The sequence below is a fragment of the Mytilus californianus genome, unplaced genomic scaffold, assembly GCF_021869535.1.
Source record: "Mytilus californianus isolate M0D057914Y unplaced genomic scaffold, xbMytCali1.0.p SCAF_3, whole genome shotgun sequence".
NCBI lineage: Eukaryota > Metazoa > Mollusca > Bivalvia > Mytilida > Mytilidae > Mytilus > Mytilus californianus.
Genome location: NW_026262679.1, coordinates 15,318,622 through 15,462,800, shown reverse-complemented (window position 1 = coordinate 15,462,800; position 144,179 = coordinate 15,318,622). Strand labels below are relative to the sequence as shown.

Here is a 144,179-nt window from a genome sequence, read left to right as displayed (position 1 = left end):
TGTAGTATGACGTTCATATTTAAGACGCGAACATGTTAACGATATCAGATATACGAAAAGGATATTGATCTGGACAGGGGACATACAAGTCTGACTGCGACGGGACATTATAATTCAAGGGATATTATCATAAATGTTTCTGCCTTACAACAGATCCCGCACGGTAAACTTCAGAAGTGTTGTTGTTATGGATTTTTAAAATGCAAAGAGCGTTCCCATACATAACTTTCAGTTAATCAAAGCGGACACGTTGGATATTTGAAAATCCAACAGGTGTCCTCCGGTCAGATGGAGGAGGACCAGGCAGCCATGTTTCTCTACCCCGGATACCATTGAATTAATGATATTTAAAGGAATAAATTCGAATATTAATATAACTTTTTCGTCATGTTGTACTATATTTAGTAGACACTGTTGGGCTTACGGTCTATCATAATTACTAATAGTTATCAAGATATTTCAATTAGTTAATTTAATTCCAAAAATCAGTTGATATATTCCATTTTTTTTTTCACTTGCAGCTTTTGGTACTTGATAACGAATAACACAAAAAATGGGTACAATAACTTAAAAATCGTTTTGTTTTATGCCAATTGTCGTTTGAAACGTCATACAAAGAGATATTTAAGTGAAACATATTAAAATTAAAATAAAATATGGATGCTTACCATTTCCATTTATTTTTATCTCTAACAACCAAACATACAGCATCCAGACTACATTGCAAATGTTCCTGGTATACCTTACGATATCGCCTTGATACGACTAGTCCATCCTGTCGACATTTCTGATCATTACATAAGAACTGCCTGTCTTCCGATCAGTAACCTCACCAATATAGATGACATCAATTCTGATTGTTACATCAGCGGATGGGGATCCACAAAAGGTAATTATTATTATGTAAGATGTTCCTTTGTTTTGTTTTGCAACGTATGTGAATTGGAAAAAAATAATAGTCGTTTGTTTACACATCAATACGAAGAAGAAGAAAATTAACTTCTTACGTCTCAAACAAGGATTGTTTTAACAATAAACATCTTTTTATTATGTAACTGAAAGATATCCGATTGCTGACTGAATGGAAAGTCAAAGGATCACTTATATAAGATAAGGTGATGTGGATTCTACCGCAATAAGATAGTAATATTACAAACAGAAAATCAAATTTAGAGGTCACATTACCGTATTAAACAACAAACAAATGTCTGTACTATATAAAAATAAGAAGATGTGGTATGATTGCCAATTAGACAACTCTCCACCGGAGACCAAATGACATAGATGTTTATATATGTACATTTACTGATAAAGGAGATCAATTTATGAATCGTAGTTCATTGTCGGTGAAGGATTCAAACAGTCTGCAATTTAATCTTGAAACACAGTGTTTTTGGACGTTTCCTCGCGATGCTTAATTTTACGTAAGACAAATCTTTATACTAGTTGAATATTTAATGCAAATTCGAAAAGACACTCAATTATTTCTTAGTTTTATCGATGGCATTGCATTTTATTTAATCCATGGTTTTTCTCCGAGGTTACCAAACGCTCAGTAGCTAGGCCGTTGGCATTAACATTACTGAATGTTATATTGGAACAAAGTCTCAGGTAATAAATTATGTAGAAGTTCTTAAACTTAGTTTGTAATTTCCTCGTGCAAAGTTTAGACCTTTTTTGGTTTTGTTTTGATGCCCAAAACATTTTGTAGTATTGGTTTTAAAACCCTTTCGTCAAGACGTCATTTTCGGAAACATTTGTCATATGCGCACTGAAATCTGTATTATATATGTATTGTTTGTCAGGCTTATGTTTTGGATTTGGTATCATTAAACTGAATCGAAAAAAATACGCATACACTTGCCAATTGAGTGTTTTATTGTAGGTATCGCTGATAGACGCCATCTTCAACATTTAAATGTATCTATTATGTCTACCGCCAGCTGTAATCAATCATGGGAAGGAGATATACTAGATAGTCACATTTGTGCAGGAAACGGCAATACCGGATCATGCCAGGTACAACCATGTAGTGTTTTACATAAATTGTTTTTTTTTTCTTCATAATTTTATCCTTTTTCATGTGCATATCAAATATTTAGATTATGCAAACATATTGCAAGTGATGTTCTATATTTAAGATGATAATTTTTGTTGATGAAATATTACGATCAGTTTACCTGGTAGTTCGTATACGTTTTGCCGAGAAGAGCAGACGTTTACCAAGTAATGACGTATCAGTTTACCCTTCCGGAACATCTGAGTTCAACCCCGAGTTTTGGTGGAGTTCGTGTTGCCCAATCTTTAAATCAGCTTTTAGTGAGGTAGTTTAAGGACTGTTGTTAGTCGTTTTTTTACCATGATTTTGTCGGTATCTCAGATTCAGTTCCCGCCCTCTTTTCGTCGATTGTGACCTACCGAATTAGACTTATCACCGGGTTTGAAATTGCATGGTACGACGGGTGTCACATGTGAAGCAGGATCTGCTTACCCTTCCGAAGCATCTGAGATCACCTCCGAATTGTTGTGGGGATTGTGTTTCTCAGTCTTTAAATTTCGATGTTATGTTTTGTGTGCTTTTATTGTCTTCTCGTCGTTTTTCTTTTTTTTTTTTGTCATGGCATGTTTTTGGCTTATGAGTTTGAATATCTCTTTGGTATCTTTCCCCTCTCTTTAAGTTCTTAATTTTTGAAATACATAAAAACAACCAACAGCAAAAGTAATTCTACTATTATATTTTACATGGCGTATATACAATAACCCAAAATATAAAACGTCCAAATCTGGAATATAAAAGCTCGTATTTCGTTTAGTATACACAAGCTTACATAAATACAGTACATAGTTTTAGTTTTGGTTGGCATTCGATTTTCCTCAGTGCATACTGACACTCAAACATCAAAACATTTTATGTAATTTGTATTATTTCTAGGGAGATTCCGGAGGACCACTAGTATGCAATATCAATGGACAGTTCGTTCTGTATGGAGTGACATCTTGGGGAGATAGGTCATGCAAAGCGATAGGATTTCCTGACATTTACACAAAAGTGGCTTCATACTTACCGTGGATAGAAAAGGTCATAGAAACACATAATGATGTAGATCAAAACCTTGGTGAAATAATGGAAAGTTTTATTCGCAAAATTTTAGATGTAATTGTAGACTTTTTGAAAAAATCTGTTGAAAGATTTACAGAAAATAAATAACATGATTTTACTACAAAATTTTAAAATCTCACATATCATACAATGATTTTTTTTAATAATTTCGGCAAAAATTTGACACACAGTTGGAGATAGATATATTGATGTTGGTAAAGTTTCCCAACTGCAGTTGACTGTATTCTAAAAATGAATATGTATACTGTAGATATGTTTTGCTGTGAACTTTTGCATTGTTCATATATCTTTTTTCTTGTTATTCTTTTCCAAGTTACTATTTAAGCCTAGAATACTTTACCTGAAGCAATCAAAGCTTTAGAATCCAGTTCTTTATTTAAGGATAAACTCATTGTATGTGTCCGTGCTAGTTTCTCCTATCAGTATGCTACATGATTGGTATCTGTCTTGTTTACTTTGTTTTGTTGAGGAGAACCAATATATCCTCGCTTGAGCATCACGTTATTTACATGAACAGTACCAATTTTTCTACGGCAGATGCGTATTTCGACAATTATTGTCTTTTCAGTTATTCTCGAGGACAAAATCTTTAAAGGTCCAAATATAATACAAACGTTGAAGCGCTGATATAACCAAAAACAAACAAAAGTAGGCTAAATTCGGTCAGGAATCAGAGTTGTACAGGAGGGAGTTACATCCCTTACTTTAAAATGATTTCGAAATTTTCTAACAAATCTAAATAATACAATATCCGTATTTTCGTATCGGTACCGAAGAACTGGTTATTGGGTTTGTGATACCCTCAGGAACTAACAGTCCACTAGCAGAGATATCGCCCCAGTGGTAGTAATAACATTAACAGTACTAATTTTCGGCACCAGATACGCTGTTCGACCATTTATGTTTCTTCATTGATTCTTAGATGGTAATGGATAATTTTTATTGACCAGGTGAAATACAGGTTAAGTAAATCTATAATACACAAAAAATTATCAATATAAAGATATCATAACAAATGAAATTAAAATATCAATATGTGCCCGCTTCTGAGATCGTCCAAAACGAACAAAAAAACACATTTTATTTTCAACATTTATTGCAAAAAGGAAATAAATTAAAAACAATTTTTCTTTTTAAAGTAAGCACAATAAACTATAGCACATAATGTTCCGTTTCCTAGTTTAAAAATACAATGACAAAACTGATTGTCAAATGTTTTGATTGATGATGTAGTTCTTATGATTTGCGATTATTACCAATATGTAGAAAGTCTAAAACTGTCTGAAGTATTTCACTTCGGGTATGGATGACGTTGTTCTTATGATCTGTGATTGGTCCGAAAATAGAGAGTATAAAACTGTCCGAATATTTCACTTCGGGTCTGGATGATGTAGTTCTTATGATCAATCAGTGATTGGTCTGAAAATAGAAATATTTTACTTAGGGTCTGGATGATGCAGTTCTTATGATCTTTGGTTGTTCCGAAAATAGAAAGTATAAAACTGTCCGAAATATTTCACTTCGGGTCTGGATGACGTAGTTCTTATGATCTGTGGTTGGTCCGAAAATAGAAAGTATAAAACTGTCCGAAATATTTCAATTCGAGTCTCTTTGTCACTAAATCTACAGGTCTGCAAAATTTTGAACATAACACAATTCATGGATGTTTTATCTTCTTCAATCTCTTACACACTGGAACTGATCTCTTGGCATTGTTAGGGTTATTAAATTTACTATCGATACTTTGACAATCAAACCAACTGAACATATCTGGAGATAAATCCCTGAAAGTACACAATTGAAAATAGAATGTGTTTTACTTTTATGTCTGCTTATTTTAAAAAGTATTTTTAATGAACAAGACAAACGTATAAAAAGAGGCATTATCACGAGTCAGTGCTGCATACGGGTTTAAAAAAGAAAGACAAATACTAAGGATAGCAATTAAACGTCGTAAATCAAATGAGGGATAACACCAAAGCTGAGAAAAAAATCATAGCACTATTAAACTAATGATGTAGCAACATGAAATCCAATGAATCTGTTCATTATACACCTTTCTTATTGGAGCAAACGATTTCACTCTATGATTTTATAACAGCTCATAAATTATGTTTTAGTGATTTTGTTATTCATTTGTACGCAGATCGTTATAATTGATTGTTTGTTAATCTTTGTTGTTCTTTTATTGAATCTGTTTTGTTAATCTTAACGATTCTCGTCTTGATCTGCTGTCTATCGGTCCTTTTTCAGATTGAATTGAAATCAAATTGTCAAAATAGTTTTTGTATATGGATTTGTTACGTCAGACCTTGTTATTTATTGCATTTACTTTATTTTGACACTTTAACATAACTTTTGGCATTATGGAACAATCCTTTGGGGTCACTTGATTCTATTCATACTGTAACTATTTAAAGATTAAAAATATCAACTTAATTTAATATAATTAATACTTATTGCATTATCTTAATCTCGTAAAACGTATTATAAAGGATATACTAGGCCTATGTTTGACGTTTTTAACCTTGCAATATATTTTGAATAGCAGTTTTTTTTTCTAACTTACTGTGTCAGGCAGTGGTACACGGGTATTAAAGGTAACACATCAGCAGCAGATACATCAATCATTTCACTGGTCAGTGGTCTTAATGCCCAATAATTGATGTCGGTCATTTTCATCTAAAAATAATTCTGTTACTTTAAAACTATTTTACAGTAAATAAAAATCATTAAAGAGATCTATATTGTATATAGTACCTTTCATAAGAACTACAGAACAATTGTTTTTAACAGATGTTGTGACATATACTGAAAGAAATTAGAAAAATCTTGCTTCATTTCTTACCTACATGTAACATACAATGAGTGTCTGTCAGTTGCTGAGTCAAATCAAAGTGGAACGTAAATACATCGTAAACTATTTTGTATTTTAAAAAATCCTAGGAAGAAAAGAAGACAATTTAAGACCCAACTTTGCCTAGAGTTTGCTTTTGTGAAAAGTACACCCTCATCCCCCACCCCCGGACAACAAAACGGCAACTGATAATGCATGATAGTGTAAAATCTATCGGGTATAGTATATTCACAAAGTTCAATTGCCACATAGGTCACTGTTATCGCCATCATTAACAAAACAAAATTAATTTTAACACAAATAAATGTAAAGTGGCATTAATACATAAAAGAAACTTTAATTTTTTAATAAGAAATAGAAAAGTTTAAAACCTTTTTTTCATCGTATGACGATTACTTATTTCAATTAATCCGTTACGTTAGTACATGTTCTTGCTATACGGACTTCATCAACAAGGTGTGCGCCTAACACAAAACTAATTCAACAGAGTTATGAGGAAGAACGACTGAAACCGACACAACACAAGTTTTACGGTCACCATCACGAATTGGTTGACTGATAAGACGTCTCTAACTAGCTACATGTTTTCGCAGTCTAAGATCTATAGATACCTGAATAGTCGTTTGATATGTTATTTTAACGATTATGATGTGTTGACTCGGGTGATGCATACATAGCAGTAGACAATTACCTTGTCGACGCTACCAGTCCCACTCCTTTTGGAGTTTTTGCGAGTCCGTCAGAACTTGTTTGTTACTTTGACTTGTCTCTTTTTAAAGGATTAATATGAACATCGGTAAACTACTGTATCCCTAATTTACATACCTGTTGTGCACGATCTGCCGTAAATCTATCAATTTCAAATCTATCACAAAGATACGACAATGATACTTTTCTTGGTGGAAAGCCGTGTTGTTCCAATATAGTGGAAAATGCTAACTGCAAATATACCTTACATTTTAAAACCAAGTGTATACTTTGTAAAGTAATTATAGATAACTCAGTTGATTTATGCATACTAAATAAAATGTTGTTTTTGTACTAGTTTTAGAATAGAGACTGACAAATACCTTCGAATACAAGCCAATTTAAGATATCATTACGTTTAAAAGAGTAAACAAAAAAGTGAATTCATACATATAAACTGATGGCAACATATAAACTGATGGAACACATGGTGAATGACTGACATATTCTTCATGTACTGTAGTAATTGTCCGAACTTCACAATATAAGAGTCTTTCACATGATACAAAGACCATGACCGTAACATGCAATTAACATCGCATCAATATACAGAAACAGTCAGTTAAATAGTAAAATTTATTTTGAACATTTAACTGAACACTCAAATGCAAATTCGGATACCTAAGTTCTAATTTGTCTGCAAAATTGGGGAAATGTCAGTGATTAGTATATTAACAAATGGAATAAGATGTATAACGATTATTTGTTATATTTCTGAGCATGCAAAGAGTCTTTTGAGGTTCTACCTACTAAATCTCAAACAACATGTCCGTTGTGTTTTTCTTAAAGATTTATCATTTATCTAACTTTCGCCTATGAAGTTTATGTTTCTCAGTCAACAAGATGTTCTAGAGGTTACTTTTCATTCTAGTGATTTCCTTAAAAGGATATACTCTTAAGTAAAAAAACTGCAGTTATGAAGAAGAGCACATGAAATGGTCAAATCTAACGTTCTCTGGTCACCACCATGCATGAATTTGTTTATCCGTGCTGTGTTGGAATATCTCATCTCAATAGATACATTTAAATATGTCATGAATCAAACCTGTCATTCTGATATTAATCTGACAATAATCTACTTCATTATGTGACATACATACGCAGTAAATTGCAGTTGGATAAGTATGCCTACCCTTCAGACTCAACTGTTCCCAATTCGTTTGTTCATTCGATTCCGTTTATTTCCGCCCCGATCGTTGTCTGTTTAAATCTGTAATTTGGCGACTGAATTTGTTGAAAAATATTAAAATGGTTATAAATACATTAGGAAGACATACGAGACCTTTATGGCGTCTTTGAAGCTTTTATTTCATACTAGTAATTTTCTTTTTCTCTTTCTTTTTTCATTGGGTTGGGTCACAACAAATTTGTTTAAGGACAACAAATCACCTTGAGCAATTGTCCTGTGATGAATCATTTAAGTTAATATCATGAATTTGTTATGGTTTGCAATTCATACCTGTATATCAAAATAATTATTGATATCAACACCGTAAATTTTCTTTAATGCAGAACTGTCTGCCTTGCAATCATGGAAGACCTGAAAGGAAAAAGGAAATTGCCATGAAACATGAATGAATAAGATTAGATTACATTGGAACACATATTAAATGAAGCATTTGTAAAATAAAATACCAATAATGGGCTGTGGGAGTGAAAAGGGCAGAATAAGTATTGACGCATAATAAAAAATGAGTGCGCACGCTGGAATGTCTTGCCTGCTTTAATGATCATGATTGAATTTATGTTGAAAGTCTTTAAGAAAAGGTTTATACTACAAATATTACATAAAATTACCATTTTTAACGATCCATGTTAATCAGTTCAAGGTCAGATGAACCCTGTCAGACAGAAATGTTTGTTTTACAATCATTCCATAAACTAAAATATAGTTAACATATTGCTTATAGTTTCTGAGAAACAGGCCTAACCCAGAAAACTTAACTTCAACCTGTAGACCAATAACATGAGGTCATGGTCAGATAAACTCTACCAGACAGGCATGTACACCACACAAGCATTTCATACACCAAATATAGTCAATATAGAGTACCTCAAATCCTCTACTTTATAGAAATAATCGACATTTGTGTGATATGGATAAAATATGAAAATAACATGAATTACTGAAAATCTTTTGAAACAAAAGAAATTGCTACAACAACCAGCTGGTCATTAAAAAAAATAAGAAAAAAACAATTAAGAGCATTATTATTATTAGTTAGAAACCTGAATTTGCACACATATGTTTGAGTAACAGTTTTCTAACGATGTGTTCCAATTGGAATTTGAATTAATGACTATAAACAAATCACTTTTAGATCACAATTACAGGGAATAAAACAAGCTAATAATAAATACGCACAGTGGCAAACAATAAAAAAAAATAAAACCACTACCTCCCTCCCCCCGCCCCCGAAAAAAAACAAAACAAAACAAAAATTCCCGAAATGAAAACAAAGCAAAATAACAGTAAATACTAGCAAAACGCAATACTAGGCATCGAAATAATAATTAAAACAAAAAAAAAAACAAACACACATACATTTAAAACACTTAGGACATCCTTGCCACTTTATGTGTCAAACAAATTAAGCTAGGAAATAAACCAAATCGTGTGCGTTTCCTTTCTTATCATGGTTTCTGTGATAGAGGTTTGATGCGTATACAACTAAGCTATTGAAGCAAGCATTTTACAATATCTCTTCGAAAACTTAACGGACGCTATTGTGATTTAGTTGACCGACTCCGTCGATCCACGGATATGTCCCACGTACTTTCCATGAGCAATACGACGGGTGGCGCTGTTAGAGAGGGAACTGCTTATCCTTCTAGAATACCTGGTCTTGGTTTGTGATGTTCAATTTTTATTTTTGGTTTGTGTTTTGTGGACTTTGTTTGTCTGTTTGTCTTTTCTTTTTGTAAGAGACTGGTGTTGTCTGGTTTTCTTTGACTTGTGGTTTTGATTATCCAATTGGTATCTTCTTCATGTTTAAAGATAAAGGTAGAAATTGTAGGCAATTACGTTATTGTTTTTCAAGTATTCGTTTTATTATAGATGGAAAGCTATTGCTTTATTTTACCTTCACTAGTTCTCGGGATTGGAAAAGTCTTATTATAGCTCCGTCTAGAATTATGTTAGGTTGGCGTCTAACGTCAAAGATGTAAACATCATCATAACAGGTACTAATTGTTACCTGCGTTATCCTACCTATAAGAAAGATACAAATAAATGGTACATACACTTATTATTACTACCAGAAGACAAAAACATGTGGTATATTTGATTAGTGTGCTGTTTTTTTTTCCCTATTTCTATGATATTACAAGATTTTGGTGATTATTGTACATTTTAGATATTATCTGAAACGATTAAATGTTGATTTAAACATCATCATCATGAATTAAACTTAAATGAAGAGTTTCATGAAGTCCCAAAACAGAACCTATCACTAACAAATGTTGTGTAGAGATATCAAGATGCATTTTGCAAGCGCTTCGACTGATCGTTTAAGAACTTCCTAGATCATTAATATGTATGATTTCCTTCTAGTAGTAACAACATTTACCCTGTGGTCCTAAATCAGCACCTTTACAGTTCACTCCAATGACAGGTTTGTCCAAACAAAGAAGAGATTTTACAACTTTCTCTGATGTTTCCAAAGATGATATAACTTTGATCTTCGGCATTTCATCTAATGTCCGTCACTGAAATGTAAACGGAATTATATGAGATGTTTATGCTAAACTGTATTTCAAAAATTAGAACAAGTGCAATGTACATGGATTTTGGATATAACATCAGCCGTTAAACCTCTGCAGGTTCCGGTACGAATTTGCCATGTGCCGAAAAATGAAAGTCCTGTCCTATACTTACGACTGCAGTTGCTAAATAACTCGACCGCTTTATGTTCTTTATAAATCATCAAGAGTCGATAAATAAAGGCAACAGTAGTATATTGCTATTCGAAATTCATAAATCGATTGAGAAAAAAACAAATCCGGGTTACAAACTAAAACTGAGGGAAACACATCAAATATAAGAGGAGAACAACGACACAACAGAAACTCAACACTAAAATGCAACACACACAGAAACGAACTATAATATAACAATGGCCATTTTCCTAACTTGGTACAGGACATTTTAAGAAAAAATGGTGGGTTGAACCTGGTTTTGTGGCTAGCCAAACCTCCCGCTTTTATGGCAATGTTAAATATAACATTGAAATGGCAAGATTATATGACAGGACTACAATACAAATAAATAGGAGAACATACAGGACAGAGACACGCACAAATAATAGCTATCAAAAGGTACCAGGCTTATAATTTAATACGCAAGACGCGCGTTTCGTCTACATACGACCCATCAGTGACGCTCAGATCAAAAAAGTTTGAAAGCCAAAACAAGTACAAAGTTGAAGAGCATTGAGGACCAAAAGTTCCAAAAAGTTGTGCCAAATACGGCTAAGGTTATATGCCTGGGATAAGAAAATCCTTAGTATTTAGAATAATTCATACTTTTGCAAACAGTAAATTTATAAAAATGACTATATAATAGATATACATGTTAACACCGATGTGGTGACTAACTACAGAATAAAAACGAATACATAAAACAACCTAAATCCGCACATAAAAAAGGCACAGAAGTTGTAAATGAATTATACAGAAAGAAACAATCAGATAGTTGTCTCATTGACGATCATATCACATCTCCTTATTTTTATAGAGACCTGACATGAACACCATTGTATGTCTATTTCGTCTCTTGTGATCTTTTATGTAAATATTATGAGATGTGGCAACTATTCACAAGAGACCAAAGGACGAAGATGTAAACAACTAAATGTCATTGTACGGCATTCAACAAGCATGATCAAAACCAATAACGTATCACAGTAAGCTATAATAACAGGTATGCCAAATGTCAACCTTCAAAAGCGAAAACTAACAGTCAGATGTATGCTAAAACAATAATCACAGTTATGACAGACAGCAACCAACGAAAAACACTGGCGGGTAAACGTTTTTGTAGACGTTCAACCCCTTCAAATGAGACAGTGGTTTAACAACACGACATAAAAACAAACTAAAAATGTTGTTTGTTGGCAAGGGCTTAAATCATCAGAATAGTACTTAGCACAAAAACAACTAACGAATAAAGACAACAGACAAAAAGTGCCGATCTAAGAGTACTCGCAATTACTAAAACCTAGTTCAAGGCTCAATTTCAACAATAAACAAACCATGGTTTTCCATGACTAATATATCAACCATGTTGTGTTTGAATTAATATACCATATTCATACATTTGATAAATATGTCATAAACCTGAGAGGATATAGCAACAGATCGTATTTTGCTTCAATATATAAAAACAGTTTAATTTTTTTTATTAAATACGTCAAATATAACTTGTATTTCTAGATTTCGTAAATATTGAAAGTTTAAGACATCTTACCTTGATTTTCAGATAACTGATTTAATTGAGATTTCTTTCATTATTAATGATATGTATTGATTACATGCCTAAATTGTAAAGATTTATATTTGTAAGTAGTGCAGGTCTATTGATAAATTATGTAATGCGTTGTTTAAGTTGTCAATAAACCTTCAATATTACCTTAACACACTGTGAGAGTAGATCATGTTCAACTTTATTAAAGTTTGCGGAATTCATACTTAAAAACCTATACGAGTAGTATGTTTACACATTTTCGAGAATCTAATTATCGAGAATATAATGATTGAAACTGTTAACCATTGACAATATAAATGAAGGACTATGTGGTGTGTACGTTCAATGTGACAGTGACCTAAACCAACAGCAAAAATACCCCCCACCCCCCCCCCCCCCCCCCTCTCCCCACCCCTCCCAAAAAAAGAAAGAAAAAAACACAAAGAAAAATAATTTCTAAATTCAACATTTTAGAGATATCAATAAAAAAAGTCGATGCATGCTCCTCGACATCAAAAGTCTGACCTATCGACATTATTGAGCAAGCTGAAAACATGTAAGACTGAAAGTCATCGCGCCAATGATAATTCAGGAACCATATTACCATGCATAGAAAGAGAACAACGAAAAGAATTAATAGAAGCCGACATTTAAATCTGAAAGTAATGAATATTTGATGTAGTAGATTCAATATAAGCGGTAGTAGATCTATAAGTATTATCAGATTGAAGTCTGGTAAGACATTTACCATTTCCCGTTTACAAGAAGAGTTAATGGTAATTGTAATCAAATCCTTACAGAATAATCACGAACTCTATAACAGGTCTTATTAGCTTAAAAAGAAGATATCAAAAGAGCAATGCAAAATCCAGGAGTCGAAGAAATATGGAGAACACCATTGTCAGCAGTTCCTGTTACATTATAGTGACAACCGTAAGTATTAAGGTATCATACTTATCTTTATTTATAGATATGTTTTGTTCTCTTTATCGAAATCGTGATGCTTAATGTAAGACCAGATTATAACTTTTCAAAATCTTTGGATTAAAAGACATGAAAATAACACTTTATAAACAATGGTGTATATTTTTCGAAGAGCATTTCTGGATTTATCTTCATCAGGAACGTGCAAAGCTAAAAATGAAAGCCAATGTATAAGAACCGAAACACTCGAAGAGGTATATGACCAAACAGTACATAAGAATAATACCCAAATACATATGGTCATTTAAAATACCAACAGAAGTATTACTTGATATATAAATAAACGTTTGGAAAACTTATGAAGTTTCAAAATATTTATAAACTCATGCATCTATACAAGAACAATCATCTGTATATTAAATGTCTTTCTCTTATTCGTCTTGATGATTTGGCTACTTGTATTTTCTTTTTATTTATAAAACTAGAAACTAAACAAAGTTTATCAAAAAAATATTAAATGATATTTGTGAATTATAGAGTTACGCTTTTTAAATTGTCTTACCTTGATCAGATGTTTTAATTGAATGATATTTCTTTTATAATAATGATGTGTTTGATAAAATACCTCTATTGTAGGGACGAATATTGAAGTGGTGCATTTCTTTTGACAGTTATATAACCATAAGACTCGTTGTCACGCTGTGCAAAGTACAACATTTTTTCATCACTGTGTGTTGAAATACTATGCTTTATATGGCTATTAAGTTTCATAGTACTTTCAATAGATAAGTATTGAACTGCTAAATTTAAAAACGATTGGTAAATACCAAATCTACGTTCAACGAAATCCTCTGATATTTTCAAATTTAATGTATAGTAGGGCCATGGAAGAAGGTCGGGATCATATGTAATCTGACAAGTTTCATCTCAAAATTTCCAAATTCGATATTATAATATTTCACTGTTCAGCCTTTCTATTATCAGAGGTAATTGTTTGGGAGTATTTATCTGCTTTGATGAAATGTTCAGAATGTAGGCTTATTGATAAAGGTTATAAGTATAAAATATACTGTTGTTATTGAATCATTCCGGTTGGTTTATTTATTAGATATCTACATCATTCGCCAATCTACAGTTTAATGCAAGACTAAAATGTGTGTCTTTTCTGCACTGAAATTTTGTAAAAAGTATTCTGGATATTGCGCATGGTCGCTTGTTTATGACATTGCCTTATGAAATCAGACAATGAGGTACAGTCGCCGATATTAGAGTATAATGCTGCTAGAAAGCGTAACAACAGGTCATATATTTTGAGCTGGATTTCACTTTTAACCAGCAATCTTTGATATGATATTGTTTATTGTTGTTTTTTCACTTGTATGTTTGTTTTCTCTGATTCTATCGTAATTATACTGATTTTTATTATACGTTCTTGAGTAAACATATTGCTATTCCACCGATCGCGATTTAGTGAGGGGGATCTGAGATCTTAAATTATTTTAACCCTGCCACATGTTCATGTGCCCTTCTGAAGCAAGGTTATATTGGACATGTTTAATAATTAGAGCAGTTCCTGAGACATTACGTGTTTAAAGGGAGAGAAGATACCGAGGGGACAATCCAAAACTAAAGGTTGAAAAAAAGACAGATAACACCATACCCAAAAGAAAACACGAACAGGCAAATAACAGTCCGCAAAACACGAACAGGCAAGTAACAGTCAGCAAAACACGAACAGGCAAATAACAGTCCGCAAAACACTACACAGAAATCTAAACATGTCTCAAAACCTAAACGATAAATGAGAAAACTATAATATATGAACAGTATTGTTATGTCTAGTCTAACTTAATTTCTGTATTAGTAGTTATAAACTGCCTGTAACAGGCAGTTTATAACTACTTGTATTTCAAAACGAAAAAAAAAATGATCAAAAAGTCCAAATCTTACCTGTAACCATTCCGTTTATTCGCCTTTTAGTCCAAAGTGTTAATTATTTTGTTAATATTACAGAGCTACCTGAACGAATTCACTTTTATGTCATCAACGTTATTGAGAAAACACATTTAAACCTTCATATCAATGAAATCGAACAATAAGAAATAATTCATATTTACGTTTGGTATGTATTTCTACTATTGTCAATGTTTAAAAGAGCAATTTAAATACCATACGATAGATCTAGTGTTAAACAGACCAAAACGTTTGTTTAAAATAAAAATACTTTATAATTTAAATCCAATTAAAGTTCCGTTATACAGATAAAGAATTTAATTTGTGTATATGACTTGGAGAAAGTGTTTAATGGAAAAAAAATATCTACGAGCTTCTAAAACAATTCCTGGTACTACTTGGTTGCAAAACAAAACTCCTTGGATTCGAGATCTGGTATTGTCCATGTCTTTTAAATATTCTTTGTTATAATACTGAATGACATGAGGTGTTATCGCTAATATCTGAAGTCATTGGCAAATGATTCGATATTGCATAATATCCATTTAATTGCTTCTTAAATTAAAACTTTGTTGATATAGAAACATAAATGTACATCTGTGATATAAGAATTAATTATCAAAACTGTCGTATTCGGCACCCACAGTGGGTTTTGAACTGATATTGGATAATTTAATGGAGCTACTCTTGACATGTTAAGTAACAGTGGCCATTTTATGCAAATCGAAGCAATAATTCACCCGTGACAGGTTTTGGTTTTCCCCTTTTTGGTCAATGTGTAAATTATCCTGTCTAAGGTTCCAGAGATTGGAAAGAAATAAGTTTAGCGAGACGGAGGATGGTCGGACAAGTGGAACAAGTGACAAAAGCCGGTGATCAGTATGACCAGATGTGCTCTTGCAAAATTCTATTTTTTAAATCTTAACATGTCAGTCGTTACATATTTCTGTCAATCTAATAGATCCAAACCTTATAAGCCAATGGGAAATGTGATTATGAATAAATACAGCAAAATTTTACAAACTGATAATTACATGCACACAATTGTAACAATTCGCATAAATACAATGACAGATTTATATGCATTTACTACAGTATCTTGATATATATATATACAAGTCTAAATTGAAAACAACGTTCAAACCTATGATTGCGTTGGATAAAAACCATAATTTTTATACGTGTGCATGCAAAACAAATTTCTTGGTAAAGGGGTCTAAATACAGCACAAACAACATTTTCCAGAAGACCAAAAAAGTGACAAATATAAAAAAGAAGATGTGGTATGATTGCCAAAGAGACAACTCTCCACAAGAGGCCAAATGACACAGAAATTAACAACTATAGGTCACCGTACGGCCTTCAACAATGAGCAAAGCCCATACCGCACAGTCAGCTATAAAAGGCCCAGAAATGACAATGTAAAACAATTCAAACGAGAAAACTAACGGCCTAATTTAGGTATAGAAAATGAACGAAAAACAAATATGTAACACATAAACAAACGACAACCACTGAATTACAGGCTCCTGACTTGGGACAGGCACATACATACAGAATGTGGCGGGGTTAAACATGTTAGCGGGATCCCAACCCTCCCCCTAACCTGGGACAGTGGTGTAACAGTACAACATAAGAACGAACTATAAAAATCATTAGACAGAGGCTTAACTCATCAGATGGATAAAAATACAAATACTACAAATACAAGTGGACGTGGCCGGGTACTTGTCCATCCAAACAACAAAAAGACACTAAGTACAGATCTGAGAGTACTCGCAGTTACTGACAGCTAGTTCAAAGCCACTGACAACTAATAAAAAAAATCATGCATCTAAGACTAAACTATCAATCCGTACACATCCAACATCCAATGGATTTAGTGTTAAGACGTCATAAAAAGTCAGAGAAAACATGACCTTGTGAAAAACGCATTTGACTAGCAGGTCGAACAACGGATGTTCTTAAACCCTGCTGACTGCCATTGGCGATTTCCAAATAAAATGATCACCAGATGTAACAAAATGGATCTTAAATATTAATTTAATATCAAACAGAAAACAATAAACTTGCGGAAATGATGGTATACCGCAAACAAAAGTCGCAAAAATTAGTTGTTTTCAATTTAGACTTGTTTATATTTTTTCGTTTGGGCTTGTATATTATATTTGCTTTCGGGTTTATATGATCCGTTCATCCTATTTCGACTCTTCAAAATTCAAGGGTCTATCCTAAATTGAGGTAAATTATATGGCCTTCCAAATACGGTTTCGATTCCTAACATCACTGAAGAGACATTAATTGTCGAAATCCGGATATGGTGTACTAATTTTTGCACCTTTTGTTTGCGGTATACCATCTTTTCCGCAAGTTTATTGTTTTCTGTTTCACTTTGATATTAAATTGATATATTACTATAACAATCTTGAAATTTATACAATAAAACAGTTAAAACCGAACAACATAGAGATACTTGTACAATTCTATAAAACCGAACAACATAGAGACACTTGTAACTGTTAAATTTTATTGTATAAATTTCAAGATTGTTATAGTTTAATCAGAATAGATTGATATGATTCATTTTACATCATAATCATACTGATGAAGGATATCTGTTATCCGAAATATTTATAGATAATTACATTTAATGTTTCCTTTTTTTTGTTTTTGGTGTTGTTTTGTACACTTTTTAGGCGTTTATATATATATATATATATATATATATATATATATATATATATATATATATATATATATATATATATATATATATATATATACAAGTCTAAATTGAAAACATATATATGATATAGTACACAGGGCCATAGTCAAACGTATATTTTTTCCTCCCAACAGCAATTTCTCTGGAATGTTTTTTAATTCTAAACAAGAATGCATTATCTGTTCTTGTTGGAACACATTTTTTTTAATCCTTTATTCCGTAAGGAACAAATACTGTAAATTTTTCAACTGCAAATAATGTTCCACAATACTTCTTCCATTTGAACTAATATTAAAATGGAACTTCTATTAACAGAATGACATTTTTCTGGGACTTAAACCAAGGATTTGCATAGTGTCACTATACAAATCCTTGCTTAAACATATTTAACTATGTTAAATTCTAAGCATAAAAAACAAAAGCCAACAATTCTAAATTTTAAACGGACATATTCTACAACAAGTCCAACATAACCCATACTTGGGCCTGTAAATTTCAGAGGACCTAAAATGGACTACGCATATTTCCAACGTAGCAAAAACGGCAATCTCAACACTAGGCTGAGAAGGAATTTGAGATACAGCCCACCAAAATGCAAGAAAAAAGCATATATTTCACTGGTCAGGTCAACAATGGAGTATGGAGCAATAGTATGAGACCCCTACACATCTACGAACATCAACAAGCTTGAAAGAATACAGCGACAAGCTGCGAGATTTATAACGGGAGACTACAAATCCAGAGAAGATGGTTGCGTCTCAAATATGATCGCAAAACTGGAACTACAAGATCTACAGACAAGACGCTCAAGCCAGATGCTAATATTTCTGTACAAGGTGGTTGAGGGGCTGGTTCCTGCTATATAGAACCAGACGAATATTTAAAAAAAAAAGCACGTCCAAAAAGAACAATAACTGCCAAGAAATTTGACAATTACAAGACAAAAAATATTGTGGAATAAACAGCTGCGCCAGGAGCGCATGATACGCCCGTCGTCTTGTGTGTGAGGTTTTATGCAATAATCATAAATCGTTTCTGAGATACGGCGCGACATGTGAAAACCCCCCCTTTTTTATAAAAAAATCAATAACTCTTAAATAAAATTTTGAATCATCACCAAAAAGTATACAGATCTTTAGATTAATATAACTAAAAAGTGTGTAAAGTTTTAAGCAATAATCATAAATTGTTTTTGAGATACGGCGCGACATGTGAAAAAACACCCCCCTGTTTTAGTTACAAAGTCCCGTAACTCAAAAAGTTTTAATCTTATTTTCACCAAAAAGTATACAGATCGTTTGACCATCATAAGAAACAACTATTTGAAGTTTCATGTAATTGGATAAGTCATTCTCAAGTTACGGTGCGACATGTGGACGCCGGACAGACGGACATACGGACGGACGGACAGACGGACAGACGGACAGACGGACAGACAGACAGTCGGACGCCGGACATTTGTATACCATAATACGTCCCGTCAAAATTTTGACGGACGTATAAAAACAAGTCATGAACAACACAAAGTGTTTTGAGATTCCAACGAGCAAATCACCACAATATTCTAACTCATTTTTCGTAAAAACAGTGATCGAGTGGAACGCCCTTGAAGACATGATCGAGTGGAACCACCTTGAAGACATGATCGAGTGGAACCACCTTGAAGACACTGTAGTGCGCGCACCAAGCGTTGAGAGCTTCAAGACTGCTCTACCGCACAGTCAATAAATCGACTCAGCGCTCTCTCTACCGTTGGATTAAAGCCAGTATTGGCATCCACAACGTATTCATATAGATATAGATACAGATACAGAAACTATATTGTTTCCACCATTTTTACGAAACCCACCTGACTTTTTTTGGAATGATGCAAATTGGACTTTAGCTGTCGCCCTGGACTTTTTTGCAAATATTAGTACTTTGACTTATTTTAGAAAATAATAAACGATCCACGAGTGAGTGGAGAACACTTGATATAATTTATATATAGTAAATTATAGTCTGTAAATTTGTTCATTCCTGAATAGCAATGTCATTATGACAAACCAGAGGCATATAATACAATTAGACATTGTAAACTGTATTTTACATGTATGTCTCTGGAAAAACTAGAAAGAGTATTGAGTTAATGTTACTATATATATAGATTCTCAGTCACAAAGTTCAGTTTTCACTTATGCAAAGACGATAGACATTAGTCATTATAAAAGCCGACTATTCCATTAACTATAGATTGTTTCAAATTTGTTTTATACACATATATCAGATAAATTTCTATCATGGTCCGAGAACACATGCAGTTATTTCTTAGTGCATTTCTTTTAGACAATAAAGTCAATTAAAAAAATCGAACCTGCTCTTTCTCAAAAAGATTTTTACAGTGTGGTGTACTACTATTCGGGGACAAATAATATCAAAATTATAGAAAAGTCTACCAGCTCTAACTCAAAATATTGACAATTCTATGTTAAGGGGGTCTAAAATTCAGTCTGACAGCTTCAGACATACTAGTTTTTGACCTTTTTTTAACTGGACCAAATCACTACTTAACATAAAGATTCGGCACCCAAATTGTTTTAACATGTAATTTCATCCCCTTACTTAATATTTCATGCATAAAATATAAAGAAATAAATTTGGAAAGTGTATGAAAAAAAATTTGAAAGTTATACACTGTCCACACTAGACAACGAAAACCCAGGAACATATATATGTTAGATATACTGTTCCCAGGAAAACCTAAGGACGATAATTGTGTCTTCGGACCTCATTATGGTCGGGACGGGGCCTATTAAGAAAAGAAACTTGGTAAAATTTAAAAAAAAATAGATCTAAAAACCAGACAAATTACGAATAGAGAAAAACGGCATAGATAATAAAAGAATACATAATTAAATCCCCCAATCCAGACCCTCATAAAAGGTTCAATTTGTACTTTCAGTTTCGGAGTTTCTATTTGAATAGGCGTGGCTTCTAAAGCGCATGACCGGGACGATTTTATTGTAAACTTCCGACTTCCGTGTTGTTTCCTTAGGAGGACTAGAGCAGATAGAAACTTCACAGGAATGTCGAAACCACGACCAGGAAGACCTCCACCACCCGTCCCAAAACCCGGTACAGATACTGTCTTCAACCGAAAGCCAAAATTTTCAATTAAAATACTTGATCAGCCTAGTTAATTTGCTAAATTTAACTGATCTAATGTTGAGGGGGTTTTCTGAATTTTATAGCTCTTACGATTCCAAAGGCAGAGACTTTCAGGTGTCCGAAAAAAACAACTACTGAACTTTTGGTTCTTCTGACAAATGACTGATCAGAGTAGTCCTAAATAACTTTCATAATTCTATGTCCAGAGTGCTTTTCTGTGAGGGTCGAATCAGAAAATTGCTCCAGACTCAGAATCACAAAAGTCGGGGGGTTAAATAGTTGCAACCAACTGGTATCAGGTCCGTTCGTGCCCAATACACTTTCGCACCCTACACGTTCACACCCCACACGTTTGCCCCCTAGGTCTGTTCGCACCCAATTTTTATTCAAATTCAAGTTGAATTATTAGATATTTTTTTATATGTATATACCAAAAAATATATATCTTCCCGAATAAAAATTGGGGAATTATTATATGAATGTTTTTTGGTTATTTTTTTCATCAATTTGATGATTAATTATTAAATGTTAATTATGTACGAATGTATGATTACTGCTAATTGGTATTTATACACAGCTAAATCTGGTATTATTGTTGTGTGTTTGAAAATCATGATTGTTGTTTTAACTTGCTTTGATGTAAATACTGCATGCATTTAGCTTGGTATGAGTAAAACATTGAAGATTTTAAAAGAAAAACAAGAAAGATAATTGATTTTAACAGCTTGGCCCCTTTGATCTCACTTTATTTTGAAACAATGAAAAAAATAAATTATATCACAACACTAACCAAAACATAGTTTAAGATTAAATTAGCACAAAAAAAAACCGTGAGAATCTCACTTTATTTTGAAACAATGAAAACATAAATTTATAGCAATACACTAACCAAAAGATGATTAAGATTTATTCAACACAAAAAACAAACGTTGTCAGAATCTCACTTTATTTAGAAACAATGAAATTTTTTTTTTATAGAAATACACTAACCAAAACATGATTAAGATTTATTCAACACAAAAAAATGTTGTCAGAATCTCACTTTATTTTGAAACAATAAAAAAAAAAAATATTTACAGCAATACACTTACCAAAACTTGATTACAAAATAATTAAACACAAAACCAATAAAAAGAGTGCGAACGTGTAGGGTGCAAACTGACTTTGGGTGCGAAAGTGAAAGGGGGCGAACATGTTTTTGGGCGAATAAACTCGGATTCCAACCAACTGTGATGAAATTTAGTAAAAGTTTTGACCAGATTCTAAAACGCACAATAAAAAACCTGCACAGTGCATAATATTAACAAGTTTTAAAAAAGACATTGGTCACTGTTGATGCTTGATTTAGTAAGACAAGTAAGAGTAAGTTGAGGTTGATAAATTTTGTTTGTAAAAAAAAACAACATCTAAATTGTTTACAGAGACATGTCAGTGCATGTGACACAGATATATTTCAGTCCAGAAGTTTGGAAAGTCAAATACTATCATGTTTGGTATCAAAACCAAAAGGGTTAAAACCATGAAAACAGAACAGTCAAAATTTTCTAATATATCAAATATTATCAAGCTTGCATCTTTTTCTTCCGGTAAGGAGTTGACCTCATACATTTTTTTTGTACTTGAGTGATTTAATAACTCCGCTTGGTAAAACAGGAGCCTTCTCCATTGAATATAAGTAAATAATAACCAAATAATTAAAACTATTTACACTACAAATTGACAAGTTGGTGTCTAGTGAGGCTTCATCTGGGCCCAGGTCACACTGGCTAATCAGTCCCTGAACTCTTCAAGTGTTGGTGCAGCTGCTACTGTGTCTGGCGGTGGGTTCCAGTCTCTTATACAGCACAGGAAAAAGGAGTTGCTGTAGACTTCCTTTGTGGCTCTGATATGTCTTATTCTATGGCACCCTTGTTCTGCTGTCCCCAGGTGTATAGTAGATAGCTGGTTGGATCTCCACTAGTTGGCTCTGGATCTTATAGCTTAAGAAGAGTCGCTGGTTCATTTGCCTTTGCTGTAGGGTATCCCACTGGAGTTGGTCTAATAGTCCAGTGACACAGCCTGGGGAAGTGCTTAAGGTAGTTGCATACATAATAGCCAAAATCTCTTATAGAATTTACACCTTTATAGTTATTAAAACATGTCTTACTTTTCATATTACAATGTATTACATCATATTTGTTTATTTTCAGGTCAGGTCAAAGTTTTTCGTTCTTTATATCCATACACTGCTCAGCAGGTAAGCAATTTAATTATATAATGAGCTTGTTTATAAATGTATGTATCATGTTTGCAGTGATGTTTAAGTAATTCATGCTGAAATTTTACAACTTGTAAACAATAGTTTATTGCTCAACTTATAAACAATTGTTTATCGCTCTTACAAGTTAAAATGTAAACAATAGTTTATCACTCTTACAATGTAAACAATGATCATGATTCAAAGAGGATGAGTGCATGCATTTTAACTTATTGGTTTATTGATCAATCATAAGTCTTACTACATGTACATCTACCATGGTATCTAGAATCATTGATGAATGAAATATTTCAATACTTTATTCTTTTGAATACATGGTGTATGAAATTTTGATACATTTGTATGTGTTTTATTTGGCCTTTTTAAATTTTTGAATCAAGAGTCTCTAATGAGTCTTTTGTAGACAAAATTCAAGTCTGGCGTACAAAATTATAACTATTAAGCCTGGTATATTTGAGGATTTTTTACCCAAATAAGAAATGAGCTACGTCAGATAGAAATCAACCTTATGCAAATGAATATCAATACATCCATTGACATCTGTTCACCTATTTCGGGTTTAAAAATCTCTACAGAAAGTCTGTAACTGTTTGAAAATTGAGTTGTTATAAAAACCCTACAAAACAGACCAAAATTCCTCTTTTATTTCGTATTTAAATGTTCTAAAATCAACCAAAGTCTTATACATGTATATGTGCACTTTCTATCCGACACAGCTCAAATGATGGTAGTTAAAAGTTGTGCAAAACTGTAGATGGGTTATCTTCCTCTAATGATGTAAGAAATTCTATCTTTTTTACACTTATTCTGTTACATTTACAATGATTTAAGAAGTACCTTGTGGGGAAAAGATGAAATTTCTTATTGTCAATCATTGTTTAATGACAATTTTTATAAAAATTGCCCAGTTTAAGTAAAAATAGATTTTTTATTTGACTTTTATTTATGGGCTTTGATCATTGAAAAATGTGCCACTGATGACCATGCCGATGGGTAAGATAATACTAAGATTGCTTTGTCGCAACTTATTCATAACTTACCACCCAATATCAGTTATTACTAGATGATTGTTACACATTATTTTATGTTTGCCTCAACTAAGTCATTAAGTGGAGACGTGTTCTGTTTCTTATGGTTACGTCATTAGTCATGGTTGTCAACAATTTTTATAGATTTTGATTCGGTCAGTTTAAGGGGAACGAACTACTGATGGTATTAACTATAAAGTCAATTCTTAATTAGGAAGCTTTATTACGATTGGGATATTGGGACTTCTCATTTTCAGGAAGATTATTTAGCCTTGCCCCTTCAGTTATGGTCCATTTATTTTGATGTTTTCATGTTACAAAGGCAAGACACATATTTGTGTCAACAGAATATTGTACATTTCTTCTTTAGTATAATATCAAAACTGTTTTATTGGTGTGGTAAACTAATACTGGAGAGAACTGTAACAGAGAAAAAGTATTGTACATGTCTAGTGAATTAAACAATGATATTTAGACGTTGATCAGAGAGGAAAAAATGTTGCTCTTTTCAATATGATGAATTACAAATGTACATGTCTGAATTGGAGACAATAACTGTGACTCAACAAGATATACTATAGATTTAGAATACCTTATTTTATTCATAATTTATAATTTATTTATATACAACTCTAGAGTGAATGATTCATTATACTGTTTATATCTTTGCAGACTGATGAGCTGTCATTTGATGAAGGTGATACATTATATATATTAGATATGCACAGCAGTACTGATTGGTGGAAAGCCAAGTGTGGCAATAAAATAGGGCTTATACCTAGTAACTATGGTAAGTAAGGTGATATGAGTCTGGCAATTAAATATTACTACCTTAAGTGACTATATGATAGGACTGGTGTCTTGTAATTATAGAAAGTAAAGTCAGGTGTGTCAACATAATAGTTCAACCTGTAATTGAAACATAAGCTTGTATTTTCATTGAATATAAATCATAATGTATCATTTAAACTATGTAATTAGGTACCAAATTTCATAAAGATTTAATTAAGGTAGTGAGTTTGCTTTCATTTAATATAGACATCTAACTGAAGCAACATGTGAAAAAAACAAAATAAATAGCTGGATGCCATAACTGCTTAGGTTACAGCCTTGTAATTGACTACTCCATAGGCTAACATCATGAAGTTACATGCAAAATAGCTGATCTTTAAATTAAAAAAATAATAAAATGCCACATAGAAAAATCTTTCCATGTACATATCATGTATGTAGTATAAATGTGATACTGTAATTATTAGGGGTAAAAAATGCCACAAAGCACACAGATTAAAAACTTATGAAACCTTGAAGTCAGAACTATTTTTTTCTACTTTCTGTTTGCTGATTTTACTAGTCTGCTCCACTTCCAGCATGTCCAGTAATTATGCGATCCTTCCAGTTTCCTGATTTGATGTTCCCAAAAAGATGCAACATATTTTTTTCATTGAGATAGATGTTTAAATTCAGCATAAACTTTTAATCAAACAGCAGATATTGAGTCCAGAAAAAAATCTGACAGAAAAAAATGACTTTTTTTTTTTATTTCACTTCATGTGGAAACTGGAGTTGAAATACAAGACTACCTTATATATTATTTAAATACTTTCAGAATTATAGAGTTATCCCTCATTGATCACTTTTCTATTTTAGTTGAATCTAGTACAGAATCCATAGATTTCCCATTACATGAAGCAGCAAAGAGAGGGAATGTACCTTTCCTACAGGAATGTTTGAATAATAATGTAAGTGTTTAACTTAGATAAGCAATAACTACACCTAATACATTGTAATTTCTAAAACATACCAAAAGCAAGTCAGTGTTCTCCCCAGGATTTTTGGATAGCACCAGGGTAACGCGTGTGGACTGCTTGGTGAAATGATTCATACAATCAGTTATGTCGCGTCGCGTCACTTAGCTATATTTCTAGTAACTGTAGTTTTTATGTCTCCTGTTTTGTTTTATTGCTGTGGTACTGTGTTATGTAGACATTGAAAATTATTGGTAAAAAAGAAGTAAATCAATAAACAGTTTGACATGTATCATCATAACTTTAATATTTTTTAAAAATAAATAAAACATGATACATTACAAAATATTCATCTAAATTTAAAGTTATTAAATCTTTTATAAAATCAATGATAAGAATCATTCAAAAGAGAACAAAAATGTTCAATTTAAAAAACTTTCTTATTTCTAGAATGAAAGATGTTGTATTGTGAAAGGATTCCTGTCATAAGGAGATATAAAATTAACAAGAATAAATGTTGTATTATTATTTGAACCAGTTTCAATCTTAAATTTTAATAAAAAGAAATTTTTCATAAATTTCAAAACATTTTGCCTTAGATTTCATGTAAATATTAACTTTTCTTGTCTTTAGTGATAATCAAACATAGATACAGACTTAATACTGCACTGAAATCTAATTTTTTTTTTGTCATGATCCATTTAAAAAGAATTCCTAAATCTATATATTTATCCTAGTTCTATAGATCTATAATTAACCCTATTCAATGTCAACAACAAAGTCTCCCTATTTTCCCGCCTAAATGACAGGAAGTAGATATAAATAGATTTAACATGTGCTTATGGATAAAATTTGCAAATCACTTCTGTTATTCATTAATTATCATATGGATATAGATATCCAGTTTGAAGGTACAGTCATGCATTTTATTTATAAAATAGAAATGATTGCAGTTAATTGTAAATAATATTGGGTATTCTATGTGAACTAACTGGATCATGTGATCCGTCCCCTTTGAATTACTTGTTGACAGATACTATGATAGTTTGAAACCGGAATATCATGCAATATAAACTATGTCAAAATTAAAGATAATTTGGCCATGGTTTAATCAGAGACATATAATACTATTATATAAGTATTGAGAAGTGTATAATGGTCAATTATACGTAATGAGCCAACTTTATAATGTACACAATGTGTACCGTCGTGTACAACTATCGGGTCAACACGGTTTGTGTACAAAGTATTTGCCGACTTGTCAGGTGGTGAGTGAAGCCATAAAATAGTTATCTCTTAATTAAAACACAAAAGAATCATTTTACAAGTGTTAATTACATCGATTAAATCCAATCAACAAAGGTTAACCTCATAAAGGTAAATCGATCACATGGTGTAAACAATCTGAACTGGTTTGAACTGGTCAAATTTCACCTGGAATTTTATACCGCACGGAAAAGATTTAACAAGTCGTTTAAAACTTTACCGATTTTCGATTTTTTAACTAAAAATTTTAGCACCACGGAGAAATATTATACATCGCGGTAAGAACGATACCACCACGGTAAAAAATTATTTATCGCGGGCCCGCGGTCCTTTAAGGCCCTGGGGAGAACACTGCAAGTAATAAAAAGGCAATATTTTGCTGTCCCTTATATTTATTTAATGTATTACTGATACATAAATCATGACCGGTAGATGTTTATATAGTCACATGTTGTACTCTTGATCTTTGGATAAATATTTAATTGATCCATACAAATCACTTCCTTAATTTTCAATATGAAATTAAAAACGGGCATTATAATCGGATTGTTAAGTTTGATCTCAAAATTTGTTATTTTTGTATTGTCAATAGATAGACAAAACCTGAGAATACATTTCGAATCTCAAACACATGTGTGCAGGAGGTTAAAGTACTTGTTCGAATTTCTTAAGTCAAAATAAATAAGTAAACTAATTTCATCAAGTTCAATTGATTTTATCTGTTATTTTATTAATTGAGGACTATTTTGTACTAATTTATGTTTGGTTTTGGGTGTAGTTTTGTTAATTTAAGTACATTGTTGTTTACATTTTTGTTGGATTTTAGTCATATCTTTACTGACTTTGGAAGTTGATTTTACATCATGTACATGGGAGAAACAGAATTTTATAATATTATGTGATGACACTTTGTAAGTATCATAACCAGTCAGGGATATAACTCTATAGGGTTATTACAGAAAATAACTTGCATGTGTTATTACAGATAATTTCATGAGTTGTCTACTCTTTAATGCTTAAATTTTCTAAATCTGTAAAAACATATGTTTGTTATTTGTAAAATAAATCATAAATATTTTTATTTTTAGTAGGCTCTAGGGAACTCTTGAAACTTTGCGCAGAAACTAAATGCATAGCCTTGATAACTAATTTTTGGATTAAATTAATACATTTTTCATTAACCATGGTAAATCAATGAGACAAGGCTTTTAAGGGATATACTTAGCTGTAATAACAAGGCTCAGTTATTAAAGGCATTTAACTTGTTATATAAGACACTTGGGAATTACTGGGAAGCTTGTGCAGAACCTCGATACATGCTCTGATCATTATTTCTTACAATAAATTAAAATACATTGTAATTAATCATGATGAATGTCTGAGCAAATGCTTAGGAGTGATGTAGAGGAGCTGTAATAACACCCGTTAGTTATTATAGGCATATTTTTTCTGTAATAACATAGGTGTACTATGCATGATTGGCAAGCTATGAACTGTTATATCTTTTTATAGTTAAGTTTACATAAAGACAATAGTAATATCAATAGAACCTGTATACATTTTAACAAAGCTAATGATGTATATTGTCCCTTTGAAACATGTAACATACATATGTTATCACAGTTCTTTGATTTTTTAGTCCACAATAACAAATGTATGTTATTTTTCTGTAATAACCCTATAGAGTTATATCCTTGACTGATAACTTTCAAGAAACATCATTACTACAAAGTGTGTATTTACTACAAGTAACTTCAGCAGGTTACCACACCGTCCTGGGATACAAGATAACGGAACAGATTTGGTTATTGTCATTTCATTGATAGTGTCAATCTTCTTTGATAAGGTGTAAAATAATTTGGGATTTATTCAAAGCTGGTATGTTACAGGTTTCAGTGAATGGTTTAGATAAAGCTGGATCAATACCTCTGCATTGGGCAGCACATGGTGGCCATATAGATTGTGTAAAGATCTTACTAGCTGTACCTAATTGTCAAGTTAATGTTCAGGTATGTATAGTAAATTTATGTTAGATATAGATATATGTCACCTTTGAAAAAGCACAGCCTTATAGCAGTACAGAAGATAGACACTTATATCTACAAAAGTCACAAAGTTTCAAATATTTTTTAGAATTTTTGTCTTTAAATATGAGTAGTCTTTTCCATACTACGGTAGACTGAACTCAAACGTTACTGCATAATCTTGATATTAGATTTTAAAGTCATTGTCCTATTTATATTGGAATGTGACAAGTTTTATAAACTGGGTACACAGGTTATTCCTCTTTGACTTTGTTTCAATGAAAACGGTATTTTTGTTTGAGATTTGTCTTGATATTTTTCATATAAAGGCTGAAAATAATGACAGGATATTATTAGTTTTAAAGGGGCTTTAATTCATGTTTACCCAAGTTTCCATGAATAAAGGGGGTTAATACTGTTTTACTACACTATTGCTTATGTCCTACAACTGCTTATCATGTTTATGATAAATAATGAATAACAAACTACAGAATGAGAATTTCTTTTCTGGTTTGTTTTATATTGTTAGGTATCTGTCATTTTCATATACATGTACACTGTATCTATATACAGAACCAAATATTTTTCACAACTTTCCCCCAGTGATCTATAAGTAACAAATATATGAAAAATTACAATGTTTTAACAATTCTTATTAAAATTATTTTAATTATAATTTTGATTTTAGAACAAAATAGGAGATACTCCAGTACACTCAGCTGCATGGAGAGGTCACCCAGAAGTGGTTAAATTATTAATAGAACATGGTATGTTTATAAACATTTATATTGTTATGGACTTACCTTGTATTATAGTTAAATGCTTTATTTCTGTTCTGAATGTTATTGTTTATTCTTACATGTATCTTGTTCTAATATTCTATGGATTGAAATAAAAAGGATGAGATCTAAATAAAACTAGTTTAACAATGATTGTTTTTATTGTGTCCTCAGTTTGCTGTGTTATTGTTGTTAACCCAATATATCTCTGTAGTCAATTTTTTTTAAAGGATGTTAAATGAATTCTAAAGTTGTAGCACTATTTTGAAAAATATCAGAGAAATTGTTTTCTTTAAATTCTTTTAGCATTTGCATTTTTACCTTTTATATAAAGTACCCTCAACACCCTCCTAACTTACCTATTGTATTAATTGTTCTTGTCATGAACATGCATGACATATTTGCCACTGGATATAAAGTAAACTACAATCTATCTATCAATACACTTATCACTAACAGTTTGGAAAACAAAATACAAAATCATTTTGTAAGATGAATGAGAAATATTTGATTAAAGATCATTATGATCAAGGGGACGGAAGTGGTCATATTTGCCAGACATGACCTAAACTGAAAGGCCAATGACTGAAATGGCAGATTGGGATTTAGGTCCAAAAAGTATTTATTTACAAAATAAGTTTTGGTCATTTCATTGAGATCGGATCTCTTAATCGCCTATTTGCTCAAGTTTTTGTTTAGAATTGCTTTTCCAATAACAATACTGCCACTTGAGTATAGCATGATAATCCTGAGGACCCTCCCAATAATTATAGTTATGCCTCCGGGAGATATTGGCTAATGATCACTTATCCTTTTTACATGCTAATATTATAAAGAAATTCTTTTCCATGACAAATTATGATCACTTCATTATTTAATAACTTTTCAGCAAAGACAATCACTAATTCTGAGTTTAGAATTATTTTTATGCCCCCGCCGTGGCGGAGGGGGCATTAAGTTTTACCCTTGTCCATCTGTATGTCGGTACGTACCTACATCCGTACGTACGTCCCAAAGTTGGTTTCCATTCTCTAACTTTAGTTTGCCTCAACCAAATGTTATGAAACTTATACACAATGCTTATTACCACATAATACAGATCAAGTTCGAAATTGGATGGCGTCACTTTTACCGTTCTTGAGTTATGCCCCTTTACAAATGGAAAAATTGTTGAATTTTTCGTTTCCGTTCTCTTACTTGAGTTTGCCTCAACCAAATGTTATGAAACTTATACACAATGCTTATTACCACATAATACAGATCAAGTTTGAAATTGGGTGGCCTCAGTTTTATTGTTCTTGAGTTATGCCCCTTTATAAACATAAAAATTGCTGAATTTTTTGTTTCCATTTAACTTTAGTTTGCCTCAACCAAATGTTATGAAACTTATACACAATGCTTATTACCACAAAATACAGATCAAGTTTGAATTTTGGTGGTGTCACTTTTACCGTTCTAGAGTTATGCTTGTTTACAAACGGAAAAATTGCTGAATTTTTCGTTTCTGTTCTCCAACTTCAGTTAGCCTCAACCAAATGTTATGAGACTTATACACAATACTTATTACCACAAAACTCAGATCAAGTACAAATTTGGGTAGCGTCACTTTTACCGTTCTTCAGTTATGTCCCTTTATAACTTTATATGATATGCAAGCGGGGGCATCATCTGTGTCCCATGGACACATTCCCCATTTATTTTATTATATGATGTGGAAAAAGGTAATTTTTCATGAGACAAACTTGTGCTTTATTTACATTGTAATATGCATGCATGAAATTGTCTTCATCAGATTAGACACTTAATTGTTATATACAAAATGATTTCATGCTAAATTAATCCATTGAAACTACAGTCGAACCTCGTTGTGTCGAACTCGGTTGTGTCGAAAACTCGGATGAGTCGAAGTAATTTATCGGTCCCGGTAAAATTCCCGTTTGATCAATGCATAATTACCTCTGATTAGTCGAACTCGGTTGATTCGAATACTCGGTTATGTCGAGTAAATTTTATAGTCCCGTCGATATAAAATTAATGTAAATTGACCCCGATGTCTCGAAGTTCGAAAGTAAGAATTTTCCAAAGATGCAGAACTTATGATAAAAACTCAAATCGGATGTATTTCTTATGTAACCCAATCAAATTTTCAAAAGAGATTAAAAGCTGAGTAAACATACTTGTTTGTATAACAGTTAAATTGACATGTTTATGGTTGCCGGTAATTAACACCTTTGTTGATTGTTCAAGCGGAACTTTAGAGTGTTGAACATATTTCACATGAGATAAAAACAAAACGAATTTAAATGACACTAGCCGAGATTAAATCAATCGTTAGAATTAAAACTCATTAATTACAATAAATAAAGGATTAAGCCAATTATCATAAATTCATGATAATTTAATGTACAGCAGACACCCTAATCAGAGACCGTTCAGAACTTATTTCGTTCCGCGAATGATTTCATAATTTATAGTGACTGACCTTTATAAATATGTGTGTAGACTATTGATTTTATTTGTGCATGATTTGTATCTGTTCTTGTGTGTTTGATTATTATGAAGGACCAACAATGGCGATTGCATACACAATTATAAAGTGTGTCATGTCGAAAAAAAAGGCACACTGTTCAAAGTCAATGATCTAGTTTACGCAAATTTCATACCGTATTTCTTGCATTCCAAATTTTGACGACACACTCGACCTCGGATGAGTCGAACCTCGGATGAGTCGAATACTTTGGTCCGGTCCCTTCGACTTTGACACAACGAGGTTCGACTGTATTATAAGTTATATTCAAACATGTTTACAGGTAATGAAATAAAGAATACAATGATTTCCTGTCATTTGAGCTGCGTAGGATAGAAATCAACCTTATGCAAATGAATATCAATACATCTGTTAACCTATTTTAGGATGAAAAAATCTCTATGGAAAGTCTGTAACTGTTTGAAAATTGAGCTGTTATAAGAAAATTTACAAAACATATAATATTCATCTTCTTATTTTGTATTTCAATGTTCAAAAATCAAACAAAGTCTTATATATGTACATATATATGTGCACTGGCATAATGGCGATTTCTATCTGACTCAGCTCATTTGATGAACAGAATGAATTCCGTAAATGAACCTGGATTCACTCCTAAATTAGTGGTAACTTGAAACTTCCTGTTTTCATTTCCACTTCAAAAATGGAAAGGTGTGTAAGCAATTTCTGAGAAATTTACAATTTAAGTCATTAATTTTTTTTTAAACTGTTGCTTTTCATAACTTTTTCTTAAGTAAGAAAAAAAAAAAAGGTAAGAAACTTCATGAAGTAAATGCAACGAAACTGTCAATGCAAGTTCGTTGATGCCATCTGAGACAATATAATATGTCTCTGATGCCACAAATCTATGATTAATTTCGATAGTTTGAAAAAAGGACCCCAACTTTCAAGTGATCTCAAAATAACAGAAATTGAATAAAAAATTTATTGTCTTGATCATTATACCAGTAATGAAAAATATACTTTGTTTTTAGGTGCTCAGGTCGATGTGAGAAATAATGAAAGAAAACGTCCATATGATTTAGCTAAAGATCCTGAAACATTAGCACAGCTTAAATTAGCAGGTATGTCTTAATTTTGTTATTTCATTCAATTACATACTATAATATCAAAATGTTCATAACAAGTGTTCATCTATGTAATGACAAAAAAACTAAGAAAAAAAAATTCTTAATAAAAAATATGAACTGTTCAATTGTATGGATAGTAAAGATTAAACATGAATGCAGATTATTGTGCAGAGATCTGTCTATTGTTTCCAATCAGACAGAACCTAGATTTCATGTGATTATATATTAACAACAGCTATATATTGAAAGGAATTTAGTCATTTCTTGAAGTCTGAGCTTTTCTTACTTTTTTTTAATTTGTGTATTTGTATAAATTGTATTATCTTTATGTTTCTTAATATTGTGTTATCATATTAACTTTTCTATAATTCTTACCCAATTTATCCTTTTCCTGACCTGTTATTTATTTTTATTTAATCAATGTTTGGTTCGTTTGATCTCAGTTCTTCACTGGTCAAAATTCAATTATGACGTCAAATTTTTTTGCTCTCTTCTGAATTTTTTATTGTGATGTCATGAAAAAAAGCTACCATGCCTGATGACGTCACATAGAAAGAACCCATCTTTTTGCAAATCATTGGAAAAGAAAGATTAAGATTGTCTGTATATCGTCTAAAATTCATTAGAGAAACAGATTCCACCACCAAATCTCAACAGTTAAATTTAAAATATTTAAAACGCTCAGCGAGCCTCACGTTTTAAATTTGAAAATTTAACTATCTCAAGGGGATAAGATAAATATCATTTCACACTTGATGCAGTGATAGAATCTATATTTAACTATTTACTACATTGTGTTTATTTATATTGTGTATGTAATTGATGACTGCAATGTTTATTACAGCTGCACCACGGACATTGTCACAAGATTATGGAGATGAAGAAGACTCAGATTGATTCTATTTTATTGTTATTATACTGCCATATGTTATAATATATTACACACTTTCACACAATTTTGTTATTATTATTTTTAATTTTCATAGTAGTCAAAACTAAATGCATTTTAGGTTACTTGAAAAATATAGTTTTCATAATTCACATAGAGGAATTTTGTTTTTATGACTATAAGCCTTGTTTTAAGAGGAAAGCCAGCAACCTATTTCTTACAATTTTCACATAAACAATACCTTGAAAATATCTGAAATACTTCATATCCTTAAATAATTCATGATATCAAAATCTGAAGAACAAAAATATTCAGCATAGAACTATCATATATTCTATTATGATGCTCCTTTGCTGTGTAAACCAAGCCATGTTGTAATTTCAACAAAACATGGTGTTCTCATGCATGAATGACATCACAATTAAACATGCATCGGCTATTTTTGTTGATGCTATAGATGATTGCATGAATTATTCCTTTAATAGATAAAAAAGGGGCATTTTTCTACAAAAGTTAAAACTTTTCAAGAAGGCTTTAATTACCATTGTAAGTACATATCTCTGTCATGAATTGTTTGGAAGTGAACAAATAAAGATTTCTATTGATAACTGAAAGATATCCCCTGCAATTAGGAAAATGTGCATACAAATTATCTTTATTAAGAAATAATTTAATTTTGGATGTAACGCATCTTCTGATTGGCTGATGTTGTTTTGTTTATCAGCTCATAGACATAATTTTGTCATGTGACCGTGACGTCATCAACGTTTTTTCATGGTTTACTCCGGTTAAAAATGGAATTTAGAATTAAATTATAAGAAATGATTCCTTAAATATAGTAACAGAAAAAAATAAATTTTGAAGGTCGAATTTCATGTCAAATAAAAAAATACAATTTCCATGTAAATTATTAGTTTCTTAATAATACTCTTCATTTAGCAGACCATTTACAGAAATGTTATCTCCTCTCAATGGTAAGCTAAGAGTTATGATACAACATTAACATTAATGGAGATTATTTGATTTAAAATCTCTGGTTGGTCAACTAAAAAATCTCATTTAATTTTTGTGTTGGTAATAAAATTTTGTGAAAGTGATTAAAACCTGTTTTATTTAAGGTGATGTAACCATGATATGCTTATTTATGTAAAGGGGTAGGTGTGATAAGGACCTTATTTGGCAACAAACATCAAGTCCTCTACAAAAGTATGTTGATAAACATGTAAGAAAATGAAATAGAATTGTTTTTGTGTAACTTTTCTAATGAAGCGTACACATTTACACTCTAAAATGGAAAAAAGTAGAGATTTTTTTTTAAATTTAACAAAATCTACTAGATTTCAACAGATTCGGGCGTAGGAAACATAGAGGTCAGGCTTTGACAAACTAAATATGCAAGTCAGATATTTTATTTTTTATATCAAACATAATGTTACGGGATCTTTTTTGCAGAAGCATATGCTATGTGTTCTATTCCTGAAAACCAATGAAAAATTTTGCCTGTGTAAGTTCAATTTGGTAGAAGATTGAAATTGGTGCTTATTGTGAAATCATAAATAGAACACTTATAAGTAAATCTACAAAAAAAAACATATTTTCTATATAGTCATTGTTTAAACTATGTCTCCTTGTGATAATAGACTGTTTATACTGATAGGAAAAAAAGTATAACTCTAAGAAAATATTAGCTAGAAATAGGGACCATTTTTGGGCCTTATCTAACCTACTTCTTTGATTAAACAGTCAACCAAGAAAGAGATGCTAATGTTATATAGGACTTTAAGTAATTTTATTTGAAAATGCAGCATCAGTTTATTCATAATCTTACATTCATTCCTATGTTAAAAAAATATTATATTGGAAACAATCGTGCTTTTTTTATGAAAGCTGAAATATATAAGGTGTATGCATTATGTTTACAGATATATTGATAAATTGTGTATTCTATTTGCTAAAGACTCTTTTCACATGGATCCAAACTGTTCAAACTGTATCAAGCTTTTGCTTGCTGTGTGTAATAATAACAATAGTTATGTGTATTTCCTGCGAGGTGTATTCTCAGGCCTTGTTATAACACTTTGTATGTGCATTTATAAATGTTGATCATTAGATGCTTTTTACATATCATGTTATGTATTACATCAAAAAGATTTGTAAATATGTTCACACTAAATATTAAAATTCAGAGACTTGGGTTTCTTTTGCTACTGATAAAATTAAAAAATCTTAACAACCACTCTTAAGTGCAATATAAAATTTGTGATAAAAGTAAAATTTTAGTAATCTATTTATGGAGTTCAGAGTTGTAAAGTTAATGATTCTGTTATATTATATTGGTGCAAAATATTGTATATTTAAATTAGTTCTGTATTTATTATGCATTAATTAATTTAGGCAACCTGAATTGGTATAATAAACTATTTCTTTTACACTGGTTAAATCTTATACAGTTTCAATTTGCTATTTGAGTATAAAGATGTGTTTTATGCAATTACAACTTTTGTTGTCTGTGACATTCATCCAATGATGAGACGGATGTTACTTTTGTGGTGTGTTAACAGTATTGCTGTTAATAAATGTGTATGTTAAAGAAGAAGGTACAATAGAGGACAAATTGACCTTAGAGTCAAATATATTTCAAACTATGACTTGGAAATGTTAACATCGTTTTATATCTGTAAATATATAACTCACTCATTACTCAAGAAATGTACTTGACCAGAAATCTAAACATTGAACAAGGTAATTTTTTTCAAATTCACAAGATCATGACTGAAAATTTAGGCTTCACAATTATTTCACTTAACAATGCTTAAACTAAACTATTGTTCATAAATTTAGAAATTTGAGCTGCACCTATGTATGTTGCAGTCATTATAACTATATTTTCCAAGGTCAGAAGTCTGCACATAATTAATTCTGTTTTGAACATTTGTAAAAACATGCCTCTTATCCTTTTCAACATTAAACTAAATAGTTATTAACCCGGAAAAGACCAATTTGTGTTTCATTATTTGTTTGTTACAAAGAACATTTGGAAGTATGATACTGATAACCTTTAGTGATCTGTTTGATTAATTGAAATTTAACAATGAATCTTTAATACGATATCTGCACCATATTGCTACTGGTCATAAGATAGAAGAATACTATATGACAGTGCAAATGTGATCCTTGTTAAGATCAATAGGTCAAGTGACCCAAAATCTCTGGTTAGTTGTTGGAGAAATTCAAAAAGTATAAAATGGTCAAATAGTAAGAATTTTGTGAAAAGATTTACAGTATGAAGTAATCATCAATGTTATACAATACTGTGGATTCATTTATTTTTCATTGGTTCTAATTTTTGTGGATGGAGGAAAAAAATGTATTTTCGTGGATATTTTATTTTGTTGTTGTTCGAAAGTCTGCATACAAACCTACAAGCATACCCTATAGAAAATTTGTACTTTGTTGAACTTTCAAAATCGTGGTTCACCTGTACATAAAATTTGACAAAAATTGGTATACAGCGAATAATAATGAATCCACTGTAATTTGTCCAGTCTTGGTATTGTTTGATGACATCCTTGGAAAAAAAACACTTTTCCATCAAAGAAAAAAAAAATCAGCTAAAATAGAATAAAGATTAGATAGCTGATACCTAAACCTCCATTATATCTGCCAAGACTACGTGTTTCAAAGGCAAGCATACAATAAAAAGACCTACCAACAAAATAACAATTTGACCATCAAGGTAACAACTAACATAAACTAAGAATAGATAAAGAGAGCAGTTTTGTATGTACATGACAGATAGAATTTCTGTTTAACATTTTCTGCTCATTTAATGTAGTCCTTTATCTGGTCTACCAAATATACAAACTTCAAACTAATGATTTCTATCCATTTGAAGTAATCATAGACAAGGCCAAACATTAGTGTGTACTTTGTTTCTGATTTATGTAGTCTTTTAATATTTCTATAATTTCCTTTCCAATAATGAGATATGACATTGCATATCTCATGTGCCAAATATCTAATGAATATCATATAGTATGTCAGACATTCAGCTCGGCAATGCTAAATAAAAGTAGAAATTATATTGGATTTTTACAATTATTCAGTATAAAATATAGTTATTATTGGTATTGTATATTATTATATCATATCTTGAAACATTCCAGAGTATTATTTGTTACAGTCAACATTTGTACTACCATTCAAATATTATTAATCAAAGTCAAAATGTATTATTGTTTTTAAGATTAAAGAGATCATATTTATATTGTAATCTTATTGTTTTAGATTTGCCTTGTATATAATTACACTCTTATAGACTATGTCATTAATCCTCAGACCATCTTACATAACAGTGACCCCTTAGAAAGGTCAGAATATGTAGGAGGAAATAGAGGCTTTCATATTATAATGGAATTTACCATGAAATATAAAAACAATAAAATATTCTATAGGATAAAGTTTGAAGTACAAATTTGATGCTCTGGTAGTTTAGTATAAAAAAGTTTTAGTATTTTTGCAAATGAGACGACTCTCCACCACAGACTAAATGATGTAGAAATTAACAACTATAGGTCACCATACTGTCTTCGACAATGAGCAAAACCCATACTGTATAGTAAGCTATAAAAGGCCCAGAAATTGTAAAACAAATCAAAACTTCAGGCCAGACTAGTGTTCTCTTCAGATAGCTTTTACTGTCGTTAAGCAATATGCCGTGTGTTCTTAAAAAGAATGCAAGTTATTTGACATTAGAAACAGGTCAATGTGAAAAGCTGACACCTTTGTGATTGTGCATTCTCGGGAGACTTGCCGTAGTTTATATTTGACGCTTTAACTTTCACAAGGAAATTTGCCATGAAATATAAAAACAATATGAAACATATCACATCAGAAAATGACCAATTTTTTTTATTAGTCCCCTACCAACGAAGTCGAAGGGGACTTTAGGTTTGCACTCCGTCTGTCTGTCTGTCTGTCCATCCGTCAGTCCGGCAAATCAGTTTTCCACACTTTTTTTTTAGTCATGCTTGAAGATATTGATTTGATATTTGGTACATAGTTTTATCTTGACAAGTTACAGATCAAGTTCGAAGTTTGTTCCGGTTTGAAGATTTTGTGCAGAGTTATGGTCCTAGAATTTAGAAAATTCACTCAAATAATCAGTTTTTCTCACTTTTTCCGTCATGCTTGAAGATATTGATTTGATAATTGGTATATAGTTTTATCATGACAAGCTACAGATCAAGTTCGAATTTTGTTCTGGTCTGAATATTTTGTGCAGAGTTATGGTCCTTGGACTTAGAAAATTCACTTAAATAATCAGTTTTCCACACTTTTTTTTCGTCATGTTTGAAGATATTGACTTGATATTTGTTATATAGTTTACACCATGACAAGTTATAGATCAAGTAAGCATTTTGTTCCAGTAAAATGATTTTTTAACCGGTAGGGGACTGTATTGCCATGCAATACTCTCAGAATGCTTGTTATTTGTTTTATTTCAAAGAAAAGTTGGAAGTATGATACTAAAAACCTTTTGTGATCTATTTGATTGACTGAAATTTAACAATAAATCTTACGATATCTGCACCATATCGCTACTGGTCATAAGCTGGAAGAATTTTAATCATAAAATACATTTCTGCACAAATTTTGAACTTTGATAATGATATCATTTTAATAAAGATGATATACAGTTTAATATTGATATTATATTTCATGGAAATTAGATTTACAATTCTCGAGAGATTTGCCAGAGTCGGGAGAACACGAACATGAAGAGTGTTCGACCACATTTCTGCATATTAAGGCATCAAACAAGAATTCTCAACACGACAGATATAAAGAGATAAATTTCGGTAGAATCTTTGTTTTTAGGTGAAATTTATTAAATTAATCATTTTTTTCATTATGGACCTCCAGCCCTGACAGGTTAATAGCCAGGGTCAAGTGAACCACTGCCCACTTGAGCTCACCGGGCCTTTTAGGTCAGTTGAGCTTTTGATATCACTATGCGTCCGTCATCGTTGTTGTCCGTCGTCTTTCCATGGTTTTAAAATTTTAAAAGATCTTCTTTAAAAGTACTGGACCATATGTAACCAAACTTCACTTAAATTTTTATTAGAGTATCTAGTTTTAAGATTGTGTCTTGGGACTATTTCCATCAACAAACATGACCGCTGTTGCAAAAAATAGAACATAGGGGTAAAATGCAGCTGTTGGCTTATATCTCAAAAACTAAAGCAATTAGAGCAAATCTGACATGGGATTAAACTGATCAGCAGGTCATGGTCTATACCCCTTTAAAATTTTAGGAAAATCGGAGAATCAATTTTGGAGTTGTTGCCCCTGAAATGTAAGTTTTTGGTTTATATCTCAAAAACTAAAGCTGTTAAAGCAAATCTTACATAGCTAAGGATTGCTGGTCAGTGTCTATTTTCTGGGTGCTCTGTCATGGTCTGTATACAATGTACCTTTGAAATCTTCAGAAAAATAAAATACCCATTTTGGAGTTATTGCCCCTGAAATTGATTTTTTTTTGCCAATTTCGCAGTTTTTAGTTATTATGATCAAAACTCTAACATATAGATAGAAATTTCAAACTGTTTGTATGACCAGAACAGTAAAATCTTCAAATAAGTCATCATGGACGAATTGTCAACTGAACCCTTATATAATTTATTGCCCTTGAAAGACTAATTTTACTGGGTTTTTTTTTTGTTGGCAGGAACTATTACAGAGAGAAATTGTAAGAAGTCAAAGTGTCCAGCAAAATAAGATCTACAAATAAGTCAACATGGACGAATCGTCAATTAACCTCTTATAGGAGCCCTTGAAAGACTAATTTTACTAATTTTTGCGTTTTTTTTTTACAGAAAGTATAAAAGTTAGAGAGAAATTGTGAAAGCAAAAGTGTTCAGCGAAATAAAACTACAAACAAGTCAACTTAACAGAAATTGTCAATTGACAGCTTTTAAAAGTTATTGCCCTTACAAAATTGTGTTATCCCTTTTTACAAGACCTATAAAAATGCAACTAAATAAGATCTACAAATAAGCAAGCATAACTGATTGCAATAACAGAAAAGAATAAATATCAAAATGGCATATTTTTTACCAGGTGAATCATTAAGGCTCTTGGCTTTTATAACTTTTAGCAATATTGTTGAGTATGTCCGAGACCCGACAACTTTCTGCTTGTTGACTTAGCCTTGATTCACATGGAGGGTGACGCTTACACGTGAGAGATGTATAAATACCCTGCCACGTCAGGTATGTGTTTTTGTTAGATGGTTTTTCTGCTTTGTATCAATTTGATGTTAAGCCCTTTTCAACTGATTTTTATATTTTTTACTTATGTTGTACTGTTACACCACTGTCCCAGGTTAAGGGGAGGGTTGTCGCCTCCAAACACGTTTAACCCCGCCACATTCTATATGCGCCGTCCCAAGTCAGGAGCTTGTAATTGAGTTGTTGTCGTTTTTTCTGTTTCTCATATTCAATTTTCGTTTATTGTTTTGCATAGATTATTCTTGTGTTGTGCCGTTTATACACCACTGTCCCAGGTTAGGGGAGGGTTGACGCCTTCAAACATGCTTAATCCCGCCACGTTCTTTATGTGCCTGTCCCAAGTCAGGAGCCTGTAGTTCAGCGGTTGTCGTTGGTTCATGTCTGTCATATTTGTTTTCCGTAAATTGTTTTGTTATAGATTAGGCAGTTAATTTTCTCAACTGAATTGTTTCATATTTTTCACGTCGGGCCTATTATACTACAATACCCTTCCCTTTTCACGAATGTGACCTACCGAATTAGACTATTTACCGGATTTGTAATAACATAAGCAACACGACGGGTGCCACATGTGGAGCAGGATCTGCTTACCCTTCCGGAGCACCTGGGATCACCCCCAGTTTTTGGTGGGGTTCGTGTTGCTTAGTCTTCAGTTTTCTATGTTGTGTCTGTTTGTCTATTATTTGTCTGTTTGTCTTTTATTTTTAGCCATGGCGTTGTCAGTTTATTTTCAATCTATGAGTTTGACTGTCCATCTGGTATCTTTCGTCCCTCTCTTCTGTAATTGCTTACATTCATTTCATTTGAACTTTTGTGGATAGTTGTCTCATTAACAATCATACCACATCTCCTTTTTAGCTCACCTTTCCAAAGGAAATGTGAGCTTTTGCCATCACTTGGCGTCCGTCGTCGTCGACCGTCCGGTGTAAACTATTTCAAATATCTTCTCCTCTGAAACTACAGAACCAATTCCAATCAAACATAAACTGAACGATCCTTAGGTATCTAGAATAAAAGTTGTGTTTTATTTTCTGTTTCGTCAAAAAACATGGCCACCATGGCTAAAAATAGAACATAGGGGTAAAATGCAGTTTTTAGCTTATATTTAAAAAAAAAAGCATTTAAAGCAAATCTGACATTAGGTAAAAATGTTCATTAGGTCAAGTTCTATCAGCCCTGAAATTTTCAGATGAATCTAATAACCCATTGTTGGGTTGCTGCCACTAAATTGGTAATTTTTAGAAAATTTTGCAGTATTTGGTTATTATCTTGAATATTATTATAGATAAAGATAAACTGTAAACAGCAAAAATGTTCAGCAAAGTAAGATCTACAAATAAGTTTTTATATGACCAAAATTGTCAATTGACCCCTTAAGGAACTATTGCCCTTTAAAGACAATTTTACACAATTTGTTTATCATGTTTTCTAACTTTAAAAAATCTTCTTCTCTGAAACTACTGAACTTAATTAAACCAAACTTAAGCAGATTGATTCTTCGGTTATATAAAATAAAGTTTGTGTTTTATTTTCTATTTCCTCAGAAAACATGGCCGCCATGGCTTAAAATAGAACATAGGGTAAAATGCAGTTTTGACTTATATCTCAAAAACTAAAGCATTTACAGCAAATCATATCATTAGATCATGGTCTACCTGTCCAGAAATTATCAGCCAAATCAGATATCTGATTTTTAGGTTATTGCCCCAGAATTGATGATTTTAAGGAAATTTTGCAGTTTTCGGTTATTATCTTGAATATTATTATAGATAAAGATAAACTGTAAACAGCAAAAATATTCAGCAAAGTAAGATCTACAAATGAGTTTTTATATGACAAAAATTGTCAATTGACCCCTTAAGAATTTATTGCCCTTTAAAGACAATTTTTCACAATTTGTTCATCTAGTTTGCTCACTTTAAAAAATCTTCTCCTTTGAAACTGCTGAATCAATTTCAGTCAAACTGAGTTTCAGAGTATCTAGTATAATTTTGTATTGTATTTCCTTTTCCGTCAAGAAACATAACCACTATGGCTTAAATGGAACGTAGGGGTAAAATGCACTTTTTTGCTTTTGAAGAAAATATGACAGATACAAAGAACATTTAAATGGCATGTTTAAGCCACTCATTAATATATATTGAAAAGCAAAAATAATCATTGATGAAAGATTTAAGCAAAGAATTACAGGTGAGCGATTCAGGCTCTTGAGAGCCTCTTGTTTTATATAGTAGGAGACGCTTCATCTGTTGACGAAACCACTCTTGCACCTTTTGTAGGATATACAATTCCCTCAGTTTGTTATGATCCCTAACAAAATTCGGGAACATGATATAGTCGTCGTTTCGTCCCACCGTCTGTCAGTTTGTCTTCAACTAATGGATTCCTGATAATACATGTACATGTTATAATACTTGATACGATCCGGGTTAAACTACAGATCCTTATTCTAAAATGATCCCAATTTAACACTGTAATTAGATCTTTGAATATTGTTTTTATCGGCATAAAATCGATTTTGTTCTCAATGAATCAAAACTTTCAACTAAAACTTTATTTTATTTATATACATATATGAACATTCATGACCTTACATGTAGCACTTGTATTGACAAATCTTTGTATGCAAAAGCATCATCGGATCGCGATGCGTCAAATACTAAAATCAGGTCACTCGGACCTTGACCTTGACCCTTGAACTCTTATGCTGAAAGCAAAAAATCGCAAAATCCCATTGTCTTAATACTGCATTTTACAGCTGCAACTTGAATGCATGTTCGGATGTAATTAGTCTCGCTATGTGGAAAGCTCTAGTTTTATTAGTTGTCATTGGCTTTGAATTAGCATTCAGTAACTGCGAGTACTCTCAGGTCTGTACGTTGTGTTTTTAGTATTTTGTAAGTTGTATTCGTGCTTTATATCGAATTTCAAATACTAGCAGTTACATAGAATTATGCTAAAACTATAAAGAAAAAATAAATTATACAGAACTATACAGAATTATTCACTATTGATGCTTTAATTTGATAAACCTTTGTTATTCAGTTAGATAAATGTTAAATCACAATAATCATTCTGATATCTATCAAATTTAACTAGATTTTTTTATTAGATACACGGCCAATTTGCATAGTTACATATAAATGAAGTGTAAATGGCACACTTACATTTGATTTACCAAGTTGGATCATAAATGTTTTTACATTTATACTTTAGCTCAATTTTCTGTATTGTACAAATTGTTCTCAAGTTGCAGGTAAAGAAACGAATGAGACTTTTCTTCTTGAGAAGAAGAAAACATCAAAAACTAATTGTATGCATTGACATCGCATGTAAAACAGTGACATTTTGCATATAACCATCACGGGGTTTATAAGAAGTTAGAATAAAAACACTGAAATATGACACATAGAAGATCAATACACAATTACACCATGGCTTCGAAAGAGATATGTGTACAATGTAATCTTATTGTACATTGTAGCCTTTTGTACAATGTAATCTGATTGTACAAAACTAATTACAAGTGATGCAAAATTTTACATTAACATAGGATTTCTGGGAACATGTTTATTCAGTTAATCACAAAATGACACGAAAACAATTCTTGAATATACTTTGTACCGTTTACTACTTCTTTTATTTATTGTTTTTACTCAAAAAGTGGTTTTAATGAGGGAATTTCTTTGAGGTACTCGTTTTGCAATTCTATGAAATCTTCGATAGGATCCCATTCCAACTTTCGCAAAAAATCTTTTGTTCCTTGTCGAAGTTCTGAAATGTTGCACCAAGACGACACGTTTTTTTCAATAATTTTTTCAACTTGAGGGGTGAGATCGTCGACGAATTCATGCATTAAGATGAGATGTAAATTAACAGGTATAACGTCTTCGACTATTTGTACACTTGCCTGCCATGAAACCAAATCTGGGGTCTGATGTACCACCCAATTATTCCTAGCGGCCATCTTTAGCAGCATTTTACAGAGAATTTTAAAAACTCTGTTATGATGCTCAAATAGAATGGCCATAACAGCAGGCGATTTGGTTTTCAATTTGTCTGCCATTTTCCACCCGAATATGTTTAGGTCTTTCAAGAAGTATTCAGGCATGATTGCGTTGTCTAAACAATCAGATATATGGCGCAACATTGTTATGGCACACTGATTACTGGTGTCATTGCATTCTTTGACGTGTTCTAGAACAGTTGTTTTGATCATATACGAAGGTAAACCATGATATGCATCGATGATGTACTTCAAAAATTTTTGGCAATTCTTGTGAACATGGTCCATTTTTTTCAACATCGACACTTCAGATGGAGCAAAATCTACTAACCAACATCCACAGCCTTCATTATCCTCATTTTTCTGACATCCTTTGGGTACCAGATAACACTTTTGATTGTAGCTAAAGGCCCGGTCTCGACTATGGTCATCTTTGAAAATAGATGTTTCCAGTGCTGTTTCTAGATCATCAACTTGTGATTTATTTATTTCTATTGCCGGCATTGTATCAACACTTATGTCAATACCATTCCACTGAAGGGCCAAATTCCATGCCTCTATTTCATGCACTCCCATTATTTCCAACATAAAGTGTTGGTAGTTACTTACAACGGAAAAGTCACGCTTAACCAGTTTCAATGGACTTGACAACTGCGAAAAGTCCCCGACCTTTCGTAAAACTGGCAATATACTTGTTCGAAAGTTCCAAGAATTAAGTTGCCCGTTATTGAAAAGACCTTTCCATCGGTGTCCTGGATTGTCGGAAAACAATTTAACGTATCCCGTCCTACAGCCCTCTTCTAATCGAAGGTTGCTAACGTCGAGATCAGCTATCTTCAGAATCATCATAAAATCAAACTCATCAGCCTTGTAAAGTCTACTTCCTTCTTCCATGCTCCCGACTGGTATTATTTCTGACAGCATAAACTCTCCTTTTTGACTGAGAGCTGCATTCCATAGTTGATATATAATGCTTCTTATAGATGCCTTAATTTCTTTAACTTCCTCTGTTGGGGTTTCCATCTCTGTTTTTTTCATCACGTAGTAAAAATATTCATCAAATTTGCTTTGGAATTGTGTAATATCCATTGAGACTGTCTGAAATAAATAAATTCCAAAGTAAGCTATAAAGAATTTGCAGGAATGCAGGATAACTTACTTAATGATCACAGGCACTTGCCTCTGGAAAAAAATGTCCTATATTAAGGTAAATAGGAAAAACATTTCAGAGACAAGTGCTTGTATTAATGATACATAAAAAGGGTAACATGCATCAACAAAAATAGTGGAAATTACAACATATCACATTAACCACCACACTCGACTCCTTAAAAAATTGAGAATGGAAATGGGGAATGTGTCAAAGAGACAACAACCCGACCAAACAGCAGAAAACAGCCGACGGCCACCAATGGGTCTTCAACACAGCGAGAAAATCCCGCCCCAGGAGGCGGGCTTCAGCTGGCCCCTAAACAAAATGTGTACTAGTTCAATGAAAATGGACGTCATATTAAACTCCAAAACATATAAATGAACTAAAATTAAAAAACACACAAGACTGACAAAGGCCAGAGGCTCCTGACTTGGGACAGGCGCAAAAATGAGGCGGGGTTAAACATGTTTTGTGAGATCTCAACCCTCCCCCTATACCTCTAGCCAATGTAGAATAAACAAACACACAGTAATACGCACAGTAAAACTCAGTTCAAAAGAAGTCCGAGTCCGATGTCAGATAAGGTAACTTAAGAAACTAAGCAAAAATAATAATGATACATAAATTAACAAGGGACTACTAGCAGTTACTGACATGCCAGCTCCAGACCTCGATTAAACTGATTGAAAGATTATGTCTTCATCATATGAAAATCAAGCACAATCCCTCCCGTTAGGGGTTTAGTATCATACCATCATAAAATATATGAGAAGAACATAGCCCGCATCATGCCAACAACTGGTTTTAGAATAAATGTGTTTATTTCCGTAATATAGACCAACAAACACACACGTTCAAACTTAGAGAAACAAAAACACACGTAGAAACATAAACAAACAAAAACAAAGAACACGTGGTCTAGTGAGTCTGATTTTGAACACACAAAATGAGTTGGGTTAAACAAGTGTTACGTGAGCACACCATCATTATTTGCATTTCTATCCCGTATGTCGTAAAAATAGAACAAACAACAAAAAACCTGTTGCGGCTAAGGTTATGGGAAAGCTTGAAGTTAAAACAAATCACATAATCATCGTATTTTGACAATATCTGCAAAGATTTTGGAGCCTATAAGGCACTACCATGAAGAGACTTGTTCACCTTGTATTGAGGCTTTTCAAAAAGACCCATTTAAAAATCAAATTGTGGCCTTTTCGATATTTTATGATAAGGTTGAAATTTAAGGCCATATTCTGCAAAACGTGACAGATATTGACAAAAAAAGTGACATATCAAGTCAAGTTCAAGACACGACCTTTCACTGTTGATAGCACAATAAAGCGACGTTCAAGGTAAGCAGATGATGGACTTTTTCTTTGGCATATGCTCTAAATGCTCTATATATATTCAAAATATCTAAAAAGTGTCAATCAAAATAAAGTAACATATTCCAATTAACGACAATTATAGGGTTAAACGAGGGTGAGACTGTTAAAATATTTTGACATTTAAGATGTAGGATGAATGAGAAAATGTTAAATTAATGATGAAAACATATCCTGTCAAAATCGTTGTGGATGACAAATTTGAATGAAATAATAAAATAATTTGGCTTTCTCAAAAAAAGAGAAAACGAAAAAAAAACAAAAAAAAAACCCATAAAATCAAACCAGTGCATCCTGGTAAACCTCCACTTCCGTGATGCTTACATAAGATGGATAAACAAATAAAACATGTTAAATCTAAGTAGCTGTATTTGTTTTGTTGAGAACAGATATATGGTTCTGGTGAAAAGTATGCAGTACTTGCTCATCTCTAACATATTATGTCATTTAAAATTCTGATATCATTTGTTATAGGATTTTGATAATTTTTGGATTTTATTCAAAGAAATTGTGCAAATAAATAAGCGAAAATTTATTTAACATGAGAAAATACATTTTGAAATATTAGTTCTACTCATGGACATGTAGTTCTCCCATCTATCTATTACTATATTATCAAACCAGAATGTTCATCTACACAAATGGTAGTGAAATTTATATTTTACAGGAGTAAACGGACATAATAACACTGAAGCGAAATGCAAGAAATTAACATTCAAAGAGAAAACATTTATAAAATCGTTTATAATCATTGCATATATCACTTATATCTATGCTTTATGCTTATCGAACTTACCAAATGTCTTTACAACCTGCACATATGTAACAAGGAAGTATCTCTGATAACCGGTGGCAGTTTTATAACTTTATTATATTTACACAGGTTTTAAATATTTCTGATTTGTTATCTCTAACCAATATAAATAAATTTCTCTTTTATTACAGATAAACTTACCTTTTAGTCATTTCGTCACACACTTTTCTTGCTATCACAATCTTGTTTAGCCTTCACATTTATATACATTGATGTGAAAATAAATATGTGCCACTCGAGTAGTACCTAGTATCACTGTAGTAGTACATAGTGCCACTCTAGTAGTACGTAGTATCACTCCAGAGGTACCTTGTGTTACTCCAGAAGTACCTAGTGCCACTTCAGTAGTACATAGTGCCACTCAAGTAGTACCTAGTATCACTTTAGTAGTACCTAGTGCCACTCCAATAGTACGTACCATCACCCCAGTAGTACACTGTGCCACTCCAGTAGTACCTCGTGCCACTACAGTAGTACCTCGTATCACTCTAGTAGTATTAAGTGACACTCCAGAAGTACCTCGTATCACTTCATTTAGTACCTAGTGTCACTCCAGTAGTACCTCGTATTACTCCAGTAGTACCTAGTGCCCACTCCAGTAGTACCTCATATCGCTCCAGCAGTACCTAGTACCACTCCAGTAGTACCTCGTGCCATTCCAGTTGAACCTCGTATCACTCTAGTACATTGCAGTACCTCGTATCACTCCAGTAGTTCGTAGCACTCCATTAGTACTTCGAATTTCATTATAATGACACTCCCGTAGTACCTCGTGACACTTCAGCAATACTTTGTATCACTTTACATTGTAACCCTTATTTGTCCTCAAGCGTTAACGTGACCTCGGATAGATAAGAAATGCAGTTTAATCTATACAATACATTATCAAAAGGTTATTGATAATAATCGTCTTAACTTATAGAAGCCTGCGACCAAAGGTTAATAAACTAATAGCTAGTGAAGAATGCATGCATTGAAATGTTGTTGTCTACTGAATTTAGCAATATATACACACAACAATTCAAATACAATCCAATCACAGTAGGCCGTCGATGAAATGCCAAGTTCACCAAAGCAAAATTTGCAAAATAAATTGCTTTACTTTCAAACCTTCAGGAGATGGTTATTTGCCATGGTGATAAATCTCTTATCAAATAACTAACTGATAAGTAAATACATTTTTAACTTAAAAATATTTCAAGGGAAGAGTCATATAAACGTTAAAAAAAAAATGCGCGAAACTATAAAAGAAAATGACCCAGATTGTTTTACGTGTCAACATTTTTAAATATGAATTAAACTTTAATAGTTCGGTCTTTTTTCTACTGATGGATTTTGATTGGTCCTCATGGTAACCCCTGTTTTGAACAAATGTGTAACCTACATAATGAATGTTCAGGTTAAATACTTCATTAATCGTCCCTCTTATGTGGTCATGTTATCAGCCTCTTCTCTAAACAACACACTTCACAGGGAATAACATAAAGAACAAACCATTATAATTAGAGATGGATGATAGTTCCCCAGACACCTTGTTACATGACAAAATAAATTTGGTTGTAACCTTACATTGTTTAGCAATGTCGTTATCTGGTAGTAAATACCGCGAAGACTGTCTACTAGTATTAGCCACTTCTCAACAATGTTAATTTTGCGTGCAAGATGACATAAAGCAAATTGACATTTTCTAAAGTTTTCCTATTATACAAATGTTTATGGCCTCTGGACAATAAAACCAACCTTAAAGAAAATAACAAATTATTTAGTTAAATTGACTTACAAAATGTCCATCAATATTCCGGTAGTAATCTGTTTAAAGAATATATATATATATATATTTGAGATCCAAGTGCAACGGTCTACCTCCCTATACACCTATAATACCAGATTTCTACACTCTACGAGTTTTTGTCAGAAGTACACTGTTATATCTCCACTCTCCCACTGGCTTATTCATCTAGTTATTTCAGAGAAAAAGATTTTTATAGTGTTGTATCTCCACCATTTCTCATGTATTTTTGCTGATAAAGAATTATTATCAAAATTATCTTAGTAGTACTATGATTAAATGGTTTGCATGGTTTGAACCCAATCTATGAGCAATTCTTAGCAAATCTAGCAATACAGAATTAGGGATATTACAAAGTTAAAAAATCCATGATCTCTCTCCAATGGAAATATAGGGATAAATATCTAAAACTACATTGTTTGACTTGAAATTGTCTCCAAAAAGGGGATGCTTTATTTATCTAAGTTGCTTGTACACACGAACAAAGAGTTCCTCTTTATGTACGTAAATTCGATTCCTATATAACTTTTTATGACGCAGTCAAATATTTATGATATTGAGCTTTTAAAATTTAATTTAAATTTTCGTCACTATTACCAAATAAGAAATACATCATTTAATTTATAAGATTCCCACGACGAACGCTTAATACTATAAACACTGTTTCATGAACGTGACAGTGCAATCGAATAAAGGGTTCCATGATTTTAGTGAATAATCTGAATATTTTGTAGCAGAATGCTGCATGTATATTCTCCGTTGTGTATCAGTACCGCTGAAATGAAGCATTTCCATTGCCTTTTTTCTAAATTTTGAAACCACTAAAGACATCTATGTTAAGAAGGGTTGGTGTTATTCAGATTTTCAGTTTTCTTCAAGTAAATGAGTAAATATTCTTTATTCTATGCCTTGTTCATCATCCAACGCTTTCCTCGATACATTTAAGCTTTTAAGCTACTTTGTTATTGTAAACGTCTGTGCTGAAGCATATCGGGTCAAAAGAACCAATCGTCCATTGAAAAGCATTTATACTTTTTGTGTTACATTACCTATATAAATCAGAATTAATGATTTTGTGTTGTTTAATGGATATTTCGGAACCATTGTCAGATAAGATTATTATGTTCTGGTGTGACTTTATAGACCTACATATCCCTAATTAACCTTTACGACAGACAATGCTGCTTTGAACAGAAAACTAATCAGTTTGTTTCTATTTATTTTGTCCTTAAATATATCAGCAACGTCAATCATTCCATCATTTCCAAGGACTAGTTTATACTTGATACTTTCCGAATAGGTTAAACTGTAAGGTCATTGATACTTTTTCGAATTAAAGAAAACTGAACAAACATATGAACATTCATGCTACATTTATCTGCAAAGATCGATCTCATATTCCGTATTATAGCTCATTTATAGCAGGAACTTATATACTTGCATATTGGGACATTGCATTTATGCCTCCTTCTCAGAGGTATATGCCTTCTAAGGAAAACGGAAGCAAACAAAATGTCTGTTTACTTACATATTTTGCTACTCAACTGATGTTGGAGTTTGTGTTTTCACATCGTTTGTATCATATTTGGATTGTTGTCCGTATGATATACTTTTTTGTATTCTTTAATTTGTGCATTTTTTTTTACAGGTATCGGACCATGCTCTTAAATAATACCTGTCATTCCACCTTCAATTACACGGTTTTATACATATTTTAAAATTCTATTCTTTAATGTTTCAGTTTTCACCATTTGCATTGGTTGATTTAGTAAAGAATAATTTTGACAATTTACTTTACAGATTAGTAATATGCTAAAGAACCAGAATCAAGAAAACCTAGTATGTTGAATCTACAGAAACTTTAAGGACGAAAAAGAAGAAAGTTAATTGAGTATGAAAAAATGTATCTCCAATCCCTTAATATGTTCCTCTAACATTTTTATGCCGGTCTATACAACTGCGAGATAAGGGAATAATCTTATCTAAATTTTCGGAAAAACTGGCTTTGACTTCAAAGAGTACGATTAGCCCATCGTCATTGCCGCCATTTATGATATCCGCGACAATGACAATAGTATAATCATTTGCGCGTTTTTAAGAAAGCACGAACAACAGATTTTAAGAGATATTTTTTCAACATGGAATAAACACTTGATTTAATTTGTGTGCACGATGAAGCTTAATTTGTATTGTATATTTCACCAACACTATTATCATAGTGTTATCAAATGGGTGTTTTCATATTAACCATGTTTTATGTTCAAGTACAGTCGTATTGGGTCGAGGTTAGCTGTATTGGCCCGAGGCGTAACCACCCTTTGATCCTTTTGGTTTTTCTACGAGTTATCTTCCTTCAAAAGGACGTCACTGGCTTATGTAAACAAAACGGCAACGGCCATGTTAGAAGTCCGTAGACTGCAGTGACAAAGAAACTAGTATTTGAAATCCATCCGGTGCCGAGGATACCTATCACAAACGGCCATTTTCAGGGCCATCTATATTTTACAGAAAGAGTCTGCATTTGTTGTACATATGAGCATTTTAAGTTACAAAATATTCTCTGACGTAAGTGGTTTGGCAATTTGTTACTACAATAAGACATGTACAAGATCTTCTTTAACAAGCTACAAATTTCTCTCACTTCGGACTGCGCCCTCAGAGAAATAAACTTTTACGGCTGACTATTTTGGTTCACCTTTTCTACGGCCCATAAATGTATCTACTAAAAAAATAGTATAGTATATGAAAAATAAAAACAACTCTAACCTCAAACGTTTTGCAATCTAATATTTCGAGTTATAACACATCAATTTTCTGAACACTTTTTGAACTAAAATCCGGAAGTTAAAATTCTATATTAAGACCAGTAAAACTTCTGTATTAACTGTTTTTTTTTCTGTATTAGACCTATATCAACGACCAGTTCACAAACACATGGCCATGGATTAATTTGTATTGTCTGAACGATTTATAATGTATTTTAAGTCATTGGTTAATAATATACTATAATGTATGCTAACTGTTCAGATAATTCACAAGAACATGTAGCCATCTGAGACATATTAGAGACAAATGATCATATTATCGCATACCAAGTGGCTGTCCAACCCTGGAGCAAAAAGGTCAGTTTTCTGGTCAATAAATAGAGTGCCTAGAGGCCTACATTATAATTGTGTCCAGCGTTAATTGTATTCATTAAACAGGAAGACAAGTAATTCTCCGCGGGACAGATTGTGTCAATTGATGCAGAAACTCGTCTTTTATTCCATTATTTCAGACATGCTGTAATTGACATTTTGTGTAGTGGTCAGTTGAATATTGTCTGTATGTCAGTAACAACTGCTTGTAGTTGATTATAAAATGATAAAGCATGAGAAGGCCAATTAACTACATCTTGAAATAGATATTTTCTTAATTAATGCGCGACAACACTATTTTGTGAACAACGTGTTATTGTTCCCTGTTGAATTGATGTCTGGTCATAAAACTGATGGTGTTATTCAGAAAAGGACTTGTATCTTCGTTATATAATTAGCGTAAGGATGACAATTACTCTTACAAAGAAGTTTAGATCTATTGGTGTGATGATCTTATTGACGTATACCCAACATTTTATTCATATCTACAATGTTGTTGATCCGGCAATTTGCTTCTTCATATCTGTATCAAATGTTCAACTTGTATATTAATTTAAAGCTATTATAACATGATTTCATATGTAACCATGCTTATATCAAAGTAAACAATATAAGAGATAAGTAACAAAACTTCTGAGAGTCTGCATAACTGTATAGTTCTCTTAGGTAAATTATTGTTCCGCTGTCTCATTGTAGTTTTAACATATTGGCCTTGCGTACTGAATGTTGATCAATCAGAATCAACCAAAAATTGCACGGAAAGCCTCTTTAAAATTCGAAAAAAATAAATGTTGTAAGGTGCTTCCAGTATAAAGGAATTAAACTGTCATAAAACTATTCAGTTTGATTATCATACCAAGCAAAGTTTTCAAAATTTGGGATCGAAACACCAAAGCCAGTATTTTAATTGGTCAAATTATGAATCTTAGTACACTAATTGTACTCAAAATGTTTATGAACACAAGGGCATGCCCTCCTGGTGTAGTCTGAACCATGCCGTTATAGATCGAGAAGGTGTTGAAAACGTCATTTCCCATTCAGACCTAAATTAAACAACTTTAATAGTGATCTAGCAAAACTCCATAGATGGTCTTCAAATTGGATTGTTACCTTTATTAACATGGTCAATGTCACTGTAACTGAGGTATTCAACCATAAACACCTTGGATTACATATTTCAAATGATGGCACATGACACAAACATATCGATGTAATAACCGAAAAGGCTCACAAACGACTGAATGTTCTACGAAAATTTGAATTCATCATAGACAGACGAGACAATATACCTAACATAAAGAAGACCAATATTAGATTATGTTGATATTATCTGGTACAACAACACAAATCGTTTGATTGATAAGATTGAAAAAGTACAAACAGAGACTGACAGGGTCGTAACTTTGGATACTAGGCTGGTTTCCTTAGAGGAATATATCTCGAAACAGGCTGGAAAATCTTAAAGATCGGAGGGAAGCCCATAGGCATAGATTAATTCATGTCTACAAGATGAAAAACCATATTACTTCAGAATATTAATCGAACTGAGTATCAGAATTCCCTGCAACTATACATAATTATAATACCAGACATTCGTCATTAACACTCCTGTTCGAACAAGAACAGTTCTTTATTCGAATTAATAGTTACCTGCAACTGTACGCTCATGGAATCTCCTCTCCTGAAAGAATCGCATGAACTGCAATTGTAGCGAAACCGGATACGTCGACAGGGTTAAACTTTGCAGGCGTCTCATGCAATGTAAATCTCGCTAGACTGTAAAAATGTCACAGTATAAGGAATAGAATACAATCGCTAAATTAACAGAACTGATAACTACTCTTACATAGTACTTCATATCACGTGTTTTGATGGTGCCGGTAAAACTTGCGTAGTGGCGATTGCAGTTGATCTTCATCCACATCCTGCTGTGGATGTTTTTGCACTAGAAGCACACCCTATCTATAAATATACGTACGAGCGTAATATTTCAAAATCGACAAGTAAACATCATACGATTTGGGTAGAGGTTGTGTTACTACTGAGAGATGGAAAGTTATATAATATAGATACGATGGATTAGCGTTGGTTTGTTAAAAAGAAACTATGAACCCGGATGGTGAATGGTTTCTTTTATAACGATATGTACGTTACCAAAATTTCTAGAAAGAAACCTATTTTTAGGCACATCACGATTTACTCGCATATGGGTTTCCGAATATACATTTGTAAAGATATGTATTAAAATAGATGAAATCATCCTATATTCACAAAACAAAAATGTACATATTGAATGTAATCAATTTCTTTTGACAAACGTGAAATAGCCAATAATAATCCAAATATAAACCCGTTATTATAAAAAAAATATCCACAATAACATACAAAATAAGAAAAACGGAAAAACTAAAGAAAAGGGACAACAAAGAGAAAACAGGAATTCGAACCTAAACCGACAAATCTCTACTTCTATCTTGACTCATTCATCTTAACCTCGCGTCTACCAGCTTATACTATACCATTGTCTTTTATGTATATATAAAGGCACAAGCCCTGTATGTCCGTTGTATCGATGTGTATCAGATGTTCATTGATAACCAACTCTAAATTGAAAACAACGTTCAAAACTATGATTGCGTTGGATAAAAACCGCAATCCTTATACGTGTGCAAGCAAAACAAATTTCTTGGTAGAGGGGTCTAAATACAGCACAAACAACATTTCCAAAAGACCAAAAAAAGCGAAAAAGTATATTTTAACAAAACGCATTTGACTAGCAGGTCGAACAACGGATGTTCTTAAACCCTACTGACTGCCATTGGCAATTGCCAAATAAACGGATCACCAGATGTAACAAAATGGATCTTAACTATTAATTTAATACCAAATAGAAAACAATAAACTTGCGGAAAGGATGGTATACCGCAAGCAAAAGGTGCAAAAATTAGTACACCATATCCGGATTTCGACAATTAATGTCTCTTCAGTGATGTTAGGAATCAAAACGGTATTTGGAAGGCCATATAATTTACCTCAATTTAGGATAGACTCTTGAATTTTGAAGAGTCGATATAGGATGAACGGATAATATAAACCCGAAGGCAAATATAATACAAGCCCAAACAAAAAAATATATACAAGTCTAAATTGAAAACAACGTTCAAACCTATGATTGCGTTGGATAAAAACCGCAATTCTTATACGTGTGCATGCAAAACAAATTTCTTGGTAGAGAGGGGTCTAAATACAGCACAAAAAACATTTTCCAAAAGACCAAAAAAAGTGAAAAAGTATATATATATATAAACAAGACATATAAATTGCAATCCATTGTTAGCTGAGAGGTTTCGTCGATGTGTTGATGTCAGTCATACATAAAATAAGTTCAAGGAGGGGTTCGATCCCCATTGAAGGCATATGAAAGTTTTTAAATTAATTCCATTAGTAAACAGAAATGAGTAAAAAACGAAAACAACACGTTATTTATTTCATGCGTCCGAAGCGCTTTTCTGAATTTACATTCATCAGGAACGCTCAATCCGAATGTTTGAAAGCCCAGGATGTATGAGAACCGAAACCGTAGCAGAGCTATATGACCAAGAAATACCTAACAAAATAGCCAAATTCATCTAAGGTCAACTTTGCCAAATTTATAAACTGACAATTTTAGAAAGGTTTGTTATAAATCATGTCAGTACCGAAGTACTGACTACTGAGCTGATGATACCCTTGGAGACTGATAGTCCACCAGCAGAGGTATCGACCCATTGCTGTAAAAATGAAAACAACACGTTATTAATTTCATGTGTGCGAAGCGCTCTTCTGGATTTACCTTCATCAGGAAAGCTCAAATTAGCAATTTCAAACTTAAGGAAATAAAGCACACAATGGAAACAATTGAATATAATTTGGTGAGTCCAGTTCATTGACACATGTAGGAAGCGTTGATTCTAGAAAGAAAAACCAAGGTAAATGAATAGGCTGATGTCACAGAATTGGTTTAACTTTGGGAGAACTGAAATCATCATGTCTGTCATAGACATAAAATTAAAATAAACGATTGTCTCTACCTTTTACATGTCTATTTAAGTCTGTTTAAATTTAGAAATAAGAAGCAAATACTTAGGCTAAATACCGTGCTATTTATTGTCGCCATGGTAGTTGGCGATTTAAGTGTCGTGAAGAGGCCAAGTCTGAGGATATAACGAGGAACGAAGTGTGATCCCACAATGACTGCATTTACCCGCATTCATACTTTAGGTATAGTCTTGTTTGCCTCTTTTTAATTTAGATTTCTGACTTTCTGTCCATTATTGTTACTGTATCTATTATTCCTTACATTTTCCTTTCTTGTCGTCTTATCAGAATCCTTTTCACTTTTGTTATTTTTTGTTTCCGAAAAGATACAGTTGTACCATGTTTTCAAAGAAATTGTAAATCAAGATTTAAAGTTAATTTAGAAAAATCTATGTAAATGTCGTTGATATTCTTGGTAAATCAAATAATACATTTAAGAAATACATCATTTCTGATTGCACTCAAATTAACTGCTTGACCCCCAACAAATTACTTAGAAATTTTACATCTAATATAATTGCCATAACGTGATAAGGAACAATCTTAACACACAGCTAAAGCTTAACGATCCTGCTCTTATATTTATTAATCTGATTATACGATTTGAGTAGAGTCATCAAACTCAAGTAGAAACGCCAATATATTGTAATTGAATCTAACACTAATTCTAATAGAGAACTGAGAAACCGGCCGCGGATAAAATATTGGCGTCAGCCAAAAATATTATGTCATTTGTTAAAGGAAACCAGAACGTAATCATGCACGTCAGGTTAACGAGAAATGATTGAACCATCTATCGTACGTCAAAAGTTTTACTTTTCCCATTTAAATGACTCCAGTCCCGATTGTTGATAGACTACAATGTATCAATTGAGCAGTCAAACAACGTGTTATTATCGTTCGAATAAGCATAGATAACAAAATAAATGAAACTTCATATTTTCCCCTGATCGATCGAGTTTTGACATATCATTCATACAAATATTAATATATTTGTCTAAAAAAATACACGATCCAAGATCTTTCCCAGAATTGATCCGTATCACACCATTATGACTTTTGTCTAAAAAGACAGATCGCTGTAGTTAACAGATAAAACCATAATGGAACACTGAAACGGATTTTATTCGAGTAGAATTTCCCTGAAAAATCTGTTACCAAAAAGTTAGCCTTATCATACAAGTAAAATTTATTGGCAATCTACTGACTGTTAAAGTAAACAATTCTGTGAAAACATATGTTTTTTTTATAGTTTGCAAAAATCTCATTGTCAACAAAACATTGGTAAAGGGAAGAGCAACAAGTAGGGCCAATTTCTTTTGTATTTGTTTAATTTATTTACGGTGTCAAAATGAAAAAGGCTGAAAAATGCACTTATATAACACAACCTAATTTTCACGGAGATGTTGTTTAACGAGCCCGGAAATTTAGATACGATCCGGGTAAATTTATCGATCCTTTAAATGAACTTATTCTAAAAGGTTACAAATTCAACATTGTAATTAGGTCTTCGAATATTGTTTTTATTGGTATTAATATTGATTTTGTTATCAGTAAATTAAAATCAAACTAAATATTATTTTTTATACATATGCACATTTATGGCTCTAGGTGTAATACCACCATTGATTTTCCCCTATTAGTCTTTGTTAAATTTGCACTTTTCAAAAAATTGTGCAGAATTTATCTTTGTTTCAAATAAAGAAATACTTGGCATGAGTAAAGTTTGATCCTGTCCAGTACTATAGAAAAAAATTCACATAACATTTCATTGCATATAAGAAAATAACCATCACTGGAAGTTAACCAATCAAATTTTCCCCCTTTTTTAACCTGTATACAAGCTTTAGTAACCATGTAACCTCAAGTTTCCAAAATATTCTATAGAAACCCCAAATAAAAAAATAATGGTGCTTTGAAATACCCAAGATATATGTTTATGACCCAGAAATGTTTTACTGCAATGAAATGTAGGATCAATTACCTACAACTGTCAAATTCAAGGGAATATTTTTTTTTCGACCTATTTTCGTATGCAACCGGATGTGACGTACTATGATTTGGTGGTATTACACCTAAAGAAGACTTTTTTGTTAAATAAACTGAATGTGACTTTTTTCCTTTGTTATACTGGTTATTTCAAGCATTCCTGTCAAGTTTTGTCATAATCAGTTCAATAGTTTGAGAAAAATCTAGTATAATGTAAGACGACATCTGCAGCGATTCGAGCAAAATTTCTTCGAAAAATCCAAACCAAGCCGCATCATGATAGAATATAGTGTGGACCAATAAATGATCAAATATTTATCTCATCTGCCTACAAACAGTTGAATATGATACAAAAGATGACTTTAGGATGATAAATACTACCAATGGACCTCTTTGTCTTCCTTATAGGGTCTCTTTTGGTCCATTAATACCTCTCATTTCCTCAAAATTTCTACTTTATAGGCCAATAAATAAAAATTTTGGGGTAACTTTCACTCATTTATGATAGAAATGTTATAATAAATGATTAATTGAAGTATTCAAGCTGAATGAACTATCCGTATAAAAGTTTACTGTCTCCAAGGAGGTTTCAATAAGTCCTTACGTAAAACTTAAATTTACGCCGCGTTCCAGAGAGGGACATAAAAAGCTTCTCTTTTGGTGAATAATTTGTTGTTACTGCTTTAAAAATAATTTCATTTACTTAAAACTATATATTTATTAAAGTATTTCTTAGGAAAAAATTTCTAGTATAGCAGAATATAAGAAAAAAGGAGAAAAAGCTCCCCAAAACTCTAAGTATGGCTTATTCTGTCAACTAATATTCATGGTAAAGTCCTATTTCAAGGAAATTTTCTCATAAAATGTGTTTTGGAGACTCAATCCACTCAGAATATTTCATTATTAGTAATATTTCACTTAAATAGCAAGAAATTTTAACACATGAGAGTACTCACAAGGTCAAAGGTGCATGTACAGCTTCCTATATTAGGTGTAATACCACCATTGATTTTCCCCTATTAGTCTTTGTTAAATTTGCACTTTTCAAAAAATTGTGCAGAATTTATCTTTGTTTCAAATAAAGAAATACTTGGCATGAGTAAAGTTTGATCCTGTCCAGTACTATAGAAAAAATTTCACATAACATTTCATTGCATATAAGAAAATAACCATCACTGGAAGTTAACCAATCAAATTTTCCCCCTTTTTTAACCTGTATACAAGCTTTAGTAACCATGTAACCTCAAGTTTCCAAAATATTCTATAGAAACCCCAAATAAAAAAATAATGGTGCTTTGAAATACCCAAGATATATGTTTATGACCCAGAAATGTTTTACTGCAATGAAATGTAGGATCAATTACCTACAACTGTCAAATTCAAGGGAATATTTTTTTTTCGACCTATTTTCGTATGCAACCGGATGTGACGTACTATGATTTGGTGGTATTACACCTCTACGACCTGTCGATACCTGAATCTTGGCATTGCACAATGTCATGTTTTTCTCTGACTATTAATGACGTATTTACACTAAATCCATTGGATGTTGGATGTGTACTGATTGATATTTTAATCTTAGATGCATGATTTTTTTATTAGTTGTTATTGGCTTTGAACTAGCTGTCAGTAACTGTGAGTACTCTCAGATCTGTACTTAGTGTCTTTTTGTTGTGAGGATGTATAAGTACCTTGCCTCGTCCCCTCTGTTTTTGTTAGATGTATTTCTATTTGTATCCATCTGATGAGTTAAGCCTTTTTCAACTGATTTTTATAGTTTGTTCTTATGTTGTACTGCTACACCACTGTCCCAGTTAGGGGGAAGGTTGGGCGCCCACTAACATGTTTAATTCCGCCACATTCTGCATGTGCCTGTCCCAAGTCAGGAGCCTGTAATTCAGTGGTTGTCGTTTGTTTCTGTGTATCATATTTGTTTTGTACATAAATTAGGCCGTTAGTTTTCTCGTTTGAATTATTTTACATTTGTCATTTCGGGGCCTTTTATAACTGACTATGCGGTATGGATTTTTCTCATTGTTGAAGGCCGTATGGTGACCTATATTGTTAATTTCTGTGTCATTTAGTCTCTTGTGGAGAGTTGTCTCATTGGCAATCATATCACATATTTTTACATTATAGATATAAGAAGATGTGATATGAGTGCCAATGAGACAACTCTCCATCCAAGTCAAAATTTATAAAAGTAAACCACTATAGGTCAAAGTACGGTCTTCAACACGGAGCCTTGGCTCACACCGAACAGTAAGCTATAAAGGGCCTCAAAAATTACTAGTGTTAAACTATTCAAAACGGGAAAACCAACGGTCTAATCTATATAAAAAACGAGAAACGAGAAACACTTATGAACCACATCAACAAACGACAACTACTGAACATCAGATTTCTGACTTAGGACAGGTGCAAACAGTTGCAGCGGGTTTAAACGTTTTAATGGTACCAAACCTTTACCCTTATCTGAAACAATAGTGTAACATCACACTATAAAATATCAATTGAAATGACATATTAGCACCAGTGAAATTATAGGAATGATTTAATTATTTTGTTTAAGTCCTTGAAATGAAAATACTATTAAATGCTGTCTATTGTTGCTGAAGACAGTTTCGATAATGTTATATATTCAGGGGAAATTCGCCTTATTTTTTTTTGTCTTTCTTGTCAAATTTATGTCACTATTTACCTGTTGAAGACTTGAATTATTGTCCCTTGAACTTTAGCAAAAAGAATATTAATCCAAACTTTAGATTATTTGCAACATCGAAGCAAAATATCACCAGCACTGATAAAACATTGTAACAGTCGCATAAAATTTACATGCATTCGTTATTATGGCTACATTTAAACTTACATCTTAAATCAGTTACTGAAATATAGTCACTGAATTAATCAAAGTGTTCACTTTGTTCGCCCAATTACAATAACTTGGAATAAACTAATTTCCTGATTTCTGGTTACTGATGAATCAGTGTGAAAACTCACTTTTAATATTTACACTTGCCATCACTGGTAATCGAACCCCTTATAAGGTACGTAATGTGTAACTCATATTAAACACATCGACGAAACAGTTCGGCTACCAATTGGATGAAGCTAAAATGCCTATTTAACGTATATCAATGTTCCCTTTTTTCAAAGATCTCATTTGTATATGAGGATAAATAATGGTTTATATTTCATTATATTATAATTCAAATTCATCTTGTCGGCCGAAATTTTAATTTTTGTGAACTGATTAATCTAAAAAAAAATAATAAACGCCAGTACAATGGACACATATATGCCTTTATAGATATTACAAAAGACGTTCATATAATGTTAGTTGGTAGTCGCAAGGTTCGGAAAGCTAGCTTTGGAAGTAAAATTTGCAAATTGAATATTGATTCTCTTTTTCTCTGTTTGTTTTTCCCTTTAATATATTTTTTTTATTTTGTTGGTGAATACTGTATGCTATAATTGAATGAGCACGGATTTGTACGCTTATTTTGTTTATTTTATGGCTGTTTCGTTACATTTTTATTATAAATAATTTTACAACAATTATATTTTAAATAATCTAAATTTGTCTAGCTGAACAAATTTTATGGGTTATTTCGTTCTTATACTTATCTTTACAAATGCATTTTGAAAACTACTATTAGTGTAAGTTTAGATGTGCAGGAGTATAAATACGATTAAATAAATTTTTGTATTTATTTTGCTAATTAGCTCGAAAAAGCCTTATTTTTAAACTATGGATAACTTTCTAAATTCATATTCATTCAATAGAAATTTCATTACAATATTTTAATATTGCGTACGATTCTGTGTAATATGTATTCGTGATTGTATCCATTACGTGTATAGTTTCAAATAATGGTTGCTTCTAGTGCAGCATTCAAAATAATTAGGTGGATATTTTAACTTGATGCGGCTATAAGGATTTTGTAGGAGTGTAGGAGTGGAGCCACAACGGCAATGTTATTAGTGGGACGTGTGAAAGTCTATGCATTACTCATATATGAAACCCCATCAGGGGGCACTTAAATCAATAACTGTGAGCGCGCTGATAATGTGGTCTAATTAATACAACTGCAAGTTTGAAAAGACGTCACATACATGTAAGCAGTTGCGTTGGTTCGTAAAAATAATACCGTTCAGCTAAGCACTCAATGTATCTTTTTACTGAACCACCGGTTATGAGTTTTATCTACGTTATGTCACCGCCACATTTAAGAGGTGAAAACTAGAAGATATTTATTTACGTAAATCCCATTGACCAAATTTTTACTATCAGTTGAGACCCCAAGAGTATTTCAGCTGTTTTGTTAAGGGTGTTTTGTATGTTGAATTTTCTGTAGTTAAACTGCTGAGAACTAGAATAATCACGTCTAATTTAAATTAAACTTCATATTGCAAATCAAATGTTGAATAGCTTTTTTTTTTGGAATTTTTCATCATTGCTGAATACGTTTGAAGTACTTATTATTGCGGTAGATTGTGTAATTTATACTTTTCATGGAGTGTATCTATAGAATTCTACTTGGAAGTATGGAGGTCATATTTAGAGTGTTAGAACGAATGCTTAGTAAATAACAGTTAAAGCTCTTAATTCTAGCTGTCAACCCATGTGAGCACTCTTTAATACATATTGTATTGATTTGTATTGTTTTTCTTTAAGCTATGTTTATGCTGTGTGTAATAATGATATTCAACGGGTTGTTCTTTTGATTGATTTTATTATCATTGATATTTTTCTATAGTCTGTTATTTCTAAATGTGATAATCACTCTTCGGCGATACCAGCATTATAATTTGTTAGGCCAGGCGCGTTTTACCTACATAAAACTTATCACTGGCACTCAAATAAAATAAAAGGGTCAGATTAAGTATAAACAGAGTAAGGATACATTTGTTATCCCAACACATGTAATTTTTACATCGATCGAAAATAGAAAATGAACAGTAAGAAGATACTGTATCAAATGAATTCAAACAGAAATTTCAAAAACAAAAACCAGAGGACACCCGAGACAAATCAAAAGCAAAAAATAGGGATCAGAAGGACAGGGTTGATAATCAAGATTTTGTATGCTAATAGCAGACTTTTGGTGGTGGTTAGATTATATATCTTTGAAACTTTTGTACACTTCTTATTTTATTTTTGGAGACTGTTCGTTTACCCCCAAATGTGTTTTTGATGCAATTTCCTTACGTGTGCTCCATATCTGTATTATTAACACGTTTTATGTAAGCTTTAGGCAATAAGAGCATTTGTTAATATGGGAACTCATTTGGCCATCGATTAATTTGGGATTGATACACGGTATAGACATTTGTTTATCATTCAAAATCTTATTATAACGTGTTAATGACTTTAACTGCCCAAATGGCCCTTACCGTATATACCCTTTTTATTCATATACACGTTCAATACATTTTTGTTTTTCAATTCTTGAATTTTTTGCTGATGTTATATGAAACAATATTGATATTTTGATAGTTCATTTTTTAATAAGTTTTGGATTTTTCAAATGTTTGCATCGAGCATCACTGAAGATATATTTATTGTAGAAATGCGCATCTGGTGCATTTAATTGGGACCGTTGTTTTTATTCCATTCTTTTTCTCCACATATATCGCAATCATTATTTTGGGTTTTAACTTTTTCCAAATAAGCAGCCATAAATTTGTAAGAACGAATGAGTTAATTATGGTTGAAATGCAGCAGGACATTTAATCGTGTGCTTTACTTTTGGACATTATCTTGAAATTGTTGAAAGAAATGAAGATAACAAAAAGCATATGATTATAAAATTTGTAAAGATTCATCAACATCAGTTGACAACCTATAAGAACAATAAGGAATACTGGTAATATTATCATATTTAATAAAATAACAACTGCGTTTAGAACAAAATAAACATCCACATGAGCTACTTAATGGACCTAAATTATTGGAATGAAATAGAATGTATCGCATTAAACAAAAGTCATTGTTATATTTTGCTGCCATCTTAAACATGATATAATTAATGCTTTATTGCTCTTTGTCTTTCCTTCATTAGTTGACAAACTTCATTTATACATGAAACGAAACATCAAAATAAGAAAAGGAAAATTATATGATATATACATGTGCTCTTAAAATGAATATATATAATAAAACAAAACATGACAAATAATATTCAATGCATATATTCATCTGCAAGTGACCCCTTACAAGTCCTTGTTTACTCGTTTTTCTCAAATCGAACGTTCTCCTGGTATCATTCTTTTGATCATTTCTGCTTAAAAGAACTCGTTCAAATTTCCCCATAAATCAACCGTTGATCGAGGACATCATTCATGTAACACATTTTTGCTTGATAATCTTGTCAGCTATAGATATTGTATATCACGTGACAAACCACGCATGTGTAAACCAGGTCGCTGATAAACCTAGAAATACTATTGCACACTGTTTACTCCACTTGAAGGAACAACATGGGATAGCAGAATCGCTAACGAATCCTGAAAAAAACCTTGAATATTAAATTTTAAGCTATAAAACATAATATTAGATTTGAAGCTAAACACAAATTATACTTGAAATGAACTGTTAAGCTTAACTATCAAAATTATTTCAAAATTGATTGATGTTAACTACCACCTGGGCTCGCGTATATAAATTGAATAAATGCTAAGATACAATGTAAAACACTTTAACTACTTTTTCACGTCACAATAATTTTTATAATGGAAAACAAAATACTGCTTCAAAATATAAGTTATATTTGTGAAAGCATTTTACAAACAGATGACGAGAGAGCATTGATAAGCTTTAATTCCTTCTGTTTATAGCAATTTCTAATACTGTTATATTCGACAGGAGACCGATTTGTTTTTATCGTTAATTTTAAGCTTGTTTTAATGTTATTTTTTATTTTCACCAAGTTGTTGTCTTTTCTCTGGTATGAACATAAATGTAAAATAATTCAAATATAATAAGAGCCGTTTCCGTTTTCGTTTGCCTAGTTATCCCACTAAATTAACGAGCTGTTCTTATTGAAAAATACCATGATTATAGAAGCAAAGTAATTACAAGTTCATTGTAGTTGAGTATGACCATTTTGTTACAAAGCACACAAGTGTGATTAGACAAGGTAAGTGATCCTATAATATATATCGATATGTTTAACAGGTGATTACTATTTAAAACATGTGATATTCAGAGAGCAGGATAAATTGCAACAGCTGTCTAACTCTATTGTAATGTACTGAACTTTGGCACACTTCTATTAATATAATCTTACAAAGCGGGATTTTTACCAGTCATGCAGAATTTTACAAATATATATAGATAAAATTAATATACCACAACACACCACAATCATAAGATACACTGTAGGTGTCATACACTTAAAACATGCAACATTAAATAATGATTAAACAAACATTTATCAAATTAATTTGCTTTGAGCTTTCACTTCAACTTCACATTATTTTACACTATTTCAAGGCTTCTGATTCATTCAATTCCTTATAGAGGTTAATCAGGAATGTGACCAGCGCAAGTAACAATTAGTCCTTTGTTACCTTATGTTGATCATTGTCATTTTGCTTAGTTTCTTCTGTTACCTATTCTAACTTCGGACTCAGATTTCTTTTAAACTGTATTTTACTGTGCGTAATGCTGTGTGTTTGGTTATTCCACATTAGCTAGAGGTATTAGGGAAAGGGTTGAGATCTCACAAACATGTTTAACCTCGCCGCATTTTTGCGCTTGTCCCACGTCAGGAACCTCTGGCCTTTGCTAGTCTAGTATATTTTTTTTATTTTCGATTCATTTATATGTTTCGGAGTTTATAGTGTGACGTCATTTTTGCTGAACAAATATACATTATTTATAGGGCCCAGCTGAAGTCCGCCTCCAGCTGCGGGATTTTCTCGCTTTGTTGAAGACCCATTCCCCGTTTCCATTCCCAATTTTATATATCGATTTAGACGCCACTTGGATAGTAAAAAAAGTTTTAGTTTAAATGTATACAGATACCATAATATAAATTATATGATATGCCACTGACCCCCTACGGATTCATGGAGGTTTAATAAAATCTATAGGGGATGAAGCTGAGGGGGTCAGTAGCGAACCGTATCACGAATGTATCGCACAGGAGACTTTTTTGTATATATGTTAAAAATGATCAATGAAATACAATAACAATAATAGAAGACGTAATGTCATGATACCCTTATAAACTTTACTGTCCCCTACGGATCCATAGGGGTCACCACGTGCCGGAGTTAATTATAACTATTCACATCGTCATTAATTAACCCGAGGTGCGATAAGGTTTCTTAGACTACATGATGATCTATTTGGTATTGAAGCCACAAAATGTTACATAAGAAAAAAACTTGTTTGTCTCTAAATTTTGCCTTCACTCAGAAATAAAATAAAAAAATAAATTGAATTAACGAATAAAACTTAAATATATCAACACACATTCTTTGGTTCAATGAACACATTTATTCATGACTACCAAACTACCATACTTTTTTCTACTATTTTTTAGTTTCATGAGCAGCACAATTTGTAAGGTGCAAAAAAAACCAAAATCATCCACGAAACAAGTATGGCATTAACTAAGTACGTATAACTACTTCTATATTCTACACTAGACAACTTTATTCCCACCACAGCATTAGTTAAGTAATATTAAATAATATAAATACCATGAGACGGAGATCCATCGCCTTTGTTTGCATGAAAATAATGTGAAATGTTTAAAAAAAATATAAACTGTAACATTTGTATCAGAAATATATAATTCTTAATTCTTAATTATAATTTTCATAAAATGAGAATTTTATTCATCTCAAAATGTAAACGCAAATATGATGAATACACCTATCCTATTCGTAATTTAAATGTCTATATCACTCTTTTAGTTGATGACTTTAAAATTTTAAATTGTTTTTTTTTGTATATTTTCCTTTATATTCGTAGAGTAGATTAAGATTAGGAAACATTTTATACCTCGGTTTCTTCGTCCTCTTTTCAATGGTGTCTAAATACTGTTTCAACATTGAATTTTATTTGTGAACATTTAAATTCAATATACGTATATTTCATAAGCAAACAATATATATCTATAAGGAATCATTTTATATTCTTACACTAGGTAGCTTATTTGAAACCACGTGATTGCAATATCTTCATAGTACCTTACATAACATAAATTAAACATTTGCTTACCACGCTTATCTATACTTGACTTTTCTTCTGAAACAAAACATAAAAAATTAAATATAGTTTTTTTTTCCACTTAGATCACAAAGAAACCAGCAATTCAATAAAGATGTACCGTTATAAATGTAGTTGTTTTAATGTTTTTAATCGAATAAACCCATTTCTTCTATTCTTAGAGAAATACAGCTACTGTATATGATATGTTTGCTCTTGGCGCCAAACAAATTTGGCATTTATCAGATTTCTGTAAATCATATTTCAAATCAGTTTCATCAGTACTATCATTCTAATGACGCGAAGAACGTCACTCCTGAGAATTTTTAAATCTTAACATTTCTAATAATACTAACTTTTTACTCGATATGAGTGACAGTTCCTTGATGGAAGTTCTCGTTATTTCTCAAACTTCATTCTTAATTGTTTTATCTATCTGAGCATTTCCATATATTTGATTGTTGCTGATCCTTAGATTGTATTCAATGTTTTCTCTATGACGCTTGTCTCAAATAAACGTCACCAAAAGTCAGTATGGAAGAGTTATATATTGAAAATAAGACAAACAAATGTGGAAGATGTCAAATTGATGGTGAACACCCTTTAAGTCTTTATCCTGGTAAATATACACGATCACAAAAAAGATTGCTAGTTAAGTTTACAATTTACTAGGTTTACTTATCCGAATTCTACCTACCGTCTAAAATATGGACTGTCAGACTACTTGTTTTTTGATCAGGACCTCTACATACATATATTCCTTTATCGTTCATTATAGAACGTCTTATTTCCAAAGTGCTAAGTAAAGTTCTTTTATTATTGTCAACCACTGGATCGTAAATTCTAACACGAGGCATTGTTTGATGATTAGCTTTATGTCCATTTATAAACCAGTCAACTCCATCTGGAGCATAATCCTCACCTGTGGCATTACATGTAAGTAGTATAGTCTGACCTTTGCTGACGAATCTTTGTCCTGACATAAGTACCTCTTAAATAAAGAACAAAACATTTAATACATAAATAACAGCTATTACAACCTATACCAAAATTCCATATCAGCTGATATTACTGTTTTGAAAGATGTAACTAACTGAGAAACCAACAATACGTAATAGACATCTTGCCTAGAACTCGTTTGTAGTTGTAAGAATCATGTTGACTTTAAAACACGGAGATACTTAAACTGCATTCGATTAAATGTGACTTTTTTTTACTTCAGAAAGCTAACTTAAAAATATAAAAGCCTGAGGCTTGACAAGTATTTCATATCTATGAGTGCTTTTTCGGTGTATTCATTTAAAATGCGCTTTTTCGTGTTACATCATGCAGTCAAATCAGAAAGCCATAACGAATATTTTTTTTCTTAACTGAACCATCTAAGAAATAAAACAGGTAGGAATTTGAGTTCGTTCGGAAGAATATATGTGTCTTTTGATTTCTTTTTCACTTTTGTCTTCAGAATAAAATAGTTTTAGAAAAAAAATCGTTATTGTGTTTTAACTGAGACCACCCTGAGATATAAATGAGCTTTCTTTTTGAGAATTTGTTCTCAAAACAAAAATGATTTACATTTTACTCGGCTAACAAATACATACAATGCTTAATACACTTAATTAAGTTTGAAGATTTGAGAATGCAACTGTTCGTGTTACCAATTATTTAGTTTTCTATGTGGTGTTTTGTGGGTTTGTTTGTCTTTTCGTCGTCTTTTGTTTTTTTTTTTTGCTGCCATGGCGTTGTCAGTTTCTCTTCTACTTATGAGTTTTGAACATTCCTTTCGCATCTTTTGCCTTTTAAATGACGAAATATTTGAGTTATACATCCATCACTGTTAATATACAGTTTTTCAACTTATCATTTAAAAAAGTTATACAATATGCAAAATGTATCACATTTTTCTGGAAAAAAAATACATATGAAATCATGAAAACAAGTACAAAAATGTGTCACATTTCTACAAAAATGAACTTAAATGATCCGACGAGTACCATTATTCTTATTATATTTTCAAAATAGAATACATTTAGCAATTCATGCACATTAAATTACCAAAACAAAAGGTTTTAAAAATACAGGGACGTTTATTTTGGTTACTGGTGCTATTCCTTTAGATACTCTAATTCTATTAACTGTTTGTTTTTGACAATGTTGAGAGCTTTTAAAGTATGATATTTGACTTGTTTAAGCTAAATATCGTGCTTAAATGTACTTTAAAGGTCACTCAAAACCTTTAGCCAAACACTTTCATCTAAATGCTTGTTTTAAAAATTTATATATATAGGTGAGATATACCAAAACAAATTACGGTGGTACATGCATGTGGTCAATGCCGTATCAATAAAAAAAAAACTATCAGCATTTAGCAAGAGCAAAAAATAAGTCAAAATCATGATTTTTGTGCCCTTAAAGTTTGTATAAGTATCAAATATTAAAACATTTCATGAATTGTCGAAATTCGCAGTAAAAATGTTATTTCATCAAATTTATGACGTCATTGTGACATCATTATTCTTGCAATGTGTCAGAGCTTGATGAATTTGTATTTGTAAGACACTTTTCCTTTTGATATTTACTCTTAGACTAATTAATGAAGCTTCTATTTCCCTTCGTTTACCGTCCCATTTCAGTGGCAAATTATATGGCCTATCATACCTCCTTCTGTGTATCTTTTGTAGACATATTTTTAAGATTTTAATGCTTCTTTCGGCATGATTTTGACTGGTATTACTTTGATAAAAACAGAATATTCGTGTTTTATAGCTCTTCACATTTTTAATAAACTTTGGATTTTCAAATATTTTGGCCTAGATCATCACTGAAGAGATATCTATTGTCGAAGTGCGTATCTGGTGCAGAAAAATTTGTACTGTTAATGTTATTATGCCTATTTTCATAATCAGACAGTTTCCCCTCTATACACAATCACTGTTACTTTCTAAATGTTGTTCAAAAATAAAAGTCAGAGGTAGCTACCATGAAGTTATGTTCAACCAAAACTTGTCAATACCGCTGCTAGTAGACTGGTAATCACCGATGGTATCATCAGCTGATTAGTCAGTGCTTCGATATTGAAATGATTTATTACCTACTTTTCTTTAAATCTTTGTAAATAAATTTAGACATTTACAAAAATATGATTCTGTCTTTCTGAGGAACAAATTACCTCAAACGAATTAGTTAAGGTGGTACCCAACACCTTGACTTATATTAATTTGGCTCGTTTAATTTTCATAAAATTTTGACAAAATGTTAATTTTGACCCTTTGACAAAAATGTAAAAATTTCAAAAAATTTGAACCAACCACTTTATTAGAAAAATTTCATTGGTTATATAGCAGTTTGGCAAACACTAATTTTGATCATTGAGAAGCTTAATATTTCCTTAACAATACAACGTAATTAAAACGTTTAGCTGATTTTTACAGAGTTATCTCCCTGTAGTGTTAGGTACCACCTCAATCTATTTAACTCCTCACCTATTCGGGTATGTATATATCCTAGACTTTAAAAGCTTTGGGATTTACCGATCCGGGAGAAAACATATACAGTCGAACCTCGATGTGTCGAACTCGGTTGTGTCGAAACTCGGATGAGTCGAAGTAATTTCTCGGTCCCTGTAAAATTCCCGTTTGCATAATTACCTCTAATGAGTCGAACTCGGTTGATTCGATTACTCGGTTAAGTCGAGTAAATTTTATAGTCCCGTTGATGTAAATTAATGTAAATTGACTCCTATGTCTCGAAGTTCGAAAGTAAGAATTTTTGAAAGATTTTCAAAAGAGGTTAAAGCTGAGTAAACATACTTGTTTGTATAACAGTTAAAATGACATGTTTATGTGACCGGTAATTAACACCTTTGTTTATCGTCATTGCGGAACGTTAGTGTGTTGAACATATTTCACCTGACATAAAAACGAAACGAATTTAAACTTAGAATATTGTAAAGTTCTTAAGGCTCAAATAATGTATAGAAACGCGCCCCGGAAACACCAAAATAAAGTGTTTTTTGGCATTTTTTTTTTTATCTCATTTGTGCCAAATAAATGGTATGTGCATCGAAATCGAATTTAAAAAACAACACCCAACATGAACTAATGAATAAACTTACGAGATTTTAGGATATCTTGATCTGAAAAATAAAACAATCAGAATATCATGTGGGAAAATTGTAAATTGAAAAAGGTTTTGTTACATGACCATAAGAAAAGAACCATCGCTTTTTTTAATTTATTTCTATAATCATAATGATTATTATGTTAACGAAAACGAAATATAACCCAAATAAAGCTTACGATGCAAGAAAAACATACGATGCACTGTTTCTAGTTCTAAAATGTATTACTCAAAGTCTGAAATATAATTAGTCAAATAACTAAGATAAACAAAGATAACTGCAAGCATTATACAAAACAAAAATCAAAACAAAACAAAAAACAAAAAAATAATGCACATAAAACACACAGAACACCAAAAGAATAATTGAAAATTAAGATATTCTGTGTCCCAAATATACATAAAGGACTTGTTTGGGAACGGATTGGGTTATTGTTTTGATAAATGTTGAAACAAATAACACTAAAAGAAACAACAAAAACAGTACAAAACAATACAAAAAGGGCAAACAAAAAGAAAAAAAAAATAACAAACACTGCATAATCTAAATGTTCGATATTTGGTTCATTTTTTTTTCATGAATTTATTTAAAATTTGATATAAAATTTACCTTTATCATAAGCTAAGCCTTTGCTGTTTAAACGTCGTGATGTTCCTAAAACATACAAACAGTTTTTGGCTATACGTAATTTCAGAAACATTTGTTGAATTGTTATGTGTTCCCATTACCTGTGCATTTGAAAGAAATTGTTGTTGTTCACAAATATAACAACATTTTAAAAGTACATAATAGCGCAGTAACTTATTTTACAAAAATAATCCATAATTCTGTAATTACAACTTCTACGAAAAAATACGAAAACGCACAGTTACTCCAAATGAGGAGAACATTTCAAAGATCAATGCAAAACCGCAAAACATAAAAAATACCGACATAACCTTGGCCAAAATAACAACTTGAACTGTGAACTAATGCTCACAAATGAACCCCTGCAATAAGCTTTCGGTGAAAAGGAAGTTGATGAGCAATGGTATAGCATGCTAAAAAATGATTTGTAGTTCCTAAGATAATGCGATGTTAATTTCATACATGACCATTATTTGTATTAATATATATATTTTCGGTAACCACAAAATTACTGAGCAATAAGGATGGGAATTCTTCACACTTTAGAGTCTAAAGAATAAAGCTTGATACCCAATTTCAGGAAGATTTAATTTATAGTTCTTCAGGAGGTGCGAAAAAAAGCTTGTGGGACGGACAGACGGACAGGCTGACTTATACAAGTATATTTCGCTCCTTTCAGAAAAAGGGTATTAACAGAGGCAAAAGATAAGAAGGGGACATTAAAAACTTGAAAAGAAACTGACAACACCATGGCAAAAAACGAAAGACGACGAACATTTTAAAAAATCAACAAAATACTACAAACACTGTAGCTCCATTAGTGACACCGTCATGTTGCTAGTTGTAAGTATACATTCGATGATACGGTTCATTCGATAATGTCACAATTATGGAATATAGGACGGATTATGGTTACGACAATTGGAACATATATGTAGTCAACCAACTCTTAGAAGAGTCCGCAAAACTTTGTAAGTTATAACTTCAACTTTACCATTTGAAACCCTTGATTCAAAGGCTTCCTTGTGAGCAGCAACCCTTAATCAAAACAATCATGAAAATGTAAGCTATGGAATATAGTATCAACCTAATGATATATATATTCCCTATACAGGCGCTTTGAATGATTGTTGCTACATAGGGAGACCTAACTGTATCTGTAGTATCCTTTATTTCAAGTTCAAAGGGATAAATACGTTCAACATAGTCACCAAACTAGAACTATTAAGGGATATTATCTATATAGCGGAACGTGATGTTCAAGTATAATGCTAGCTTCTTTTTATTCTTCGTGAGAAGCTTCTGTATAAAATCTGCCTCATATTGATAAAAGAAAAAATCGGCAAGAAGAGGAGAACAATTGGTTTCCATAGGAATGCCGATTGTTTATGAAAGCATACGTCCTCCAAACGTAACAAATATGTTGTCAATAGAAAAATCAAGCACCATGATATCAGTTTCAGAGAATTTCAGGAATAAATATCATAATTAACGTGGAAAGAAACCGTAAAACAGCAAACCAGATCAGAAAGCACGAATGACATCCATTCATACATTTACCATAGTTTTCATGTGATCTTGTTCAAAATATGTTTATGCAAAGTTGCTTTAATTTGTAAATTTTTCAAAGATGATCTGCGTAAATGATTCTCTTTCTATTTTGCATTTAAGCCAGGATCTCAACTCCATAAAATAACTCTATTCATGCTGTAAAAGGTATTTGACCATTATATGCATGTTTTCACCTTTTATTAATTTTTACGGAAAGCACAAATGGACTTAAATATTAGAATTGAAGTGGAATGTGTCAGTCAAATGAAATACACCATAGGTCTGCATTCGTTAATGAAATAAATTGCAGAGAATGAAAGGCTTAACTGACTGGGTTGACAATGCAAGTAGTAGGATATTTTCATTTAAATAAATACTCAAGGTATTATATTCAAAATTGATGAAGCAGAAATCATAACCGACAATTTATTTAAACTGTACTTAATCAAACAAATTGACCACTGAAGATGCACGAAGAATTAGAGAAATATAAACCAACAAAAATGGAAGGAACAAAACAAGAAGCCTGCAAGAGCCTGTGTCGCTCAGCTAGATATATGTGCATATTCAACGATGACTCCTCTCCAAACAAAGAATGAGGGTATCAAAAAGGAGCGAAACGGGGTGCGTCAACATGGTAAGCATATCCTAATATGCATGCGACACCCGTGATGCGAATACATATCCAGTTAAAATACCACAATCGGAAATAGTACGCAATCGGTAAAATTACAGATTTTACGGCTATCTAAACATTTAAGACAATGTCGCATGTACTCTGAGACCCAGATACATCGTATCAATTTAGAAATGTAAACGTCATACGATGGGACAGAGGGTATAAATTAAGGCGACAGTAGTTTCGATTTTCAAATCTCGTAAATTGATTAGGAAGAGACAAACCAAGGTCATAAACAAAAAATAAGGGAATTACATAACCCCTAAACGATATGAGACCAGTTGCGTCGATATGGTAAGCGTCTCCTGCTATGTATATACCATCCGCCATACAAATTCACACTCATTCAAAATGTCACAATCGGAAAAAGACGCAATCGGTATGATTACAAATCAGACGACTATACCAGTGTCTAAATATCTAAAACTGCGAAAACCCGTCGCTCGCATTTTGAGATACCGTCATATCGAATCGGTCAACCATTTCGCGACGGTAACCATAAAACTTATGTAGTGTCTATCTCAGTCGTTCTTCCTGATGACTCTTTTGAGAGATGTTTTATTGTAATGAGCACACTCCTTCTAACGAAATCCGCATTGAGTGAACATGCACTAGCGTAAGGTATAAATTGAGATATGTAAACGCCACACGACAGAGGAAAAGGTATGCTATTGATGAGAGATGAGGAAAATGATATATGAGAGGCAAGCACTTACAAACAAAAATGTGTGCCAGGACATCATCAATATATGTGGAAGTGAAATTTAACTTCTTTTTGTTTTGTAAAACCCAAATTTTAAAAACGACATGACGTAAATCTTAAACTGAAACTTCACATTTCAGAGAAACGGTAGGTCAACTATGACTCTTATCGCACATTTTTCTTTCAAGCTTCATTTTAGTATGATATACCGTGTAGTGCGTTTGCACACTCGTTGCTGAGAAGTTTCATTTTAACCGGATACCTATAATATATTCTTACAAACATTGGCAATGTGTGAAATTTTCGTTTCAGCAAATACGAAAAAGATCTCCTGAAATTTGGTTTCAAGCATAATAGGCAATACAATGTGGTGAGTATCCGTCACTCAACATTTTCCTTTTACCGAAGACTTACATACTCTACAGATAGTGTTAACGTTTAAAATACTCGTCGCATTTTTGTCAGGAACTACAAATTAGGTTAATTGATGCATAGCAGAAGACGTTCAACCTGTCGACGCATCCTGTTTCATTCATTTAGGAGCTCATTCTAATTTCTTCAGTTTTTATATACAGATTTACCTTTGTGTGTATGTCCTTACGTACGAGGACATTCATTGCAATTTTGTCATAAACTTTGAATCAAAGCTTCCGAATGTTGTGAATCAAACTTCTTGTTAACATATTTGCCCCTGTGATGTGTTTTCCAACTTTCTGTTCACCGGATACGTAAAGCAAGTATTATATAGATAGAAAAATGTATTTGTACATCGATAAATTACTGTTGCTTCTAATTTGAAAACGTTGAATGGAAAATTTCTTTTAATCTCTTCGTATGCTTGTTAACTGAGCTTTTCTTACAGTCGATAATGCATTTGTGAATTTTTAGTTGAAAAACAGATAATGGTTTCCCTTAATTAATATAAAACGAAAATATTATTTGAAATAGTATGTAATGCGTTGTTATATATACGGATCAATTTGCACCATTGTGATTTAAAATATCTAATCAAGAAAAAAGGATTGAGATCATTAATACTGTTATGAAATTTCATTTTGATAAAAAAATATCGAATTTATTTAACAAAACTTAAAAAAAAAAGTATTTTCAAACATTTTGGGAAATGCTTTTAACTTAACATTCGGTACACCGACATCCTTGTTCTACTTTAAAAGATATTGGGAGTACTTAGAAATACACAAACGAAACATGTTAGTCTATTCCTACAAATGTTCTAAATCAATATAGACAGAATTATTTCAAATAAAAAAAAATATGTATGATTAAACTGAATTAAACTGTTTAAATAGATTTTTTTGTCAAAGGTACTACTATCACCAGAGTACATATATGTCATATTTTTCTTTTATCGATTAACATCAAGTCTTGTTAGGATTATGTAATAGAAAAGTAATATTTGCTATCTCTATTGGTTGCAATAACTTGTCTCTGATTATTAAATCAAATGAGAAAATCATATAGGAATAATACTGTTTCATTTCCGATACCCATTTTCCATTATTTCTTATTTCCAGTAATTAACCAGAAATTCGTGGCTTACTATGTCTTTCCTAGTTCAGAAGTTATTGCGTACAGAAACCAGAAATTCATGGCTACCTTTGTGTTTTATTATTCCGAAGTTATTGCTTAAAGATATTATTTCATATCGTTGACAGTGACAATAATAACAAGAATCTGTTAATTCAGCTCATGTGCATGCTGTATAAAAACAAAGAATGCAACTTTTCATTATTGCAATTTTTGTCTATCGCATTTATAAGAACATCTTTTTCATTTTTTAATTTACACGACATACATATTCAGTTTCGCGTTCCATAGTACATGTAAGCAAGAATTCCATATCTTTTAACTTATTTACTAACCATTAACTCGAAGTAAAACAAGTCTCTTATATTTCTCACGAGAACTAACTGCACACTCGTATACTCCAGCGTCGGCTATTTGTACATCTTTTATGATCAGATTCCATTCATTTTTGTCTTCTACACGTCGTATGGTGATACGGTCGTCAGGACTATACACGAAATCACCTATTGTTAATGGATTTGGTTCAGATGTCCTTCTCCAAACTACCTGAAATTCCATAAATAAAGGCAATAGTAGTATACCGCTGTTCAATAGTCATAAATCGATTTAACTGAAACAAATCCGTGTCACAAATCAAAACTGAGGGAAACACATCAACTATAAGAGGAAACAAAACGGAACAACAGAAACACTGAACTGCTACAAAAACAAACGCCAACATACATAAAAACGGACTATGTGATAACAATTGCCATATTCCTGACTTGGTACAGGACATTTTAAGAAAAAATGGTGGGTAACATTGGATAAACGATTATTTTGTGTCATATTGTTGGGATAGCTGAACAGATATATAATTTATTTAAGTTATAAATGTAAAAATAAGCAGTAAACGTAAAAAGCAGTGGTTCAAACATGAAAATCAAAAAGTTAAATGTCAACTAAATGCATAAGTAAAGTTCTAATTTACTGGTATCTCTACCATAATTGTGACATTCAACATCCTTTACTCAAAGTGCTTACTGATTGGCGCCTTTCAAGACCTTTCAGAGATGAACTACAGATCCGTTCTAACCTCTCCATAGAACTAGCAGAATAATTTGTCATAGATCTGTTCTAAACTATTCCTAGGGTAGAAGTGTCAGAATCTGTGCTTTATTAGAACTGCTCAAAACTGATCTTATGTAGAACTGTCAGAATCAGTTCTAAGACTGACCTGTCCAAATCTGTTCTAGGGTAGAAATGTTGAATAAGTTCAAGGATAGGCAGTTCTAAACGGCGTATGTTAGAGCAACTGTCTGGTCGTGATTGAGACCAGGGGCAGTTACCTTGATTATATCTGGTAGTCATATTTAAGACAAAATGGACTAGATGGTAAAACAATTGCAGTCGTGGATGTATGTTTTATTTCTGTTTGTCTCCATATGTATCAAATGAATTATTAATAAACAATATGTTTATTTGCATTTAATAAAACTGAAGCAGTGAGGAAATAAACTGCTGATATTTCCGTTATAATTTAATTGTGGATGTAACGCGTCTTCTGATTGGCTGAAAGCGTTTTGTCTATCAGCTCATAGACACAATTTTGTCATGTGACCGCGACGTCGTCAACGTTTTTATCATTATTTATTCCCTTTTAGAATTAAATTATAAGGAATGACTTTAATATTTTTTCTTTCTATTCGAAATAACATAAAAAATGTGGTGCACACTTTTAAATAACCTGCTACGCCGGTTATTCAGTGTGCACCACATTTTTTATGTTATTTCTTCATAGACAGAAAAAATATTACAGTCATTCCTTAAATAATTATAAAAAGTACTAGTCATATGTTTTCTTTAGAGAGACAATGATACAGTGTGATGAGCACTTTGTGGATGTTTATTACAGCTAAAATATTTGGATTACACAGTCGCAATATCAATTTCACGGGAAATATATATGTGATTTAATATTATTACTTAAATTTAGTTACGCGATAATAATAATGGGTAGGATGAAAAACTAAGATTACAAATAATAGCAATTTAAATTGAATAGTTCCAAATAATTAATCATGAAAAGTAACAAAGATGTAACCCAGAATATTCTGTTAGAAATTATATTAATAAGACAATGAAAGAAAAAACCGAATAAATGAATAAATAGATAAGATAAGAAAATGAAATAAATAAACAAATGAAAATTAAAAAGATTAAACAAATAAACCAGATGAATAGATCAGTTGAATATATATATAATAATTATCTTAATAGATTTGTCTGTCCAAAACTACATATATAACTCTTAGGATCTGTTCTTGGGTAGAAATATCCATAACTGTTCTAGGATAGATCTATCAGAATCTGTTCTATATAATAACTGTCTAAAACTGTTTTAAGGTTAGAACTGTCAAAATATGTTCTAGGGTAGAACCTGTTCTAACAAAAACTGTTTGAAAAGTGTGAAGACAACTGTTCTATAGACTGCTCTATTATAGTTCTTCTGATAGATTTCAATGGAGGTTAAAACTGATCCAGACCCTAAATATGTTTGATAACAAAGTGTTGACTTTTTGATATCCCCTTCCGCTGAGTTGCATGGGGATATATTATAAAGCAAAAACTAATCGAAAAGCATTTGGTCTATTTTATTATGACCAGCCAAGTAGTAGAAATATCATTGATAAGTTCATTGTCTTACTGTTATAACATGTTGAAATATTAAAAACACTTATATTTTTCTACCTCCAAGTATAGATTGCCTTTGCCGTGTTTTGTATACTATTTCAGCATTTTCGGTTTTCAATGCGCTACAACTTTGTATTTGATTGGACTTTTTGCTATTACGAGAATGTGATTGGACCGTTAGATTTTTGTGTTTGCTTGGTTGACAATTCAATAGACCGTTATGCTGAAACTGCTTTCGTAACCTATGGAAACATCACTGTAAAGTATTCATAGATGATACACATAAATGGAATCCTGAGTTCCAAAGAAGTTGAAATTGAAAGAATAGTATCATAATAGATGTTTGGGTGGAGAATTATAAGTTAAATCATATTTTTTCGATGTTTTTGACGTGTAAACTGGCCAGTTGATTCCCTAACGTTACATAAAATACAAATTTACACTGTGATGAATGACATGAAAAATATTCATAAAAGAGAGGCAAACTTTTAAGGTGTCAAAGGGATATTCAAACTTATAAGTCTATAAACAAACTGACAATACCGTGGCAAAAAACGAAAAACGACCAAAATACAAACAACAGTACACAAAACACAACATAGAAAACTAAAAAACTGACCAACACGAACCCCATCAAAAACCAGTGGTGATCTCAGTGTCTCCGTAAAGGTAAACAGATCCTGCTTCATATGTAACCCACATGTACAAACAAAATGCAATTAGACCACTAACGATGTTTTAAAACCCCGAGACAGAATTATCCATAGTCACATTGGGCTGTTCTGTTTAGTTCTTTTAAGTTTTTAGTGTATCCAAACGTTTTATATATCTGGCTTTCAAATAGTATCTGCTGAGGTTAAGATATTTAATCTCAAATAGAAAATATGGACAATTTTATTCATGTTTATTTCAGTTGAAGAATAAGATTGGAAAGTGGATTCGAATATGAAAGCGTTGATAATAAACTGGTATTTATTTTTTTAACAAATATCAATTGAACTAAACGTTAAACGGCGCCTTCTGGCTATGCATTAATGTTGAAATCAAATATTTGATACAGACTAGAAAATATTATACGTTTTGTAAAATTTTGCGTCGAAGGCCTTCCAAAATTGAAAATGTTTTATCTGCTAGGCAGTACTTAGCTTTTATTCCGATCAGAATTTTTATTTGGAATGTCCTCCATATTCATTTTTTTAACATCTATCTAAGATCATCTAACTAGTAGTTTTAACTATCTTGAAGCAAATTGGATCTTTGTTGAGAAATACGTCGTAATGATTTTCGATTTTTAAACTTGAATGAATGAAGCTGTGATACTGAAAATAAATAAAGATTTAAAGACTTCTTGACTGGAAATAATGTAAAATGTAATTGGTCCTGTCTGTTTCATCTTGGGATCATCGAATGACCCTTCGAGGCTTAAATACCTTTGGCAATATAATAAACTATTGCATAAACAAATGTTTCAAGGGAATTGTTCAAGAAGTACGTGTATAGTGTATAAATGTCAAAGTTTTTTTTTAACAATTTTTTCCTAATTACATTTCCTTAAGGTAAAACATTGTATTAATTGGTATTAGTTGACGTATTAGAAGAACCAATATCAATATATTGGCAAAAGGTTGCTAAAGACATACGTCTTATCTCTTTCAGAAAAAAAGATATAAGAAATTCACTTGAGAAATACATTGATTATACTTTTCTGCATGATATGATTACAGAAAACGGATAATTATCCTTTCGAGAATCATCCGTGATGGCAAACCAAAATATGCACTGAGGCATGCTTCTGTTCGCATGGAGAAAATATATACTTAAAGAGAACATACTGAGAGAAACGTGCCACCACCGGAATGGAAACACATCAATTTTACACCAATTTGAGTTTTCCGTTGAAAATTTAATAATGGTATATTACCGCACACGAATTCAGGCGGCACTTTTGTTGATTGGATTAGAAAACCAGTCGTCTGAGGCAGCATTATTCACGGCGTAAGAATTCGGATTCTGTTTCACAGTAAACAATCTAGTTCGCAATATCCAGGACAAATAAAGAATTAATTTTGCAAAACAAAAATTACTGCGACACGTAAAAAAGTAATGTGTATTTCATACCTAGTCTACTACTACCTACTGTGAAAACAATCTATTTTATCAAACAAAACACACTGATCATAATGATTCTGATTATTGGCAAAGTTTTTGTAAAAAATAATTTTATATTCTCTAATAAAAGCATTCAGGCGTCAATTTGGAAAGAAGGAATATGGAGTAGTGTACGTGAAACAACAATCTTAGAATATAAATATACTAGAAAATCCATAGTTTTCTATGAAACAACCCTTATATTCAAGTTGTTGACATATACCTCGAATTTGACTACAGCGGTCGTCTCAGTACCAGAATTTATAACAAACGAGACGCTTTTAATTTTGAAATTATTAATTTTCCTCACCGTAGCAGCAATATACCAACATCACACGCGTATATAGTATACATTGCTCAACTCATACGATATTCAAGAGCTTGCAGCAGCTACTCAGACTTTATAAAAGCATCGATGTCTGAGCAAAGCATTAATGAGCCAGGGTTTTGTCAAAGAATGTCTCATCTTTTTTCTCAAAAATTTCACTGGAAAGTACCAAGACCTAATAGATAGATATTCAGTATCTGCTTTACAAATAATACAAGATGGACTTGAGTTATAGCTTCTAGGTGCTGAAGGTGTGTATCTGTTTCTTTTTATTTACTTTACAGTTTACCCTTCATGTGTCTTTGTGCTACTATGTTTCTTTTGGTCGTATGACCTTTGACCTGACTCGGTATTTATGTATCCAGCTGTCAGATTTTTTGGTTTTGGTATTCCTGGTGCAAGTGGGTCCAGATGTCCGATTAGGACGCAACAGGTTTTAACAGTGTTGTTTTCAGTATATTTACCCTTGTATTTATATTTTTCTTAATTTATATTTTATCGAGAAATTGTATACTGTATGTTCTATTAACTCCAAAACTTTTTTGCTAGCGTCTTTGTCACTATCAATTACAAAATCTTTTTTGTTGGCATCTTTGTCAAATTTACTATCAATTACAATTGGCGTCTTTGTTAGATTTATTTGTATATTTCTTTGATGTATTTAGTCAGTTGAGTTGTATGCCTGTGATGTATGTTTACACAGTTTTGGCTGCTGGGTCATAAACAACTGTCATACAAGTGATATGTTTAGGGGACAACCATTTGATATTCTGGGGGGGCCAGGAGGATTTTGAAAATAAATAACTCAGCCTTGATAATCACAAAAACAAATGGTTTGTTCTGTGGTAGTTTGAAAATAAATTACCTGACTTGCAATGTATTGAAAATAAATAACTCAGCAGGTCTAATCGAAAGTATGAGATGGCACCAGATTCTTCATAAATTCATCTTTTTTTCCAAAAAAAAAAATCGGGAAACACTTCCCATATCTTTTAAATTAATAATAAAAGTATAAATATTATTTAAATATACTTACTGTGACCTATAATGGTTTACTTTTATAAATTTTGACTTGGATGGAGAGTTGTCTCATTGGCATTCATACCACATCTTCTTATATCTATTGAAATGTCAGAAAATTGGTTTCATTTAACTTGAGGTTAATTGTCTCAGGAACACTTACCTCACTTTTATTAAATCAGGGCCGTAACTACATTGAGACAAATGCCTCATGTAGGAAATTTCAAAACCAAACGCTTGTCTCCATATCAAATTGTGTTCACCGTGAGTGCCTTGCAAGAAGCAAGTTCTGTTCTCCCTCAGACGTAGCCCCTGACTTTTCGGGATCAATGTATCTTATTTATTTGTCTTTTGTTCATTGATTGCCCTTCTGTATTCTGTTAGTGTTGCATTCATTTTGTAATTTAGTAATTTTATTATTAACTTGATCATGAGTTTAAAAAAACACAGCAGCCACAGACTTAACTATGTGAATTACATTTTTGCTTTATCATGCATATTTGTCTTTTGATGTTGTTCCTAGAAACTTAAGTCTTACACTGAATCTATAACGTGATTTTGCTTTGAGACCAAAATATTGTCATAAAATTATTAAAACAGAACTTGCATTTTCAGTTTAAGAAAGGGTCTGGGGAACACCCAGAAGGCATGATTTTGCATCATTTGTTCTATAGCTTCTTGGGCCTTCAGCGGTTCAAAAACCCTTCAAAAAAAAATTTTGCCTCGCTCCAATCGGCAAAACATGTTTGCCAATACTTTTAAAAGAGCCTTAGTTACAAACAAACTTTAATACTGTGTATGTATGCAATACATGTATATGCATTGGGGAATATAGGAGATTCATTTCTGCAGAGGATAATAATTAATTCTGATTAAATGGTACATAATGACTTGACTATACATAAATTATTTAAAATAAACAAATAATTTAAAAATTGTATGTTTTCGAATATATAAATATAGTTGTGAAAATAAATAATCAGTCCCTTGCTTTAATGAAAATGAAAAATCTTGCTTCAATAGTGCAGAAAATAGATAATCTGTCCTCTTAGTTTACAAAAATAAATAACCGATCCAAAACAAATCCTCCTGCCCCCCCCCCCCCCCCACCAGAATATCAAATGGTCGTCCCCTTAGCTAGATATAAAACTATGTTTAACCCACTATTTGTTTTGAAATGCCGAAAAATGACGGTTGTTTTACATTCGTACCGTTGGTTGATAACGTTTGACTTTGTCAGTTTTTATGGACTTCCCCTTTTTGAATTTATCTTGAAGTTCGGTATTTTTGTTACACTTTTTGCATATAAAACGTATGTATATATGTTTGGAACTTGAGACAATTTGTATAACACATACATGTACAAATATGGAGATGTGATATATTCCGCAATGAGACAATTATCCATCAACGACCAAAGGAGAAGTTCTGTACATGGAAACTTATGTAAATACATATGTATGTAACCTGGATTGATTGGATTCGCAATTCACAAGGTAATAGTCCGCAGGAAGACATGTCACCTAATCGGACACATTATTAGAAATCCGAGTCGACCAGTTTTTGTTCTTAATCCAAAATGCCACGTGCTTAGTAGAGAAGCAGCACATAGCCAGAAATTAGTAGTACTTTTGCTAATTAATATTCATAATATGTAAATGAGAATTGTACCACGTGATAATAGTTTGAACTGGACTGGCTTGATATCATTAAAATCTTTAAACACGGATATTATAAGTTGCCCGTCACAGAGTCCTTGTTTATAATCACTCTGATATTTCTGTAAAGTTGTCAGGCGGTCAAAATCAAAACAATGAACGCGAATTTAGTGAATTTTTCGTGTTTTCGTGAGTTTATTCTTCTTGAAATAGAGGCATTTTAACTTTACGTGGGAACCTAGAGTACAACGACTACACATACAAGGTTTGGACTTGCTTATTCTTTGGACATTCAAGTTTCAAGTTTCACCCCGGCAACCTGTATTTCTAATGACCTTGTTAGCCAATTTTCAACACGAAGTTTGCAAATTTGACGTTACAGCCATTTTAGCCTGTATTTTATACTGCAATGTTAAAAGCCTCTCGCTTCGATTTTTAAAATAGCTCAGGAACCTTGATTTTTGCAACGCCAGTCATTATATTTCGTTTAAATGGTGTATATTGTTGTGTATATTTATTTTCTGCCCCGGCAACCTGTCTATCACTTAAATCAAAGTTAAAACAGACATTTTTTCTAAATTCCCTATCATTTCAATATAATTTCCGTGACCCTTATCCGATTTCTTTAGTATAATATTCAAATAAGCAAAGTGGCGTTGATTTCTGGATATGAAATACAAATTTACAAGTCTTTGGTTTGACCAGGCAGGGGATGGAACCCATGACATTCTGCACTCGAGGCTAGTACGCTGATACAAGACCATTGGATTCTTGTTACCTAGAAACAGTCGTGCTACTCATTCATATATATGCGTGTATCTTGAACCCATTCCTTTCACACACACCCACATTTATTTGAGAACTTTAAACATACTTGTTACACATACATGTATGCATGCAACCTGGAAATATTTTTGTTAAAGGGAAGTGAGCTTTCAAATGAATCAGACGAGCAAATCTTGTGAGTTACAGAGAATTTCATAATTATTGACGTCAAGTTTAGAAATACAATACACAATGAAAGAAAATGTGTGAGGAGCCGAACAAAAGTCCCTATTTCATATGAGTTTTACTGTCGAATTGTAGAAGTTCAGATGACGATATTTCTATACCCCTGTTAATTCTTGGGATAAAAACAGAAGGAAACAGGATATCCATGAAACCACCTATATAAATACACACATAGTAAATGCTGATAAATTGAAGTGAACGTGATTGATTGTATGCAACTAACAGCTCTTAAATTATATTTTTGTATAACAAGGATTAATTACTAATGTATATTCCCTTGTATAACAACATTTTCATGCACATTTTTCAATTTATAGCTTGATCAGAGCATAAAATAATTGACGAATGGCATTAAGAGTAATAAGTTAGAAGATAAAACAGATTGAGTACTGGTGTCAAGACGTTCGTGTTTGAGAGAAACACTCAAATTAAATTTGACTTCAAAGCAGGAATAAGTGGTAATAAAACGAGATATTTAAGTTTGATTGCATTATTTTTACACATTTATTTCTTTTAGTTTGTGACAGAAAGTATTTCTTCGTATGTGGCAACCACAACATATCAAGTAGAAATGACGGTAGTTATGATCAATTTTTAATACCTAATGATAACTAAATATTGACGGATTAAAGGGACATATAACTATAACTTACAATTAAAGTAAGTTAAGCGATGACACAAATTTACCATAATTGAATCTGACGTTATTGATAGTCCATCAAATCAAATCAAACTCTAATGCTAAACAAGGTCTTCGCTGTGTACAAAATTTCATTAAAACCATGTTCAATTCAGCAACATCCTAAATTGAATCTTTTTCATCTCTGCTAACTAGATTATGAAATATTTGCTGAAGCAAATGTTACATTCTATTGAGCTGTCAGTTCGGCAGATATTATTTTGGTGTTTAGTTCTTTGTTCTTCTTAATTAATTTTCGGGTTGATGTTGATGTTTTCAAAATGATAGAAAATCCATATCTCAACAATAATAAATGAAAAACATTATAAACAAAACATATAAAGATAACATCCATAGCTCAACCCAGTGGTAGGTTTCCGTATAAAGAATGCCTTTTCTCTTGTTTGTACGTCCGTCAAGTCCGTATGTAGGATATATTCAGTACACTTGTATCACTTCTATACTATGAGGAGAAGACATATTTTCAAAACTTGGGACTGATGAAATGAGGTTTTAGAAATTACTATTGTTATATAAGACAAGCATTTGAACAATAACTGATGAATAGTGTTTACTGAAGTAAAGCTCAGTGTTTTTTTAATTAAGTTTACGTAAATGTATAAAATACATACAAAACATATACAATGTAAAACATTAAGATATACTAAAAAAAAGACTTCTTTTCACAAACAACTTGCAGAATGTATTGTTTTTTGGAATGTCAGTTCTTTGTGTGTGTGTGTGTTTTATTAACGTGACGAGACTCACACTTTTAAGTAAATAAGAGGTAAACCACGAGTGGTTTTAGATAAAAAGTATATAAATAGAGTTATGGTTGAAATACATACCAAATTAAAATTTCTATAAATTCTGTCTGAACGGCTTTAAAAACAAAAGCATACTTACAAACCGAGTTTGTAACCCAGTCACAGAACAAAGTAACGTGGCAGTTTCTCCAGCATAGAATGATACGTTGTTTTCTCTAGGTTCAAAGAAAGGGACATTGGCTTGTAAACCTTTAACAGATAAGGCTGAAATTCAAAAATTATAATAAATATTTGGATGCATGTAAAGGAGATAAATGAGAACATTTATATAAAATAAATTCAAAATGGAAAGTCCTTTATCAAATGGCAAAATCAAAAGCTCAAACACATCAAACGAATGGAAAACAACTGTAATATTCCTGCCGTATGTAGAAAATGGTGGATTAAAGCTGGTTTTATTGCGAGGTAAACCTCTCACTTGTATAACAGTCGTATAGTGTTACATTATATTGACAACAGTGTGTGAGCAAATCAAACACGATATAACAGGTAAAAAATGTCAAAAATTGGGGTACAGCAGTCAACATTTTGTTATAATCTTAATCACTATAAAAACAAACAACTATTTCAACAAAGAAAAACAAAATGGCATAAAGACACTCTATAGATAAAGTACATAAGGAAAATATGAAAGACAAGAATACCAAAAAAATGACCATAGTACAATAACACAATGGCGGGATGCATAAATACCGTGCCACGCCAAAAGTATGTTACCAAAAATGGACTAAAAAAGGTTGAAAATATACAAAGACAAATAAAAAAAAAATTATAACACGTAATTAAGATGATAAACAACATCAGTACCTAGAATCTATACTTTAAGACTATCATGTATTATTTGTGAAGTTGATAAGGAATATTAACCATCAAGTGTGTTTCTGTATAAAGCGTTATGTCGATGAATTGAAGTAACAATAGTTTAAAATAGTAATACGCGCTTGTTTCTAATACGGTTTATTAATGGACGAAACCTACATGTGCCGTCGTAAATGGTGATGAAAATGTCAAAATACAGAACATAAATGTTATATATTGGTTCTAGTTTATTATTTTTCTCCCAAGCAATCGACAGTAGCTAAATCTGTTCAAACGTCAACAGAATTACCTCATCAAAGCTGGAAGCAGAGCGGACAATTCTATAAAATCTAATGGTAGACACTGCAGAGGTTTCTTAAACATTAACATATGGAATATATAAACAAAATATGTTGATAAAGAATCAATAAACCATTTGTGCTATAATGTCTCGAAAAAGAATAATTAAACACTAAAAAATTAGATATCATATTAGATTTTTTTTTTTTTACATTTTGAATTTGTTTATTATCTGTATTTAATCGACGTATACACGTTCAATTAAAGCATTTCTGCGTGTACAGTCAAAAAGGAAATGCACAATCAAATACGAGTTGATTGAATTAATAACTGTTTATTTTCTCTTCTACCTGCCATGACCTTTCATGACACACCACGATAATTCTACTTGATGGATATAATTCAAGTTTAAAAGCCAATACACATCGAACAACAATATGCTTAATGTATTTCCACTAACTAGTTAAGTCAGCTATAACTAATATTAAGTTAATGACAAAGATATTCATTTATTTTCATTCCTATTTCCATGTTCAACTGGCATCAATCAGAAATCATTACACCTTAATGACATACAGATGTAGGTGACATGTATATGAACTCTACGACTCAAAAGTTACAAAAATCGGCAATGTTGCAGTCAAAAGCAAATTTAACATGTACTCATATCCAGAAGGCTCGATTGACGTGTTTGCACAATACAAAAGTTTCTCAATATGGAGAAATTGTAAAGAAAAGATCTGCCACGATTATACTGGATGTACCAATATTAACACCTACTATGAGATTATTTAAAGAGCTAAAATGGTTTAATTTAAAATCCAGGATTTCTTATCATAAATTGATTCTTGTTCATAAAATTCTCAATAATAAAGCACCTAATTACCGTAAAGAACTATGTTGTCAAATTATAAACCTACACAGCAGAAATTTAAGATCTTCTGCAAATAATAATCTAGCTGTAGCAAGGCTTAATACAAATTCGATGAAAAAATAGCTTCCTCAATACTTTAGAAAAAAAACTACCAAAATGAAATAAAACTATGTGAAAATCTTGGTACTTTTAAAAGAATATGTGTTGGTTGTTTTTAAACTATAAATGATATGTAACAAATCTCTAACTCTATCTTGTCTTTTCAATGTTTGTGTATCATGTATAAATTTGTTTTTCTTGTTATACAGACAATCTTTTAGCTTGACAGTTGAATCATATGTTAAAAAAGTTGTAATATTTGTAATACTTGTTCTGTATGTTTTTTGTGAGGGCCTGAAGGTAGATAAGTGAATGCTAATTGAGTCACCTTCTCATAATAAGGTCATGATTATTATTATTATTAGTAGTAGTAGTAGTAGTAGTATCCTTATTCATATACGAACCAATAGCATCGTGAACCAATGTGCGAAGGTCTGGATTGGGGAGGGGGATGGGGGTCCCTCAATTCTGTATTCTTTTATTCTTTAAGCATAATTTCTTTATTCTTTATATTTTTTGCCCATTATTTCCTACTCTTTACATTCTAACACCCATTATTCTCTTTCCTTTATGTTTTTGGCCCATTTTCTGTAGTATCGGTCCATTTTTCTCTATTCTGTAAACCCGATCCAGACCCTCATGTGCCCGGTAAAATATTTCATAAGATGTGGATTGCAAAAAAACTCGTGATATATTCAACTTTATCGAGGAGTCTTTAAACGCTTTCTACACAGAAATCATTCACACAGACACTACATGTTCTATAGAGTCATAATAAAAAGAAAATTAAGATTTAGTATACTTGCTGCACCCAAAATGTTACTGATGTAAAATGTGACAATCATACCGCATCTCCTTATCTTTTGATTAGAGCTTCAATTAGACCTGTTTCGTCGGAATGTTTTTATTTCACAGGTTTTACTGTAGAAGAGTGAGCATATTATTAAAACAATAACTCGTCCATAAAATAATAAATCTCCATGACGCCTGCATGTAATTGAAATCTAGATATCAAAATGTAACCTGAAATCAAGGAGGAACAAAAATAGGTACTAATAATAGTAAAACAGTGATGTCATAAACTTGTCATCCTTTACATATTTGTCAACAGTGCCAAGTTTCTATGCAAATATTTTGTTAAGATTTTACAAATCAGGAACGGTGTTCCCACGCTCAAAGTATAAGTTTTCTGCAATCAGGAAGTAAAACATCGAAGGCAGTGAAAACAGGTCACATGGTATCGAAAAATGAATCTTGTATTTATATACTAGTATCAAAAAGCTATCATGACTTGCTGAGAAGAATGTTACGAAAATTGCATATGCGTGCATTACATTTCAAAAATATAAGTCGTCGATGAAAAGGAAGTATATGTCCCACTGTATAGCATAATTATATGAAGCATGTGAAGCTCAGTGTTATATATCAATAAGCTATGACTTGTAAATGCTAACTAGATAAGATTTCATAGATGTCCATGACAGTCTAACTACTAGTATAAAATTGAGAATGGAAATGGGGAATGTGTCAAAGAGACAACAACCCGACCATAGAACAGACAACAGCAGAAGGTCACCAACAGGTCTTCAATGCAGCGAGAAATTCCCGCACCCAGAGGCGTCCTTCAGCTGGCCCCTAAACAAATATATATACTAGTTCAGTGATAATGAACGCAATACTAAACTCCAAATTGTACACAAGAAACTAAAATTAAAAATAATACAAGACTAACAAAGGCTAGAGGCTCCTGACTTGGGACAGGCGCAAAAATGCGGCGGGGTTAAACATGTTTATGAGATCTCAACCCTCCCCCTATACCTCTAGCCAATGTAGAAAAGTAAACGCATAACAATACGCACATTTAAATTCAGTTCAAGAGAAGTCCGAGTCTGACGTCAGAAGATGTAACCAAAGAAAATAAACAAAATGACAATAATACATAAATAACAACAGACTACTAGCAGTTAACTGACATGCCAGCTCCAGACTTCAATTAAACTGATTGAAAGATTATGTCTTCATCATATGAATATCAGGCACAATCCTTCCCTTTAGGGGTTTAGTATCATACCATCATAACATATATGAGAAGAACATAACCCGTGTCATGCCAACAACTGGTTTTTAAATAAATGTGTTTAGTGCCGATGCAAAGACCCTATAAGTGAATCAATATTAACGCCAAAATATGCAATCTTTAATGACCTGACAACAGTATCGTAACTATATCCCTTCTTAATAAGTCTATTTAAAGATTTTGTTAGCTTCAGAGGTGAATACTGACATTTTTGTGCTTTATAAAGAATATTTCCATAAAAAATTGGATGTGAAATACCTGAGCGTATAAGAAGTCTGCATGTTGAGCTATATTTACGAATGATGTCCTTATACCGATGATAAAATTTAGTAAATGTTTTGACTAGTTTGTGATATCGAAAACCCTGGTGTAATAATTTTTTCAGTAATACATAAATTTCTCTCGTTAAAATCTAAAACATTGTTACATACACGAGCGAATCGTACAAGTTGAGATATATAAACACCGTAAGATGGTGACAAGGGAACGTCACCATCTAAAAATGGATAATTAACGATAGGAAATGAAAAATCATCTCTTTTATCATATATTTTAGTATTAAGCTTTCCGTTAATGATATAGATATCAAGATCGATGAAAGGGCAGTGGTCATTGTTAGTATTAGCTTTATTTAAAGTAAGTTCAACAGGATAAATTTCTTTAGTATACATACTGAAGTCGTCATTATTGAGAGCCAAAATATCATCCAAATATCTAAAAGTATTATTAAATTTGTGTATCAGATGTTGTTTCGATGGGTCTTTGCTGATTTTTGTCATAAATTGTAACTCATAGCAATAAGCGGTGCACAGTTATTCCCCATTGGAATTCCGATAACCTGACGATATACGGAATCTCCAAAGCGAACAAAAATGTTATCTAGTAAAAATTCAAGGGCATATATAGTATCAAAGCATGTCCAATTGACATAGTTTTTTGGTTTATTGCTACTAAAAAATGTCCTAAAAGAGTTTGAACATATATATTCACATTCTGACTTTTTAAATGCCCATTTAATTAGGTGTGTGAATTTTTTCTTAATGAGAATGTGAGGCAATGTGGTATATAGGGTAGAAAAATCAAAACTTTGAACAGATTCAAAATCACCAATATATGCATGCAATTTATCAAGTACTTCCAAACGAGTTCTTGACACTCCAAAAGTAATTAATTCCACTATTTTCGAAGTCCTTATTTGAACAATTTATTATCAGGTTTTTGATTGTACCAAGTGTACTGGTAAGAAGAATAGACAATTTAGTAGTGGAACAATGGCTTGAAGACGAAATGAATCTATATTTGTAAGGTGTTTTGTGTAGCTTTGGAAGCCAATACATAGTTGGGACTTTCATTGTATTTGGTTCTGCTTGTAGAGCGGAAGCTAAAAGTTTATGTTTGTTACAGATGTCGTTTTCTGAAAATGGAGTCAGTTGGAATGTTGGTGAATTGGTGATTTCTTTTTTCAGAACCTCAATGTAAAATTTACGTCAAACAATAATAATATTATTAGCAGCTTTATCGGCCGGGACAAAAACAAATTCCTTGGCTAGTTCTTTTAGTTTATGTTTGATACGAGAAATAGGTTTATTGTGGTTATTGTTAAGAGTAAAATGTTCTTTAAAATGTCGAATACGTATATCAACTATGTTCATTACTGATTTAAAAAAAGAGTCCAAAGATTTTTTGTCAGCTTTTTCCCGTTTTATCCATTTCAAACAGTAAGTATGGAGTGAGTCGTGGATGATATTACGACACTCATTCCAATTAATAATTGACGGGGGACGATATTTAGGTCCTTTACTGAGGAATGATTTTAACTCTCGGTCTTGAACGATGTTAAGATCTCCTGTTATAACATGGGAAATGGGTCCATAAATGTATTCGGAATTACTGCAATTACATGAAGTAGGTGTATTTTCACTGATATTAACATCTTTACACAATTGGCTATAATTAAACACAAATTTCCGGGTAGATTTCTTGTAAATATAACAAATAAGAGGGAGCTCAGTATTATCAAAATATCCCGGAATTTGTTCTTTAACAGAATGGTCGTTAAAAATACCGACAATATTTACAAAATCAAAACCTTTATTGACATACTTTATTTTAATAAACTGTTTTTTATGATCTTCAGGGCGATCAATTTTGGGAAACAGTTTAGAATAACAATATGCCATTATAATTTGAACGATTTCATACTTAGGACTGCTATATGAAATTGTGTTGCAATCCTCTAAAATTTTATTTAACTTATTAACCGGTAATGAACAGAGCTTTGTTAACAGATAATGTCTGCCGTTGTTTTTTGAAATAGAAATTAGGTCCGAAATATTGGTATGATTGGTCCGAAATTTTCTTTGATTGCGATTTTTTCTACGACCATGAGAACGGTTTTTACGAACAGTTTTAGAAACTATATCCAAAATGTTAACAGAATCGGTTCTTGATATATTACCAATTCCCATGATATTATCATTAAGACCGAGAGGGTAGACTGTCTGTAATTTTTTAATCCAATTTAATTCAATTATTTTCCGCGATCGTACAAACTTTGAATGAGATTCACCAGGCTGCTTATTTACTACTTCTAAAGGTTGAACTGCTAAATATTTAATAGGATGATTGTGCTTCTTAAGGTGTTGATAAATGATACTTTTGAATTTATTGGGTCTTTTAAAACGATACAGATGTTCTTGAGTGCGTTTAGATAAATATCGTCCAGTTTCACCTACGTACTGAATACCGCATCCCGGTTTGTTTCATGTGAGTAAATAAATTATACTGTTTGTTTTTCAAGTTATATCAGTTTCAAAATTTAAAGAAAATGTGCGACCATTAAACGTGGACCTTACCGTATTGTTGGTGGAAAGACGGGGACATGTAAGTCATTTTTTGGCATGACACTTATCGATAGAAGGGTAACCACGATTTTTATTGTTAAAAATGTTAGCGATGGTAGTATTTTTAGATAAGCGATTTTGAAGATTGAGACGTGTAGATACCCTTTGAACGAGTTTAGTATTTAATATTTTTTCCATTTCTAAGCTTCATATTTGTTTTTTGTTTGTGAATTATATTAGAAAGGAGCAAAGACTGGCGTCCAGAATATGAACCAGCATACAATGAATTAAATTATGTTAAAAGGATAAATCTGTTCGGCTAAAGATGTATCTATATAGGTACCAGTCTTGTATAACAACTCCAGTCAAATCATGGAGGGAAATAAAATAGTCCATTTTTTTCTGAATTTTTTTTCTGGACTCAATTTTTTCTGTTTGATTAAAAGTTTATACTGAATTGAAACATATATATAGATTTAAAAAAAAATTTCCATCTTTTTGGGGATATCAATCCAGGAAAGTGGAAGGATATCATGTTTACTGGAAGTGGTGCGGCCTAGTAAAAACAGCAAACAGAAAGTAGAAAAAAATAGTTTTGACTTCAGGGTTACATAACTTATTATTCTTCGTGGTATGACCCACTTTTTTTTCAATTAAATCACAATTTCACATTAGTACATACATGATATGAACATGAAAAAAATTTTCTATGTAGCATTTTTAATTTTTTTTATCTTCAAAGATCAGCTGTTTAGCATGTAAGCCTATGAAGCAGTCAATTACAAGACTGCAACCTTGTATATTAGATAAACAGGACGAAAAGAATCAAAGGGACTGAAAACGTAACACGTGGTATGGCATAAACAGATGAAGCTTAGTGGGATATACCAACACGTTATGACTTGTAGTTGCTGAGAAATTGCGACAAGAAATTTATGAGTTACGGACCGACAGAGGTAAACATATATACTCCATCCTTTAGAGTGAAAGAGTAACAAACTTTCAATCCGGTATTAATAATATCAGTTGGGTGTTAGGAAAAGTCTTGTAGTAAAGTGCCTTTCATAAAGAAATAATATTCATAACAAAGAATAGCAAAGCTTTGAAGACTTTTAGAAAAAACGTACAAAGAGTCAAAAATTGTGATTCAATGTATGATGGACTAGTTTCTTGGGAATACAGATTGGAAATAGAAACTATGTCCACTTTTGTGTAGCTCCATGGGCGGATCCAGGGGGGCCCTGGGCCCCCCCCCCCCCCCTTTTCGTGGGAAAAGTTTGGTTGATTATATAGGGAATCACTGAAGCATGACTGGAGCGGGCCCCCGCCTTAGGTCAGTCAGCGCCCCCCCCCCCCCCCCCCCCCCTTTATGAAAAGTTCTGGATCCGCCACTGAGCTCCTTCCTGACAATCTTCTGTAATCGCCACAATAAGTTATGTGATATACATGTATCTATAATTTGCGTTGTCGATAAATCCTTTAAAGACATACAGTCGTTAACCATTAATGTATATAATGTATTCCCAATTACAAAAACTACTCAATTAAATATATTTCTTTCCATAGGTCTATTACATAATTATGTCAGCAAAGGATGTATATGAAGAAATGATTTATGTCAACCTGTGGTTATAATTGGATATTTCAATATTTGGTGGCCATTATTTCCTGAAAATTTACTTATGGTAGAGCGTATTGGAACGAAAGATAAAATTGGTGAAAATATCATGCCTTCCCATGGTTAATTTGAAGATAAATAACGGGATGGCATAAATCATTTCTATTTTGATCGATAAGTTATATATATAGCACGCCTTTTACGAATTAACGTATGTATTTCACGAAAAGCGTAGCTTTGAGTGGATTAAATATGTTAATGAGTAAGGCGTGGCTATATATGATTTGTAACATTAATGGGCTATGCCACACGTCAAAGGTTAAATGCTGACCAATAAAACTTTACTGTACTTTTCAATATGTCAATCAAATAGTGGAATGATACTATATCTGATTTCCAGAAAATTAACACATACAAAAGATGTCAGTTGGATTTGTATGTCAGATACAGGTACATTTAAATGTTTGTTGCCGTGGGATTCAGGCTCGATAGCCATTTACGTGTTATAGAATATTTTTTTCTCCCCAAAAACTCTTGAAAGGGGTGGGGGGAGGTGATGCAAAATTTTATTCGATGTTTATCTGCCCTCCAACTCGAAAATGGCGTGTAGTTTCAAAGGAGTTTTATCGTTGTGATAAGAAAGAAACATTTTATTATACCAATTATGAATACAGTGTACAATTGTAGACAGGAATACATTATGGTAAACTCTTAATCGCCCTGTGTGAAAAAAGGAAAGTCTACACAGTGAAAGAATTATTATTGTAACATGAATGGTAATTTTTCCTTTATTACTATTCTTCCATTTCCAAGAACTGGAAAAAGATCGGTTAATTGATTGCAATGGTTGCATGTTGAATGCGTGTAAGGTCCAGGGACAGATATTTGAAGCATGATCAATTCACGGAGATCGGCCTTTATAGAATGAAGAAAATTACTAAACATCCAGTGACATATATTTTTTCATTAATTTCGACACGATAAAAATAAGTATCCAACCAAAATAACAGTAGGAAAATTTATAGTAATTTCTATTACATTTTGTTTTATTCTTTCATTAAATGGAGGAAATTAAACGACTAAAATTCCAGTGACAATTTTTTTGGAATATTTATATTGTCACGATAAAAACAAGTATCCACCAATTTATCAATATTGACCACGTTATTCCTTTTGTAGCTCTCCTCAAGCATTGATTTGTTTCAAGTCCAATGTTTAGGAAACCATTTTTAATTTAGGGTTAGGTTTACAAGTTTTGCTGTCGACCCTGTCACTAAAATCAAATTTCAACTTAACACCGTTTTTCACAGTAACAGTCATTCTTTTACAAAATAAACAAAATGCAACTTACCACTGAACGCTGACAAGAAAAGGACAGCTTCTACTATGTAATACTGTATGTATATTATTCTAGAAATTTTGTATAATCGTCCATTACGAATCATCATTAACCGGTATCTTTGTCATTTAAAAGCCTGCAAGTAAATTTAAAGAATCTTCACTTACTGATAACAATCTTAGAGAAAATGATTATCAAGTACTGCATCATACAAAAATAAATTATATCAATATCAAGAAGAATGTTTCATAAAGAAAAATCACAATTCCATTACTGGTACATAAAGTTCTTTTTGCTAATTACCGTTTTATTACTTTTAATTACTTATTCATAAACAAGTCTCTTAGGATGAACAAATTCTACTTGATTCTGACAGTAAGTATATAGAGGTCGCTCATCTCTGTTGTGTCAACGACACGGTATAGATGCAATTAGATTGAATTGAAAAGTAGTAAAAGGCGTTTTACTGAAATAAATGCACTTATGTTAATTGTTCTACAAAACCAATAGATTTGATAATTACAAATGAACTCTGACAAGATATACACTACAAATGTAGACGTGAACTCACAAGGATAATTACCCCCATCATCCGATTTTTTTTTACCACAGACTAGCAATATCATAGCAAGTAAGTTTGATTATCTTCTCCTTAACATGTACGATCGAGATTATGTTCCATTATGTAACATCCTAGCTATAGGGTAGTTAGTACTACAACTGTCAATTTATCAATGTCCACCCAGCAAACTATGAAAAATTGCTGTTACAAGCCACGTGGACCGACAGACCGACTGACGAACGTACAGAGTGAACGAAATCGATGACCCTATTACTATTTTACATTATTAAAACAGAAATGTTTGTCTAAACCACACATAGTTTTTAAGAAAAATCTATGTACTGAAATTGGAAATTTGATGTTTTTAACACAAATTTAAGATCGTTTTTCGACAATTGTATGTGCTTTCTATACAAATGTTCACAAATTTTGAAAGAATTCAGTCAGTAATATTTCAAAAAAGAAAAGCGATAAATGCATTATGTTTTAGATTTTCAAATAAAGTTCAACGAACCAAAGTTGCATGCAAAATTTTTAGAAAATCTGTGACTTAGCCCATTTACTGTTACTTGACCGTAAATCATTAAAACGGAGACATTCACAGAAATAAGACATCGTTTTTAAACAACATTTTGTTGACGGAATTTCGAGAATTAGCAAATTGAAGTGAAAAATGCATTTTTATGCACATTCTATATACAACAATAGTAATGTTGTAGATCTTTTTGATAAATCTTTAAATGTTTGTATCATCGAAAATATAAATGCTACATTTTGTTTTTCAATATTCAGATTCCATTAAACGACATCTGAGTCCATTCAAAATTTCATAAGAATCCGAAATACTGTTTAATTACGTATATTTCGCATTTTCTTGGACAATCTACCATTATTCAACGCAATTTCATGTGAAGTCACATAGATGCATATGAGACATATAATGATATTGACTTAGGACAAGTTAAATGTTGGAGAAAAAAAGATGAACAATAGATCAACATAAAAATAAAATTCAATTTGAATGAAGAAAATAATCACATTTTTGGTTTGTCGACTAATTGTCATTGCCGTTTGAGAAGATAATTTATAACATATATACTTTATATCAAGGAGGTTACTGCGTAATAAGTCCTTCGCTATTCTATTATACTTATAGTGTTTTCTGACAGCATTCTCATCCGATTTATTTTGATGAAATTTCCAAACTATATCAGCTGAAAGTTAATTAGCATATACATGGTTGTACCTACATGAAGTAGTTTGTCGTTTGTTGCTGTATATCATATTTGATTTTCGTTTATTGTTTTGTACATAAATCAGGCCGTTAGTTATTTCGTTTGAATTGTTTTACATTTGTCATTTCAGGGTCTTTTATGGCTGACTATGCGGTAAGGGTTTTGCTCCTTTGTTCAAGGCCGTACATTGACCTATAGTTGTTAACTTCTGTGCATTTGGTCTCTGGTGGAGAGTTGTCTCATTGGCAATTATACCACATCTTCTTATTTTTATATTAAAAAAATCTTCAAACTCTTCTTGTAAACTTGTACATGATGTGTTTTCATATGAAATAGCTTCCCATAGAACATAGTACTTTAAATTATCTTTATCATTGGTTGGTCACTTGTTTATGAAATAAATTGCACACAATTTTACTGACTGGTAATATGTTGAAAAATCTTCTTATTGTTCAATGTCGTTCTTGTTGGTTTGCTTTAACATTGTTTCATCTGAATTTTCTTCTGCCAATATATTTTGATAGCCCCTTTGTATCTTTCCCCACATCTAACAGGCGCGTAGCTGCCTTTACGCAAAAAATCATTTGCTTGCACATTTTTTTCACCAAAAAAAAAATATTCTGAAATTGAATTACGGATAGTCTTTAGTCTTTACAGATTATCGTGTCGGGCGGTGTTTAAAGCCCAAATCTTTGATGTCGTCTGTAGCAGTGACTAACAAAGAACTATATATCCTTCAATATTCGCAATCTTCTCAATTCTAATTACAATGCCAGTAACTACATCACCTACTGAACGGTCATTTAGTGCATTAAGGCGACCGAAAACTTATCTCCGTTCAACCATGGTACAGGACAGACTATCTTCGTTGGCGCTCATACATGTTCACAAAGAAATGGATATTAATAACACCGAGAGAGTTCTGCGATCATTTGCCTTGGCAAAAAAAAGATATATGGACTTTCGATATTAACTATACTTTAAGTCTTACATGCAGTATTAACATTTAATAATACAGGCTCAATACAATCACCTTGAAAACATCTTAGATTTATATCCCTTACTTATAAGTCAAGACTTAAAAGTGGCCGTTAGATTTCGTATTCCCATTGTCCGTTCGTCCAAAAGACTATTGATTCACCTGGGGTATCTGTGTCCCAAATGACCTTCTACCGTTGTCGTAGAAACCTCTCCTTTGATTTGAGAATGACCTTCGTGAGACACACTATGGGTTTCTTGCAAGAAGCAGGAACTGCTTACCCTTTTGGCCGGAGCACCGGAGGACGCCACATTGTTTTCTTGGTCCGTGTTTTTCATTTGTATTTAATTTTCAATGTTGAATGTTTTCGTTTCTCCTTTTGTGTCTTATCTGTTCCCAGGTTTGTCAATTGTCCATTGATTAACGCTTCGGTTGTCGACTCTTCCTGATCTTCCCGTTTTATAATTTTTTTTTTATATTTGAAAATAACCATGTTAATAATATAAGCAGCAAATTACGGAACTCACTAGACTTTTACTATCGTTTCATGAAAATATGGTATAGTAAGAAACAGATAGGGTATTTTTCATGTTCAATGCAGTCACTGTAATTACTCATATGCCCGGAGCTTCATGGGGATTCGCTTCCCTAGACCACCGTCTACGGTGCTGCCCTGAATCCCCGACTAGGGTGCTATCCTGGACCAGCTGGGGACTTTGGGCGGTCCATAGCCTCCTCCCTTGCCGAATCACTATAAAGTCCACAAGTATTCACAAAATAGGAGTTTGGGCGTGAATGTGATGTGAATTTCACAAGCATGGCATACCGGGAAAATACCCGAAAAAAGTTATCATTTTCTGCATAAAATGGTCCAAAAAAAATTTTCCTTATGATTGCACTTTATTTAAGTCCAGCTACGCCCCTGTCTAACACATTTCATACTGTAGAGGATTTGTTTTTAACTTTTATATAAGGTTTTCAGATCATAAATCAACAAAAATACCGTGTTACCGAAATAACACTTGATTTGTATAATTTCGTTTATGATTAAGGGGCAATGTATTGTTACATTATTTCCTATTTGTAGACACAATTAGATTTCATAGATATATCGGTGTAAATCTATATTTTTGATTCGTATATTTATTAATGACTTGTGGTATTGTATTCTCTTACTAACGACAATAATTCTATATTTCTCAAATAATTCGAAAGATGAGTTCGTTAAAACAATTCTAGCTGTCATTTTTATAATTTTAGTATCTCTATAAAAAAAAAACCGAGGTGCAGTTTGCCCATACTGAGCAACAGTAATCTAAATGTGGATTTATTTGGCCTTTAACTATTTGATTTGAGCGTCATTGGTGAGTCTTTTGTAGACGAAATGCACATCTTACATACAAAACTATAAGCATGGTATATATAATGAGTTTTTTTAAGCATTGTACAAAAAAGTAATCATTTTGATTCAAGTATTTCTTGATTCTTCTCGGTAATGCTGATGAAGAGTTACTTTTTGATAAAATAATTGATATGATTATATCAAGACACAGTTTCTTAAAAAAAAATTCCAAGGACCTTTTCGCAGTAACTTTCATTAATAATTAGGTTGGCCATAAATGGGTATATCAAATGTTTCATTACGCATGTCAGAAAGTTTTTTTTGTACCAATAACCAGCGTCATGCTTTTGATACATATACTACCGTTTGGTTCCAAAAGTGAAATATCTATTCTGTGATACAAAAAATAAATAAAATATGTATTCTTACAAGTCATTGGTTATATTTGTAACTTTTTTTCTATGTATGTCAATGTTTCTAATGTTTTATCTTAATCGTAGCATAAAATGATAGTTTTTGCATATGTGTAACGAGCAGAAGTAAACTAGCCAAATAAAGATTTTATTATTATTATTATTATTATTATTATTATTATTATTATTATTAAATTTGAGAAAATAAGATATAATATATAATTCCTTCATGTCACATGATACATCACGCATGCGCCAAAAAATTCAAAAGTGTTTATTTTCTGTGGCGAAAAAAATCTGATTTTAGTGCATTTAAAAGTATATTTGAATATTGGGAATATATTATCTGCTAGCTTTAGTACATACTTTTGAGTGGAGGAACAATTTTGAGTGTTTTCACGAGAGAAATGGAGCATTTAGACATATTAAGTTTTGATCCCCTCAATCCTCAACTGGCAGATACATACGTACAATCGGTATTAACACCCGTTAATGTAAGTAAAGTGACTACTACAGCAGAAATTCATCCAGAAAAAACTGTAAGTAACGTTAATAGTACGTCTGATAAAACACCATCACGAAATAAAAGGCGATTATCAAACGAATCTGTTGAAGGGACATCGAAAAAGTTGAAATTTTTAGTTAATGATGACCATGAAGATATTATACGCTTAACACAGTCTACACAGTGTAAAGATAATTCTATTTGTATCAATGAACATAACTCAAGTGATTTTAGTGAATTAAAGTCGTTAGTTGTTAATTTAACGGGATCTATGAACAGTTTTTGTCAGATGATTACACAAAGAATGGATAATCTTGAGAAAACAATCCCGAATACAATAGCGACATTGATCGATAGTAAAATTTCATCAGAAATGCAAAAAGTAAAACAACAGTTCCAAAAGGAATTAAAAACTGTGTCTGACAAAGTTGAACATATAGAAAAGTCCTATGCAAACGTGGCGAAACAGCAACCAAATACAGACGAGGCTATACGGGTTATTGTTAGGAATTTGCCCGAGTCAAACGGAGAGAATGTATTAAACAAGGTGAACGCTCTAATTAAAGATGGTCTACATTTAAAAGACGTTAAAGCGGTATCTGCAGATCGTAAGAGTTACAAAGAAGGGAAATACGGTGTAGTAGTTGTAGTTTTCAAATCGATGAACGACAAAAGAAAAGTCATGGATAAAAAGCGCGATTTGAAGGATTCTCGAAACTTTAAAGACATATTTATTGAAAATGATTTGTCGAAGTCGCAACGGATTCTGAATAACAACTTACGGAATATTGTAAACGCAATTGGCGAAAATAGACTAGAAATAAAAGGAGGCAGAGTCCGAACTCGAGAATCAAGATTTCGTGACAACAGAATTGACAGCAACCCACGTCGTAGTGAAAACCAAAAGAGAGATCACCAACCAATGGATGAAGAATATGAAAATCGAAATTATAATTCACAGGGATACAACAGTGCTCGAGGTGGAAATCGACGAGGGAAACACTACAAAAGTGGGCGTGGCGGTCATTAGGTAGAATGCGGATTTTGGAACATTAACGGATGGAACTATAATGTAAATAGTGACAAATATAGTCTTTTAACTTCTTGTATTCAGCAACGCAATCTACATATACTGGGTATTGCCGAAACACACCTGATGGGTTCTAATTCTATAAACGTGGATGGTTACTGCTGGTACGGCCATAACCGACGGAATATACATATTCGAGCGAAGAATGGATCGGGTGGTGTAGGACTTTTGGTTTGATCAACAATTTCACATTGAAATCGTTGATGATAATACTGATGGTATAATGTGGGTGCAGTTTAAAGATAAACGTTGTAATGCCAATATGTTTTACGTTTGCGTCGTCTATCTGCCACCAGAACACTCAACAAGAGCAGTCAATGTACACGAATTTATGGAAACATTAATGACACATATATACACAATCCCACAAGGTAATTTGTTCTATCTGTGTGGTGATTTTAACAGCCGTTGTTCTGATTTCTCGGATTCAATCGAAGGAATAGATTGCTTACCAGAGCGCGATATAGTCGATTTTCAGACAAACGGATATGGGAACATTTTTTGTGACTTTCTAATTGATGTTAATTGTTGCATACTTAATGGTCGGAAAACTTTAACTAACGACTTTACCTTTGTATCAACACGCGGTTCCAGTGTAGTAGACTACTGTATTTTACCATATGAAATGTTGGATTCATTTAACTCCTTTAGCGTAACAAGAGCTACTACTATCATTCAAAGTCTTGGCGAGCCCGGTAGATATGATCTTCGTAAAATAGTACCTGATCATTCACTATTGACATGGAATATGTGCCTATATTTTCCAATTGAAGACCAAGTCAGTAAAAATAAAGACAAAAATCAAACTGTTATGAAAATCAAATATGATACTAAAAGTATACCGGAAGATTGGCTTAGTGGAGAGTCTGTTGTAACAGAAATTAATCGTGTGATATTGCAGTTGGAACAATCTGAAGCTTCACAACAAAATATCGATAAAATGTATGAAAATTTTGTATCTGTATTGAAAACAGAAATGTCCGAAAAGTTACAAAGTAAAGAAATTCGAATTAGTAATGCGTTTAACAACAAAGCTAGAAAATGTAAAAAACCGTGGTGGAATTCCGAGCTTACTATGTTGTGGAATGATGTTTGTAAAGCGGAGAAAAATTGGAATAAATGTCGTCTTAGTAGTAAGAAAAGGGAACTTCGTCATATCTTTGTCCAAAAACGAAAACTATTTGATCGAGGTGTCCAAAGATCAAAACGTCAATATTGGCATTCAATGCAAGAGGAATTAATTAATTCGCAAGGAAACCCGAAGGAATTTTGGCGGAAAATTGGCAGGATCGGAGTAGGGAGCGAGCGTCAAAATACTACTCCAATGGAGATTAAATTAAATGATGGATCAATATGTGATGATAAAGATATAGTTATTAATAAATGGAAATGTGATTTTGAAGAAATGTTAAATAAAAATATAGATACTAGTATTAGTAATGAAATAGAAAATTGTAATAGTGATATAATTTGTGATGAAATATTAGATGGTGAAATTACCAGTAGCGAAGTGTATAATGTAGTGAAAATATCAAAATGTGGCAAATCTCCTGGCGTTGATGATATTCCAGTTGAATTATATAAAAATCCTACAGCATTGAATGCGCTTATCCGTGTTTTCAATATATGTTATAATTCCGGTAAAGTGCCAGCTATGTGGAATAAATGTATCATTACACCGATCCACAAGTCATCCACGGCAGATCCCAGAGATCCGATGTCCTATAGAGGAATAAGTCTAGCACCAGTGGCGTATAAACTATACTGTGGCGTCCTAAATGCTCGTCTGACCGGAAAACTTACCGATCTTGAAGTGATCAACGACGAACAGAATGGTTTCAGAAAGAGTCGCAGTACCATAGACCATCTATCAACTTTAACAACTATTATTGAAACAAGAAAACTTTGTAAACTTTCAACATTCTGTGCATTTATAGATTTCAAAAAGCATATGACTGGGTTAATCGTAATTTGTTGTTTAGTAAATTAGAATCCTTAGGTTTAAGTACCAAAATGTTAAATGCTTTACAATCTCTATATTATAATGTTCAATCTTGTGTCAAGATAAATGGCAATTTGACTGATTGGTTTGGAGTAAATTCTGGCCTAAAACAAGGCTGCATATTATCGCCGTTATTATTTAATATTTTCATAAATAACTTAGTTGATGACATTAAGAGATTAGATATTGGTATAAATGTAAATGGTGAAAAGATTTGTATATTATTATATGCAGATGATGTAGTATTATTAGCCGAAAATGAAAATGACCTTCAAAGAATATTAGATGTTTTAAGTATATGGTGTAATGTAAATGACTTAGTTGTAAATATGGACAAGTCAAAAATTGTTCATTTTAGAACACAATCTGTGACACAAACAAATTTTGAATTTATGTTGAACGGAAACCAGTTAGATATTGTATCAAAATATATGTATCTTGGTTTATTATTAAATGAGTTTTTAGATTATAACGAGATGGCGAAAATTGTAGCAAAATCAGCCAGCAGATCATTAGGTTTACTAATTGCTAAATGCAAAGCAAATGGTGGTTTTGAATATTCTACTTTTACTAAGCTTTTCGACACTCTTGTTATGTCTGTTATTGAATATGGTGCTGCAATATGGGGAAGTAAAGAATACTCTTGTATAAATGCTGTAAAAAATAGGGCAATGCGTTTTTTTATGGGTGTTGGAAAGTACACACCTAATTTAGCCCTATATGGTGATATGGGTTGGATGCCATGTATTGTAAAACAATGGGCATGTATTTTTAGAACTTATAGTAGATTTACGAAAATGTGTAATAATAGAATAAACAAAAAAGTTTTTATATGGGCAAATAATATATGCAATAATAGACTGAAAAATTGGAATTTCAGAGTACACACAAAGTTTAAAGAAGTTGATATGGAACATTTTTGTAATACTAATTTAATTATTGATAAACATGTTATAAAAAATATTGAGAATATCTGTTTTAATAGATTTAAAGAGCAATGGTATATTGATTTAATGTCAAACGAGCGTAGTAAACTACGTACTTACAGACTGTTCAAAAATGAATTTGGTGAAGAAAACTATTTATTAAAAAACATACCTGGTAAATATAGGAGTGCCTATGCCAAATTTAGAAGTGGTACTGCTCCTTTGAAAATTGAGACTGGAAGGTATGAAGGTCTTTTAGTTGAAAATAGAATTTGTTATAACAACATTTGTAATGAAAATCTTTTATTTGAAGATGAAAAACATGTATTAATGAATTGTCCTGTGTATGAAGATTTGCGTTGTTATTTGTTTTATCAAGCATCCCTATTTAATGTTAATTTTATGCAATTGTCTGATGACGATAAATTTATATTTTTATTCACAGATGAAAATATGTACTTTTATACTGCCAAAATCTGCAATGACATTTTATTGAAAAGAAAATGTATTTTATATAGCTAATTTTAGTGTAAATAATGTATATACATTTTAGATAGTCTCTCATAACTCTTTTTAGAGTGGCTCTTGTATGTTTTATGATGTTGTTTTATTAACTATTTGTATGTTTTATATAATGAAGAGGTGAGACTTAAATAAAATATTGTCTTGTCTTGTCTTGTCTTGTCTTGTCATGCTCTGTGGTCATTTTAACATGGGTAGGTATTGTGTCGATATTTTTCACTGAGCTTTAGCGAGAGCATGAAGGAATCATTTCGATTCTAATAGGACAAATACGGTATTTTTATAGGTCGAAGCGAACGAAGACACCTTACGAATATTTGGTGTTCCCGTGTCCACCCCCATGAAGTATGTACATTACATTTTCGTATTGTAAAGTTTAAAAAATAATAGCAGAGTAAATATATAATGTTTAAATAACAATATACAATTCTTTGTAAGCAGCTAATATATATATTTGTTGTTTTCAATTTAGACTTGTATATATATACAAACAAGTCTAAATTGAAAACAACGTTCAAACCTATGATTGCGTTGGATAAAAACCGCAATTTTTATACGTGTGCATGCAAAACAAATTTCTTGTTAGAGGGGTCTAAATACAGCACAAACAACATTTTCCAAAAGACCAAAAAAAGTGAAAAAGTATATTTTAACAAAACACATTTGACTAACAGGTCGAACAACAAATGCTCTTAAACCCTGCTAACTGCCATTGGCGATTGCCAAATAAACGGATCACCGATGTAATAAATGGATCTTAATTATAAATTTAATACTAAACAGAAAACAATAAACTTGCGGAAAAGATGGTATACCGCAAACAAAAGATGCAAAGGTTTTTGTACACCATTTTTGTTTGCAGTATACCATCTTTTCCGCAAGTTTATTGTTTTCTGTTTAGTATTAAATTTATAATTAAGATCCATTTATTACATCGGTGATCCGTTTATTTGGCAATCGCCAATGGCAGTTAGCAGGGTTTAAGAACATTTGTTGTTCGACCTGTTAATCAAATGTGTTTTGTTAAAATATACTTTTTCACTTTTTTGGTCTTTTGGAAAATGTTGTTTGTGCTGTATATATATATATATATATATATATATATATATATATATATATATTATATTTGGATAGAAATGAAAATAACGAGAATGTAAACAGTAAGTTTGTGCGCAAAACAAAAAAAGAACGTCATATCAAAATTGTTAGTATATTGTCCTCTGGTTTTTCTAAATATAAAAAAGATGGTAGTATATGAATGCCAATGAGAAAACTATCCATCAGAGACCAAAGGGTCATGATTTAAACAACAGTATTATAGGTCACCGTACGGCCTTCAACAATGAGCAACACCCAGACCGTATAGTAAGCTATTTAGGCCAAGTAATGACAAAATGTGGACCAATTTTTAAGATTGTTTAGATTCTGGTCTTTACAATGAAATGCTACACTTTCTTTTCCTCATTCGACGACCCATTTAATGATCAGTAAGCTCATTTCACTGAATCAAAAGCACACACAGAGTGCATAATTATAAAAGGTCTAAGCAGACAAAATGCAACACCAATAGAAAATGTGTCAAGCATTTGAAGGGAACACAATGTAAAGCTTTTAAAACAACATCCTGATGTTGTTTTTTTTACCTGAGTTTAAAATAACAACGTTGAATTCTTTAAATATTAGGGCATCAGTAGTTTACCAATGTCCATGTATCGTAAATCGATTAAGAATAGGCAAACCAAGGTAACAAACTAAAATAGAATCGCATTAACTCCAAATTTAAAGGAGCGAGACCACCAATCCACACTCAGTAAACATGTTCCAATTTTGAATAGGACAATCGATAAAAGTACAGATCAAAATATTATTCTGGTATCTATTACTAATAATCTAATGTAGCGAAAAATGTCGCTAGTGAGTTGAGACACAAACTTAGGTCAACTTATTCGTGATGGTGATTTTTAAATCTGCGTGCTGTAGATTTCAGTCGTTCTTCTTTGCTCTACCTGTTCTGTCAGAGCAAGTTTTGTGTACAGAGCACATCCCTGTTATTAACTGAGATATGTAAACACCATACGATGAAACAGGTAGTATGCTACTGCTGAGAAATAAGAAGTTGACAATTGGAGTTGAAATCATCACGTTTGTCATTGATTCTAGTTTGAAGTCGTCCATATGTGTCAATTGCAATATAAAGATCATATCAAGATTTTTAGCAGACATTCTAGTTGCGGTAGTATCCTTTATATCATGTTCACTGAGCACTCGTTTACTTTTATACTACTGACAAAAAAACTTGTGAAACTACATAAACTCTAGTGAAGGACATTATATATCTTTTTCATAAATGTATACGTTTATTGTAACCTGGTGTTCAATGCTCTTGGTACTCCTTTCAATAATCAATGATTGATGCAGAAGTGTTTAACAGTCAAATATACAACTTGTCAGTACAATTGATTTCTCTACTCAAATAGTCATTTAAAGTGTTTTTAAATTGTAAACTTAAATGTATAACTTTGTTGATAACAAGTCGCTGACATTGTAGCCCCTGTGTTAAACAAGAAAGTTAGTATGGAAACGTTAAGTCTGTAATGATAAATCAGGCGTTTCATACATGTAAATTCCATTGTCTAGTTTACTAAATTTCATAACTTATTGAGCAGATTTATTAAATTGACTTGCGTAGAACTACATTCACAACATATATCATTGTTCATTGTTAAAGAACAAGCGTCGGATGTTTTTCAAACATGCATAGGATGGTGCCAAAACATGGATATTTCACGAAATTGTTACCTGCAACTAATGTACTTTCTGGTTTAAGACCTAGACGTCAATAAAAAGACTATGGTGCCCAGAATCATACAAATCGTTGATGGGTGACTGTCTAAGTGGTAATTACATCATATCTCGCCTTTCGATGGGGAGACGTATCGATTACGAAGTATGATATACTATAATTATTTTTGTGTTATTTGCAAGCATAATGGACAGGCAAATCTTTTATACAATTATAGAGATATAAATAATGATAAAGCTACCACTGCGCTGTATTTATACGTGAATACAACATTCTATCATCAATCTAGACCCAATAAAAGTTAAAAAGGTAATAATCAAATTAACTGAAATGAAAAGATATATTTTATAGAGACGCATTACATAACATATTCACCTCTACAGGATATTGTGCGGTTTTTGGAACACTTGATTTCACTACCATACATTAAGTATGTGAATCTAGCTTATCCTTGTCGTGAGAACACTTGATTTCACTACCACACATTAAGTATGTGAAGCTTGCTTATCCTTGTCGTGGGAACACTTGATTTCACTACCACACATTAAGTATGTGAAGCTTGCTTATCCTTGTCGTGGGAACACTTGATTTCACTACCACACCGTAAGTATGTGAAGCTTGCTTATCCTTGTCGTGGGAACACTTTATTTCACTATCACACATTAAGTATGTGAAGCTTGCTTATCCTTGTTGTGGGAACACTTGATTTCACTACCACACATTAAGTATGTGAAGCTTGCTTATCCTTGTCGTGGGAACACTTGATTTCACTACCACACATTAAGTATGTGAAGCTTGTTTATCGTCTGGTTATATTTTCCCTTCAAAGAAAGCCAATGAAATTTGGTTATTAGTACTTCCCTGCTGTTGCCGACATTTCTGATTAAGGTTGATTTTTTTCTTTTTTAAAAATATGCTATATCAAGGCGAACACAAAAACTATAAACCTGTGCTGGTGTATCAAATCTAGATGCTAAGGATGTATCAGAGATCCAGTATTGTATAGAAGCCAAAAAGATAACTTTTTATTTATAGAACATTTACAAAACTTAATTGATAAATATATCTGGTATTTCATTGAAATACAGCTACATTTTGTTAAATCATCTGCAATTCGAATATTTATGTTTATTTGTATCATTACTGTTACACTCGCATTGACGTAGTTGTATTTGTAATTTGCTGGAGAATAATAGTGCTCATCACTGTTACATTTTGTTATGTTTTGTAGGAAATGTTATGTTGATATACAATAAATTAATATTATATATATATATATATATATATATATATATATATATATATATATATATATATATATATATATATATATATAAGTGCCTATAAATAGCAGCACATGACATACAAATCTATGGGAGTGTGGATTAATCGGTACAGAGATTAATTCAATTACACAAATAAGATTATAGATTGCCTAACAATGTAATTTTAACACACTATTTAGTATGTAAATATAAGAATGTTTAAAATATTTACAAAATGATGAAAATAAACGCAATATTTCGCTAGACTAACTAGCTTTATCAAGCGTGCATCTATCCAGGTGAAATCGGATGTAGATGATAAGAAACTTTTGCAGCTCAATGTATATGTTGAACTTGAATTTAGCTGCCTTGAAAAAAAATACATAATTTGGATGAAGTTCAAGATTTTTACAAAATTGGTAGTTGAAGTTAGCAACGTCCATTGGCCAATATTACAGGATAAAAAGGACGATGCTGTGTACTAAATTATTCTTTATCCTTCCTGTATCTTTTCTCATCTTTTTCGTTAAGACCATCAGGTTCTAAAGTGTGGAGTTGGTGGATCCAAAAATTTTCTCTTCTCCTTCTCGCCGTGGTGTCCCACTCGGTGTTGACTTCTATGATTTGGAAAGTAACATTATCAAAAGAATGTTTCGTTGAACGAAGATGTCTTGTGAGAGGACAGTTTTTGTTAATTTGGTACCATGAACGATGGTTATTGAGCCGAATATTAAATTTATCCATTGTTTCTCCCACATACTGAATGCCACAAGTGTCACATGTTAATATATAAATTGAGTTCTCCGTTTTACAGTTGGAATTTGAGTAGATGGTATAATTTTGTTTAGTAACGGAGCTGATGAAAGAACTGCTTGTATATGCAGCTTTACAACACAAGCAGTTCATTCGACCACATTGTTTGTAGCAACCGGGAGATGGAGTAGGCTGCTTTGCTAATACAGATGTCACTAATTTGTCACGGATGTTTTTAGGTCTTCTGAAGGCCATGACTGGTGGTGAGGAAAATACTTTTTTAAGATTTGAATCATTTTCTATAATTTTCCAATGCTTCTGAACAATGGAAGACACATTTTTAAAAATAGGATGGTAAGTGAGTACAAGGGGTGTTCTGTTAGCTACTTTATTCTTATCTTTGAACTCTAGAAGTTCTTGGCGACTAGTTTTGTTTGCTCTTTCGAAAGCGCTATCAATGATGTTGTTTTTGTATCCTCGAACAACTAGATGTTTACGTAGTTGTCCAAGTCTAGCATTTTGCGTATTTTCAGTAGAGCATATTCTCTTGATTCGCAATGCCTGGCTGAATGGGATGCCAAGGGAGCAGTGTTTAGGATGGCAACTTTTAGGAGAAAGGAATTGATGTTTGTCCGTTTGTTTGGTATGAAGGTCCGTTATAATGGTTCCGTTCTTGATGTAACTCGTAGTGTCCAGGAAGTTTATTTTCTCCATAGAAAAGTATTTTCCTCACCACCAGTCATGGCCTTCAGAAGACCTAAAAACATCCGTGACAAATTAGTGACATCTGTATTAGCAATGCAGCCTACTCCATCTCCCGGTTGCTACAAACAATGTGGTCGAAGGAACTGCTTGTGTTGTAAAGCTGCATATACAAGCAGTTCTTTCATTAGCTCCGTTACTAAATAAAATTATACCATCTACTCAAATTCCAACTGTAAAACGGAGAACTCAATTTATATATTAACATGTGACACTTGTGGCATTCAGTATGTGGGAGAAACAATGGACAAATTTAATATTCGGCTCAATAACCATCGTTCATGGTACAAAACCAACAAAAACTGTCCTCTCACAAGACATCTTCGTTCAACGAAACATTCTTTTGATAATGTTACTTTCCAAATCATAGAAGTCAACACCGAGTGGGACACCACGGCGAGAAGGAGAAGAGAAAATTTTTGGATCCACCAACTCCACACTTTAGAACCTGATGGTCTTAACGAAAAAAATAAGAAAAGATACAGGAAAGATAAAGAATAATTAAGTACACAGCATCGTCCTTTTTATCCTGTAATATTGGCCAATGAACGTTGCTAACTTCAAATACCAATTTTGTAAAAATCTTGAACTTCATCCAAATTATGTATTATTTTCAAGGCAGCTAAATTCAAGTTCAACATATACATTGAGCTGCAAAAGTTTCTTATCATCTACATCCGATGTCACCTGGATAGATGCACGCTTGATAAAGCTAGTTAGTCTAGCGAAATATTGCGTTTATTTTCATCATTTTGTAAATATTTTAAACATTCTTATATTTACATACTAAATAGTGTGTTAAAATTGCATTGTTAGGCAATCTATATATATATATATATAGTTCGTATCCCGTTGAGGGACAAAAATTTGTCAGCATAAAAGTCTAATTCTAACACTGTTGGGTGTAGTTTTCAGACTTATATAAATATTTGTATTAACCCTGTGTCTCAAACACACTGAGATCCAGTGGGCATATATATTGTATGGTTGTCACTTGCTTAGACTTGTTTGTATGATATACTTATTTCTAGTGACTGTATAATGAATTGAATCATTATCCCATACGGTATTTAACAATTGTTGAGTTAGATTGCTGACAAATAACAAATACATTGTGTATTAAATAATAATATAACATCTTCACACGCTTAAAACACATGTCTTATGTCTATCTCTAGATTCGCCTTACGTGACAAGGTAACACTACGACTATTGAAGTTATATTTTTATATAGCGGATGTGGTCGTGTGGTCTAGAGCGCTGGACATGAGGCTAAGCGATTGGTGCTGTAGTGTATCAAAGGTGTGAGTTCGAATCCCGTTGAGGGACAAAAATTTGTCAGCATAAAAGTCTAATTCTAACACTGTTGGGTGTAATTTTCAGACTTATATATATATATATTTCAGACAAATACATATATATATATATGTATTTGAAATGAAGTATATTCAATTGTACATATATCATACCACTGTATCGAGTGGTGAGAATTATATATCGCTTGAAATCAACTTCAATATACTATTAAAAGAGCCTAAACTATTGAAATTAAAGGAGCATTAGCTACTAAAAGATATAAAAAAAAATAAATAATTATTATGAAATTCAATGTTTTTTGTTCAATCATTAATGAAAGTGAAAGAGTGAAATAATAATTCGCTTTATGCAGCCAGTTTGGTTCAATTTGTCAAATAAGCTAAAAGCTTTGTTGATGAATTATAAACTTGCAAGTGAATAATTCGACCTCAGTGAATCCATATTCATGTGACATTCAATTTAACCCCTTAGCCAGAGAAGGGTTACACATATACTAGGCGTGTTCAGCCTTTAAAAGGAAACGAATGTAAAAATTGAGATTAAAACAAGGGTAAACCATTTGGTTGACTGATTCGATTCACAAAAACTCATTCTTCTATAGGTAAAAACGATGATTAACATATTTTTTTTTTAAATCCAATTGCACGTGTTCGCTCTTTATTTATATCTATATCTATGTTTATATAGGGTTATATGCCCTTCGGCAGTCTTCGAAGGTCACTTCGATGGTTAATTATATGGCGTCTAGACTAAAATACACATGAAATGCTGATACATATTGTCGAGTCCATGCATCGTAAATTGTTTTTGTTTAGACTTTTTATAATTTGGATATACGTTTTAGTATGTTATAAATCAAATATGAGAATTTGATTCAAATTGGTGAACATGAGTTTGACAGCTAATGCCCCTTTAAATAACTAGAGTTATTTATAATTACTTAAGTTACATTATGTTGGTGAACATGAGTTAGACAGCTAATGCCCCTTTAAATAACTAGAGTTATTTATAATTACTTAAGTTACATTATGTTGGTGAACATGAGTTTGACAGATAATGCCCCTTTAAATAACTAGAGTTATTTATATTTACTTAAGTTGCATAACGAGATAAATCTGCAGTATAACTTTGAAGTTGGAAATGTAAATATGGGAGTGAGAAATGTCAGGTTGAGATAGAGAAATGTCAAGTTGGGACTGAGAAATGTCAAGTTGGAACTGAGAAATGTCAAGCTGGAACTAAATCATGTCAAGTTGGAAATTAGAAATGTCAAGTTGGAACTAAAAAATGTCAAGTTGAAAATTAGAAATGTTAACTTTGGACTGAGAAATATCAACTTGTAACAGAGAAATATCAACTTGTAACAGAGAAATGTCAACTTATAACTGAGAAATATCAACTTGGAAATAATGAGAAAGTCAAATTTGAAATGAGAAAATTTTAAAATAGAATGTTCCTACCGGTTTTTCGTAGTAATGACATTATAGTAACTGTTGTAATTGACATTTCAGTTCTGTTTGACGAAGAGATAATGACAAAATTCTGACCGAATCGCTAAAAAAACACATGCGAATTCGAATAATAATATATAACGGTATCGTAACAGTAAATCTGTATCTTAAAAGTACACAAAAGACTTCCAAAATTAACACAGGAACAACTTGATCTAGTGTACAGTATAGTATCTAGGTATCCTTCGGCTGCTGTCTGATCTATGGTCGGGTTGTTGTCTCTTTGACACATTCCCCATTTCCATTCCATTCTCAATTTTATCAATAAATCAGATTAAAGATTTAATATGAATGTAATCTCATTATTGCTACTATGTTAATTCGAAAAAGTTACAATTTAGATATGCTTCTCGAAACTATGAAAAGGACATAAGATAAATTGTTGTATTTAGAGTAAGTATCATTCTCTATAATAAATGACCAAAGCCAAACAGAAAAGCAAAAACTGTATAATAGAAAGATCATCAGTAAATTTATAAAATGTTATTTCTATCTACTAGCTCTTTGGTTGACTTCGTTGTTGATGTTAGTCCCCGAGGATATCATTAGACATAACTATCTACTAGATCTTTGATCGATTTCGGTTGGAATGTTATTCCCCGAGGATATTATTAGACATTTCTGTCTAATAGCTCTTTGGTCGATTTCGGTGGGGATATTTGTCCCCGAGGGTAAAATTAGACATTTCTATCTACTAGCTCTTTTGTCGATATGGGTGGGGATGTTAATCCCCGAGGGTAAAATTAGACATTTCTATCTACTAGCGCTTTGGTCGATATCGGTGGGGATGTTAGTCCCCGAGGGTAAAATTAGACATTTATATCTACTAGCGCTTTGGTCGATATCGGTGGGAATGTTAGTCCCCGAGGGTAAAATTAGACATTTATATCTACTAGCTCTTTGGTCGCTTTCGTTGGTGATGATGTCACCGAAAGTATCATTAGATTAGTAGTCAGCACTAACATGATTCATAACATTCATTTCTTTAATTTCCCGTTGATAAATTTCATAAATTATTAAGAAACAAAGATCCCAACTCATTCAGGTAAAGTTGATAGTAGATGGTATGGCTATTCTTTTATGTCAATTTTTGGTATTATAGCTCCTCAAATATCAACACACCCCAGCCTTCAGTTCTATAAATCTTTGTGCTTTTTTTTTATTAATGTAAGTCTAGAAAGTTTAACCTATTCACAACAGACTTGTGAAAACTAAATCTTAGAGCTTTACATATTGTATAGACACCTGTCTTTTGTTAAAGACTGAATGTTTGCCTGTTTTTTTTCTTTCTTTAAATTTTTTTCTTTTTTTTTTGTTTTTTGTTTTTTGTTTTTTGTTTTTTGTTTTTTTGTTTTTTTGTTTTCTGTTTCATTGACTTATACCCAACACCTCCTTTTATAAATTATGTGCAAACTACGAAAATTTCATTATTAACCTGGTTGGCCTTTATGAATATTTGGCTATACATATTTGTAACTCTTCTTAATCACATGGCTGCTTGACTGTCAATTTAAAGAAAGAATCAGTTTTAACGACAAAGGCTCTATTTATCATAAGATTAACCGATAACAAAATCAATAATATTTCAAACTCATTTACAGAAGTTATTGTGATAGTATCAACATTAATTGCTTTCTTCATGCTGACAAAATATATGATATTCCTTTAAATAATTGATTCTAAAAATTTAATTTAGAATAATATTCGTAATTTATACCATAAAAAATCCAATAAACCTGCAGACGGTATACCAACAATAGACGGAATGGAGGTCTATAGTGGTGTAAAACATGCAGACTGTATACCAACAACAGACGGAATGGAGGTCTATAGTGGTGTAAAACCTGCAGACTGTATACCACCAATAGACGGAATCAAGGTCTATAGTGGTGTAAAACATGCAGACTGTATACCACCAATAGACGGAATGGAGGTCTATAGTGGTGTAAAACATGCAGACTGTATACCACCAATAGACGGAATGGAGGTCTATAGTGGTGTAAAACCTGCAGACTGTATACCACCAATAGACGGAATGGAGGTCTATAGTGGTGTAAAACCTGCAGACTGTATACCACCAATAGACGGAATGGAGGTCTATACTGATGTAAAACATGCAGACTGTATGCCACCAATAGACGGAATGAAGGTCTAGAGTGGTGTAAAACCTGCAGATTGTATACCACAAATAGAAGGAATGGAGGTCTATAGTGGTGTAAAACCTGCAGACTGTATGCAACTAATAGACGGAATGGAAGTCTATAGTGGTGTAAAACCTGCAGACTGTATACCACCAATAGACGAAATGGAGGTCTATACTGATGTAAAACATGCAGACTGTATGCCACCAATAAACGGGATGGAGGTCTATAGTGGTGTAAAACCTGCAGACTGTATACCACCAAAAGACGGAATGGAGGTCTATAGTGGTGTAAAACCTGCAGACTGTATACCACCAATAGACGGAATGGAGGTCTATAGTGGTGTAAAACCTGCAGACTGTATACCACCAATAGACGGAATGGAGGTCTATAGTGGTGTAAAACCTGCAGACTGTATACCACCAATAGACGGAATGGAGGTCTATACTGATGTAAAACATGCAGACTGTATGCCACCAATAGACGGAATGAAGGTCTAGAGTGGTGTAAAACCTGCAGACTGTATACCACAAATAGAAGGAATGGAGGTCTATAGTGGTGTAAAACCTGCAGACTGTATACCACCAATAGACGAAATGGAGGTCTATACTGGTGTAAAACCTGCAGACTGTATACCACCAATAGACGGAATGGAGGTCTATACTGATGTAAAACATGCAGACTGTATGCCACCAATAGACGGAATGAAGGTCTAGAGTGGTGTAAAACCTGCAGACTGTATACCACAAATAGAAGGAATGGAGGTCTATAGTGGTGTAAAACCTGCAGACTGTATGCCACCAATAGACGGAATGGAGGTCTATAGTGGTGTAAAACCTGCAGACTGTATACCACCAAAAGACGGAATGGAGGTCTATAGTGGTGTAAAACATGCAGACTGTATACCACCAACAGACGGAATGGAGGTCTATAGTGGTGTAAAACATGCAGACTGTATACCACCAATAGACGGAATGGAGTTCTATAGTGGTGTAAAACCTGCAGACTGTATACCACCAATAGACGGAATGGAGGTCTATAGTGGTGTAAAACCTGCAGACTGTATACCACCAATAGACGGAATGGAGGTCTATAGTGGTGTAAAACCTGCAGACTGTATGCCACCAATAGACGGAATGGAGGTCTATAGTGGTGTAAAATAGTGATAACCTTTGATATTTGTAATTTACAGGATATTAATCGTATTTATCTTGTCAATATATCGTTGGTACATGTATTTTACTTTTTCATAATTTGATATTATGAATTACAATAACTAAAAATTAATGTCCATGTATATGATTATGTAGAACACCTCTATTGTCCAAGCTTCAATTTTAAATTCTTTAAACTCTTAACTTTAAATAAAACGAAAGAAAATATGGAAATGCTTAAATCACAGCGAAACAGACTGACAATCTAAAGCAGAATGGCTCCAACCATGATGTGAAAAAACTTTGCATAATGTACAATATTAAAACACTTATTATGTAATTACAAATAACGAACCAGTCATATGCGTGTTAATCACAAACATGGAAAATTAAAATGCGAGAAATATGAATCAAAACAAAAAGAAAACCTTCTCTGAAAAAGTAGTTTTTTTTTAAAATAAACTAGTACCTTAATTTTGTTGCTATTTACTGGACACAAGACGAACGACAAGCAGTATGAAATAGCTGTATTTTACGGGTCCTGACAGGACGCTGTTTTATAGAGTTTTATATCATTGTTCCTAATGGATTACGTAAGCATCGAGTTGCATAATTACTGTCATGAGGAAACGGTTTACAACAGATATCATCAAAAATAACAATTTCTATTTGACGTAGGCTCAAATTGATGCATTTTTTTTTCTTTATGCATCTAGTTTTCAATAACGTTTTAATAATTTGTTAGACCTTAGGGTAACAGAGGTAGACAATAGTCAGCTTCCCTGACTTCATCCGTCTGTTAGAAAGTCCCTTGCTGACTGGGATCCATTTGAGTGTTCGGATGTATATATAAACTACGGTCATGTTTTTCGTCAAAATGGGGACTTAAATTCAATGTCACAAGATAGACCTTTTTGACGATCCGAAGGGATTCATGAGTGATCTGATGCAAAGCAAAGTGTCTGACCCAACTTATTACCAAAACAGCATTTGGCAGTGTTAGCCAAAATATTTCATTTATCCTATGCCTACACTCTTTTCAAAACCTTTGCAATTCATTTGTCTTTAACTTCTAATAGTTCCCACGTATTTGTCATGGCACCAAACCGCAGTTTAACAATCAATCGATAATGTTTGTTATCCTAAACCAAGGACTATATTCAAATAGGATGTATATACCAATGATGAAGTAATTGTATACCGATACAATACAGCAACACAGTTCTATCTACTCAATAGCTTAACTTACCAGTGTCTTTAATATAAGACTCCAGAATAGACCACACTAAATAAAACCGACACAAATACATAATTAAAAGTTATTGGTGTTGAAAAAAATTAGCTAATGAGACAGATTCCTCCTGAATTGAACAAGGAAACACCGTTGGATAAAAACCGCAATTTTTATACGTGTGCATGCAAAACAAATTTCTTTGTAGAGGGGTCAAAATACAGCACAAACAACATTTTCCAAAAGACCAAAAAAGTGAAAAAGTATATCTTAACAAAACGCATTTGACTAGCAGGTCGAACCACGGATGTTCCTAAACCCTGCTGACTGCCATTGACGATTGCCAAATAAACGGATCACCAGATGTAACAAAATGGATCTTATTTATTAATTTAATACCAAACAGAAAACAATAAACTTGCGGAAAAGATGGTATACCGCTAACAAAAGGGGCAAAAATTAGTACACCATATCCGGATTTCGCCAATTAATGTCTCTTCAGTGATGTTAGGAATCGAAACGGTATTTGGAAGGCCATATAATATATATATATATATTATATATAAATCGTATAAAAGATCTTATCAAAGTATCGTTTATCCAAATGTTCCCAGCAACGACACACGATTACATCTTTTTAACTAAGTCACTAATTATTCAGCGCAAATAATTATATGAATAATACCGTCTTATCGCCTCGGAAAACCCAAGTCTTGTCCGGTAGAGGATATCGGTGAGTTGCTCTCTAATTAATCCTAATCTCCATTTAAGCTTGAATTGTCAACGGTACTCCCTTGATTTTCAAAAGTTAAGTGTCAAATTTCAATATCATCAACATAAGCAACAAAGGTTAAAGAAAAAGGTGTTTAAGACCGGTAATTGCTATATCAATTAATCCCATTATTTATAACTTATCTATTCAAGACTGCAAACATTTCAAAGACAAATCTTGGGCTAAAAAAAGAAAGAAATGCACTTTGTTTTTTGATAAATTAAAAAAAAAAACATTTGAGAAAACCAGCGTAATTGTTTGATGTGTAGATTTGGGTGTTACTGTTGAGCCTTGGGTTGAGGAAACTCTCGTCTGGCGTAGTAAATTAAAACCCTGGGGCTATATCACTAAAAGTATTCAAAGATACAACTTGAGACATGATTTAGGATTGCCTTAGCTTTTGCGGAGACATGTCCTAGGGAGAAAAACAAAGCTTTATCAGAAATGTCATCTGTAAGATTGTCCTTAAATAATCTTTATTCTTTCTTGTGTGCCAACGAATTAATATAGAGAGAGAAGTATACAAAATCTATTTATACTATTTTTCTTTACATCTAAAAAGGAGGTGTTGTATTAATTCTATTCTTACGTAAAGAAAAGCAAAGGAAATCTATTATATGTTTTGGACTTTAACATTTGCCCTTATAATTTTTTTCAAGCAAAGGTTCAATGCTAAAATCAATATTCTAAAGTCTCGGAAAATGCTACTAATGTTACCTATGGAAACTAAAACAATTGTATTTTGCAATCTTTATTCATACACAGTGGCAAAATTTGCTTGTTACTTTGTATTTTGACTTAGGTTATCTTAAGTTTTAGGTCGGTCCTAATACCATCTTTAGATACATATGCAGCTATCCTAACTTTATGACAAACTTTAGGACATATCGTATCTTTGGAGGCTTTCGTTTATAAAAAAGAAAACAAAAATTTATAAAATACCTGACTTAACGTGGATATACCATTCTAAGACATGTTCTTATCATCAGAAAACTTTGTTGACATGACCGTTGGTATCTTTTATGAATTTTTATAGGTCTTGTGAAGAACAATTAAACATATCTCCTCATAACCTATTTGAAACAAAGACGATCAACGTGGAAATTAAACTTGAACTCAAAAGCCACAACATTATAAGTGTTAATTTAGAAAAGTAACTCTTTCTAACATGATCATGTCAACTTGCAATCAATTCGAAAATGTCTTTATGGCTTTCAATTACATGTATTAATAAATGCACCATGTTAAACGATTTAGTGTAAGTTGAACATATATATATATATATATATTTATATATATATATATATATTGCAACTTCATTTGAACAGTACTTCAACTACTAGTAATAGTTCCAAAATATGAATAAAAAGATGTTACTATCACAAAAATAAATATTCCTTTTATTTGTCTATATACGATCTTGTACGGTCAATCCATTCATCTCATTAGTCCGTTCGGTTAACGTTATGTCAACTGAATGCACGCTGACTATCGGAAACATACATGGTTAAATATTATGACCTTTTCTCCCACTAACTAAGTAGACTTTTTGTCTCCAACACTATCAAATCAATGGATAGTTTATATAGTACGTTTTCATTCAAGGCTATTCATACTATACTGACATGGCCTATTCAATAGTTCTATGAACAAACTTTTAACATTGATAGCATTTCTTTGTACGAAGCATTACATAAAATGGTAAATTTAAAAATCACTAACATTGTTTTACATTGTGAAAAGCTTTCAAAGTACTCAATATATGCTTAGAAGTTAGCTTGCGTCATTTTAGAAAAAAACTCAATAATTAAGGCTGTTCATAATTGATGTTAAGCGAAATTTACCATGTAACATCTTTTAAAGAAGTGGTTATATTATAAAAATTATAATTCTATTAAATTAGTTTTTCTATAAAAGAACATACGTCGAATGTTTAATCTCTTGTTAGAACTCAAACAAATATGAATACTTCTGAATAGGTTTTCTACAACAAAAACTGAATTGATAGGATTTTTAAATCTATTTTAAGATTTTGAATGTATTTGTATTTCGTGAAGTATGTTTACTTTCAAGTATTTTTTTACATTAACTGTCGATCGATCATGGCAGTACCTTTTATTCAATGCTTACGTTTGTTCATTTTTTTATGAAAAAGTGTCATAATAAAAAGTTCAATAAATGTTTATTTCAGTTGTTAGAGGTGTCACATTATTTCTATTTAACTACTTACCGGAATTCTTCTGAAAGAGAAGAAATCATCAGAAAAATACTTAATTTCAAGGTATCAAAGGTAAATGTGTTAAAAATAATTAAGAATATTAAAACAAGTGTTAAAAAATGGCCCTCATTTTTTTTCTTACACTAAAAGCAAATGCCATATACGTTTATCAGTGAACAAACCTATTTCATATCATTCAATTTTTGTCCCAAACAATGTAATCGTCAAATTTTAATTATTTTATAATAATTCAAAAGCCGTTGCAAAATGGTACGTTACACGTAAATGGTTGCTCTGACGAAATGCAATATGTACATTTGACATTCTTTGAAACACATTTATTATTGTGATAGATATATTAAAGTATCAAAAATACATACCTAAAATTAAATATAAAGAAATCCATTCATAGAAGAAAAATAATAATTCCATCAGTATTAGAACAACACATGTTCTGACAAATCAATGAACGACTACTATTCCGTCAATGTTTGTATATTGTCCGAAATATAAATATTTGTAGGAGCAGTACACATTTATTCCTTAGTCTTACCATAGCGGATTGGAAGATTTCATTAATACATGGTGTATAATAACAGTCACTGAAAATAATATTCACTTCGCCAATACGTTCCTTTTATAGACATGCACTGCTTTGGTAACTTCTGCACGACAAACAATCAAACAAAGTTAAACTGTACAAAATATTTCTTAAAATGATAGGTCAGATGGTTCTACATAATCTGCTACGATAATGATTTACTTTAAATCCATTTTTCTTACTTCAAACGATTGGTGTTTTTTAAATTATTTACACAACGGTACCTCTAGCAGCCAATAAAACTATTAATGCTTTATTGCATCCATTAGGGACATTGAAATACAGCAGCGTCAATGAAAGTCAAACTTCTAATATATCAACACGCTTTCATTGCCTTTAATGAGTGTTCAACCTTTAGCCCAAACCTATCAAATGACTATGTTTAACAAATACATTTACAGATAATTTTCAGATCGACAGTCAGAAAGCAAATGTTAAATATAATGATTTAACAATTCACATCCCTGGAGCATACCATTTATCAAATATATCGATATTTCAAAAGTCAGTTAGATTGCAACTAATAATTTTTCACAGGAAATGTACAATTATCCTTAATGAACGACTGATTTCTTGTAAAAAGCAACCAATTGTTAAAATAATATGTTTTACTTAAAACTCTCTATGTGAATTAATCACATTAGCAACAGATGAAAGAAATTCAACGCCTTCATATAATTCTCTACTTTGTTGGAGTGTTTGTAGAAACTACAGAGTGTATTCCAATCGGATTATATATTTCAATTTGTTTCCCTCTAATATTATAGGCTCACACAAAATACAGATGTTTAAAAACGTTATTGATGATAAACTATTCAAATCTGCATTCATTTTAAATCATGAATATAATATATACTAGAATATAATTACCATAATTTGTCAATGCATGTAGTTAGTTAGTAAAATGTTCTGATCAAAAGAAAAGATAGTCAAGTTAAATAAATCTATAATATAAATGTACGACCTTTGACGACTGATTTGGCCTAAAGTTTATTTATACTAGTTTTGTTGGTTTTACAAAGCCAAGAAATTAATGTGGCTTTTTTGCACGTTCATTCAGAATAGCATCTCTAACACAATTCAGAAAAAAAGTTATTCAATTGAATTCATTTCACTTTTCACCCGTGTATTTATCCTTTGCTGTCATATTCACTCTTTTTAGTCCGTAGATCCGCCAGACATCTTGACTTTAAGTTCACGTATTGAACTAGTGAAGCACTCTACCTGTATGTGTGTCTGTATGATGCTTTGTTGCACATATTTTAAAGTTGAATGACTCTTCTTATAGGCTGGATACATATGTATAGCTTATTCCGCATGATCAATGATATTTCAGTATAGTTTTAGTGATGAATATATAAAAAGTGGTACATTATTTAATTTGTCACAAGTATTATGTTTACTCATATGACAATAAGGAGTTATTATTAAATATTAAAACTTCTACAGTAACAAAAAAACATAACAAAAATACCGAAATCCAAGGCAAATTCAAAAAGGGGAAGTCCATTAAAACTGACAAAAACAAACATGCATATTCTAAAGAATATGGTGATTTAAACCTGGGTTTATAGCTAGCTAAACCTCCTACTTGTATAACAGTTATTTGTTGTTCCGTTATGTTTAAGTAAATTAAATACTCTATTGCAAAACGTAAAACTTTGATGGGTGTAAATGCAAACATCATACGGTGTTCATATATCCCAACTCGTTCGTTATGCCCGTGTGTGTAGTGATGTCATAGATTTTAACAAACGTAATCAATGCATCACTGGTAAATTATTAAGTCAGGGATTTCGTTACCATAAATTACTTAAAGCATTTACTAAATTCTTTCATAGATACAAAGATTTGATTAGTAAATTAAGCTGTACCTGTAGAAAACTTATTAAAAACGGTATTTCACATCCTAAATTTTACGGTAATATTGCACTAAAAGTGCGGAAATCACTATGTGATCCGTGTAAACTCATCGAACCTTTAACCAAACTTATTAGTAAAGGTTATCGTAATAATGTTGTAATAAGATCTTTGAATATTGTTTACATTGGTACTAACATCTATTTTGTCATCAACAAATTAAAACATAAATAAATTAGGAATGGTTTTTGGGATGTATAAATACACATCCACGTTAATTTTCTATTTAGAGGTTGCTTTATCTATATATAACATGATGCATATTTATTATAAGATTAAATCCTAACAATCTGACTGCCTGTCGAGACCTTTATTTTGTCATTGCACAAGTCTTGTCGTCTTTGACTGTCCATGGCGTTAATACACTAAATCCCTGGGATGTGTTTTAATTGATTTTAGTCTCTGAAGCATGATTTTTTTATGGTTTAATGTTTTTGGCTTTTAACTAGCTTTCAGTAACTGCGAGTACCCTCAAATAGTACTTTCGTGTTAATTTGACCCGTTGACACAATTTATAATGCATTTCTGTAATTCAATGTTTACTTATTTTGTGTTATATCTCGTATCACTATTTTTATTATGTACCATCTTTGGTAAGTTTTTAGTATGACGGGAAATTTTCACTTCTGTACTCGTACTCTGCACAAATTTATTAATTTTGTACAAAAATGTTTACTTCCGTACTCCTAAGAACAAAATTATTATATTTAAATTACCTGTGTACGTTGTTTTATTAAACACCATTTTGTCCCAGGTTAGCGTTGTCTTTTTGACACTCTTGCTATATCTTTTTTATTACTTCCTGTAACGTCTATGTTATATAGGCACCTACGTTTTCATATTGTATTTATAGTGTGTCATAGGTCAAACTTATTCGTTCAGTGTAGTTTTACTTGTTTTTGTTTAAATGTCTTTTTTATCGAGTTAAGTGTCTTTTTATGTTGTAATGTTACACTACTGTCTCAGGTTAGGGTGAAGGTTGGCGCCTATTAAAACGTTTAAACCCGCTACATTTTTATGCACCTGTCCTAAGTCAGGAGCCTGTTGTTCAGTGGTTGTCGTTTGTTGGTATGGTTCATAGATGTTTCTCGTTTCTCGTTTTTTATATATTTATTGTTAACTTTTATACATTGTATGGATGGAGAGTTGTCTCATTGGCACTCATACCACATCTTCTTATTTATAATTACATGTACACAAAAAACATACAACACATGAAAAATGTTCTAAACAAGTCAAGTTAATATTGATAATACATGTATATATAAATATACAGATAATTGACCAATGTGGACCTCATTTTCGCATCTCCATGGATTGGTTTATACATCCCGCAACATTAGACAAAATATCATTATTGGGATCTAAAATAGTTTAAAGTTTAGAGTTTGAGTCAAGCTGGTTACTACTATGATAATGGGTTTAGACTGCATTAATAAGGGTATTTCTAATATTACTGCTGATTTGGTAGCGAAGGAAAAAGTGTTCCTCATCGTCTAAAATTTTACAAACTTTACGCACTCGATGTTCTCTTGGAATTTTGTTATATCGACCTATTTCAATTTCCAAGTTATGACACTTATATGGAATATTGTTAAAAGTTGACTACTATTTAAATTATTAGATTGTGCAATTAGTGTTACATTTGAATTAATTTTTAAGTTTAATATAAAGGAAAAGTTTAAATCTGTTATCTATATTAGAAAGTTTGTCAAGAGTGATTTTATCATACTTTTCTTTAACAATATAATAAATAGTTTATTTAAGCGATTTTTGTATAAGTTCAAAAGGTTTATCAAAATTATCAAAACAGTTCTTCTTCAATATTAAATTATGTAACAATGTGCTTTGCAAAATTATACAAGTATATATTCCATCTTCAGACATAGTCTTATTTACTCTGAAAGCTTCTTGAACAAGAGGATTTATTTCCTGACAGTTAATTCTACAAGATTTTTTATAAATGAGTCAAGTGGGAACCGTCCCAACTTAGACTTTGCAGCTATATTACATGAGGTTTATTTAATTCCAAGAACAGTTTTACAAATTTATGATGCACTTTTCTCAAAGCTGAATCTATCTGTCAAGGATAAAATATCACAGTTAGCTCCATGCATTTTGGCTCTGTTTGTGGCTCTAAAAATGGAGTAAATAGATATTCTTCCATAAACCAAATTTCACTATTGTATAAAATTATGGGTTTATTTAATGAATTAAATAATTTACATGATAAATCAACAGGGACATGATGAAAATTAGATATATTTTTAATGAACATAACACTTTAGAGCTTTCTTGGATAGTTTCTGTGTTGATCTCTTAAATATACCTTTATTATCAATAATCCCAAGAAAATTATACTCTTTAACTTCAGTTAAATGATTTTGTTTATAGAAAAAAATTGACTTAAACGAATGCCTAGAATTAAAAATCATAATTTTAGTTTCATTAATATTAACAGTCAATTATAAATTTATAAATATTAACGTAAAATGTAGTTGGTGTAACATGTTCGTAGAAAAATTTCCGTTTTGATGATGTAAAATAATAATAGGGTCACCGATTTCATTTTAACGGTATACATTATTCAAAGTGGTGTACTAGGTAAAAAAAAACTTCGAAATAATCGTAACGTCATCTCGTTGTTGGCCGTAAAACGTCGATTTTTGAACAGCGGTATATACTACTGTTCCCTTTATTTGACGTTTTTTACTCCAACATGGTAACATATTGGCTAATACACCAAAAATGAAGTCGCTAATATTTGATATCATTAAAACGGAAATTTATATATCAACATATAGTTTTTTAAGAAAAATCTATGTATTTGAAATTGAAGATTTGATGATTTTAAAACAAATTTATGGACTTTTTTGCCGATATATGTGCTTTCTTTACAAATGATCACCTATTATGAAAGAATTTAATCAGCAATATTTCAGAAAAATAAAAGAGATAAAGGCATTATTTTTTCAAGATATAATTCAACGAGCAAACATTGCATGCAAACTTTTACCCAAAATCTGTGACATAGCCCATTTACTGTTCCTTGACCTTAAAAGAGTAATTCAGTGTTCATGTATTATTGTATCCACATAATGATGCATCGATGTCATTCAGTTTTATTTTTAGTTTTTCTCAAAAGTGAATAACAAGATATATATTTCCAAATGATTGTTCGTGTTTCATTCGAAATTTCCTTTAACCTAGTTTGAATTTAAAGATATATGATTGAAGCCACAAGCGGTAACAATTAATTTCGTTTTGAAATATGGCACAAAAAGGAAAAAGTTATGTAGATCACATATCGAATGATTCAATTAATATACATGAAGATTTTATATAAAACTTTGATGATTTTCACTTCTATTGGATTGGAATTGTCAGTTACCGTCTAGTATTAATGATTCGTGTTTGTTTTGTTTTGTTTGTTTTGTAACATTTTGTATTGTAATGTCTTTTTACTATAATTATACACAAGCATAATTTTGTGACCACAATAATCATGGTTTGTTTTGTGTTCATTTCCCCATTATTGTTCAGGTGCCTGTTTATCGAGACTGTCCTAGGGTCTGTCCTAAGACCTATCTTAGGAATGAATTAGGATAATGTTAGGACCGACTTACGACATGTCTCAGCATGCACATCGAAGCTATCTTAGGACTATCATAGCTAGGATGTCCTCAGCGCTGTACTAAGTGTTAGCGTGAAGAAAAATAGAATTTTAAATGTTTAAGAATGCATCGAATTTCACCAGTAGTAAATAGTTATAAGATTAAAAATTAGAAACATTATTAGTATTATTATAAAGATGATTAATAATATTTATCTAAAAACTGGACATTCAAACTTTATGAAACAAAAAAAACACACACAAAATATATAACAACCTTTCGTATAATAGTTGAAAAAATTATTTGTAGATAGTGAAAACTAATAAACGATAATCGGTAAAAATCATTATATATTTTTGAGTGAGTTTAATTCGAAGTGTTACACCCCCAAAATTTAAAAAGGCGGATTCATTTCCTAAGCGCCTGTGTTACGGACGTGATAATCTATACTTATCTATACTATGCGTATAATATCAATGTCACCCAAATAGTTCAGTGGATTATTATAGTCCCTAAGTGGTATATTGCTACAAAAATTATTGATACTGCTCCCTACGAATAAACATATATAGGTGACGGTCGTATTTGTTTAAAAATTAACCATTATAAAATATATCCTTAAGTTAGGACCATCCTAAGCCTATCTTAAAGACACCTAAATATGTGTCCTAAAGTTAGGACGATTTTTATGACTTTTCCTAAGTTGCGACATGTTTGATAAACCCACTTAGGACTAAGATACGTCCTAAGATGATGTCCTATATTGGCTACTTCGACCTTGCATGAAAGAAACGGTAACTATTACTAGAGATTGTTTCTTATTGTGGATGCATAAACATACATGTAGCATATACTGATGAAAACAAGTTCAATATTTAACATTGATGAAAATGTTATTTAAAAGTAGAAACATAATTATAATTCACTTCATTGTGGTATATAAAGATTTGCCTTACAATCACGTTTACCTGTAATGCAAACATAATTAGGCTTCGCTGTTCATAAAAATCAATACGTCTTACTTATTTTTGTCACACAAAAAAACGGATTTTTATTTTATTGACGTCTGGATTAACTTCATGCATAAGTCGGAGCATTGTTGTGTAAAGTCAAATTACTTCCATAAATGAATGAAATTCTCTGTCAAGACATGGAAATATGAACTAGAGGCTAGAAATAGGGTAAATGAAAGTAACACTTTATAAAGTTTGTGTGTCCGAAGCTCTTTTCTCGATTTACCTTCACCATGAATGTTCAAAAGCTTGAGTTGTATAAATACGTAGAAACGAAGGGGGCTATATGACCAAAAAATACCAAAAACAAAACAGTCTAATTTATCTTAGATCACCTCTGATCACCTCTGTCTGAGTAAGTTGGAAACTTAGTTTCTAAATAATTTTTAATTTATTTACTGGGTATTTATGAAAAATACGATATAAATCATGTCAGTACCGAAAAACTGACTACTGAGCTAAAGATACCATCGGGACCAACATCGACCCAGTGCTAGAAAATGAAAATTACACTTTATCAATTTCGTGCGTCCGAATGGCTTTTCTTGATTTGTCTTTATCAGGTACGCTCAACACTAAATATTTGAAAGCAAGGGATGTATACAACGTAGAAAGGTTAAAAGCTAAACGACCACAAGGAACCTAAAACGAACACTTTCATTTTTCTAAAGTCAATTTTGCCTGCTTACACGTAGTCATGGTTATATATCATGTCAGTACCGAAGCATGCGCACCGACTTCTGAGCTAATGATACCCTCGGGTACGAACATCCAACCAACAATGATACCGACCCAGTACTGGAAAACGAAAATAATTCTTTATAAATTCCATCCGAAGCGTTTTTTTTTCTGAATTTACCTTCATCAGGAACACTGATACCTAAACATTTCAAAGACAGGATGGAATAAATCGGTAGAAATGTTAGGAGTTATATAACCAAAAGGAACATAAAAAACATAAAAGGAATAGTCATGTTAATATGGCCATTTCCCGTTCGGTAATATACTCGTCCTTGGAAAATTGAGGAGGCGTCAGTTTTGGCTAGGCTGGATGAATAAATTGTATCTATACATATGATTCTACAAGAAGAATGGAAACGAACCTCCCAGTTTCTACCGGAAGTATTTATACAACCATAGAGTTAAACAACCATCACTCTTTAGCACTCTCGGGTCTGTAACATCGAGAGACAATTACTAAAAGAATTTTCACGAGTCAATATCATAAATATAACATAAACAGTACCAATTTTACTGCACCAAATGCGCATTTTGACAGTTAGTGTCTCTTCAGTGACGCTCGAGGCCAAACTAATTGAAAATCCAAAATCTTATACAAACGTTGAAGAGATGATTAAATCAAAAAGAACCCAAAGAAGAGCCAAATTCGTACAAGGAATCACAGTTTTGCCTGAGGGAGATATATTCCTATATTTAAAATAATTTCTAAAATTTTATAACATCAAATTATAAATCCGTATTTTCATGCCAGTATCGAAGTACTGGCTACTGTACTGGTGACACCCTCGGGTTAACATATGAAATAATCATCTAATTTCTATTTGCTGTTGGAGAAAAAGCCTATATTTATCATTGTGTTATATTGTTAATTTCCCATGGGAACATTCCACTTCAAATATCAATCAATAAAGATATACATTATTTATCCCAATTACAAGATTATCATAACTCTTTTCAAGTTTTGATTAACCTATTGATAGAATAATAAAATAGCATCATATTTGGTTGAAATTTATCAAACACTATTTTCAATGCTTCAAATCAATAAACTATGCTCTGTGTAAAAAAATGTTTATCGGGTAAAGAAGAATTTGTAGAGAAATGTGTCATTCTAATGTAGCGAAATGTTGATGTTTAATAGACGTATACATTACATCTCATTTTACTCATAACTAGCAAGTAATTAACTAACATATCTAGCTAGCTATAAAACCAGGTCTAAATCACCCTTTTCTTCGGAAAATACCTGTACCAAGTGAGGAATATGCCGGTTATTTTTCACTTGTTCTTATGGACTTCCCCTTTTTAAATTTGCCTTGCAGTTCGGTATTTTTGTTATATTTCTTTACTAGATATATTATGAATTCCTCAATAAGTTTTACAAAGTAAACAAATGTTACGTTTTTTTTTATTTTTTACCCTTTTCTACTCAATCAATCGTATCAAACCCCCAGCAGTTATTAGATTATCTCAAGCCGAGGTACAAATGTATAGATCTGCTACATTTATATAGAATATAAAGACAAAACGTGTTACAGCATTAACTGAAAAACATGTTTTGTGGTAAAAACACGCCGATATATTCTATCAAGCACTCATATATTAAAGACAGTTCTGCCGATAAAAAAATCAGAAAATATGTATGTGGAAACATAGAATAAATTTTGATAAGGAAATTGGATAACTTCATTGCACAACTCCTTCCACGCCAGCAATGTTCTTGTTTCAACTCTTGTTATTGAGCACTATAAAAACACTATAATTGATAAATTTACTAGCTTGTGGTAAATTGATTAAAATGCAAGCAACATTAACCCTGAGATCTGTTGGAGTAGCGGATAAAGCCGAGGTCATCTAAGAACTGAATGAAAAATATATGTTTCCTTCATTTATGCATAGTTTTGTAAAGAAAGGATATGTCCTCAATGACTTGGTCGACTTGAACTGAAACATGTCAGTGAGCATAAAAACATTTTATTCAAATGGTAATGTTATTTCGTAAGCACAAAGCCAACAAAAGACAGGTTTTACACTTACGAATTAGAAATACATCATATATGTAATTAGATATCAATTTGTAGACATTTAATGATCCTTTATTTTTTGTGGGATGATGTTTTAGATTTTATTTTCATTACGAGACACAGTTAGTCTGCTTTTTATTCCCTCAGTGTTTGTCTTTTAACTTGATTTGTATCTTTTTAATTGGTTTACGTAATTTGAATATGGGTAAACTTCTGAAGCCTCTAATTACATTTCGCTTTTAAATATAAAATAAAAGTCTGGTTAAATAAACATGATTACTTTAACATCGTATGTGTTATAAATGGTTGTGTATAAAATTAATCAGCAAAGTACCCGCTGCCAACCGAACAATTTTTCGGAAACAACAGAGTCGAATTACATTAAGCATAGATTTGTAACCTGTGCAAATCCTTTTCTATTCCCACACTCTTGGAGGTAACGTTCATAGCAAAATCATGGCATTTTCATCCATTTAAAAAATACTTGCAAAATTTGTAGCTGTTTACATTTAGTTGAATATTGCGTATATCTTAAACTACTACTGGGGTCGTTTAACGACCAACTATAGGGTCTCGCACGGTCGGTATATCTTAAAAGTTACTTTTTATACATGTTTTATTTCATACAAAATTTCTTCTCGTCGAAGTGAACCGCTAAGTTGGTCATGTGTTAGCAAATAATCAGATGTTAAAACTCTACCTCCATTTTTCACAATTCATTCAAATCTTATTGGCTATTTGTGAATATTATATAACTTTTTTTTTTAGATGTTGAGGACAGTGTTCAAATCCAGTGCTATTATTTGAAACCTGCACAGGTATTGACAATAACATGTTCTCAACTGATCAAGTGAATCGTGTTTAGGATGAAAAAGACGATGTAAATGTTGACAAACATGTTGTTTGCAATATGTTAAATTTACATAAAAAAATCTATTTTACACCCGGATATAATAACTACATTGTAAACCAACACGCTTAAATTACAAAGTCTGTCCTGTGTTTTAATGAATTTGCGTTAAGTGTTTGTATCCATTTTATTTCTCTAACTATTTTTACATTTAAGGATGATAATAGATTAAGGCTAATGACTTTCTGCAGGCAACCTGTAATTTTAGATTTGAATATCTGATAGGATGCTATTGATAGATTGGTAACGGTGAAGAGATATAGCAATATGGTTTTACTAAACGCGAACAAAAATCAGATCGACGATAGATGAAAGATGTTGTTACTTAGCGCTATGAATCGTTCAATTTTTCTTTCATGTTTTGTAAGAAGTGCAAAAAACGTTCAAATCGGATTAATTAAATATTTCCTATTTTATTGAACAATTTCACCAACCGATATCTTACCATAATAGCCTTAATCTTCTCCTTTAAAGTTATCGATATAACCATTCATCTAAAATATTTTCCATTTTGCCGCCATTTTTCGTTTTGTTTTTTCGCATGAGTTTAACGCTATATATTGTTTGTTTGTACAATTTCATTGGGATAAACAATCAGATGTGGGCTTAATTTTGTAATCACTTGATGAGTCTTTTGTAGACGAAACGGACGTCTGGCGCAAATACAAAATGTCAATCCTGGTATCTATGATGAGTTTATTTTCTTAATGAATGTGACCTACCGAATTAGACTTATTACCGGGTTTTTACTAACATGAGCAACACGACGGGTGCCACATGTGGAGCAGGATCTGCTTAACCTTCCGGAGCACCTGAGGTCACAACCCCCCATCCCCGTTTTTGGTGGATTTCATGTTGCTCAGTCTTTAGTTTACTATTTTGTGTTTCGTGTACTGTTGTTTGTCTGTTTGTCTTTTTCTTTTTTTAGCCATGGGGTTGTCAGTTTATTTTCTACTTATGAGTTTGAATGTCGCTTTGGTATCTTTCGCCTCTCTTTTAATGCTTAAGTTATATTTAAGTTTTATCTTTAATTTGACCTTTCGTATTCTAAGAGGCTTTTGCCTTTGAACGGCTACATTCGAGGTCAATGTTATCCAATCAGTAGGCTTTCTGTATTTACCAAAATTCTTAGTTTTCAAAATTACAGTTTCATTTGAACTAGGGGTCTCTGTGACCGATTGGTTCGCGTAGTTTATCAACATTGAGGTGGTAAGTTCGAACCATGCACGGTATTAAACAGAAACTGAGGGAATTGCGTTATGGGTGATGCATACATAGCAGGAGACGATTACCCTATCGATGTACCGGTATCGCTCCTTTTGGTTCGATGTACCGGTATCGCTCCTTTTGGCTCGATGTACCGGTATCGCTCCTTTTGGTTCGATGTACCGGTATCGCTCCTTTTGGTTTATTCCCTCAGTTTCTGTTTGTTACCTTGATTTGTCTTCCAAATCGATTTCCGAGATTTTAACATCGGTAAACTACTGTCGCTTTAATTTCATCCGTGGTAAAAACAAAACATACGTTGTAATTCTGTTTTGTTCCGTATGCAGCACTGGTGTTACTTTCAACCAAACTAATGCCCACTTACGTAAACGTCTTTAAAATTGTTCAATGAATTCGTGAAAGCAAACTAGAGTAAACGCGAGACGTATTCGGACGGATGGAAACAAGAAAGATATATATATATAGAAGAGCAACCACTAACGAAAGTGACTTTGGGTAAACATTTAAACATGTTGCGAGATGCAAATTATTTTTCGTTTTGAGTACTCAGTTCTGAACTTTTCCATCTCCATCAGATGAATGACACGATACAAAGACGAATTGAATGTAATACTAGTTCAGATGAATCGTCAAACTTTAACCTTATTAAATTAAGATTGCAAGACCTGTGTAAAGTACTTAATCTGCTGATATCGAATCATACCTTCTTACACTCTTTCACTTTTTTATATATACTAATTAAATTAAATGTGCTTGTACATCTGTCAACCTAATTAGGTCGAAACGAGTAGAAGTAAAAACATAAACTAACACTTTATAAATGTGATGTTTGTAGGCAGGCCTTCGTATGTTATGAATAATATCCGTGGTGCATCAGAGACTCCTGTGCTTATGATACCCTCGGGTACTAACGGTCAACCAGCAGCAGTATCGATTCGGTGCTAGAAAAACGGAAATTGCATTTTATAAATTTGGTGCGTCCAAAATACTTAATGGGTTAACCTTCTATAAGTACGTTAAACCAACCAAATTCACTTACTGCTGATGAGTTGTAATATCAGTATCTTGATCATTTCTACATGTATCAACGGAAAAGTTCTGAAATGTTGTTATCAATACATTTCTCCACCGGTATGGACCCAATACTAGAAATTTTATGAACGTAGTGCGTCCGAAGCTGTCTTTTGTATTACCCTTCACCAGGAATACTCAAAACCAAACATTTGTAGACATGAAATATATGAATACTTGAGCATTATGTGACCAGAGGGGACATTAAAAGAACAGCAAACATTGTACTGGCCTTTAACATAATGAATGAACTTCCGATGCAAAACGTCTTAAACACAATGAAGATGAAGTTTAGTTAGGACTTACCAGCAAAATTGATTTGAGGTATCAAAGTAAATAAATCCAAAATTCCAATTACAGAGAAAATAGTAAATACTTCCAGAAAGTCATAATACAGAATGAAATGAATAAAGTTGTGTCTTAAATATATCCTCTTCACATAGTATTACCGCCAGACAATTTTATTCATACTTGTATTTCCTTGGGATATTGTAATGAGAATATATTCTTCTTCCATCATCTGATACAATTCCTAGTAATACCAAGTGTATATAAGCACATTAGTGAACATCGATTCAAATGAAAGAATCTGTTGTCGTCAGTTTTACTTGAAAACAGATTGAAACTGTAATAAATATAATCAAAGAAAGAATGCATAGAAACAGATTGATGTTGCCATACATCAAAACTACTTGCTTAGATAAGGGGTAGAGTATCATTAAACTGAAGTTACTATACTTATATATATCAAATATTTAAAATATTTACATATACTGCAAATGAAATTCAGTCGAACGATAATAATGTATATCTAATCCATTTAAGGTCACATCAGGACTATATAACAGAAGTCAATAAAACGTTACAATCGTTTTACAAAGGAGTTTTATTTGTTGAAATACATACTTACGATAGTTCAAACAAGCTTATCAAATACTTTTATTGTATCCACTTGCAAACAATGATACAAGAGCCGAATATTAAAAGATATCTGATAATATTTTATACAAATGCAGAATAATTCATAATTGCAAATTCCTCAAACTTTAACTGCATATTTTAGTCAGATAAACAGAAAATGAAATAGACGGAAAATTGATAAGTACGATATAAACGTTTTGTAATTTATTATAAAATGCTTTATTATAGCGCTTATAAAAAATGTTGAACACACAGAAGTCAAGAAAGAGCAAAATGGATATTTACAAGCATATTGTTATTTTTCCTATTTTGGACGATGTCGTTGCCCATATTGTTTGCTATGCCCGTGTCTGTAGTAACGTTATAGATTTCATTGAATGTACTGGTAAATTATCAAGTCAGGAATCCCGTTACTACAAATGACTTAAATGCTTACTTAATTCTTTCGTAGTTTCAACGATTTGGTACGGAAGTTTGGCTGGTAGAAAACGTATTACAATCGGGATATCACATCATAATTTGTACAGTGATATTGTATAAATAAAGCCCGTAAAATTAGTTACGATCCGTGTAAACTTGTCGATCCTTTGAATAATATTGTTTTTAAGGATTATTAAATTAACACTGTATGAAGATCTTTGAATGTTGTCTTCATCAGTACAAACATTGATTTTGTTATTTATAAATCAAAACATAAATAAATATTATTGTTATACAGTTATGAACATTTGCGGTCCTACATTCTGTTGATAGCTATAGTTTGGCATTGCAGAAGATTATTTTTTTTCTCTGACTGTCTATGACGTAACTACACTAAATCCATTGGATGTTTACGCATTGATATTTTCGTCTTTTATTAGTTGTTATTGACTTTGAACTAGCTTTTAGCTACTACGAGTACTCTCAGATCGGTACTTTGTGTCTGAAGTATTTTTGTTATTGGTTTATGTGTACTTAAAGTCGATCTGATGAGTCAATATAAAAATATGAAGATGGGGTATGATTGCCAATGAGTCAACTCTCCACTAGTGAACAAACGGCGTACCATCATATGTACAAATCATACCACATCTGCTTAATTTTATATATAAGTTACAACATACCACATCTTATTTATATAATAATCACTGTAATAATGCACATAGTCTATGAAGTTTTAACAAGACCAGGTATGGACCTGCGTCACCGCGTACAGACCAAATATTGAATAATTCCCTTCCATGGAAGACACAATAATTCCTTGAACACTGAATAGTTAAATTTCAAACTATCGGTAAAAAGGGAGTGGCTTTAAGGCAGACCTAAAAAATTGCTTACAAATTACAACCCATTCTAAAACTCCAGACCAATCGGCAAACAGGAACGACAGATCTAAAAAAAAAAAATGCTAACAACTTACTTATTAACATTATCAAGCTACACACCAAATAGAGCATCATTCCCTTACATAGAAGTCAAGAAAACTTGGACGAAAGTTTTCCACGGAGGTAAGGAAAAATCAAATCCATTGACAAAAACATCAATTCAAATGAAAAAATGAAATATACAGAAAACAACAATGAGAGGAAGTGTTTGCCTTATTTCAAATCAGTATGCTTGTCAACCTCCACTAACTTTAAATAAAAAAATTATAGATGAACGGTTCTTATTGGCAGAAACTGTTATAAAAGTTACCGGATAAACATTTACCTAAAAGGGGGAGGGCAATGCAGTCAACAAGTACTTTCGAGTTGAGTTCAAATGTTGCATAATAAAATATCGGAAATCTACACTTAAGATATATTATACCTTGCAATTAACTACAAAGGTTAAAATGAAATACAACACAAACAACCGCTTAAGGATGTTCGCTCCTCTATTTAAAAAGGACCAAAGATTTTAAAAGACTGTTATAAAATCATAGCATATACATAGCGGAACTTAAAAGTAGAAAAAAAATTACAAGGCTGTGTCCTTAATTTTGAGATATGATCAATGAAAGATTTGGCGGGAAATGATTCTCTCTAGACTTTTCATACATGTATCATTGGCACTTTTTTTCTTTCAAAGATTATGAAAATATTACAAGGTTTTTATTGGATTTTCGAAAATAGAGTTTTAAACTTTTTATAATAAAGTTATGAAAAGAAAAGTCGGGGTTAGCTAGCAAAATTTTTATTGGGACTGCATGGATAAAACTATAGGCTTCCGAATATCTGACAAAAAGTCAAAAACAAGAGTAGCGAACATCTTTAAAGGAACATGCAAAATGAAAGGCGAAATGATCAAACGATTTGCGAGATTTACTCTCCCAATTTCTCCTTATTCAAAGACTAGTTACCAACAATAAATAAAGACTACGACAAAACCAAATGTAGATTTATCTTTGTGGAACAAATTTCTTATCATTGAGATCGGCTATTAAATGAAGATGAAACTTCCTGCGGCGACATGACTGTCATACCCAGCAATGTGTTATAAACTCGAATTCGGCCTTTAATTGTGTCCGTGAATAAGAATGATACATGGAAGAATGTCAGAAAAGCTTCTTTGGAAACTTTGACATCTGAGTGATATTAAAGTCTAGACAGTAGACCATCCATTGTAACAGTTCATCATCAATGTAGCTCCTTTATGTTTGATACAAATCTAGCAATACGATTTTAACTAAAACACTAACCGGTACGCTCAACTAAAAACGCTAAAAATGAAGACGATTTTATTTAATTTTGCTGATATAAAATTGTGCCTTTTATCATTTATTTATGTGTGTATTCATAAGATGAGACACGAATAAAATACTTAAGCACTATCGATTCCTTTAAAAAGCAAAAATAAAACAGCGATTTGGGAATTAAAGTACTAACTTTTAAGCGTCAAAGTTTAGTTGCATGATAGACTATATATACGTACTGTTTCGGAAGTTTGTAAAAGTCCGCGCTATTCCGCGTGTCATCCTGTTTCGTAAGCTCGTACAAACAGATCGATATTTTCCGAAAATCTTCATATTATATAATTCAACAGCATGCTTTCAAATGAGAGCCATGATAAATATGCATATTTTATGATGGTATGATACTAAACCCCTAACGGGAGGGATTATGCTTGATTTGAATATGATGAAGACATAAAATCTTTCAATCAGTTTAATTGAGGTCTAGAGCTGGCTTGTCAGTAACTGCTAGTAGTCATTTGTTAATTCATGTATCATTGTCATTTTGCTTAGTTTCTTCTGTTACCTATTCTAACATCGGACTCGGACTTCTTTTAAACCGAGTTCTACTGTGCGTATTGCTGTGTGTTTGTTTATTCTACATTGGCTAGATGTATGGGGAGGGTTGAGATCTCACAAAACATGTTTAACCCCGCCGCATTTTTGCGCCTGTCCCAAGTCAGGAGCCTCTGGCCTTTGTTAATCTGTATGTTGTTTTAATTTTAGTTCATTTATATGTTTCGGAGTTTAGTGTGACGTCCATTTTCACTGAACTAATACATATTTTTGTTTAGGGGCCAGCTGTAGCCCGCCTCTCGGTGCGGGATTTTTTCGCTATGTTGAAGACCCATTGGTGGCCTTTGCTGTTTTCTGCTCTTTGACACATTCCCCATTTCCATTCTCAATTTTACTACAGTTATGAATCATAGTTATAATTTTTATATATATTATTATATTATGGTTTTCTAAACCATGCTGAACCTTTAAAAAAAGGGGGTGGAGAATAACAAAGGAATTAAAAACTTGTAAGTCTGTAAACTCAAGTAATAATATAAAAATAGGAAGATGTCGTATGATTGCCAATGAGATAACTCTCAACTAGAAACCAAAATGACGGGAAAGTTAGCAACTAGAGCACTTGTAGTAAAGCTATATGCGTAATGTCATACATTTGTATATAGATATGGAGATGTGGGACAACTATCCATTAGAGTCCAAATGACGTGGATGTATGCAACTTATTAGTCTTTAAAAGTTAAACCGTAGACACTCAAAAGATCGCGGGAGTTCACCATGTTCCAGCAGTAGTAACAATTTGAAACATACAAAATGTAGATGTAAGAGAAAAACATTTGTGACAAAGCAAGAAGATGTGTAACATAGGTTTGGTAATTACGAATTTTCTATTCCCGATGATACAACCATTTCTATGCATGTTTAGTGATTTGTCTTGGAGTTAGGAGGACAGCTGTCTCATTTTCAAGCATACGCCATCTCCTTATCTATATTAGTTAAATTAAAAAAGCAAATATCAATTCTTTCGATTTTCTTCTTGTCACCTTAATAAATCATCCCAATTATTTCTATATTTAAGATATAAGGAGAAGAAGAAAACTCGTAAAAAAATGTTCAAAGCAACACGTGACTCGTTATTTTCAAAGTAAAATTAAAATTCTTAAATCAGCTTGAGGAGATCATTTTCATGCAAGTAAATGTATAAATCAGCATAAAAATATTTTGTTCTTTTATTTTTGATATTAGCAACATTGAATATTTGAGTAGTTATGCATACATTACGCATTATTATAATTATAAATAAAAAGAGATTTGTTTTCATTTTTTGTATTGTTAATGTTACATTTTTATAGATAAACTCGAGGGAATATACGGGCAGTTTATATGGTGATAAAAATTATAACTATGATTCATAAGCTCAGAAATATGCTAAATTCATAAATGTCCCCTGTAACAATTATGATGAGAATGTTCAGCATTTTGGTCAAACAAAGCAGAAAACTAAAAAATATAAATCTGATAAAAGTCTAGAACATGACGTCGGTAGGCGAAAATCAGGGGTAATCAGATCCGGCTGCGCCATGTTGCTCCTAGTAAGTACAAATTTGATGTTAAAATCTTATTCGGTGATATCATTTTCTTCTTTAATCGGATAACCATCATATTGCTTTTGTACGTTAGAAAAACTTCGACTACGTTAGCAAATATCGTAAACTTGATAGTTTACAATTATAACTTGTTATTGAATTTGACCTTTTGTTGCAATTGATATATTTATTTCTTATTAAGTGCTCTTTAATCTTAGTGAAAAGATCTTTTTGCGTTTTTCGTATTTTTATGTTCATCATGCAGCATTAATATATTCCGGACGAAAGAGATATTGACAATTATTTATCCGTCGTTAAGATTTATAACAATTTATTCTCTCATCTATCTGTATTTAGTATTCACGATTTACTACTTTGATTCTATAATTCCCTGGTATGATTTGATTTTGAAAGGCAATAAATTTCACATATCACTATGCCTAATGTATTTCAACTGAGAGAATATGTCATTTTCACTGGATCTTAAACATAATTATGATAAAGATATAAATATTCTCTTATCTACAGGTAGATAAAGCTGTATAATAGTATAACACATTCTAATGGCAATGACCATTATATTGCTCTGTTTTGTCAATCAATCTACGGAGAAGTAAGGTTGTGTCTAATAATTCTAAATTCGTTCATTTATAATTCGAATATACATGTAACAAAAAGAATATTTCTTGAGTTTCAATTTGTAAATACTAAATGCAGGCTATAAGAGTGTGTCTGGTTGTTTGTAGTTTGACTAAAATTTATTTATGGTGCTGGTTTTAGTGTTGCTAAAATATGTATTTTTAAGAAGCCTTCTTCAGACAGTTAATTACACTGCAAACCAGATGTTTGGATTCCAAATACACGAAACGGGAGTGAACATAAATACATACACGACACGGGAGTGAACA

The 144,179-nt window shown here is 32.1% G+C and overlaps 4 protein-coding genes across 9 annotated transcripts in view; 2 read left to right on the top strand and 2 right to left on the bottom strand.

The window, feature by feature from the left end:
- Nucleotides 1–3,279, top strand: part of LOC127733384 (trypsin-like) — a 9,460-nt gene extending 6,181 nt beyond the window's left edge. The window contains exons 4-6 of the mRNA XM_052242754.1: nt 709–889; nt 1,886–2,019; nt 2,933–3,279. Of these exons, the coding sequence (XP_052098714.1) occupies nt 709–889; nt 1,886–2,019; nt 2,933–3,208 (591 nt within the window). The 3' untranslated portion in view covers nt 3,209–3,279. The remainder of the gene's footprint in view (nt 1–708; nt 890–1,885; nt 2,020–2,932) is intronic.
- A 920-nt stretch (nt 3,280–4,199) lies between these two features.
- On the bottom strand, nt 4,200–15,244 carry LOC127733983 (piRNA biogenesis protein EXD1-like). 2 transcript variants are annotated; one of them, XM_052243475.1, is made up of 7 exons: nt 15,064–15,244; nt 10,295–10,433; nt 9,809–9,936; nt 8,185–8,265; nt 6,804–6,917; nt 5,691–5,803; nt 4,200–4,905 (listed from the first exon to the last, which is right to left on the bottom strand). In XM_052243475.1, the coding sequence occupies exons 2-7, from the start codon at nt 10,413–10,415 to the stop codon at nt 4,779–4,781; spliced, it is 684 nt and encodes a 227-aa protein (XP_052099435.1). In that variant the 5' UTR covers nt 10,416–10,433; nt 15,064–15,244; the 3' UTR covers nt 4,200–4,778. The 2 variants fall into 2 exon arrangements, with proteins under 2 accessions (XP_052099435.1, XP_052099436.1); XM_052243476.1 differs by lacking the exon at nt 15,064–15,244 and adding an exon at nt 12,193–12,237.
- Nucleotides 15,245–20,787: 5,543 nt separating this feature from the next.
- Nucleotides 20,788–38,814, top strand: LOC127733984 (osteoclast-stimulating factor 1-like). Its single transcript, XM_052243477.1, has 8 exons — nt 20,788–20,905; nt 23,128–23,174; nt 24,896–25,013; nt 25,874–25,965; nt 29,127–29,246; nt 29,950–30,028; nt 33,563–33,652; nt 34,503–38,814. The coding sequence occupies exons 1-8, from the start codon at nt 20,857–20,859 to the stop codon at nt 34,553–34,555; spliced, it is 648 nt and encodes a 215-aa protein (XP_052099437.1). The 5' UTR covers nt 20,788–20,856; the 3' UTR covers nt 34,556–38,814.
- A 27,246-nt stretch (nt 38,815–66,060) lies between these two features.
- On the bottom strand, nt 66,061–138,169 carry LOC127733981 (tyrosine-protein phosphatase non-receptor type substrate 1-like). 5 transcript variants are annotated; one of them, XM_052243469.1, is made up of 10 exons: nt 137,863–138,169; nt 98,945–99,068; nt 89,064–89,188; nt 78,976–79,186; nt 74,142–74,186; nt 73,527–73,547; nt 70,113–70,406; nt 69,428–69,454; nt 68,905–68,925; nt 66,061–66,699 (listed from the first exon to the last, which is right to left on the bottom strand). In XM_052243469.1, the coding sequence occupies exons 2-10, from the start codon at nt 99,039–99,041 to the stop codon at nt 66,584–66,586; spliced, it is 957 nt and encodes a 318-aa protein (XP_052099429.1). In that variant the 5' UTR covers nt 99,042–99,068; nt 137,863–138,169; the 3' UTR covers nt 66,061–66,583. The 5 variants fall into 5 exon arrangements, with proteins under 5 accessions (XP_052099429.1, XP_052099428.1, XP_052099431.1 ...); XM_052243468.1 differs by lacking the exon at nt 137,863–138,169 and adding an exon at nt 124,816–125,390; XM_052243471.1 differs by lacking the exon at nt 137,863–138,169 and adding an exon at nt 124,816–125,390 and having other exon boundaries at nt 69,428–69,451.
- Nucleotides 138,170–144,179: the final 6,010 nt, after the last annotated feature.

Coding starts and splice junctions, on each gene's coding strand:
- LOC127733983 (XM_052243475.1), bottom strand. CDS start 10,415: ATGCCGAAGATCAAAGTTATATCATCTTTGGAAACATCAGAGAAAGTT. Junction 9,937..10,294: donor TGCTGATTTAGGACCACAGG/GTAAATGTTGTT, acceptor TCTTTCTTATAG/GTAGGATAACGCAGGTAACA. Junction 8,266..9,808: donor AATCCCGAGAACTAGTGAAG/GTAAAATAAAGC, acceptor TTTTCCTTTCAG/GTCTTCCATGATTGCAAGGC.
- LOC127733984 (XM_052243477.1), top strand. CDS start 20,857: ATGTCGAAACCACGACCAGGAAGACCTCCACCACCCGTCCCAAAACCC. Junction 23,175..24,895: donor ATCCATACACTGCTCAGCAG/GTAAGCAATTTA, acceptor ATATCTTTGCAG/ACTGATGAGCTGTCATTTGA. Junction 30,029..33,562: donor TAAATTATTAATAGAACATG/GTATGTTTATAA, acceptor CTTTGTTTTTAG/GTGCTCAGGTCGATGTGAGA.
- LOC127733981 (XM_052243469.1), bottom strand. CDS start 99,041: ATGATGATTCGTAATGGACGATTATACAAAATTTCTAGAATAATATAC. Junction 89,189..98,944: donor TTTCTTGTCAGCGTTCAGTG/GTAAGTTGCATT, acceptor TTTGAATTTCAG/CCTTATCTGTTAAAGGTTTA. Junction 74,187..78,975: donor TGTTTTACTTCGAGTTAATG/GTTAGTAAATAA, acceptor TGTATGTTTTAG/GAACATCACGACGTTTAAAC.